Source organism: Diprion similis, chromosome 2 (genome assembly GCF_021155765.1).
Source record: "Diprion similis isolate iyDipSimi1 chromosome 2, iyDipSimi1.1, whole genome shotgun sequence".
NCBI classification, from domain to species: domain Eukaryota; kingdom Metazoa; phylum Arthropoda; class Insecta; order Hymenoptera; family Diprionidae; genus Diprion; species Diprion similis.
The window spans coordinates 8,801,480-8,945,658 of NC_060106.1; the positions used below are offsets into that span (position 1 = coordinate 8,801,480).

Below are 144,179 nucleotides of genomic sequence, written 5' to 3' on the forward strand. Positions count from 1 at the left end.
AGGCATGCATCGAGACTCACAGCATCGACATCATAAGCATTCAATCAATCAGTCTCTGTTTTTGGTCGACCTCCTCGGCTGAGATGTTCTCCTGATACCAGGAGTAATTTTCCGATAAAATTTCTCCGATTTGATCAATTCTTAGTCAAAGTATCATATAAGCAAGCGATCGCGGACCCTCTTGAGCAAGCAGGCATGCATCGAGACTCACAGCATCGACATCATAAGCATTCAATCAAGCAGTCTCTGTTTTTGGTCGACCTCCTCGGCTGAGATGTTCTCCTGATACCAGGAGTAATTTTTCGATAAAATTTCTCCGATTTGATGAATTCTTAGTCAAAGTATTATATAAGCAAGCGATCGCGGACCCTCTTGAGCAAGCAGGCATGCATCGAGACTCACAGCATCGACATCATAAGCATTCAATCAATCAGTCTCTGTTTTTGGTCGACCTCCTCGGCTGAGATGTTCTCCTGATACCAGGAGTAATTTTCCGATAAAATTTCTCCGATTTGATCAATTTTCAGTCAAAGTATCATATAAGCAAGCGATCGCGGACCCTCTTGAGCAAGCAGGCATGCATCGAGACTCACAGCATCGACATCATAAGCATTCAATCAAGCAGTCTCTGTTTTTGGTCGACCTCCTCGGCTGAGATGTTCTCCTGATACCAGGAGTAATTTTTCGATAAAATTTCTCCGATTTGATGAATTCTTAGTCAAAGTATTATATAAGCAAGCGATCGCGGGCTCTCTGAAGCAAGCAGGCATGCATCGAGACTCACAGCATCGACATTATAAGCATTCAATCAATCAGTCTCTGTTTTTGGTCGACCTCCTCGGCTGAGATGTTCTCCTGATACCAGGAGTAATTTTTCGATAAAATTTCTCCGATTTGATGAATTCTTAGTCAAAGTATTATATAAGCAAGCGATCGCGGACCCTCTTGAGCAAGCAGGCATGCATCGAGACTCACAGCATCGACATCATAAGCATTCAATCAAGCAGTCTCTGTTTTTGGTCGACCTCCTCGGCTGAGATGTTCTCCTGATACCAGGAGTAATTTTTCGATAAAATTTCTCCGATTTGATGAATTCTTAGTCAAAGTATTATATAAGCAAGCGATCGCGGACCCTCTCGAGCAAGCAGGCATGCATCGAGACTCACAGCATCGACATCATAAGCATTCAATCAAGCAGTCTCTGTTTTTGGTCGACCTCCTCGGCTGAGATGTTCTCCTGATACCAGGAGTAATTTTTCGCTAAAATTTCTCCGATTTGATGAATTCTTAGTCAAAGTATTAGAGAAGCAAGCGATCGCGGACCCTCTTGAGCAAGCAGGCATGCATCGAGACTCACAGCATCGACATCATAAGCATTCAATCAATCAGTCTCTGTTTTTGGTCGACCTCCTCGGCTGAGATGTTCTCCTGATACCAGGAGTAATTTTCCGATAAAATTTCTCCGATTAGATCAATTCTTAGTCAAAGTATCATATAAGCAAGCGATCGCGAACCCTCTTGAGCAAGCAGGCATGCATCGAGACTCACAGCATCGACATCATAAGCATTCAATCAAGCAGTCTCTGTTTTTGGTCGACCTCCTCGGCTGAGATGTTCTCCTGATACCAGGAGTAATTTTTCGATAAAATTTCTCCGATTTGATGAATTCTTAGTCAAAGTATTATATAAGCAAGCGATCGCGGACCCTCTTGAGCAAGCAGGCATGCATCGAGACTAACAGCATCGACATCATAAGCATTCAATCAAGCAGTCTCTGTTTTTGGTCGACCTCCTCGGCTGAGATGTTCTCCTGATACCAGGAGTAATTTTTCGCTAAAATTTCTCCGATTTGATGAATTCTTAGTCAAAGTATTAGAGAAGCAAGCGATCGCGGACCCTCTTGAGCAAGCAGGCATGCATCGAGACTCACAGCATCGACATCATAAGCATTCAATCAATCAGTCTCTGTTTTTGGTCGACCTCCTCGGCTGAGATGTTCTCCTGATACCAGGAGTAATTTTCCGATAAAATTTCTCCGATTAGATCAATTCTTAGTCAAAGTATCATATAAGCAAGCGATCGCGAACCCTCTTGAGCAAGCAGGCATGCATCGAGACTCACAGCATCGACATCATAAGCATTCAATCAAGCAGTCTCTGTTTTTGGTCGACCTCCTCGGCTGAGATGTTCTCCTGATACCAGGAGTAATTTTCCGATAAAATTTCTCCGATTTGATCAATTCTTAGTCAAAGTATCATATAAGCAAGCGATCGCGGACCCTCTTGAGCAAGCAGGCATGCATCGAGACTCACAGCATCGACATCATAAGCATTCAATCAAGCAGTCTCTGTTTTTGGTCGACCTCCTCGGCTGAGATGTTCTCCTGATACCAGGAGTAATTTTTCGATAAAATTTCTCCGATTTGATGAATTCTTAGTCAAAGTATTATATAAGCAAGCGATCGCGGGCTCTCTGAAGCAAGCAGGCATGCATCGAGACTCACAGCATCGACATTATAAGCATTCAATCAATCAGTCTCTGTTTTTGGTCGACCTCCTCGGCTGAGATGTTCTCCTGATACCAGGAGTAATTTTTCGATAAAATTTCTCCGATTTGATGAATTCTCAGTCAAAGTATTATATAAGCAAGCGATCGCGGACCCTCTTGAGCAAGCAGGCATGCATCGAGACTCACAGCATCGACATCATAAGCATTCAATCAATCAGTCTCTGTTTTTGGTCGACCTCCTCGGCTGAGATGTTCTCCTGATACCAGGAGTAATTTTTCGATAAAATTTCTCCGATTTGATGAATTCTTAGTCAAAGTATTATATAAGCAAGCGATCGCGGACCCTCTTGAGCAAGCAGGCATGCATCGAGACTCACAGCATCGACATCATAAGCATTCAATCAAGCAGTCTCTGTTTTTGGTCGACCTCCTCGGCTGAGATGTTCTCCTGATACCAGGAGTAATTTTTCGCTCAAATTTCTCCGATTTGATGAATTCTTAGTCAAAGTATTAGAGAAGCAAGCGATCGCGGACCCTCTTGAGCAAGCAGGCATGCATCGAGACTCACAGCATCGACATCATAAGCATTCAATCAATCAGTCTCTGTTTTTGGTCGACCTCCTCGGCTGAGATGTTCTCCTGATACCAGGAGTAATTTTCCGATAAAATTTCTCCGATTTGATCAATTCTTAGTCAAAGTATCATATAAGCAAGCGATCGCGGACCCTCTTGAGCAAGCAGGCATGCATCGAGACTCACAGCATCGACATCATAAGCATTCAATCAAGCAGTCTCTGTTTTTGGTCGACCTCCTCGGCTGAGATGTTCTCCTGATACCAGGAGTAATTTTTCGATAAAATTTCTCCGATTTGATGAATTCTTAGTCAAAGTATTATATAAGCAAGCGATCGCGGGCTCTCTGAAGCAAGCAGGCATGCATCGAGACTCACAGCATCGACATTATAAGCATTCAATCAATCAGTCTCTGTTTTTGGTCGACCTCCTCGGCTGAGATGTTCTCCTGATACCAGGAGTAATTTTTCGATAAAATTTCTCCGATTTGATGAATTCTTAGTCAAAGTATTATATAAGCAAGCGATCGCGGACCCTCTTGAGCAAGCAGGCATGCATCGAGACTCACAGCATCGACATCATAAGCATTCAATCAATCAGTCTCTGTTTTTGGTCGACCTCCTCGGCTGAGATGTTCTCCTGATACCAGGAGTAATTTTCCGATAAAATTTCTCCGATTTGATCAATTCTTAGTCAAAGTATCATATAAGCAAGCGATCGCGGACCCTCTTGAGCAAGCAGGCATGCATCGAGACTCACAGCATCGACATCATAAGCATTCAATCAAGCAGTCTCTGTTTTTGGTCGACCTCCTCGGCTGAGATGTTCTCCTGATACCAGGAGTAATTTTTCGATAAAATTTCTCCGATTTGATGAATTCTTAGTCAAAGTATTATATAAGCAAGCGATCGCGGACCCTCTTGAGCAAGCAGGCATGCATCGAGACTCACAGCATCGACATCATAAGCATTCAATCAATCAGTCTCTGTTTTTGGTCGACCTCCTCGGCTGAGATGTTCTCCTGATACCAGGAGTAATTTTCCGATAAAATTTCTCCGATTTGATCAATTTTCAGTCAAAGTATCATATAAGCAAGCGATCGCGGACCCTCTTGAGCAAGCAGGCATGCATCGAGACTCACAGCATCGACATCATAAGCATTCAATCAAGCAGTCTCTGTTTTTGGTCGACCTCCTCGGCTGAGATGTTCTCCTGATACCAGGAGTAATTTTTCGATAAAATTTCTCCGATTTGATGAATTCTTAGTCAAAGTATTATATAAGCAAGCGATCGCGGGCTCTCTGAAGCAAGCAGGCATGCATCGAGACTCACAGCATCGACATTATAAGCATTCAATCAATCAGTCTCTGTTTTTGGTCGACCTCCTCGGCTGAGATGTTCTCCTGATACCAGGAGTAATTTTTCGATAAAATTTCTCCGATTTGATGAATTCTTAGTCAAAGTATTATATAAGCAAGCGATCGCGGACCCTCTTGAGCAAGCAGGCATGCATCGAGACTCACAGCATCGACATCATAAGCATTCAATCAAGCAGTCTCTGTTTTTGGTCGACCTCCTCGGCTGAGATGTTCTCCTGATACCAGGAGTAATTTTTCGATAAAATTTCTCCGATTTGATGAATTCTTAGTCAAAGTATTATATAAGCAAGCGATCGCGGACCCTCTCGAGCAAGCAGGCATGCATCGAGACTCACAGCATCGACATCATAAGCATTCAATCAAGCAGTCTCTGTTTTTGGTCGACCTCCTCGGCTGAGATGTTCTCCTGATACCAGGAGTAATTTTTCGCTAAAATTTCTCCGATTTGATGAATTCTTAGTCAAAGTATTAGAGAAGCAAGCGATCGCGGACCCTCTTGAGCAAGCAGGCATGCATCGAGACTCACAGCATCGACATCATAAGCATTCAATCAATCAGTCTCTGTTTTTGGTCGACCTCCTCGGCTGAGATGTTCTCCTGATACCAGGAGTAATTTTCCGATAAAATTTCTCCGATTTGATCAATTCTTAGTCAAAGTATCATATAAGCAAGCGATCGCGAACCCTCTTGAGCAAGCAGGCATGCATCGAGACTCACAGCATCGACATCATAAGCATTCAATCAAGCAGTCTCTGTTTTTGGTCGACCTCCTCGGCTGAGATGTTCTCCTGATACCAGGAGTAATTTTTCGATAAAATTTCTCCGATTTGATGAATTCTTAGTCAAAGTATTATATAAGCAAGCGATCGCGGACCCTCTTGAGCAAGCAGGCATGCATCGAGACTAACAGCATCGACATCATAAGCATTCAATCAAGCAGTCTCTGTTTTTGGTCGACCTCCTCGGCTGAGATGTTCTCCTGATACCAGGAGTAATTTTTCGCTAAAATTTCTCCGATTTGATGAATTCTTAGTCAAAGTATTAGAGAAGCAAGCGATCGCGGACCCTCTTGAGCAAGCAGGCATGCATCGAGACTCACAGCATCGACATCATAAGCATTCAATCAATCAGTCTCTGTTTTTGGTCGACCTCCTCGGCTGAGATGTTCTCCTGATACCAGGAGTAATTTTCCGATAAAATTTCTCCGATTAGATCAATTCTTAGTCAAAGTATCATATAAGCAAGCGATCGCGAACCCTCTTGAGCAAGCAGGCATGCATCGAGACTCACAGCATCGACATCATAAGCATTCAATCAAGCAGTCTCTGTTTTTGGTCGACCTCCTCGGCTGAGATGTTCTCCTGATACCAGGAGTAATTTTCCGATAAAATTTCTCCGATTTGATCAATTCTTAGTCAAAGTATCATATAAGCAAGCGATCGCGGACCCTCTTGAGCAAGCAGGCATGCATCGAGACTCACAGCATCGACATCATAAGCATTCAATCAAGCAGTCTCTGTTTTTGGTCGACCTCCTCGGCTGAGATGTTCTCCTGATACCAGGAGTAATTTTTCGATAAAATTTCTCCGATTTGATGAATTCTTAGTCAAAGTATTATATAAGCAAGCGATCGCGGGCTCTCTGAAGCAAGCAGGCATGCATCGAGACTCACAGCATCGACATTATAAGCATTCAATCAATCAGTCTCTGTTTTTGGTCGACCTCCTCGGCTGAGATGTTCTCCTGATACCAGGAGTAATTTTTCGATAAAATTTCTCCGATTTGATGAATTCTCAGTCAAAGTATTATATAAGCAAGCGATCGCGGACCCTCTTGAGCAAGCAGGCATGCATCGAGACTCACAGCATCGACATCATAAGCATTCAATCAATCAGTCTCTGTTTTTGGTCGACCTCCTCGGCTGAGATGTTCTCCTGATACCAGGAGTAATTTTTCGATAAAATTTCTCCGATTTGATGAATTCTTAGTCAAAGTATTATATAAGCAAGCGATCGCGGACCCTCTTGAGCAAGCAGGCATGCATCGAGACTCACAGCATCGACATCATAAGCATTCAATCAAGCAGTCTCTGTTTTTGGTCGACCTCCTCGGCTGAGATGTTCTCCTGATACCAGGAGTAATTTTTCGCTCAAATTTCTCCGATTTGATGAATTCTTAGTCAAAGTATTAGAGAAGCAAGCGATCGCGGACCCTCTTGAGCAAGCAGGCATGCATCGAGACTCACAGCATCGACATCATAAGCATTCAATCAATCAGTCTCTGTTTTTGGTCGACCTCCTCGGCTGAGATGTTCTCCTGATACCAGGAGTAATTTTCCGATAAAATTTCTCCGATTTGATCAATTCTTAGTCAAAGTATCATATAAGCAAGCGATCGCGGACCCTCTTGAGCAAGCAGGCATGCATCGAGACTCACAGCATCGACATCATAAGCATTCAATCAAGCAGTCTCTGTTTTTGGTCGACCTCCTCGGCTGAGATGTTCTCCTGATACCAGGAGTAATTTTTCGATAAAATTTCTCCGATTTGATCAATTCTTAGTCAAAGTATTATATAAGCAAGCGATCGCGGGCTCTCTGAAGCAAGCAGGCATGCATCGAGACTCACAGCATCGACATCATAAGCATTCAATCAAGCAGTCTCTGTTTTTGGTCGACCTCCTCGGCTGAGATGTTCTCCTGATACCAGGAGTAATTTTTCGCTGAAATTTCTCCGAATTACCGTATTTCACATGAAATCAGCATTCAGGCAGCATTAACCGAATTCGACAGAATTTACACGCAAACTTTAAAGACGTCAGTCAGCCATACTCTCTTCTAAGTAAGAATATTTTCTGTTCAGAACTGATTCGTATGATCCTTACTGGAAGAATTGGACGTTGAGCAACCGGAAAAAGATATCAAAGAAAACATAGGACCGACAGTTGAGGTAATATGAAGAAAACACACAGAAGTTCATTTTTACATTTATTTTAATTCAGGTTACATGAGAGAATACAGTGATATACATATCATATGATATGGAGGTGCAGTGCACCTGTGCGCACTGCGGTTTTTAATATAAACTAAGGAACCACAATGATAACCATTCCATATACGACTCATTCATCTTACTATTAGTCAGCGTACTTACTACATTCAGCTTACAATTATTAGTCAGCGTACTTACTACATTCAGCTTACAATTAGTCAGCGTATCTTACTTTTAAACCGTATTGTCATCGTCAGCATATATTGTTATGAAATAATAAATTATGTTTGTGTATATTTTCTCCATCCGATTTTACAACATTCGGTAATTTTATGTAATACTATACACTTTCATCTGAACGCTTGTTTTAGGATAAGGACGTATTGAGCAAACTCAAACTTACAAGAAACAGAACCTAACGTTGTAATAGTTGTTATTTTCCTGGCGCATCTTTTTGACAACCTGTTGCGAATTCCTTGTTCTGCTGCGGTTCTTTCCAATCCGTTGTTTGCTGCGAGTGAAAACTGAAGGCAATTGATTCCCCCGCAAGAAACGTCGGCGTAGTGCATCAGAGAATTGGTTGCAGCATCTCTTGAATTCCTCGAAATATTCACCAACAATCCAAGAGGGGTTAGCCTTTCTTTTCTTTGAGTGAAGAATCTTATGTATCGTAATCAGTTTGTACGAGCCTTTCCAGAAGAATTGATACCCCTGAAACTCAGAACATACAGCAATGACAGGGTATGACCAACAGCAGAAAAATTACGTAGCGAAGGCGAACAGCAGAAGAAGAAGAATACGAAGTAACTCGTTTTTCGGCCGTAACTTTTGATTCATCGCTTCCAGTGTCTTCGGATTGCGCTGAATCGATTTCTCTCGCAAAACTACGTCGGAATAGTGCCCTAAAGAATTAATTGCAGCACTTTTCAAAGTCGTCGAAATTTTTGCCAAATATCCAAAGGGGTTAGCCTTACTTTTTTCGCGATTTTTTGAGCCGAAACTTTCTGGTCTCCGAATTGATTTGTACGACCATTTCTTGGCTAATTGGAACCCCAGGAACTCAAAAAACACATTGAAAAAAGCGTAGGACCAACAGCAGAGAAATGACGATGAGAATCTGCAGTTTTTTGGCTGTAACTTTTGATCCGTTGCTCGCAGCGTATTGAAACTACGCTCAATCGATTTTTCTCGCGAAAATACGTCGGAATAGTGCCCTAAAGAATTAATTGCAGCACTTCAAAGTCGTCGAAATTTTCGCCAAAAATCCAAAGGGGTTAGCCTTACTTTTTTTGCGATTTTTGGAGCCGAAAATTTCTAGTCTCCGAATTGATTTGTATGACCATTTCTTGGCTAATTGGAACCCCAGGAACTTAAAAAACACATTAAAAAAAGCGTAGGACCAACAGCAGAGAAATGACGATGAAAATCTGCAGTTTTTTGGCTGTAACTTTTGATCCGTTGCTCGCAGCGTATTGAGACTACGCTTAATCGATTTTTCTCGCGAAATTACGTCGGAATAGTGCTCTAAAGAATTAATTGCAGCACTTTTCAAAGTCGTCGAAATTTTCGCCAGAAATCCAAAGGGGTTAGCCTTACTTTTTTTGCGATTTTTGGAGCCGAAAATTTCTAGTCTCCGAATTGATTTGTATGACCATGTCTTGGCTAATTGGAACCCCAGGAACTCAAAAAACACATTAAAAAAAGCGTAGGACCAACAGCAGAGAAATGACGATGAAAATCTGCAGTTTTTTGGCTGTAACTTTTGATCCGTTGCTCGCAGCGTATTGAGACTACGCTCAATCGATTTTTCTCGCGAAAATACGTCGGAATAGTGCCCTAAAGAATTAATTGCAGCACTTTTCAAAGTCGTCGAAATTTTTGCCGAAAATCCAAAGGGGTTAGCCTTACTTTTTTTGCGATTTTGGAGCCGAAAATTTCTGGTCTCCGAATTGATTTGTATGACCATTTCTTGGCTAATTGGAACCCCAGGAACTCAAAAAACACATTGAAAAAAGCGTAGGACCAACAGCAGAGAAATGACGATGGAAATCTGCAGTTTTTTGGCTGTAACTTTTGATCCGTTGCTCGCAGCGTATTGAGACTACGCTCAATCGATTTTTCTCGCGAAATTACGTCGGAATAGTGCCCCAAAGAATTAATTGCAGCACTTTTCAAAGTCGTCGAAATTTTCACCAAAAATCCAAAGGGGTTAGCCTTACTTTTCTTGCGATTTTTGGAGCCGAAAATTTCTGGTCTCCGAATTGATTTGTATGACCATTTCTTGGCTAATTGGAACCCCAGGAACTCAAAAAACACATTGAAAAAAGCGTAGGACCAACAGCAGAGAAATGACGATGAAAATCTGCAGTTTTTTGGCTGTAACTTTTGATCCGTTGCTCGCAGCGTATTGAGACTACGCTCAATCGATTTTTCTCGCGAAATTACGTCGGAATAGTGCCCCAAAGAATTAATTGCAGCACTTTTCAAAGTCGTCGAAATTTTCACCAAAAATCCAAAGGGGTTAGCCTTACTTTTTTTGCGACTTTTGGAGCCGAAAATTTCTGGTCTCCGAATTGATTTGTATGACCATTTCTAGGCTAATTGGAACCCCAGGAACTCAAAAAACACATTGAAAAAAGCGTAGGACCCACAGCAGAGAAATGACGATGAAAATCTGCAGTTTTTTGGCCGTAACTTTTGATCCGTTGCTCGCAGCGTATTGAGACTACGCTCAATCGATTTTTCTCGCGAAATTACGTCGGAATAGTGCCCTAAAGAATTAATTGCAGCACTTTTCAAAGTCGTCGAAATTTTCACCAAAAATCCAAAGGGGTTAGCCTTACTTTTTCGGTCATTTTTGGAGCCGAGAATTTTTCGTCTCGGAATCGATTTGTATGACCCTTTCTTGATCAATTGGACGCCCAGGAACTCAGAAAATACATAAAAAAAAGCGTAGGACCAACAGCAGAGAAATAGCGACGCAAAGACCAGCAGCAAAAAAATTGAGAAAATACGTCTTTCGTTTTTTGGCTGTAACTTTTGATCCGTTGGTCGCAGCGCATTCGGACTGCGCTCAATCGATTTCACTCGCAAAATTACGTCGGAATAGTGCCCTAAAGTATTGATTGCAGAAGTTTCCAATATCGTCAAAATTTTCGCCAAAAATCCAAAGGGGTTAGCCTTACTTTTTTGGTAATTTTTGGAGCCGAGAATTTTTCATCTCGGAATCGATTTGTATGACCCCTTCTTGATTAATTGGACCCCCAGGAACTCAGAAATCACATTAAACCGAGCGTCGGACCAACAACAGCGAAATCACGAAGGAAATCTTTTATATTTCGGCCCAAACTTTTTATACGTTACTTGCATCGTCCTTGCACTGCGCGCAATCGATTCCTATTTTAAAAATACATAAAAAATTTTACCACGAATCCGAAGGCGTTAGCCATATGTTCTTTGTGATTTTCAGAACAAAACTTTGTTCATCTCATTCTTGATATGTACGATCCCTTATTGAATAATCAGACCCACAGGAACACAGAACGGTCGTTCTAAAATTCATGAAAAAATTTTGCTCACTATCTTTGATCAACATCTTTAGTAAATTCATTAAATTTTTTTCGTGTTTACCTCATCTGCATTCGTCATCGGGGCAGTGCGTCATTCTGTGTCAAATACAATCATTACCAATGATATCAATACAATTCAAGTACTACAAATACAATTATCAGTCATGGCATGATCGTTCTAACCGTGATTAGCTGTCATTTGTTTTTGTAGTCAGTGGTAAGTGTCTGAATTAGCTGTAATAGCTTGACCTCGTATACCTACACTAAGTTTTAAACCGTCGAGTATACAACCATTCTCTGACCCTCTGAAGAAAACACAGGAATTTCGCAATGTCCTAATTATCAGACCCAATTTTTGCCACGGCGGAGATGAAGGTGCTCGCATCCGATTAACGGTGTTCGTGGCCGTAAGCGTCGACCGGATTGCAAATACATTCGCATTCCTCCGTGAAAGCTTGCAGTTAAGATCGCGTGACTTAATCAGCCAAGGTCATGAAAATTACCGATTATTTAAGCATGCGGTTTTTAAAAACAAAATCACCGTCACCATGGTCAACGATAACCCCAAATAGCCCAGTAGAACAGTCCGTCTCTTTTAGTAGAATATTGCACGCAGCTTAACCCAGTCTTCTCATGCTGTACGTCCTGAATGTCCACGAACCCGCTTCATAATCATGATTTGGTTTCGCATAAATATGCATAACGAAAGCCTGAAACCTGATCCTTGCATTCAGCGTTCAGTCCAAATTATCTACCCACGTATCCTGATAACTAGTCCTCCATAGTTTCAGATTGGGAGTCTGAATGACCAGAGCTAGTGCGCCATTCAGCGTGCTCGAGTGTATAACAGAACTTAATAACCATTTCACCTATCTCGACATATAAACGTGAGTATGAGGTATTGTGTATGTGCTTTGAGTCGCATGACTCGCATGCTTGTATAAAGGTGCGCGTACTTGTTCGAGCAGCCCTTCGTAGTACCGATGATGAGGCGGAGGTATACATCACGCGCACAGATTGTTCTTCATTATTTCTCGTTGTTACTCATTGTTTGCTAGCTCGCGCCCAGCGTCTCACAGCGTATGTTTTATTGTAATTCTTATCGTCGGCCATTGTTGCGACTGATCGCTGATTGTTATGGGGTTCTTGAACCATTCAACCGGGCAGCGCGACGCTCGCCGTCGCGACGCTGTGTGATCGAGAGAAATTTCGTGAGAGGGATGTAGACGGAGAGCTGAACAACTCGGTGATACACCGCCGACGAGGGATTCTTGAATGCTATCACGACGCACGTCGTTCTGGGTCGGACACGACTGCCCGACGATGGTGTAATTAAACGGCATACCTTACCTACGTGTCGCCCACGCCTCTCTCACGCTCTACGCGTTGCACCGTACAGCCAAGCAAAGTCCGGAACTCTCCACCGTCCGGCCGATTGGACTGGTCCAAAATCTTGTCCTGCAGCCCGAAATATCTGTAAACCAATTGGATGGTCTTTGTTTGATAACCACGAGGCGGACAGATAACGTGTATGCCAACTTTTGGCACATGCGCACAAATCACCGAGGCTGAGGACATTTTAGGGTACAACGATCAACGCCACAGTTTGCGGGTGGTACTGAGAAAACAACTAGTCGGAGACAGTGCACGAGCATTTTTATGAATACCCCATTTCGAGAAGAAATAATGGCGACTTGGGAAGTTCGAAAAGTCATTCCTCATGCTGAAGGATTCAGGGACTTTTCCGTGAGGTATTCGCCTCAGGGGCCGCTGGTGCACCTGCTACAAGGTGAATATCTCAATAACTGGTGATTTCCTCATATGGTCGCCTCATTATTCGAGGTGATACTTCGAAAATGGTAATTGTCTATTCATAACGTCTAGCTGATAAGTTGTTTAATTAAAGAGTTTATACGATTTCTACATCTTAATTTCAGCACTTTATTCGAAGTTGTTTTTTCTTCAATGGAACCGCATTTTAAGTCATTCAGAATAGCTTTTGATGTCTTCAAAGGAGATTTGAAACTACGTAAAATTACTGAGAAGTGTGATGCAAATTTTTATGCAATAGTACTACGGTTGAAAAGCTTTCAGAAATTATAGACCAGTTTGGTTCGTAACACTTCACACTATTTTACTTGAGAACACTTGGATTTCACCGTGTACATTTAGTGCCCTCGTATCTTGAATATTAAAGAAATTGACTAATTGCCAGTCATATCGCACATGAATGGATTCTATGACGACGAACAGCACATTTTTAGTTGCGATTGTAATATATGTGAGAGTATAACATGGAATGCCTTAAGAAAGAAGGCGAATAAAAATGATCCTTCAAACTGGTGACAGGCGAGATTAATGGAGGGAGTCCAAGGATCAATATTTGTCAATGGCGTAGGCGACAACAGCAGCGTGTTAATAGCTACAGCGACTGAGGTAACATTTGATTCTTCACTTGAAAACTTCAATTCTTTTATTTTCAACGAGATTGGGGTGGGCGTCGGTCTCTGGGAAGAATTTTGTCTTTCTCATCACCATCACGACGTCCATGCGAATGGCCGAAGTTTCGAACTCCTTGCCGGCCCGGCGTTGGTAAATCAAAGCTTATACAATCCAGAAAAAAATAAAAAACAAAATGAAAGAGGCTTATTTATTAAAATCGCTCGTTTATACTTTGAAAATTATTTCGTAATTAATACTATTGAAATAGAGCGAATTAAAATAACCGAGAGACTAGAACCCTGATACTACTTATCTGAAGCAACTTGGAAATAATGGAGTCAGTTTAACTCATTCACTCAAGTACTCACAGTCAGATTCGGTGCAGTGCAATGACTTGGTGACGATTGCGCCAAAGTTGGCATCTACGAGGGAAAGTTGAGTTTCTTGAGTTGCTTTGCCATGATTTTTCAGATAATTGTAAATACGTTTTAAAAAAGTACAAACATCTACCGTTGAAAACAAAGCGTACAAAGGTGTCGATGTATCTAATCCCCACAGCAAATGTCGACTATTGTCTTATACGGAGTCTAGTCCACGTAGCTGCACGTACCGCAGGGATCCATTGAATACGACAGAACAAAGACATTCAAAGGCTCGTATGAAGAAGTTCCATTATTCCCGATCCAATCTAGCGGGTACATTATCGGAAAAGAAAGGTGCTAAGCATCCGGTAGACAGAACAGAGTTTTTTTCCTGTTGTGACTTTCTCTGAATGATGTACGAGGCCCTTTAATTTATTTTTCCTTTTACATTGTAATCATGAGAGGAAAAATTGTCATATGTTCATACAACTGAACAGACAGCGACTCAAAAAACAGTCCGACGTATACGTAAAACAAAATTTATACCGGCCGTGGTATTAACCCCCTCGAATTGCGAGGCCATCAAGAATCCCGTACGTATACGTATGTGTATCGCAAATTCACCGTTACAGAAAAACAACCGCAAGAAGCCCAGTTTGACGTAAGTAACCCAATATATATGGGTCTGTAGTTCATTCACTTGCAATGCAAATGTATGTACCAAGCGACTCCGGGATGTAAGCTACTATAAGGCAAGACGACTCCCGCGTTAAATGTATTCCATGGAGCTGTACAGCATCGCAGCCCGAGCGATGCGTTACCTTGCGTATATGCACGCGTGTCCACGTGTCGTCGAAGCAACTCACGGAACACGTGACATGGCAGTACACGTGTATTTCTATTGTTTATACATTTCAAAGAGAAATAACGGTCTTCTACCGGGGAATCGGGGACCGGGGTACGGGGATAACAACGCGAGTAGGAGTCGTCATATTGTGGTATCAAAGAGGATCTTCAAAAGTCTATAAACAACGTAGCTACAACGCTGCATCATCGCGGCGCGGTGCCTTATACACGCGATGATAAATCATCATCACGAAGACGTGAAAATAATCGAGTTGCACTTTTGTAGGATTGCAATTTAACCGCGAGTAACGCGATACGCTGGCAGCTCTCATCCTTGTAGCGCGATCTGCGAATCGGGGCTATTCTTGGACTTTCGATTCTTCTACGTCCATCGCCGTTACAGATCCTCTCGCAGACTCTTCCTTCCCTCTATCCCGACGTATTTCTTTCGAACTGTCTACCTGCTTTATGGCAATTTCTTCCCTTTAGTCCCTCCGGGTCCCACCAGGTTCCACCGTCAGCCCGACCTTTGCTGGACTGCATTCCACGCCAAGGAGCCAGGACTCCTCGCACACATCTGCACCACACCTTTCCACTCGTACTCGTTATACCCACATCCACGCATACTCCACTATATGACGTTGTACAGGTTGACTCAAAGCCAAAGCGAAGCACGCATGTGCATCATGGTGCATTTTTAGCCGCCCTGAATTCCTCAAGTTATTTATACTTTTAACAATCATGAATAATTCAGCAATGGCTGCTTATGCTGCTCGGTGCCAGTCTGTCAAATCCAGTACTGGGTTCGAAACAAACTGTATGAAAGTGGGAAAAAGTTGATTTTAGTCCAAACCAGATTTAACCACGAACAAAGTCGAAACGAACTTTCATAACACGCATGCGGCGACAGGTAAAATCGTGATGTGCAACGTGACCGATAACCTTGGACCACCTTGAGGTGCAGCAAACACAATAAAAGGATGATAGGATAGCCGAAGCGGCATCGGCTGGACCGTCGAGATGTGGAGCGGAGAATGAATCGGCAGAAAATGCTGGAAACTCTCTTTAGTCGCGTGTCACCGACACTGCTTTCTCGCAACCGCAACGCGCGTACGCGTGCACGTATAGTTGGCATGCCCGGTACAATTATCTGATAATTTATTGGCTCAATTTTTATCGAGACCAAGAGTACCATGCGATCGCATTCGATTGTTAATTGGTTGCTAATAATAGTGTATCGCTTGTTAAGTTGCTCCCGAGTTGGCGGAATTGAACCTGAAGGTCTAGGGAAACACTCGCTCGAGATGATTGAATTGAACTAACGAACAAGGCGATTTTATACCTGCTTGTTGTAAGAAAGTTCTCATCGAGGGCAATAATAAACCGTTCATTAAGTACCAAGTTAATCGCCGTGACTAATGGGAGCCCATTTAAGTGTCTGAATTTTAAGAGTCCGAAGAAATCAACGAAGAAAGCTGAAAAGTTCTGTGTTTAGCTAAATTCCATCATTTCGAACTGCACCTCGTCCATTTTTTATACTATTTATGGAATGGAAATGCCTGAAATCGTCAAAAATTCGAAGCCATGGTTGATAGTTAAATAAAATTAGCACTATTATCAAGTTACAAATAGAAGATCAGAAATTGATACCTTTCCGATTGTAGAACCTAGAAGTTTTGTTCAATGGGCTCCGAACTCGATACGTCACTGCATCATATGAAACATGTCTGGTACATATACTCTCGCTGAAAAGAAAGCAAAAGGAATGAAGCAAAAAGTACCAGCCGTGGTCCAGAACCAGTCGCTGGTGAACAGAGCCTCCTGTAGGTATCCATTAATTATTTATCGTTTACACATAATTACGTTTCAAAAACTCTGTCTAATAAGCCCCACTTGATTGATAACAGATTAGCCAAGGTGTCCGGGGCTAGATGATCTTCGCAAATATATCGCCGAGATGCATGCCGCACCTTTCAATCCTTGCAAAAGACGAAGCAGAAAAAGAAAGTTAAAGCGATTGTTGCACGGAATAGGAAATAAAGAATCTTGATTTGGTACCAAACACAAATCTTTATATTTTAGTGCTTCCACTTCGGGGTTGTTTAACACACGATACCCAAACTGGTACGCGTTTCGATGTCTTGAAAAGTGGCCAGAAATTCGAAATGGATACTTTATGCACAAATAGCTGTACGGATTCTACGAGCGATGTATTGTAACGTTAATCATTTGTTGAAACTATCGAGAAATCCTTAAATCGAAAGATTGGTTGGAGATCGAACGCGAAATTCGTTCAAAATTTTATGCATTCGGCTTTTCAGGTACCTGCAAGAAAAGCAACATTCCTCGTCGCTCTTTACGATCTCAAATATTACAAGTTTCCAAATACCGTTGGATACATAAACGTCTCTGTGCGGAGAAGTCAGGCTCATAAATTGGAGTACCAATCAAAGAGAGTCGCCATCCGGTTTTACTTAGTTTATTTATAACCAATTATATTGGGTATATAGCGTGACGCGTACACGTAGAGAAGAAATTGCATGGGGAATAATTTATTGGAAGGTTATACGAGAGGCGTAACATCATTCCAGAATTTCTTCAGCTATTGTGTTGAAGAATGAAAAACTTTATTTGAATTTTTTCACATTCAACCCAAAATAAGGTTCGATAAAAATGCAAGCGGATTCTGTACTGTTCGCTGGTATAAGACAGCGTTTACGATTACGGAAAATTAGTCGCCTAATAAGGGATGCAAACACGGGGTGAAATATATATTTCTCTAACCAATTATCCGATCGTAACTATACGTAAAGCGTTGAGCTGTCCAAAGTACCGCATTTATCAATCGGGCATCTTGAAAATGTCTGCGAAAGTTAATCGTAAAAGTTTTACGACTTCGCTGCATAATCTCACGAGAGAATTTTAAGGGTTGGTCAACGGAGAGTACGTCGTATATAATCCGTTTGTCTGGAGGTGATGTAACAAGCGGTAGATGCGAGTTCGAGACAAACATCACGAGATTAATTTACACTTGTGTTTTTGCACTGGTGTGGCACGATTCGAGTGTTCAACTTTATGAGCCAGTGTGAAAGCGCTTCGATACACCCGTTAACGGCTATTAAACCAATGTACATGTACGTCGGGCTTTTCTGCATTTGCAACGCAAGACGCACTACGTTACACCTGGAAGTTGCAGCGTACTCGATTCCGATTTAACGAAAAATTATGCAACAGAAATGGAATTGATACTAAATTAAGAAGTTTACTTAGAGTGTTCAATTAAACAGGCTCGAATTTTCGGATTATTCTTTCGCAGCTATGTTATTTTCATATTTCTATTTACTTTAGTAAAGCGATAAGTTACGGTATATTTATATCGACGATCAGTGCAGGATGCAATTTATTTATCAAACAGTGATAAAAAATATCTTGGCAAAGGTTGTTTTCAACTGGTATAACCCGAATGAATTATCTGCAGAGAAAAATCGAACATTTGTTTTCGTACTCATCATGCGGTGAAATTATATTTTACAGTATTATTGCACAGATTTTTTAAATAATTTACAACGAGTATTAGGGATGTTCAGGGATGCACGTATCCGAACAAGAAATAAAAAGCCAGTAAAATAAATTTATAGCCGGCAAAACGAAGTGAAGGAAAACCTCGATTTTTATTCATAAAAGTTTGTTGTATTTTTTTTTTTTCATTTCTCTCTTATGTATATTCACAAAGGACAATTACATCTGGCTTATAGGTATATTTCTTTCTAAACGTATTCATATCGTTAATAATTATTAATAGTAATTACTTATTTATTACTTACGTTTTACTTGCTACTGTACCCTAAGCATCCTATAAGATTTCACTTTTCAAGCACAGTTGCGCGCTTGTGTACATTGTTTTTCTTTTTCTTTTCGTCAAGCAGAAACATTTTCATTCGTTTTTGTTTTTTCTTAGTCAATTAATTTATATCTTATCAATTTTACGATGTTAATAATTTAATTTATTTCAAAAATGAGTCTTTTAGTCAATTGCTTAAATTTTTTCGTCTCACGTTCATAATAATTATACTATTTTTTTTAGATCAATAATATAGTAAACCAAACGTTTTACAAATATATTAAAAAAACTTATTTTATATTTTACGTTCCTTTATTCGTTAAATATATATTAGATTTTCATTCGCTTAATATGTATAAATAAATACTCATAAATACATCTAAGTCAACGAATCATGCATTTGAGAATTGGAGACGGCGGTAATATTATAACCACAATAGCAACAAAATGTCGAAGTAAATAGAAAAAAAACTAAAATAAACAAAAAATATTGTCACGACGATACCACCGGCAATCAAAAACTAATCCCTCAAATTTATGAATATACGCGTGTACTTATGTGTATAATATATTATAAAAATGTATATTTCATCTTTTGTCACCATCATCTAATTTCATTTGATTCCGGCGGACAGAAACCAGAAAGTTTATACATATAGTTTCAACGTTATGTACCTCGATGTATACAACAACAATGAATAAAGCTTGAATATGTCATATTCAATCGGATCTCGAGATTAGTTAATCATTGCATCAGGTGGTAAAACGCAAAGCTTGAGAATTTTTAGAAAAAAAATCATTTCGATAATTCCTCGCTGCAAAATGCTTCCCTCGACTTGCCGCGGTAATGATGTTTAATTTTTTTGATGTCTTAATTTTCATTATTATTCATTTTTTGTCCAATGAAATTGTTCTTACGTTTTTGTCCAAAAATATATGTACACATATGTAAATAGAAACTATGCCTAAAACTATATATATTTATATATGCATGTATATATGGGTATATTATATACGCCCTGAAGGGATATCTGCAAGGTATTTTTGTCAGACTTAAAAATCGCAGGATCAGATCGCAAGGATACGTTATGGACCGCCATTCAAACATCCTGCAATTTTCGAATCTCAGCTGGCAAGGTGTAACCGTGATACGGATCTGATACATTACTATTTTTTTTTTTTAATCACAAACTCTGTTATTGTAAACTAACAACTATATTATTTTCTGTTATGAATTCTGTTTTGTTTTTTTTGCATTTTCTTTTTTTTTTAATTTATTTATTTTATTTGCATATAAGGCGGACATGTTTTACGTTTGTTTCACGAGACATACACATCAAATTTTCTCTTACACTTACATACGTTTGCTAAAAACTACATGGGTTTTCAATATCTTTTATCAATTATTAATATTATTTATCATTACCGATCTTTTAAAGTTTTTTTTTTCGTGATTTTTTCGTCAATTTTTTCGTACAAAACAAAATGGCATCTTTTTGGCATTGGAAGGAAAAATACATTTTTCAACTTTGCTTTCTCGTTCGATTTTATTCAATCATATTTTTTTTTTTTTTTTTATTACTTTTAATAATAGTATTACTTTAAAAATGATTTCATTCTTACATATCTTTAGCTTTGATAGTGTTACTTTATATTGTTATTATTACAAGTATTTACTTTCTAATTATTAGTTTTAACTCTATTTTGGCATCGTCGCATTTATTTCTCGATTTTTTTTCTCTTTCATTTTTGTGTGTTTTCTTTCTTTCTTTACAAAAATTGTTCAATAACTCTCTGCGATTTTGGAGCTGGGATGCACGCTCCTTCTTCTTTATTTTATTTACATGTAAACTGGTTTAAAAACGTTTCATGATACGCACGTGGAATTTGTAAACCAAAATCGATGTGATAGAAAATTTGTTCAATTAGTAGCGTTTCATCGTCAATACCACACGAAAAAGTTCGAAAGTTTGATCGCAAGACCGACGTATGACGTTAAATCTACAAGCCGATAAAAACCTGACCAAAAAATTTTTTAAAAGTATCAGTAATTTTACGCCACGACGATCCAAAAGCAATTTAAATTTCAAATAATAAGAAACTTTGAAAACGAATGTAATACCACGATGGCACAATATATTCGATATAATTTTAAAGCCTTGTCGGCCCGTTCGAAAAACTAAAAAACAAAAGAAATTATTCGTAAATCGTATTTGTGCCTCCCTGTGATACTTTACACGTATAATACCCGTGAAACCAAAAGCTGGAGATGCGAAATTCAACGCGGAGAGTAAAAGTTGGAGAAAAAAATAGTCTCTATTATCGTATAACATATATTTCGTTTTTCGAACTAGTAATATTAATTGACTAAATTGGAAAAAAAAAACGAACAAAACGAAAAATTCGAGTATTTTCTTGTGAATATTTCTGTCCGTCCTCATATCTTCCGCAAAAATTAATCAACTTACCTTACAGAAAAATTTGAAATAGATTGTACGAAACTCTGACGCTATAAAATGATAGACATAATTTCCGTTGGTTCATACACATCCACAAGAGTCAAATGCTTGAAAGTGACGAGATCACCAAGCCCAAAGTAACAACAGTGGAATACATGTTACACACTCTAGCATCAGTGTTTCGTAATAAAATATGCAATATGTATACATATAATCAGCTAAACGTAGTAGTACAATAACACTTTGTCAAACTTAATCAATAAATAATTAAATTACATAGTATTACTAATTATTATTGTGATAATAATGAATGATAATATATTAGTGATTCTTATAATACTCGGGAGCGGTTCCGATTCTCCGGGTTCGCATACACCGCGTGTCGAGAAGTGAATTCGATAAAAGAAAAAAGAAAAAAAAACTTAACTTTATACTCAATCAGTACTTATATCATATAATATTATTAATTAATAGTCAGAATAATCAAAATTGATAATTATAATGATAGTACAATAGTATATAATTGATGTAAAAAGTCGATATAGAAATCATCTAAAATCATGCTAAATTTGCCTAGAAGTGACAACAATAGGTGTATAATAAAATAATAAATAAATAGTTGGAATTTAGCTAAGCAATGGTAAATACATATTTTGCTTGCTGGAAAAAATTCATACAATAATACAGGTCTGAAATCAAATGCGGCCTATTAAATTAGAGTATATACAAAATTGAAATAATATATAAATTAGATTTAATTTAAGAAAAATGTAATTATTATTTTTTTTTTCATATAATTTAAGATACGATCAATTTCGTCATAATATGAGCTTCTTCAAGGTAGATTTGAGTCATTTATTAAGAGTGTGGCTGACTCGAAAATGTTTTCCCTTCGACACTTCTTGTACGCATGATACGTAAAGTAAGCAACATTTAGTACGTTATAAATATTTGGAAGCAATAAACGATAAAATACGTTCCAAACTGGTCAACACTTGCGTTTCCGCAACAAGATTTGCAGCAAGAATCGTTATACAATACTCAATAGTATGCAGTACGATTTAATAGGTGCCTTTGCGTTTTTTACTTTTTTTCTTTCAACGATATTGTTATTTTTGTTTCTCATTAATTTTTTTTTTTCTTAATATCACTCATGATTGTTAGAAAAAATGCTTTGTACTCAGTCGCCTCTTAGCGAGCGGTTAGTATTTTTTTCCCCCTTTTTCCCCCTTTTTTCCATCGTTTTTAAATTATTTTCATATATTTTTTGTATACTTCATATGTTATAAACATAATTCATATACTCACTATATGTATGATTAGTGCTGAGTGCGTACTAATAAATACAAAATAACAAGCACAATGTACAAACGCTAATGAATAAAATATTTACCGTAATTAATAAACTTGAGATCATTTTCTTGTGTTGTTTTGTTTTTGTTGTTTGTTTCTTTCAAAAAAGTGATTGTGCAGTACCTATACAAATTATCGTCAGCCTAATTAGTAATGATTGATTGATTGATATTGAATAATTTTCAATGATAATGGTGATAAGAAATATTAATAATAATTATAATAACAACAATAATAATAATGTACATGCATGCGAAAATGCGTAATACAATATAGCATGTGACCTGGGTATAGACTAGCTAATAATAATAATAGTAATAATAATAATAATAATAATAATATTATTGATATTGATCATGATAATGATAATCATAATAAAAAATAATATAGTGCTAATAACACGAATTGTTAATTATGCGACGTATATTACTATTATAGATGTACAACTGACAGCATATAAGCCAATGCAGTATGAGCTTCAGACCTCGTCTCTTTGTCATATTATTTTCATTATTGTTCTTTAATATCCCTTGAGAACTATCTATGTAAAACGCTATAAGATGTTCAAATCTCAACCGCGTTTTATTCTTGTCTTACGATCTTATTGTCGATGTTTTTTTTTTGAGCTGTACGGAACTTCTGTCTGGTAACAAAAAGGTCCCAACTCGTCTTACAAGTAAATCGAATGATAGCACATGGTACTTGGACAATACGACATGTCCGCTGCATAATCATTTCGTAGTTCTTACCACGACGAAAGTTAGGAGCTAGGCTCAAGTAGGTATCACGCTTGTGATCTGCGTGATTTATTCTTCAGCTGCTTCATACAGTTTTATCGAGTTTACTCTTTCAACATTTGAGTCTGCGTAAGGATTTGTAGCACGTTTAAAAGAAAGTAAAAATTTTTTTTCAAACACTATACCGCTACTCAAAGGGTCGTGTACGTAATACAATAATGTGAGATTCTCAAGTATACAACGCATACAAAGGACTGGAATTTAACATTGCCCTACGACTATGACTCTGCTCGTATATCGAGTGAAAGACGTAAAATAGAAAAATGGCAGTGCTATTTCCGAATGCCTATATATGGGGTTTTTTTTTTTTTTTTTTTTTTTTTTTTTTTTGAAAGTATCATGTCTAAAAGTTTGTAACTTTATAAAGATATTTTTGTATCTCAAACACCCTGTAGACTCTTTTATAAAATTTCACACAATACCTCTGATCCTTGTTGTTACTGCACAGTAATAGCTTTCTCTTGCTCTGTATCATTCTCATTCTGACACATCATCAGCGGTATTCGTGTCTGTCGTGTTACTTGTTTTCACCTCCGAATGCATGATCCAAGCTTTGAAACAACCATTAATAGTTACTTGAACTCTACTTCGTTTGATCATTTACTCATCCGATCGCTCCACCCTCTTGATATGGACCGGTTATCATACACGGATGCATCGGAAACAACGTCGTCCACGTCATGGTAGTGTACGTCGGTGACCTCATCATGAACTGAGAGCTTGGGACACTGGGAATATAAGGTAAAGGTGGAAGTTTCTCACTGCTCGCTGAGCTAGGACTTGTCGGTGTCGTTGGTGTTGACTGGGTTGTCGTAGCAGTTACGCCAAGTTTTCTCAGTCGCATTTTCTCTTCCCATTCATCCCACCCATGCCTCGGTCTGTTGAGATTACGATGTTGATAAAATACTAGGCTGATTCTAGTCGGGTTGATTCTATTCGGTTTCTTGAGCGCTGTTGTCGCGTGCATTTCATGCTTGGCACACTCGAATAGAACGCTTCCGTGTCCGAGTGCGATAGCAACGCCACCCATCTGGGGGTCTTTGAAGCATTCGTCGTTGTCCGAAAAATCAGTTACCTCGCCGAGAGGTTCAGCTTTCGGAGGCGGTTCTGGTACCACAGGGAAATAAGACGGAGGACCATAAATATCCCATCGCGGCGTCTCCCACCTTGCCCATCCCGGATTCATTCCTTGGTAGGGGTTCATCCCTTGATAAGGATATTGCGGGGAGTGGAAGCACGGCTCTCGCTTTGGCTGTTGGTAGAACTGATGGGGGTAATCTGGCGCCTGATGATATGGTTGGTGATAGTTGTAGCCATCCCAGGTGTTGGGGTACGGCTTGTCGAATACGGGATAAGTGGGGTAGCCGTACTGAGAAAAAGGGTGATGTCCAAGGCCGGATATAGCGTGGAAATCTTGAATCTGCTTCATTTCTTCGGCCCAAGCTAAGCAGCTCGAGTTTGCATTGGGCCCCTCTTGTCTGGCGTCATGAAAACCTTCTCGCAATTTATCTTCTGGCCAGTCGCTTCGCTGCTTCTCGTGATTCGGGACGTTGCTATTATTTGGAACATTATTGTAGTTACTGCTATTATCGGTGTATGGATTATTCTTGGTTGGTTCCTGCGGCTTCAGGAATGTCTTGGCAAATGAGTTCTGGAAAGTATTTGCCTCCTGCAAATTTTGACTTGGCGCTGTTCTCGAAGGTGGTCTACCTTTGGGTACGCGGAACGGTGACGGTTCCTGCACCTGCGTTTCCCAAGACGGCGTTTTCAGATTTTCGTTGTGCACCGCTCGTTCTTGCCACAAATGTGCGTTCTTCTGCTGCTCGATGTGCGATTCGTTATGATGATGCGATGTCTGGTGCTCGGGTGGTTTAATTGTATTTGATCCCCAGTTGTTGAGAGTGTTCCAATTATTATTACTACTGATATTACCGCAGGAAGCATTGTGATCTGGAGATGCAGGAACAAAGGGACTAGCAGCTGTTCGTATCAGATCTGATTGTCTATGTGATCCACTCTTTGCGCAGGATTTTTTTGACTCTGAGGGTGACCCCATGGCATTCTGGTGGTGGTGACCTTCGGATAATGGTATATTGAGCGACGGACTATGTGGCGTGAATTCAGAATTCTGCATACCTGGATAACTGCTCCGCGAATTCGACGAGGATTTGTGACCACTCGTGTCTATACAGGGTGAAGGCATACCGGTAGAAGTTCCCGAAAATAAATCCTGAGGGTTGACTGCATTCAAGTTGGGGTTTCTATAACCCATGGTTCTGGAAGACGGCGGCGTTTGTTGCGAGGCAAAATTGTGCTGTAATCTATTTGCAAACGCTTGGTTACGATCGATCTGTTGTTCCGGTGATGGTAACTTAGATGCTTGCTGATTTTCCATGCTGCAACTCTGATACCTTTGCTGATGCACATTACTTTGCATCCTTGGTGATGTTAACTTCAACTGACATTGCCCCTCCATGTAATTCTGCTGCAAATTTTTCGAATATGTAAGGCTGGGTGACTGGCTGCCATGCGGGCCGTCAAGAGATGACAAAGGCGCCGCTTGATATCCTACTCTAGGTGACATATTTCTTTGCACCATATCAGGATACGGTGAAGAGTGGTGCGAACCAGCCCGCGGCGATGCAGTCGTTTGCCTGTTTTCCAAAGTCGAATTTTGATAATTCCTCAGGGTCGGGGAGCCAAAATTATGATTCCCCTCGCCTGGAGTGGCGCTGCAAGGATAACCAGAATTTCTTGGAGATCCCATCTTCTGCTCTTGAGGTGTTGACGAATACCCTCTGGGGGACATGGAGTACGAAGCTTCACTGGGAGTATTCGGGTATGAACTTCTAGGTGAAACAGGATGATGTCCTCTTGGCGAAAGGGAATAGCTTCCTCTTGGCGATTCTGCCGTTGAATTCGGAAAATTCCTAGACCCTGGTCTCATGTCTTCCTGCGAAAATGCGCTCCTCGGTCTAGTGTCATCTAAGCTTGTGCTATCCGGATCGACTTTAACATCTCGCTCTAGTCCACCGAACGGATAATCGCCCCACGGGTTAAGCCAGTTGTTTTTCCGTTGGTCGAGCCAACCGCTTCTCGCCCATTGTTGATCTCCTTGGTAGCCCCAACCCTGGTACATTGAAACCGGACTATCTAACACTGTCGAAGACACTTGAGAACTTTGCAGCTGAGCATCCATCCCCTCGAGCATCGTTGCCATTTCCAAGGAGAGCGATGGATCTCTGACGGGTGTTCGATGGGCCTCCTGGTGTCCAGTAGGTCCTGTAGGTCTCGTCGGTTCAATTGTTTTTTCAGTAGAATTTTTTCCCGTGTCCTTCTTGGTACTAGCTGCGTCTGGTTCATCTTCTTTTCGCTTTTTACCGTGACGCCTACAAGGCTGAAGGGGTACTGACCGAACTCTTACCTCACAGGGATACCTGCAATGCAGAGAAACACACGTTGTCGACATGAAGTCTAGGTATTTTAAACTTTATCAAAGTTTGGATGATATGTTTCTGACAAGGTCACAGAGGTCTTAGAATTAGTGCACACAAGTAAAAAAAATGAACAGAGTTCACAGAATCTTGAAACAGCGAATGCAACATTTGAGTGAAATGTTATTACGAGAGCTAAAGAGTAAATAAAACTGAAGAAAGTATGGAATAATTGATCAATAAAATAAAGGGATGTTGAGAACTTCCTTACACTGCAAAAGATGACTTGAAACTAGTTTGAAATTCGCAAAACTTATTTAACCGGTAAGACATCGAGCTAAATCCATTGATTGGCACGGAATGAGCCTATTTGATCAAAGTGCACAGCCCGATTTTCAATAAGCCAAATAAAATTTTTTAAATTCAATGTCATCGTTGAACAAGTGAGCAAAGAGAAGGGTATTGTAAATCGAGCGATTCAAACTGATCAAGCATAAATCTCGAAATTGCAATAATTAATTTTATACTGACTTGCTCAGGACTTCGATCGCTCCTGATCGAACTTTTTCCTCTTGACCTTCTTTTGAGCCATACTCGTCTGATTCGTCCATGACGTATAGTGGAAGGACATGAAGCTGTTCATCATCTGGTTTAGTCAGCAATCGATGCTTTGTTAAACTCACGACCTCAGAATCAATACAATATATCATATTATTTCACGACTGTCGATTAATTACATCATTTCATACGAAAGCACTCCGAATTAGTAAAAATCTGATCAAAGCTTCACTCACCACAGTGCAACCATTGTTCATGTTGTGTAAATCTCTGTGCGAGTGTGCACAAAAGTCAATGCAGGCTGTAACCCCGGAAAATGGTCGTCCAGGTTTAAATCCCAGTCGACATTCGCTTGCTTCGCGTTCGAATTGTGTTTGATTGTTGAAAGCTTCCGGTGCAAGACTTAAGTAAAGAGGAGACAACAGAGTTGCCAAAACGTGCATTCGCTCCTCTACCTCTTGTTCCTGAGACATGAAATATCGTATGTTAATTATTTCATCACGATTTTCAGGAATTATACGTTTTTCCAAAGATAAAGCTTTACTGGCTTTAGTAAATCTCACCTCGGTTCGCACAGAGAGACGAAACTTTCGGACGGTTTTACTTCTGGCATATTTGCATCCGTTGTAGTACATTGACCATGAACAACCGAACGAGAAACTGGCCCCGCACGTGTCTGGGTCCAGACCCTGACAGGCACAAGTCCTTGGTTCGTTAGTTCCACACCTTCTGGTTGTAGGAAGACCAAAACGGTTGAGTTTGTGGCTCAAGAGCGAATAGATCCTGTCAGCCTCGTGAGTCGGTACACCCTCCCACGCAACCATAGCGACAACGATCCAAGCCGTTGCGCACTTGTGTCCTTGGCGATGTTTTACGACAGTCAGGATCTTCTCGTCAGGACCAGAACGGCGGATTATCTGTAAAATTAGTTGAGTTATAAAACATCAATCTGAGAAAGATATATTTTTAAACTTTTTCTTTGTAAAATTTTTGAGGCATACCCATTTGGCCATCGGACATCCTTGTGTTGTTTTGCCCTCTTTCCCAGTATAGATGACTTTCTCAAATCTTAAAGCGATTCCCTTCAGTCCAGTTCTTCTTTCAAGGTCATTTCGAAGATCGGAAAGATTCGCTGCAGCGCCAAGATGCGTGTAGTACGAACCGGGTTCGGGTGGACCTTTTGGTTGAACTGTATTTTATTTACAACACACCGACTCTCATAAAAGAAGCAATTAAAATCTCCGGCCCTGGCGTTAGAATTTGATTTGACAAAAGCGGTAAGCTCGTTTTCATGTGTGTGAGGATTTATCCGTCACCATTGGTTAAATTATCGCATATGTACGATGATGTTTTCTCAATGTGTGTATCGTGACTCATAGTTAGTGTGTTCTCTCAATGTTAGTGTTGTGCTGAATACACATTTTCAACTCACATTTGTCAGCTGGAAAGCAGTTGCAGTCCGGCACTTCGGTCCTAACATTATTCTTGAGCTTATCCAAATGGTCCTGTAACTTAGGTGTTGACGGTGCTCTAGGACTGTTGGGACCTTCGCTTTTCACCTCCTGTGCGCCGTTTGCTTTTGGCGGTGGCTCGGCCAAAATTTCATCGCGGGTCTGCAATCCTTGGCAACAACCTTCTCGCAAATGTTCTGGCGTCGGTTGTTCAGTACCACCTCTTCTACAGCACCACGAGCCAATTTCGGATGACACCATTGCTGGTCCCCCGTCGCCCCTGAACTTGTAATTAATTTCTGACGTTTCAGATTTTTGATCAGGCTCAGTCTTTACTATCGCATCAAGACTTGGTGTTGTTTCATTTACAATCGTTGAGCACTCCACTGTGCTTTCTAAAGGCGAACAACTATGCGGCACAACTTCCTGCTTAATGACTTGCTCCGAGTTGTACTTGACCTCGTCATCAATATTCTCTGTCCTAAAGTTTGGTGACGCTTCAAGACTTTCCACCCCAAATGTCTGTTCTTCTTGAGTAGCGCTCGAATCTTTGTCAAAAGCAGGTTCAATGTCATTTTTATCGTTCTTGGGATCCTCTTGTTTTTGAAAAGTCTCGTCTTGGTTTTCTTCTTTTGGAAATATAGCATCGGTATTTTGAGCAATACACAGTTGCTGTTGAAACGACTTATCATCGATATTCTGATCATCTGGAACCTTTGGAGTCTTCGGTTCGGTCCAGGATGGATGTCGTTCCTCAACTGGTATTGGTTTTTCCGGCTCGTCTTTATCGACGCTTGCGTATTTCATGAAATTTTCAATAGCGGCTATTCCCGTTTCCGGTAACAACGTGCTATTGCTCACATTACTTCCTCCTCCTCCAGTCCACTCCCATAAGCCACCACCGTCGGGCAAACTATTGGCCCGAGGGTGGTGGCTATGCAATAAAAAATTACCGGTCATAGATTCGTTAGTTTGTGCCATTGACATCATGGCTGCTTGGTTCAAATATTCTCCTGATCGTTTTTCCTGTAACTTTTCAGCATTTTCATTTGGTTCTCTAAGTCTATCATCCGTTGGGAAATCAGTATTAGGATTATTACTTCCGTTAGAATGTTGGCCGATCTGATGATGCAGATGATGCTGTTGCTGTTGCTGTTGCTGTTGCTGTTCTTGATGATTTATCTGATGCTGCTGCATTTGCTGCTGCTGCTGCTGCTGCTGCTGCTGCATCTGTTGTTGCTGTTTATTTAGAATCATAGTTTTCAATCGACTATTTAGATTAACTCTATTAGATTGTGAAAACATATTATCTTGTGGCTCCTGGTTTTCCGGAAAACCATTTTGCTTATTACTTTCTGGTCCCTGCTGCCACAAAATTCGTTCTCCAGAATTTTGAATGTCCTGTTTCGTCGTTTGTTGTCCCCAAGTCCCTTGATTCTCTGCCGATGAATTTGGTGACCAATTCATTTGGGTTTCCATCTTATTCTCTTGCGACGCTTGACTCTGCCACGAACCCGTCTGATGCCCGGGAGTTCTCCTTGGACTAGGTTGAGAATCTGGCCATGGTTGTTGCGGTTGCTGGCTACCATCGCTCTTCAAGCTACTCGGTGACCAGTTCGGTTGACTAGTGGGTGTATCCGGCCACGACATCTGATTGGATGGAGTCAATCTTGGATTTTGTTCAATTTTCGATTGTTGCCACTGTTGTTGTTGTTGCTGTTGCTGCTGTTGTTGCTGTTGAATCTGCTGCCCAGACGGCGTTAATCTTGGATTCTGTTGACCAGGCTGCTGATTCTGATTCTCAGGACTACTTTGCTGCCAGGTATGTTGAGCAGCAGGTGTGATTCGGGAATTTTGCTGTTGAGTTTGATGATCAGACACCTTTGGAGAGTGCTGGGGCCAACCCTGCTGACTTTGCTGCTGAGCGGACGGAGTCAATCTTGGATTTTTGCTGTCTCGATGTTTAGGACTTTGTTGAGGCCAACTCCCCTGCACCTGTTGCTGTTGCTGATTATCGGTACTTTCCGACCAAGATTGCGGAGTCTGCGGCTCCTTAATACTGCTATTTTCCCAGCTCATATGACTTGCTGGCCTTGGAAGCTCCTGCTGATTTTGTAGACTCTGTTGTTGCTGTTGCTGATTTTGTATTTGCTGCTGTTGTCGTTGATTTTGTAGAGCTTGTTGCTCACTCTGCTGTTTCAAACTGTTTTGCAGTCTTTGTTGTTGGTTCTGAAGCTCTTGTTGTTGCGTTTGTAACTGTTGTTGCTGTTGCTGGCTTTGCTGTTGCTGTATGCTACTGTCAGACCACGTCATACTATTAACGTTACCAATTTTAGCATTCGAATTAGTGTCTGACCAAACATGACGTTGATTAGAGTCCGACACAGTCTGTTGCATTTGCTGTTGACTTTGCTGCTGTTGTTGCTGCTGTTGTTGTTGTTGCTGTTGCTGCTGTTGCTGTTGTTGTTGTTGTTGTTGTTGTTGCTGCTGCTGCTGCTGCTGCGTGACCTGAGTCTGCCATTGATTTTGCGCTTGTTGTTGACCCATTTCTACGTAGCCTGGATATCCGTTAGAGCTGTGTAAACTCTGCGGGCCCTGTTGAAGTGGATACCCAGGCATCTCGTTTCCCGACACGCTGCCGGCGGCGATCGCGGCAAACCCTTTTACTTGCGTGTCCGACGATGGCTGCTGTTGCTGCTGCTGTAACTGCTGACTTTGCTGATTCGGTTGGGTATCCATGTGAACCGAGCTACTACGACTTGTTGGAGTTGTCGACGGCGGTGGTGCCATTGTCACGTCCTGAAAGGAAACGTGACACTCGTTAATTGGATCTTGCACGTCCATTAATCACCGCAATTACCAGCTAAAGGTTCACTCATTACGATTTAATCAGGCACGTGTGCGAATGCAGTAAAAGTTGATTTTCGCGAATATCGTTCGGTCCGTATTTTTTATTCTTATTTTCTTGTTGTTTCTTGTACCATACAGAGTACTTTATTTCTGATGAAGTAGTTATCTTGATAAAAGATATAACGTTTTTACCATAAGCATCAATGAAAAAACAACAAATCTTTAAATAATAGTCACTGATACAAATATAAGATAAAACATCACTAATAGAATACATAGGTTTAAAAAATTTCGTAACTAGTAGAGAATAATATTAGAGTAAAAAACTCAATCAACGTTGTTTCCATATTACTTTCCCAGCGGTTATTCTCAGAATAACTCGAAATAATAAATAACTTTTCTCTAACTACCAAAGTGAATTGGGATTTTGAATAGTCGGTGGTTTATCTCAAATGATGTCAGGAACAGAATTATGATGGAATGAATCGTCTTGCGGTATGCAAAATTATACTTTACAGTATTGGCTATTTAAAGAAATCCTCGAACATGAGAGAGCGGCAACATGTTTCACTTGCTTAGCTTTACTTCTGGGCATTTTAATTTCTAAATCTAAAATTATCCTGCAATATATGTGAGGTGTGTATACATACATAATATGTAAGCACGGAATGAAGGCTAATAAATGATTCCCTAATGCGATAATTAATGAATGAATCAATTTACCTAGAATTTCACATTCTGGCTCACCTGCTGTTGGTATCCATTAACGTATTCCTGTCTTTCGTAACCGACTGGTTGACCCGGCGTTGACGCTGGGTCCATAAACTGACCGTTTAGAGGTCTTTGAACAGTAGTGGCTGCCGATTGGGCCACTACTGGTGCTAGAGGCGACGGTTGACCGCTAATAGCGTATTGTCCGGTTGTGCCTGCCCGTTGAAACGCCGACTGATCAGCGGTGATGAATGCCTGTTGCTGATAGGCAACTGAAACCAAATAAAGATCTACTATTAATAGCGCAATCTAATAAATATTTTTACAACAAGACGATTGGTTCCGGGGAAAAAAAAAGAGAACTGAGAAAATTTTTAAAGAAATTGTCATAACTCACCAGGTTGTGGATGGTACGGAGTTGCAGCGCTGTATTGAGTATGATATCTCAGTTCTTCGAGTTGGTTGGGTCCTGGTATTTGTTGGATGAATTGCTGAGGAGGCCAGGCGGCTGGCGCAGCCTCCACCGTCACTGCACCAACTGGACCAACTCCTTGGTGCCATACCGTGTTTCCGAATCCAGCTGCAGGTCGAAATCCCGCGCCAGTGTCTCCGTAGAATCCGGGCATCACCCCAGACGACTGTAACAAGCGAATGAAAAAATCGTTGATGAACGTATAAAATGATATCAAGTTTGCAGTACATATGCGGCGAGCCTCTTCGATAAAACGGAATCTCGGGTCCGTAGATAGATGGATAGATATATAACATGTATTATGTCCATCGCAATGTTGAAGAAATTCATAGCTAGATAATAAAATAATCGAAGATACTAAAAATTAGCAAATTGGATTAAAATAAAAACAGAGAAAGGCAAGTGGATAGACAGAGTAACGGTCATAAAGAATAAATAAAGTGGAATGGATATAGCGGAAGATGTGCGTTCACTCGTTGCTCGCTATGACGCGAATTTTCGGGATATATAGCCTCAACGAACAGATCATAACCAAAGGATTTAAAAAATGTATATCAATTGATCGCGAACAATGTTTATTGGACACAATACCGACAATTATATAAAATACCGTCGAAAGAATTGCATTGTCTCCGCATAGTATACACGTTCTATAACGAGCAGCGTTATAACAGCATACGGTTGTACCGCCAGAGAAAGAAATCTATTTGAGGCTGGATGAAAGAATGGCGTGTGTAGATGAAACCGATGCGCAGGAGGACAGAGGCTGTGAACAAGGGCTCCGTCTCTCTTATTCACGCGTTTCTTTTTCGGGCGCTTCGATATTTCGAAACGGTGAGCTAGCAGAGAAACTTCTAAAAGGTTGGTATATAGCACATAGCATATAGCGGGGTAAGAGCATGAAGTCATCAGGGCGATTTTATCTCCTTAAAATGTCGTCTGGCTTGTAGTTAATGTCCTGAACGGAGGAAAACCTGTGCGTGAAAAGCATCGTGAAAATTTATGGTTTATATCGTCTGCTGGGTCTGTGTAACGTAAATTCCGAAAATTGTACGCCATGAAACGGCTGCACAACGGAGCACGGTAATAGATCCAAGCTATCACGATCCTTCTGGTGAATCCAATATATGACAGGGTCGAGTTGACTAAGATCAATGATGCGTCACATTCACTACTGTTTTCGAATTTTCCACAATAAAATACTTTTTTCTACCAAATAGATTCGCTCTTTTGCAATAATTGATTATTGTTAAACAGTGAGTAAGTCTTTTCGCAAATTGTATACGTATGCCTTCAACTGCAGGCACAGTTGTGAAAAGGAAGTCATAAATTTTGAGAATCGTGCCAGTTTCCCGATTTGCCAGATTGTCTCGACAGCCCCAACACCCCGCGTGATAAATTGTAGGAACTCCTGAGGAATGCCTAACGGAATTTATCGTGCAAATTGAAAATAGCCTGACCCTGCACCCGGTACTGGCGGCTGAGTGACGAATTGCGAATGACGCATTTATATATCACATTCGTTCATTTTTTCCTCGAGATAAAACTGGCAACCTCGCAGTTTAACCCGCCACTATTAAACTTCGTGCAAAAGGAATACAACTGCAAGGTAGACGTTACAAGCGCCCGGATCGACTGGCTGACTGGTTTCAGTTGCTGCTGCTATTGCCGCTACAGCATGAAAGAGCCAAGGAATTGCAGCAGTAGCTTGTGACAACCTTGGTTATGACGCTGAAACGTCTGTCTCTCGATGAGTCAAAACTATGTCAACTTGAATCCTGGGGTTGGGCCCCTCGCAGCGATGATCTTTAAGTTTTTTCATTGTTCAATTGGAGATTCGCCTAGTCAACCCATGCAGTAACGAGTTTGGTTCATTAATGTTGACGGGTAACTGGACCCTGAGATGGTATTGGCCGAACTAGTTTAGTAACGGCGAAGCATCATGACTTCGCGAAGTCATCGCCGGTAGATAACGGTGGTTTTCTCGTCGATGATTCAATCTTTTGTTGGATTCAGGGACTATGACCCTACCGGAAGTTGTCTTGATTATAGTTCGGAAAAGGTTTTCTTCAGATATCAAAAGGACACTTAAGTGTAAGAATCGAACGTCGGAAAAAGAATGCTATTCTGAATATGCCCTTATGGGCCTGAGCTTCGTTTAAAAAAAAAGGTGATGTACAGTAAAAACTAACGCTTCGACAATCACTCAAAGTCTTACAAGGAAAGGGGAAAAAGTAACGTCGGAAACGATAACCCGAACCATTTACCTACAAACTTTTATTCGATCGCCCGTGTACGAAGTTTTACAGCAGAGTATGATGATAAAATTTTTATAAAGGAAATTCTATCCCGACTTGTAGCTTTTCGAGCAGCATAGTCTTTAGCAAGTGTTATTTCAAATCATGTATAATTCATAACTCAGAAAAAATACCAGTTACTTCAAAAATCAGTTCCCCACAAATTTATCACCAATATGATTGTTCAACAGCCGTAAAAACTGCTGCGATCGGTAAAATTGACGATTACCGGAGTTTATGACGGTTAGTATTTTCATTTCTACTTTCTGCTGATGCCGATAGGTATGATTTTCATTACAAAATCGAAGTTTCTTTGGAACTGACACCACGTATTGCCAATTTACTTCTGCAATTGATTATATAGATCTGTAGATTTTAGGATACCTGTCTAGAGTGTAAAAAATCTATTGCAACTTTATTTCACAGCTATTTGTACTATTCGACATATCAACTTTTATTCCGGATCAACGAAAAAAAATCCACTTGCTCATAGTTTGAAACAATTTGCTAATCAGTAAAGAAAATAATATTCGTGAAATTGACGTATGTTTTTCAAATTACACTGCTACATTTATTTACTGCTGTATCGAGCCTTTCGCCGAACCGAATGTAAAATTTTCGATATTTTCATCAATCGCACTTTTTTCACCTTTTTTTTTCCAAAACAGGGCAATCTGTTTTTCTTAGTCTCTAAGACGCGTCTTCTCGTTTACTACATACTGCCCTATGTAGATGAATAATGTAATTGAATTTCTATAATCAACGTTAATTTGTCAACTTTCTCCCATAAAGTACATCGATATTCTGTTTTAGTGCGGTTCAAAATGACTTGGGTGGTTTCGAGACACACGTGTAATGGGATTGGCATTGTATAACATCACACTGATATAGCATGCGACCGTAACACCATATCATGTAAAATAATTGAACGGGATAAGGGAGCAAGTACCTAATTATAACTGCTTTATGCGAAGTCAAATTGAAATTACGCGTATTTCTAGGGTCAATCGAGGCTTGAGCTTTGTCTGAAACTGTTATAGAGTCCGTAACGATTCGGAAATTTAATCCTATTTAGCACCTAAACATCTGTCTGGCCCTGGATTATTACGGCAATTCGAACACGTAAGTAACACGATCCAATTGGTGGAAATTATACCTTTCCAAGTGCTCGTGTATAAAAGGGTCGGAGTTCTTGGAATAATTACAGATTCAAATCCAAGATTGTTGCGCTGATTTTTGCAGTGATTCAAACCCCTCGTTGTAAAGCATCGCATCAGTAATTAATCATTCGTTTGAAAATGCTCGTCAAGTGTCGTACTGCAAGGGTTCAAAGGCCAACTAAGGCTTCAGCATGCGAGCCACTCCAATCCGTATCCAGTAATTTGAAGTACGTTTGAAAACCCGATGAAGTGGAGAAATGATACGGGTAAAAAAATCGGGAGCGGAGGCTGAGAGAACGAATCTCGTTTACTGTCTTGTTATTTTGGACTCCATCTAGTTTTTCGAAAGTGTTCCTCCCGCATGTACGATTTCAGTATTATATGTAAATATACGAACGAAAGAGAGCGGGAGATGAAGAAGCGACGGTCTGCGTGGGCGAAAGTACCTCCATCGATTTCAGTCAGGTATGTATGTGCACCCCGCACTCTGTACAGACTCTACGTACAGCATTGGGTGAAAAATAAATTACAAAACTGGAAGACAACTATGCAGAAAAAGAGCTAAAAGAGATGCGCGGCCATGGCGTTTCCATGGTTATGCAGGCAAGGACCGCCGCGTAGGAGGGAGAAGGAAGAGGTAACAACATCGAAAGAGAGGAATAGGGATGGACGTAGACAGACCGAGGAGAATGCGCAATGGCCGCTGCGCCTCGCAATTTAATCAGTCTCTTGAAAATGGCAATCAGCCGTCGCCGTTCGACTAGGAGAGCAAGCTTTGTGCACCGGACTTGCACCGGCTGCAGCGAGCTTTTCAACGGGTCACGTTAGGTACATGAGAATCCAGGTAGCAAAATCTCCAGTCTATAAAACATACAAATTAAATCCTTACGCAGGGCTGGTTAAATCGAAAGGAGGCACAACTGTGATAGAAATGACAAGCGGTGGTGTATTTTTGACACTAGCTGTACCCGCAGCTGAGTCAAGAAGCAGCCAGCCATTGTTTAACCGTCTCACCTTTGAGGCGACTGCATAAATACATCAGCGATTAGAAGCGCCCTTTGAGCACAAGAAGTGCCTCTGCACGTCGGGAATGCCCGTTAAGGGACAAGACGCATCGTATAACTTGCTGCCGAGTACGGGACGACTGTTGCCGAGGGAATGATTCATTGAGTATGCCGCAGGGGCTCCGGGGTCTCAGTTTGAGCAAAATAAACGACTAATTAGCAAGTTTGTCTGTGATATGCTATAATTTACATCTATATCGTTAGTTGTATGGATATATGGTTGAAATAGTACAGACGCATGGCGTCTTATCCGTCAACTTTTCATCGCCAGTCTTACTCTTTCCATCTCTCTTGTTCGCTCTCTTTGACACTATATTATAAGTTGACCGGTTAACCTTCGTGCTCTTCGATGCAATAAAGAAGTATACAAGGCTGACTATCCGCCTACGCCGATAGCTCGTTATTGCCGCGGTATGGAAGCAGAGAATAAATTGTTCAACTCCCATAAACCGTCTTGAGAAGGATACCAAGAAAACGACAAAACGAAACTAGAAAATTGTGCAGCCTAAGATTGCGCTTTTCTCGTTATTCGCTCAATACAAGTGGATGGAAAGAAAGGTAGCAGGAAATAAAACTGTTGATCATCTTACGGTTTGCCAAAAAGACGAACCCTTGATGGAGTAGGAAGTTGCTCGCAAGCGGAGCCACCGAGGAAGATGTCTCGACTTCGTCAATTCCAACTAGAACGTGTAGCTAAGTGTGCCGAAGCAGAGAACACAAACATATCCTCGAAGTGGTCGTGAAGCCAAGACTGTGGTAAAGGCCGATAGCATCGAAGACGGGCGCTGAGCCAAGCCGTTGATTCCACTCCCACCCGGGGCGCGCAGAGGAAGAAGAACGGTGAGTGTCGGAGGATGAGGTGGAGAAGGAGAAGGAGGAAGAGGAAGAGGAAGAGGCAGAGGGGAGGCAGTCTCGGGAGTATCCTTCCTTCCGCAAGAGAGCGAGCACCGTGACCTAGGCCAACTCAAGTCGCCGAAGCCGGCACCCAAACACAACCCTTGGGGATGAGATGATACTCGCCCTCGACCGAAGGTGAAGAGCACCGTGCCGGATCTGTTCGAGGAACGACCAGAGCTCTGGTGTTGAAGTCGGACCAGACACGACCATTTTTCGACGTATCCAGGATCGGCATTTGTTTGATTTCACAGTAGATACTATCACAGACTGATGGAACTGCCGTTTGTCAGTACTCGTCTGAACAATTAAAGCTTTTGAACACTCAATGCAAATTTTCCTGGCAAACATTGACGATTTGATATCCTAGAAAATAGTGGAAACTTCGCCCGTGGGCCAAAACTTGTTACAACTAGTTTGGCATGCTCGCGAGAGATGCAGAATCTAGGTAAACACCGAGTGTGATAAAGTTTGTCTAAGTCCGGGAGAAACTCCTACTCATATTATACAAGTAGAAGCTTTTGATTCAGACCACTCCACGTCATTTAGAAGTTATTTTTCGTTTGACAAAATCGATACGACAAATTTTAGTTAACGACATGTGACGCTACTTCCAATACGTCGATATACGAACTGTATAGTCCTAGCTCGATTCCATTGACAACTGGAATTTACCTCAATTTTTTTCCATTCAATAGCGGTATGTCGTTAAGACTCGCGTCAATGAACGATTTATTCACGGCTTACAACTTCATGAAAATCTTTGGAAAGTTATTTGCCGGATGAATTTCAATGAGTAACGTTGCAACTTTAGTCGAGTTGGGGCCTCCAATTTGGCACTTTAAATGCAATTTGGACGACAGATCATGAACCAGATACCCGATGGTCGATCCGCATATCGGAACCGAAGATGCCGTGTCGCGGTCAAGTGATCACGTAGTGCGGGGTAAATTTATCGTTAAGTTGGTCACCGCAATCAACGATGCACTAATACGATGATTCGATTAATTTTCCATCCCGTAGCTTCTCCAACTGAATTGCCGGACACCAAAGCCTGCATTTACTATCAGATCACCGCCAGCCAAAAATACCAAAAACAGATTGCGTTAATCACAGTATAATCATTTAATTTTTCTACGAATGAACACTTGCAAGTTTTCTTGACATTCATTAAGCCTATTTAAGTAAATTAAGTATTTAATTTCTAATCCAGATTTGTACCGTAAAAATGCTTTCCAATTTCCAAGCTAACTATCCGAAGAATGCGCTCAATGTCGGCGGCCATGTCATCAGCATCCACAACGCTGTAATCACGGTAGAGAATCATCGGAAATGAATTTGTGTTGAAAGTGGTTTTTGGTGGTTGCAGTGCAATCTAGCTACTTTTAGGGTACTCCCGAGTTTCACAATTTGTATCATAGTTAATGAACAGAGACAGAAAAGAAGAGTACAGATCATCAGAATAACGCCATTGATGATAAGTAAATTACATGTATATTATCATGATCGAGTGCATGTCAAGACTCGAAACCAAAACAGTCAAAGCTGAATGGGAAGTGGTGGTGTTTCAATATAACAAAACAGAAAATGAAAGGGTTAAACGTAATGCATGAAAAGTTCGCTCGGTGGGAGCTTCACTCGACGTATATGTAAGTTTAGTCGACAATGTGTGGTCTGACCGCTTAAATCGATACCAACGCTCCTCCCCATTCCTGTCTTCCGGTATACCCGGCGAAATGTATTAAATGCACGATTCGCCACAAATACATAGCGGTGAAATATGCTGTCTGTACAAACGTGTTATGTGGTAAATGTGAGCACATACATACGACATTACACGTCCGTAGATATTACGTCGGAAATTGAAGTTTGCGGTGTTGATTGAGGAAATCGTTTTCGGAAATCGGACAGCCTCGATCCTCATGCAGCCGTATGCGGTTATGTTATGTTGTGAGTGGGAAATTCTTTTCAAACGTAGAGTAAACTCAGCGTGAGTAAAAACGTTTCTTTTTTCTGCAACGTGTTAACGGAGACATAGTATACACTTGAACATGAATCCCACTCCAAGGCGCCTAACCCCAACTGTCGCAATTCACCAAGAGATAAAAGAGGCAACCAGTTGCCAGACAAGGGTTCTGATCCTCGAGCGGTGGGACTCTCGACGTTGGCCTAGATCGCGGTGTCTAACTCTCTCGGAGTGAATTTACGACCGTCTTGAAAACACCCCTGCGGGACTAAGCGGGGGCGCTGCCGACCCTCGAGGGGCTCGACCTTCGTGTCATCGCACCCTCCTGATCTCCGGAAGGACCATTCGACACCCGAAGCCACCCGGTAAACGCTTTGAGCTCTTAACCCTGACCAGTCTCGCATTGAACGAGGTCGTCGCGGACCAAGAGACACCGCGATTCGGCCAATGACTTCCTCGGCGCGATGCCCAACCCTTGACATCACAAGAGGCCAAAATAAATAGCCGAAAATAGTTACGGTCAGAGGTTTAACGGAGGACGATCTCTGGGCGAAGAAAACTAGGAAGGGGACGCAGACTGGTAGCAGACGGTGGCAGCGACGGCGGCGGCCACCACCACGGCTGCGGGGGCGGTGACCGCCCGCCAACGAGAATCAATACCCGCAGGAACAGGAACCGCCGACGTACGTGGAGCGGGATGGGAAGAGCTGAAAGAGGGGCGAGCCAGAGCCAAAGAGAGACGGAAGATCGGCGTCGCGCTGAGCCGAGTTGAAAGAGGCTGCTGCCACTGCTACAGCGGGGGAGGTGATGATGGATATTATTCTGCTCGGTAGCAAAAATGGGATTTAAAAGAAAGATTTTTCGTGACGCAGGGAAGAAATCTTTTCACCGTCATACCAAGTCTAGAGAAATCGTGAGTAATTCACGGAGAAAAGTTTATAAGTACTACGAATTCAAATGTGGTATAGTAAGAGATCAGTTTCTGCTGTTGCGGGATGAAGATGAATTTTATATACCGTATAGGACATTGTACTGTAGTTTTTAGTGATAACAGCATAAGAGAATATCGGGATAATCCCCATATTGCAACAGCAAAATCCATCTGTTTACCGCACCATCCCCGAATTTTCGGTGCACCCTTTTCTCCGCGAGGCGATGTTAGTTGATCGATTGTTATTCAATTCTTCGTCGTACCATCGACCATCGTAGAACAGGATCATCCCGCTATTTATAACACATTCAACTAGGACCCTGGAGCATGCCGGAAAGATTGAACGTTCAAAGCAGCGATTGCTCGACCACTTTGTGGAGTCATCGCACGCACTGCGCCGCGTTCTCCAGACCAAGTTCTTCATTGTTCACTGCTGGTCCCCATCCGCTTCGTCAAGTACGGTGAAAGACGAAATAATAGGATCAGGTAAAGAGCCGAGGTCACGTCGGTGTGAAGACCTTCTGCGTGGCCTTGAAGGTCGTCAGCGTTGGCTGCACGTGGATGCCCATTCGCAAGAGCATCGGGTCTCCGCGTAGGCGCCATAATGATACACCAACCACACGAGGACGACGAGGAATGGGCAGAGGGACCACGACACCCGTTTGGAGACTGGTTTGCCCAGTAACCTGGGTAGGTAGCGTGATTCCCTCGCTCGAGTCGCGCGGAGAGGAAGGATTCCCGCATTCCTGCAGGGGGGCCCGCTGCTGGCTTACTTGGACACGCGGTGGTCTCGAGAGAAAAGTGAACCGACCCTAAATCTGGCACCGCTTCAGGTTCACAACTTTCGTTAAATGCCACTCGAAAGTGAAAACAGAACCGCCGCTAATTTTGACACGCACGCACGTCCGGGATTAGAAAACATCTATATTGGATACATTATCTCACTCGCTCACTTCACTGAGCTCGAGCAAGAAAGCGTTTACGTATGGACAGTCAAAAAATTCTTTCCATACCCGAAAGCAAAAACATTTCGTGTATGAAGTTACATTTGACTTGATTCACAGTAATACAACGATTCAAACGAATCGATTTATTACAACGACTGAATCACTATTTGGAACCAATATTTTCAATTCAGCATGCTTCTTTTTTACTTCACCGCGGGAAAACGGGACAATCGTGAGACAAAAATTATCCGTGGTAAATACACGAAGCGTGGCAAACTCTCGGGAGGCAACGAGCTGCGATTTTAGATTAGAAATACCATTATACACGCAGTATAATAATATAACAAACTATAAGAGGAAACGTTGCACGCACCGCATCGCTGGCATGTGTGGAGTCGAGAAAACTGGAGCACGTTACAGATACCAACATAGGCGGTACTGCAGATAAGCGACTCGACCATTCCGATAAGCAAACAACAACTGTACTACCTACACGGGAAAAAATTATACCGTCGAATGAAATGATTCGTTGATGCCAGCGAAGAGTTCATACGCGATGGAGAAAATGTAATATCTGAATGTAAATGACAAATGATACCATGTCCATTACGATCTTCGGAGACCTTCGCTCTTTTCCATTCACCGGAACAGTTGTACAAATATCACCATCAAGAGACGCTGTGCATACGAGAGAATACAGACGATATACGTGGTAATTGGATGATGTCGAGTACGGAAACCAGCTACCTCAGACCAATGCCTGAAGCATTAAATGTAACCCGAAACCACGAATTGATCAATCACGACCACGTAACACATCGGGCAAGGACAGATGAAGCAGTTTTTCTGACCGACGATGTCAGCGTGGCCATCGAATTCTTGTTTCAGTTTCTAACTAACGGAACCCTTGTAATTCACACGGTTGATTTCCTTGGTAAGTGACTATCAGGAGTAAACGGTATATTTTACTTTCTCTGAAACAGATGTTTCTTGTCGACGAATCGCAAATTCAGGAGGTCCGCAGATATCAGCGTCTCAAGGTAGACAGTTGATCTCAAGAGCAACGGGTGAAAAAATTCTGTGGAAAAATTGCTAATTTCCCTACGATCATAATTCGCCTTTCTTCAAAATTGTTTTACTTTTCTACACTGTTTTCTGTACTTGATTCCGTTTTGTAATAGTATCCAATTCTGTCGTAGATAAATGAATATTCTATCTATCTATCTATCTATCTATCGTCACGTGTTTATAAATGTAGTGCTGAAATAAGCACGCATATTACACAAACATTTTGACGGTACATCAATTTGTACCAATTGCGTAAAAAAACGTTCGTTACTACTTTTACATACATACACTGATGGAAAAATGTACCCATACCAAAGACGAATCATAATTACAACTGCATCAACGTACGGATCATGAAGTTGTTTTCTACTTTAGCGTCACAGGACCCTTGATCAGTATTTAAACAAATCTCCAATTCCTCACATCGCCTAGAATCGATGCTATCCAATTCAACCGATGAAAGGTGCAGGATATCCGCCTACCTACTTTGGGAAGAAAAATCGAAGCATATCGAAACTCCGTTCCTCGATTCCGAGGGCTCGTGAATCCGGTAATCAAAAGCGGACGCGCTTGCGATTTGAGTAAAAAAGAAGATGAACTCACCATTGACACAACTGGTGGCGCTGGATTCCCGTTGCGAAGAGCTCCGGGCTGCTGAACAACCGCAGGTGACAAACTGTCCTTGGCCTGCTGCATGGCGTCGACGTGGAGTCCCTGTTGCTGTGGGTGTTGTTGCTGTTGCAAGCCGCCAATACCTGCCTGAGGACTGCCGAGTCCAACCGTCGGGGTATCTGGCGTGCTGACCTGGCGCGCGATCTTTCGGTAACTCTGTAAGCATTTGAAACAAAAAACAAGATTATTTAACGGGAATATAGGTATCTATATAGCGCCAATGGCGTCGCTGGGTACTCGGGGGACTTTAAGACGAGTCCTTTAACATTCGGATGTGCATGGAAGATTCGTTATGGAATCTGCAGTAACTCCCAGGTATTCGTCGATCTCACTCAACTCAAGACAGCTCGACATATTTAAATAATGAATTGTCGAAATTAATACACGAAATTTTGAATTGACAAAATATTGTAGGTATAACGGACAAAATTTTAATTGAATCGATCTATGGGGCAGGTTGATTTGGCCAGATAACAAGTTCATTAATTGATTCCGATGGACTTTAATCAAATATTTCATCCATCATGAACAGAGTATTCAATTAAATCAAACTATACTTTATCGGTAGATATATATGTATAATTGAATTCAACTACGCACAGTATTTGAATACAAATCATGTACATTCGAACGGATTGAGGAAATATAGTTGCAAAATCTTTTTTTCTTTTTTTCCTTTCTTTTTCCGTACATTACGAAAAGATCGCCGAAGACACGTGAGCTTCTGATGAAAACTTTTCATTCGCTTTTACAACTGTTTCAACTGTTACGCTAGCCTGCAAACTGTTAAAGTGATAATGAGCTGTAAACTGAATTCAACAACGTTGTGAAGATCTGGGTCATTATTCTTAAGATAAATCTATTCATTCGTTTCACTAGTTAATATATTTATTTATATTTATCACACAACTCATTCATTGTTATTAAAAATATCTCCTGCAGTTCATAAAACATGTTTTGATCGCATTTCACTTCTTTGGAGCGAAAAAGATACATTATATAGACACTGTATTTTGCCGATGTGGTAGCATAAAATCTTTCGTCGGACGTTGCGACATTAACCTGAATGATTTACGCATTGGGAAATGGACAGCTCTACTCAATGGAGCGTTTCGAGTCGCGATTTAAAACGAACAAAATAAAGGAAAGAAAAACTGATCGTCCAGTGGCTAGAATACCCTCTGCATACGTGCCGGCGTGACCCTATTGCTAAAAATATCTAGCTAAGTGGGCCACAACGGTTAGATGGCTTTCCATAAAGTCAGACAAAGAATTCCTGTCGGTATCTACGATACAGCTCAGCTGGCCAATCGTTACATTACATGTGTAGCGAAAAAAACGCAAGGGTGAGACCCAGCATCAGGTGTCTCGTGAAAAAAGCTAATGTTATTGCACTTTGTTGGTTTCCCATGTACGGATACAGTTGATTTATACACGAATTTCACGTCAAGCTCTAAATTTTGCATCGGTTTATTAATAACGAAGATATTCCCCGAACTATTGTAGTTTGACTTTGATATATTGTTTGGGTCAACAGCCTCGCATACTTCGACCGTAAACCGCGTTTAAGAACCCCCGGATATTTCTTCGATGCATCGTCGTGCAGACGGACGTGTGCAACAAGTAAGTACCAATCGTAAAACGGGTATCGCAAATTTGGCAAACTCAACGAATAAGGAATTAGATTTTTCCATACAAGATTGAAACAATTTTTACGAACACTACAAGTAGCAAGAAATTTTATCCGAAATGAAACCAGAAATGAAAATGGATGCAAATAGAATAATATAATCGTATTGAAGTTAGTAACAAAATTGTGACGATTCATCCTGAATAAAAACCGTTATTTCGCAATTTTGAAATTATCTGAAATTCAGTAAACCGTAACAAAACAAAATACACTCATATTCCGAGATCTTAGTTCCTTAAAAATCGGTGTAAAGTTAAGAATATAATAATTTTTTTCCCAATGTTTCGTTACGATTACGTCACCAACTTCAACCTCGTATAATAGAATAGAATTATTTTCAAACTCTGTCCTGCTGACACATCAAATCGATATATTGTACAATTGATATTCCATCAATGAAATCGAAATATAGAAGATACGTCAAAAGACGTTAAAAAATTTTTACGAATTTACAAATTTTCATTACAGTAAATCAATATTTACCCATATACGTTTTGGTATACGTAAACCAAAAGATCAAATCTAATTTGCTTTCATGAATGATTATAGATTTCCGGTTGGGTCCATTGACATGGCATAAAGCTACGGTCGACTCGATTGACAACGAAAATTCAAATTCTGAGACAACGTATCGCTCCAGGAGGCGAGTAAACGTCTCGTCCCGTCTCGTCGGGACGTCGATGAAGATGAAACAATTGGATTTCCTGCGGCGCACGGGGGCGCCGAGAGTCGTTTCGTCGTACCCTAAATGAGTACATACATACACACGTCGACTAACGAAAGTCAAGGGGTTGTCCCCGAGGAGTCCAATGCCCCTATTACGATATACATGTGCACGAGGTGGCTGTATATGCGCGTAAATGTATATTTATTAGGGTTTATAAATAGACAGCTTCTTCCAACCTCCGTGCGTCCTCGTAGCTAGAACCGAGCCGGGGGAGTGGAAGACGCACATGCTTCGCTGGTGACGACGACGACGACAACGACGACGACGAAGATACGCTGCAGCACTCTCAGGCGGTTTACCCCCCGCTGCGAAATACCCCTGCAGGGTTGGTCCATCGACGATGCAAAATCTACCGGCTCGAAGAATTGTACGAAAAGTATTCGCAGTTCCGGATTTTGTAGATACATCCGAGGTCAAGCTATTAAAATACTATTCTTGCCAAAAATTGAGTCTCCGTTTTTTTAATCAATTCTGTGATAATGCTTTAACGATCTTAGAGTTTCTTGAAGTATGTCGGATAGTCTTTTATAAGAAGTAGATTGATACTTTTAGTACAGTTACGAAAAACGTAGATAAGCAAGTATAGTTTGTGCGTGTGTGTGTATACCTATGAGTCTATGAGCTTACAGAATTACAGAATTATACAGCAAATTTTCATAGGCAAATAAATTTTTTGTTCATAAATACGATGAATTTTTATTATTACTACTTCGTTATACCATTTTAGCATTATGTGATTTATGTTTTTTTTCTTTCTTGTTTATCAATAAAATTGCTTTTCAAAATAAATTGACGACAAAAGCAAAAAAAGAAAATTAATATAGGATATGAAGAAATAGATGTACTTTCCGTATTACCGTCGCAAAAATTATTCGCAATTCAAACGATCTATTCATTATTAAACTCGTTATTCACTGGCTCCAATGCAAGAGTTATACATATGAAATAAGTAAATCGATGCTTGTGTGTTGAAAATATGGGACTTTAGCATACAGTGAATAGGAATAGGAATTAATTATCAAAATTCAGCTATTATGTAGAGATATAGAAACAACAAATTCACATCAGCATGACGTTTATCATCAGCGTTAATAAATCAATGACGTTTATCGCGTGAAGTCCAGAGGGTTTGTTTTTCTTCGTGGCATGAATGAGATTAGAGGTCATCTATAACGGGGTCGAAAAATGATTCTACATTATTACTGTTCTATTTTCTCGTTTGTTCTTCATCACCGATGATGATTTGCGTACCAGAAAATAAGATTAAGGTGGAATACATAATTCTGGCTAACATTTTTCCAAAAAATGCGTGTTAGACTGTACAGGAAAACGAAGAACAAAAAACAAGAAAGGACAGTCGTTTCGTCATTTGTTGACAACGTTGAAGAAAGTGATACACTATAATATTTTATACGCTTATTTTTCTTTTCACCACACACAGCACAGATAACGAGGGTGACACACGATACCGTGAGGCAGGCAGTGTTACCGTAATGGCGACGAGCAGTCACGTCGATATTACAGACATGATATATATATATATATACACATATTATAGGTGTGTGTGTGTGTGTGTGTGTGTGTGTGTATTATACATATATATAATACACTCTTGTAACGTGTTCGCGTTGAATCGATATCTAGAAATACAAGCTAAGCAAACCTAGCTGAACCCAACTTAAACGAACCCAATCCCAGCCCGTGAGTAGTTGATAAAAGCTAGGTTATTTTTATCAGGTAATCGACGTACATAGCCGAGCATATAGTTACTTTCAAACTTGCAGAGTACCTAGATAATCAGTTGCCGAGCAAACCGAGATCAAATGCCCAATTCAATTAAAATTCTTACATTGTTGGACGATTCTTCATTTCCGTCAAAATACAAGTTCGACGATCGGTTTCAACAATCTCTAAATCTTATATCTATCGCGTCATTCTGATTTTTCTCAACAGTTAGAAAATTCGCGCTATAGATACACGTTCTCTTCTGAACCTCGATTCTCTAGCCCTATAACGGAAATATCAAGAGGTAGTTGCGTGTATGTGTACATGACATATATCTAATAAGAGGCATAAGAGGAAAACAGTACCTAATATACACAATTCAATAACCGGATAGAAACCGGTTATCGACGACCATCGCTCCTCGTCTTCAAACTCCCTCCAACACTGAATAGAGTTTGATCAACGATAGAAATCACAAAAGTTAAAAATCTGGCAACAAAATTCACGATGCTGTAATCCAAATTTAATTTAACCAAGCTCATGAAATGAGTTCTCTTTCGTCTCTGGATCCAAAATTCCTTTTTCGTTCCTTTCCTACAAATAATGATAAACGAATAACTAAATCATGTAAACTTTACAGAATAAAACGTTAAATCTCATACAACAGCAACGTAAATTTTGTATACACCGAGCAAATACAAGAAGGAAACAGTGAATGCGATAGTTGAAAATACCGGAAATGTGGCAAACCAGCTTCCGGATGTTGCGGTTAAACGTATGCTAGAAATAGTCGGTAACCGTGTACCTACTGGCTGCTTAAATGGCGTACTACAGGATTCCGGTTTCAACGTTCAACGAAAATGGTCAGTATAGGGTGATGTACTTTTTTATTTCTATCACTAATCCCGTTTTGTTTCTTCAAAGAGAAGATTATCCGAATAAGCGAGCCATACGGATTCCTGATATTCTCCATGGAAATATGGACGGTCGATATGTAATACACATCGAGCTGTCGACGAATACCGTGAGCCTTTATGAAATGATAGCGAGTGACGAAAGAAAAAAGGTAAAATAAAAAAAATCAAACACAAAATAAGGTAAAACGAAAATACGCTGAGAAAAATCTGTTCCCTTCGTTTCAACGCATATTTGCGATATGATTGCCGACCCGAATCGCGGACGACCTTTTCATACGTCAGTCAAAATTTTCGGATCCTAACGCGATCGGAAGCCTCTTCAACACGCTCAACGAACCGTGCAAGGGGCCCTTCGAGGATATTCCCCCTCATAATTCGGACCCTTGACGACGACCCGGAATGCCGAGGGTCATTTGCCCCGCTTCTCGAGTTCTCGGGTTAGAATCACGCGCCTATACCGAGACCACGTGGCGGGCCACGTGGTTGCCGAACAGCGTAGGCAACTCGACGCCGTTGTCCAAACTCCTCGAATTTTGCGGCCAATTTTCGGTGAACCAACCGCTCGGTTTGAGAGGGTCTCGGGTCTGAAGGGAAGGAGCGATTACGGCGTACAGCCATGTTTAATTTGAAGGTGAACGCGAAGACGGAGTGAGAACGATTCGTGCAGCAACTCTTCTGCAGGCTGGAAAAGTGGCGACCGTCGTTAATCATTTCATTTGCGGTCATAGCGTGTCGTTAATAGCATGGGACACCGCGTGACCTGAATTCCGTGGAATGGATGCTTGCGCAACGCAGAATAAAACAGCAGCTTCGCATTTAACAACGACATCGAAGCGCTTCGAAGCCTTGAGAAGGGCCTGACGCGGCGGACGTGCGATAACGACGCGAAGGCCGAAGATGCTGAGCATTGGGTGATGCGTTCGCCTACCAAGAACAAGAAGGATCTATAAAACTCTACGGGGAAAAAATTGATGAAATTGAAAAAATTGAGATAACATCGCCTTTAGATGTACATATATGATACACGCAACACGTCTTACACTTGAACGGTGAAAGTATCCGTCGTTGGCGCGGGGTAATCGATGAAAGGAAATCGATTCGACGCTTAAGTCTCCCGACAACAGCTGTCCATAGGCTTCGACTTTTCCCTGCAGGCGATTATGCGACTGAGAATTTCTCAACAAAGATATATATATATATATACACGTTCTAATGCAGTTGATAATGAGACGTATGAATTATAACTACAATTTTTTGAATGTAGAAATATTACTCATTGTCAAACGACGATTTATCAAATTATTTATTAGGTATACTTTTCATACGTTAAAAGCAGCTGTGAGTTTTTCACAATTATTCTTACTTTGGTATCTTTTTAAAATTATTATTATTATTGTTGTTGTTGTTATTATTATTATTATTATTATTATTATTATTATTATTATGCAGTTGAATAAGCAAAGAGAAGAACAGAAACGAGAATAATAACATGTACGTCCGGTATATACATTCATGAATATTTAATTATTACATGTCCACGCTTCCAACGAAGACTAATCAATTATTATGCTCAATCAACTATAACTATTCGTCAAAGTAATCGTTTTGGCGCATCGTCGTATAATGTATTTTCGAAACGACAATACTGCAGCACAGCAACTTTGACACGAAGCAAACTTGTTTCAGGCTTGATACCTAATCCGCTGCTCGCTTTTATTGAACAAATCAATTAATTAATGATTCTTACCGCACGTTTTCTTTCTGTTACCCGAGGGAAAATAACAAAAACAAAATACCTAGAATATAGTCAATATAATCGACATATGAAAGATTTCAAACGAAGCTCACTCATTCAAACATGAAGATAAGAATTATGTATAACTCTGATTCCGAACCCTTGACGTTGAATAAATAATTGATGGATTTGTCTGGATATGGCGAATGTTAGGAATATAATAACCCCGCAAGCGCGAATTGATCATCGATCGACGCTGTCTTCGATAAAAGCCAAGATACGATACACGTGCAGCAAAATCAGTGAAACCTTCGCGACAATTGATCGAATTTTCATGATATCAAAGAAATTCTTCTCTATAATTATACCTACTTATATCTCCTTATCTCTTATCCCGAAACAACGACGTGAGCGGATCAAAAGCACATAACATGGTCTCGTCCGTATATCGTGTTTTCGAGTAATGCGAGATCGGTGCGTGGGATGACGTCACAGGTGGCAGTAAGGCGGGTGTATATAGCAACGCGTATGCCGGATCGTTAGGTACATACATACATGCTTCTATACATATGTATGCCTATATATGTATACACATTAAAAACTTACTGTCTTGGAAGGACGTCTGGCGTGCGTTCCGTTGTGTCCCTCTGGCACGTGATATCGGTTCGTTTATATTCGTTGCGCTGTTCCAGCACCGCGATGGAGATCAAAAAGAGTTACAACACAGGTTTTCCTCTTGTTTTTTTTTTTTTTTTTTTTTTTTTGTTTTCGTTTTTTTCGTTTCCTTCGTTTAAGCGTGCAAAGGCGCACGGAGGAACATCCCCTCCACCACTTCTTCCCAACTCTTCGGAGCTGACTAATCTATATCGTCCGCCTTGTCAGTCAAACACTACTCACACTGGCAATCGTGCTGCTTCTGTCGTTGTCGCTACGGCTCACTGAATACCAAACGTTGACCGGGGTGAGAGAAGGAGACGATAAGGAAGGAAAGAGAGAGAGAGAGAGAGAGAGAGTCGAAATTTAGTTTAATTGGTCAAATGCAGGCTGTGACATAGCTCGTAACCCTGCGGCAATAAGCAATTGCATACGTGAGACTAAAACGTGACGATTACGATGATATCGATCGATTTTACCGGTTTCCTGACAAAAGTATTGCGGAATTGAAACTTTCGAGTGAGACAAGACGAAATGCAGGTTGTTTCCGATTAGTATACCTATACGTACACATCCGATGTCGAAGGTAGTACAGATGCTCCGTCGAACGGATTACAGACCCCTTGGAAAGATCTCGTGATTTGATAAAACAATTTTAGATTGTAATTTCAAGCCAGACCTCCGCGACCGATCTCGTCCGCGAGTTCAAACAACTGTATTATACGTATAATGTAGATCCAGCAGTAAGAACGCGGGATCATTGTACACACATCCTGGAGTGAATGTAACGCCGGTGAATTGGTGCTCGGCAAAAGAAGCATGACTCAAGTATCAAGGATGTAAGTAATAAAAAGATCGATGGATCGATGGAAGAAGTCGGAATCAACGATGAAGATCAACGATACATTATACATGGTATATCCACGGTGGATATACTCGAGAGGATCTAGTCCATCGAATCACGTAACATCACGATGAGTCTCGAAGTGCAGGAATCCCGATGCGTTGCGATGCGCAATGACAGATTGACTCCGAAAATAATCCAGCTAAGAAGATGGTTTTAAGCCGCGCATTCGTACGAAAACCCTAGACTCTATGCATTCGCTCTACGCACTGCACCGTAAGGCGGAAAAACAATCGACGCTCGCGGTGTTTCGAACGATATTCTATGCAATAAGAGCCGGCTGATGCATAGTGCATTCCGTATGTATGGTACAGTATAGAGTACGTATGCCGCGTCATGTCAGCGAGTATGCAGCTCTACTCTCTCTCTCCCTCCCCCGCTCTCTCACTCTCTCTCTCTCTGTCTCTCTCGTCATTTGTTATCGCGGTGCAGAATGAAGTTGAGAAACCGCAGGGCGGTGTGGCTAGCCGAGCGCCACGCGGCCCTCTCTCGCTCCCTCGCTCTCTCGCTCTCTCTCTCTCTCTCCTTTTCCTCTCTCTCGTCTCCCTCACTCCGTGGCACGTCTCGCAGAGAGAATACGTGTAGATGTATAGGTGGCGTTTGTATATGTTCAGATAAAAAGGTATGTAATATACGTGTGTGTTTGTATGAGTTTTAGTGTGCGCATGTGTGTAACATATATAAATATATAAATCGTCGCACTACGTACGCTCGTCGAAAATAATTGTTCAAAACATTCACACCACGCACCGCGTGATATAACAATAACGTCGCGTGTAGACTGCAATTTTACAAGTTTTCGCCACACCCACAGTAGAACAGCAAAAATAATACCGAAGATATGTATGTACGTACGTACGTATGTATATATATATATATATAATATAATATGTATATACCATATATATATGTCTTATCGTAGCACTGAAATTTTCACCCGCGATATGTGCGCGGAAATCTGTCGCACTGCACCTTCGTTTTCACGGGTATCAACGCGACTCTGAGCCCCACACTAAACGCGCAAGACCGTCGTTCTCGTTCCTCGTTCCTCGTTCCTCGTTCTCGTTCTCGTTCTCGTTCTCTTTGCGGGCTCTCACCTCGGGTACATGTATATAATATTATAAAATCCGTGAATCCTCTCGTTGCGCGTACTCGTCGGCCGTAGGGTTCAGCCGCGGCGCGTCAAGTGCGCGCCTCCGCGGCTCTGCCGACCAAACCGTTTCGGACAGCCTCGGGGGAATTCGGCTATCTCCGGCCCCGTCTTATACACTGTGTTCATTTCGAACGGCCGCCTCCACAGCGCCGCCGCCTCCCGGCTCTTCAACCTTTTTCGCCTCTTTCGATACGTAAACATTTTTCCCTCCTGCCGCTGGCCCTGACGACGGCCTCCGGTGGCCTCATGGCAATACTTTGCCTTCAGCCTTTTCTCTCTCTCTCTCTCTCTCTCTCTATCTCTTGCTCGCTCATTCTCCCACCGTCGCCCTCGTCGCCCGCTAAGATACGTCACGACAGCGTTACGAACGCTGCCTGGAATTCTCAAATTTATTCGAATTAGTATTTGTCGATAACTGTGGGCTGGTGGGTCCAACTTCCGATCCTAGAAGCCGTCGTTTTTACTTGTTACAATGTGCAGGTTGAATAGGTCCTCTAACGCAAATGAAAAAAGACCTGTGTCACTGGTTCCAAGTGGCGATGCTTAATCCCATTTCAATTTGCAGCGTCTTGCATCGTTTCAGACCGAATTTTTATGCGATTTCGTTATTCGTGTAAAAATTGTAAGTTGTCTTGGTATTCGGAAATTTTTCAAAAAGCAATGTCATCTCCGACAGAGATGTTTTTTTGTCGAAACGTTATCAGGTCCCAAAACGAGTGGCTTTTTTCTTAAAGATTTGGAGCCCTCGATGTAAAACAGTAACAAAAAAAAAACAATCAACTTGCGGGAACACTTGAGTCACTTCGCTGAAATATGATCATTCGTTCCTGTGTGTGCATATAACAGTTACTAATGATGATTGTTAAACTTACGATTATAATATCACTGACTTTCAAAATTAGTCTACAGAGCGATGAAACGACACGATAATTTCGGAGTCAGCTGCACCAGTGCATTACAGCTAATTGCACAGCTGGATCAAAAGAGTAATAGAGTTTGAATTAAAATCAAACACTCGATGGATCGAGGAGACTTCTTGGCCTTCGAACAAAATTGCATCGCGGCCCTCGCGACCCGACTGTACCTACACCTACTCACACAGCCGTGCCATATGTATGCACATTATACCTAGATACAGTCTGCTCGCATAAAGTACGGTCTGGCCGCGGTCTGGAAGCCGCGTACAAGCTACAAACCCGAATCGGACTGGTTGGCGAAATGGACAAAGCGCGAGAGTCTCGGGTATATATATCCAATTTGTCCAGGAACCGTGAAACCGTTCCAAGTTTCGGAAAATAGGATTTTCGAATCGGACCGGTTGGAACGGAACAAAGCGCGCGAGTCTCGGATACGAATCCAATTTGACCAGGAACCGTGAAACCGTCCCAAATTCAAAAACGGGTCTTCCTCGTTTTCGATTAAACCTGCACGGTTCCAAGCTCATCACCAATCTGCCGAACGTATTCTAAAATTGTCCAATTCCAGGTGTCCCGATTCGGAGACGTCGGGTGTACGCGCATCGCCTGTGCATAAGTTAGACGAGGGAGTGCAGAGTGGAATACAGCAAAGCGCAGAACTGCATCGACTGTACCCCCCCCCCCGTCAAAGTGGGTGGGCGATGGGTGGCGGCGAAGCCGAACCAGGTACATTCCGTACCGGCGCGAAGCAGCCGCCCGCGACTCGACGGTGGCAGTTCAGATAAGGTTTTAGATAAAGATTATACACGTATTATAGGTATACGTATCGGTGGTGGTTCAAGGCACGATGTTGGTCGCCGAGCACTGACTGGGAGCATTAAACAGGACCGACCATTGTTCTCGATATTTTTACGAAAACCTTTTATCACCAGAGCTATGAGGATATGGATGTAACAGCGGAGGTTGAGGGATCCTGATTGATTACATATATCGACAGGAATTTTGAATCTGGGTTCTAGATGTCAAATTTTTATTTCTTTGAAGTAACTAATGGAAGAAAAAATTGTTTCAATAGATAAAGTTTGCTGTTGTAGAAACCAGAAGGATATTTCTGATTTTAAGAAAAGTTACCTATTTTTTCAAACATTTATTGTAAGTAACAATTGAACAAGCTTTAGTTTTGAATTTAAATCACTTTTATCCAAAAATAATATAATTAATAATAAAACTACAAATGTAAAAGAATTGATAAACAAAGTTTAAAAATTAATATTTTTCTCATATGTTTGTTTGGACTTTCTCGTATCAAACCCCAAACGTAATTTCCCATCATGCTCTCACTATAATGCACCTGATAACGTCGTTCAAAGCCCGTCTCATCTCGGTGAAAACATTTTCCTTGTTCTTCTGAATGGGCACCCACATTATAGCTATCGACCAAAAACTTGAGGACTTATTTATCAACGTAAATAGACAAAAGCAAACTTTATAAATAATAAATGTAGATTTTGGTTATTATTCAATGTTTAGAATCGAAGATTATTAATTTAAATATAAGCTCAAGAATCTTTTTTTCATTTATTGACCTGTTATCGGTGACTGGCCAAAAATCAGCGATTTCATGTTACAAGAACTGGGCCGTCATCTGAGACAAATTATAGTTGAACGGAAATAATTCGGTAGCTATGAAGCGTCGGGTTAAACCACTTACTTCAGTTCAACTGCGTAAGGGTTCTCTGCAGACTATTGATAATTAATAACTTTCGTCATAGGGAAAGAAGAAATGTAGACGAAAGAGTTTTCGATCAAAGTTAATCCCGAAGAAGTTTCGTTTGGGACTTTTGAATTATCATCTCTTTCATTTCTGTGTAACTAACACATCAACTGTCTATAATCAATGAACTAAAACATGTTTTGGAAAGCGTGAATGGTGATCATAAATGTCACTAATTCTTTGTGCCATTGTTCTGAAAAATCACTTGCTGTTGAAACTTAACGGTGCATGGCACTTTAGTAGGATAGGCATATTTTGGCACTCGTGTGCATGAAAACATCATAGAAATGAATCAGCGACCAGACTTTGGTCTATAAATAGCAGGGAACCTTACGGTTGGACTGCGTGACTAGAGATAGGAGTCCTATGGCTTTGCCATTTCCTCAAAACTGACCTCAAACTCTAAACTGAGCATTTTATCTAATCTCGTTTAGAGACCGAACAACATAGTCGTATACTATTCAACCCTCCGTGTCAGGTACAGCGAAAATACCGCTTCTTATTTGTACGATAGAATCAACTGCTGTTTTTTCACGATTTGATGAATTTCCTACTTCGGTGGTAATTCTCGATGAAAATTTTTCACAATTCAGGAAAACTTTATACCCATACTAATTACGACTTCTGGGGTAGAACGTGAACGAGGCACTCGAAACTTCCGGCGGGATTTCCAAAACATTTCGGTATAAAATCCGTGTTGTAATCCGCATGTAAATTTTTTACGGTTCCTTAGGTCACAACCCCATTTAGAGTAGTCATAATTTAAATGACATATATACATCAAGATATAGAAGGAGAAAGATAAAAAAAAAAATTAAAATGATCCCAAGAAAATTGAATGATGAAAAAAATTTCTAACAACATTTCTCCTAATGGCTTTACAAAATTATTTTTCACAGACACCAAAGAACGTGAATAACGCTGTATTGTCTCACATACGAGAACGAATGATCGCAGCAATAGAAAGACGTAAAACAGTAAAAATCTCCAGAGGATCCCTTCGACCTCGCCGTCGAAAGGGTTAGATGTTAAGGCCCCGTAAAACTGAAATACAAGAAAGCACGGCCATAGATATCAGTGGCTCTGATCAAACTTGCGTTACTCCGTATCCATCATCACGCGGAGGATGAAAAGCCATTCACATCTACAAACGGTATTCGCAATCTGTTCACAACAGCAGAGTTCTATGAATCGCGAACTAGACCCTGATAACAGCTGATGCAGAGTTTAATAGCGGGAATTTATGACGTCATTAGACAGTAATTAAAATCTCGTTAATCATTGAGCAACGTTGGCCGGGGACCGAGAAGTTCGCCACTGTATTAATCGGGTTGTCCATGTACCGAGGTGAAATACTGTTTGGAAACCGAAGCCGAATAACACATAGCTTCTGCACGCTGAGACTTAGTCATGCATATACCATATATTATGTGCATTTACACCGCGTGGCTTCTGCTGGCTCATTATAGTCATTAGTCATTACGAGCGGTAATATCCCGCAGTGCTGCGGTACTATAAATTCATGATAAGTACCTATGCAGTATCTCATCACCGAATGTAGGTAAGTACCTTCTACTATCAGTCCCAGCATGTCACGTGTCTCAAGTGATAAGCCTCTTTACCAGGTCAATTATAACGATACAACAGAATTGATCAAATTTATCTTCATAATAAAAATATTAGGTCAGAGGAAAAGCGAATATGCTCGTGCGGTTAACATTATAAACGGGCATCAAATTACATACTTCAGATCGCATGCAGTCTACTCTGAAAATCAGACAAATTATGGTCAATTACATTTATTGTTTGGCGGAATATTTTGCGGCCTTAGAAAATAATTTGAATAAAAGGCGGCTCAAGAACTGCAATTTTTGAATCGGAATTCAACGGCGTCAAGTCGTCTCCGTAATGGTCTGAAATTACAATTGTAGTTCCGCCGCGGATTTAATCAATACGTTTAAGTTAGTTCGACGCTGGCTATAACGGCGTTAGTTATTAAACTGGTTAGTCTACTCGGAATGGTGGTCCCAAAACTAATGAAATTTAGGTGATATCAGCACAGCTGCAGTTGGCACGAGAAGTGACGATAATTAATTTGCAGTGTATAGATATGCAGGTAGAGTTTCATATCACCGATATTTGTATGGCCCGAATTTCCGTTGCTCTTAAACAATATTTTCAATTGAATCAATCATAATCTCTCCATACAAACAAATTGCAGGATAGGCGGTAGTGACAGATATTGCGGAGAATATTTTCGATTATCAATTTTCGTCTTTGAACTTTGAACTCGCAAACTTTGACGTACAATTAATGAAAGAATTTGAATCTAAATGCTACGGTAACTTTCAGGCCGAACTCTCATAACGAAGGTCGCAGGTATACGGGCAATTCTATCGATGTGTGTATACCTACCTGCCTAATTTGTGTGCGCAAGCTAGGAAATGCACCGAGGCGCAGCGCAGTTGCAATTTTGCCCGCATGGCGGCTTGGATTGGAAAATTTTAAACATGGCGGTGCAACGCGGACAGGCGCACTCTGCCCCGATCAATATAGCGCCTTGTTTAATATCAGTTCTCAAACTGAGTACAGCCTGTGTCAAGATATTATTGAATGAATATAATGGTGCCATCTACGAAGCGTGATTGTATCAAGCCCATGCACCTTGTGCGGAGACCAAGCATATTAGCCCGAAAATCTAACAGGAAAAACAAAAAACAAGACACTCTGCAACGATAAAATCTATGGAGTCATTTCTGGTCCAACGACTCGCGCCTAGTTCCTACCATGATCGATCTGCACTGCAGTAAAACGTTCCGATTGTTGATTTATTCACTGGACTAACTATCCTGATTCTGATTTCAGTTTCCGAGCGGACGCTGATCAATCGGTAACTTAAATTTACAATTTCTGTTAACTGCAAGGTAGAGTAATTCCCAAAGCATTTGCACTTTTTTAGAATGTTTCCTTAGCAAAACTTTTTTTGTGAATATCGGTGAGGAATTGAATTCGAAAAATTCCTGTCGTGTCTGAATCGTCCTGCACAGTATATATTATAATATAATTATAACTCTCGTGATTTTTGCTCACGCAATTTGCAGGATTCTGTTCATCGAAGGACTTTGAGAGTTGGTGAACAATTTCGAGATTTAGTATCGGTGGAAGAAAAGTTAAAGTTCGAATTAACCGAGGTCCTCAAAGTTTCGACAAACTTTTCTCGAAAGCCTCTAATTAATGCGTTTCAAAATGGGATCGTTTAAAACACAATAGTAGACTGATATTTAAATTGAAATAGGAGTGGATTTATAAGGTGGGTGTGTATAGCAATTTTTTTTTCTAAGAGCGCAGTCCAAGTTAAAACCTCTTGTACGCAAACGAGTTTTTAACGAGGCATAAAATGGTGCGAATATTTATTTTTTCCTCCTTCCGAGTCGGAGGCAAGTGAAAAAACGGGAGAAGGGCGAGAGAAAAATTAGGGAAAGAAAAGACGGACATTAAATTTGACTTTTTACAATTTTACGGTCGCACATCGGTCCCCGCGATGCATTTTACGGCCGCGTTTGAGTACCTCGTAAAACCGTAAGTATAAGGAAAACGACAGTGTGCCCTAGTATATTTTCCCCCCTTTGAGTTGGTACGTGTAACATGTAGATATTTCAGGGACAGGCACGCACATGCGAAATTGCCTGCTCTGAGACTATAAATATAAATATGTACATATATATAATACCCGTGCCAATCTGTATATTTTAGCATAGATTTCCCTGTGGGTAGACGCAAGGATCGTAAATTTCCTGAATTACCTATTACGTAATTAGCAGTTTTACTCGCTACTTCGGTTCAACCCAAGTAAATACGATATTTCACGCTAACGGACCAGTTTTTCCTCCTATAACTTGTTAAGAAGATTGATTGGTCGGAAATAATTCAGTTTTCTCAATTTCATTGTGAGATCGTTGTGCGTCAAATATTTTCAACTTTTTTATAAACTACGAAAATTTTTTTAAGAATACGAAGAAAGAATACACTGGAATTGTAAAAACAAATCTTAGATATCGATAAACCATTTCAAATCGCTTCAAAATAATTCGAAATGTGTTTTAGTAGAATCGTTAAATTTCACTCTGCATAGTCTCATTTTATTCAAAAGAGTATTCTATGAAGTCTGCTATGAAATGGATTTCAGTTTTTTTCTTAAGTGGTCAATTCAATATTGCAGTTCGATAATAATAATTAACATGGATACAATGCTCAAAAATCGAACATTTAAAGACGCTAACATGATAAAGAAAAGTGTCTCGGGAAATTTGGACTTGTAAAAAATTATCTTCTGCATAAAATGAGCCGTGGCAAAATTAAATCGAATGACAATGTTTTCAACTGTTTTGAATCGATTTGAAATACAGCATAATTCGATATCCAAGCTTTTATTTATATTTCGAGTATTGTATATTGTCATATGCTTGAAGAGTTCCTCGCAGTTCGCAAATATAATAATTCGATAAATACACCATGTATGACTATCTCGTGACGAAATGAACAAAAAAATATGAGTTTTTGGCGAACCAACCTCCTCAAATATGTGTTTTGTTTTCATAAATTTATCAAATCTCAACAAAATCATTTCAAAGAGTCAAACCAAGGAAAGCGTCCCGACGACAGAAGGACTCCTATCCGCTATATAAGGGATTAGTCGAGCTTTCCCCTCGGCTAAACGCGTAGACAATATAGATACAGATCTGGCGGTGAATCTACACGTAACTCTGATTAGTATCGTCAGGCAAGTTTGTCATTTACCCCATCGAAATAGGAGGCAGGGCACGTAGGAACGCGAGCACGCCTGCCGTGCGTAACTTGCGTGTTCTAAACGAGGTTACGGTTATTAGCAGTTAACGAGAAGGATCGGATTGAACTAGCTTGAAGGAGAACCTATCGACTCGAGAGAGAAATAAAAAATAATTATATAATCAACGCACGAACATTGTGAACGAAGAGTTTTAAACACAGGGTAACTAAACGTGTAACACGTCGCGATCGTTACACCTACAACTAGTATTTGCGTTTTCAGCAGGCACAACGTTACTTCATTCAATGATGTTTTCCTTTCATTGTGCCTTTTGAAGATGAAATAAAAATCATCGCAAACAACTAGACAAATGTCCTGCTGGCAGTTCCAATTTTAACAGGACGATTAGCACGTAAACAGAAGCAAATATCTCATGAGTTTTCATCGTCATCATCATCATCAACTCACCCTAGGTGTTCCTTTCCCTCTTCCTCGGCCTCTTTCCCTGAATGCTCCATCCCCTGTTTGCAAGTGATAGAGGTGCTGAAACATAGAAATGAAAAGAAATTGTTTGAATGTGAACACTCTGTTCAACACCCTCTGAATTCCCATGGAATCTGCCCACATATGCAACCTTTCTTATTCACGAGTCACAACGCGCAAAGACGCCTGTCGACAGGCAAACCGCGATGCATTCGCGTAATGCGTTTAACCTAACGATCGGTGCAGGAAAAAAATGTAAATTTTATTCACGATCTGCTTTCATGATATTTGCAGTGAGATGTAGTTCATTCTGAATTTTATATTTTACAATACGGTTTGATTCTCGAGTATTAATTTTTACCCGTTTTGAGGGACGATTCGAAGTCGTGTCGATCATAAACTACGGAGGAACTGTAAGGAGTACACACATTTTATTATATTTTCGTACTGTCATCATGAATATTCTGCGGAGCAATTTTCAATGAACTGGCTATTCATATCGCCTAATAATACGCATATAAAATGACGTATTTATAAATAAGTTTCAAGAAAATATTGCAAAATTGCCGATACCTTTACCGTTCGTATTATTGGCAATATTGGAATCAAGCTTCTGTTAAAATGAAGTCTTTCTCCTTTCGTGATCAATTCTTTCGTTTATCAGCCATCTAGCTCTAGTTACTAATAAATATAAGACAAAACGAAATGATTCGAAAATACTCATGTCTCTGAAATTCCGATGAAACAAGGATCGAAAAAACTGGAATATTAAGCTTCATACTCTGCAAGCGAGGAACTCTGCTTTACCGATCGTGGGTAATATTCCTGCGGTAGAAAAACGCACGAATTACCGACGCCGACTCGGAGGGTAAGTTAACACGTCGTCGCCAGGTATCGACAGAGCATAGCTTCGTACGAAAGCGCCGCTGTAAGGAAACCAGCAGCTACTGGTATTAGTTCGGAAAAACAAAGCCTGGTGATAGGCAACGATGTAGGAAAGCACAGCGCTTGCGCCCCGGGAAGAAAATAAGAGAAAATTGATTTTTTTGCGCGCGCGCCACTCGCAAAATTAAATTACGACGCGACTGACGCATCTAAAAAGACGGTAACGACGACGACGACGATAAGAGCGATGACACGAGTCTATCTAGTGGTCTAATTTGAAAATCTCGAGTCTTAAATATTATTGAAACGCTAAATAATACGTAAGCAAAGATACAAGCTGTGCGAAGAGAGGAAAGAGAGAATATACCTGTAGTGCGTGTTGAAGTTGAGGCGGGGCCAGGCGAGGCGAGGTAAGGTAAGGTAAGTGAGATAAGGCTAGGTGTTCAGAGGTGAAATTACATCTTTCGACGTTTTTCCATCACCGTGATTATTTAATTTGATATTTCAGGAAGTGCGCCTCTTCTCGAAGATGAGGATGAGGATGAGGATGAGGATGAAGATGAAGCGGCAGAGGCAACGAGGATGCGGGGGTTATTCGAGCGCCAGCGTGAAATCGAGTTAAACTTGAAATTAGAGTTGCTTCCTTGATATTATATAAGAATATTTGTCTTCACTGAATTAATTTAATATAAACTTGGTAAGTCTCTGATTTGCTGTATTTACTTCCAAATTTTGCTCTCTCTCTCTCTCCCTCTTTACCCTCCTGCACTCTTCCACTTTGCAAAAACTTTATACGCCTGGTACGCTTAATATTCATAATTTTAAACAGGCGCGTCGGCTCCGATGTTACTATAATTTCGTTTCTACGACCACGTTATACACGCACCATTCTCTAAAATCCCAATCATTTACAGAGGAAAAACAAAACAGCCGTTATAACCACATAAAAAATAAAATGATTCATAAATTTTTTTGTTTTTCTTAGTTTTCTTTACCGAATCAGCACACAAATTTTGCAAATCTCGATTCAGAAAAATTAATGAAAAATTGAAAACGGGGATAAAAAGCTGACTGAACATTTCTTCGATTCGTTATATCAATACAGTGATCAACGTCGAAAGGGATGAAGACAACAAAATTCATAGACTCTTCCCAAAACGACTGAATAATCACTAACCCGCAGTGTATATATTTATGTATTATCTAAGCGCTGGGCGAACACACGCGGCCGATGAGAGTCGAATGATCTAATCAGGCTCTGCGTGCAGCGGTATGTTCGAACCAGTGAATATCGGGGTTTCAGGTGAATCAATGGACGAGTCTGAATCCCCCCTAGCTCTAGCTTATAGCCGCTAGGCACGGCTGACCAACTGCGGACTAATTCCCTTTTACGCGCGTTACTTATTCGCATCTGCATGCGAAACTACGCACATGACTGGCATACGCATACAGTGGATAATGTTGCCAGTCATGTCGATATTTCCTGCACGAAGAGGAGCTGTATTTTAAAAATTATTTATTATGTAGGTGGGTTCACATTTTCCACCTACTACAACATGTGATTTTTACACATAGTAAATTCTTTGCAGGATTCACGATCAGACAAAGTGCGATATTTTTTCCAAAAGAAATACTGCTATACAAAATATTCGCCGAATTTCTGAAATTCGTGCATGTAATGAGACATATTTTTTGAGAGATCTGACTAATAATAAAATTGTGTATATAATTTATATTAATTCCCGTAATTTCTGGACAAAAAAACAACAAAATATCTATTTTCTCTTAGGATAATTTGTTGTATTTAATCCAGCTATAGGGCAGTGGACTTTAAAATGAACGTACAGTTTTTTTGAAATTGATGTTTTACTCTAAATCCGATAAAAATAGTTATTGGCACTACAGCAATAAGATTATGTTGCTTCGCTGATTTTTCTTCGATGCAGATTTTTCACATATATATGAACCATCCTATATGAAAGAATAGAAAAATAAACAAATAAATAAATAACAAAGATCTCTCGGCCGAAATGAGTGACAAAAACGCAAATGAGAAAATCAAAAATCAGCATGATTGCAATACGAAAGAGGCAGGCATGCGTTTCCATCCCTACAAGTATTTAATAGCCCTCAATTGCAACAGAGTCTATATTTAAAACGCAAATGATTTTCACTGCCCAGTCTTTTTGCGACTTTGCTCTTGTTTTCTAAAAAAAAAATTCACGCAATCGACCAGAGTGCAGCAAATCAAGCCTAACGAAAAGGAACGTGCATATCTCGTTTATGCACACAGACAGGGTGAAATAAGGTAAGGCTAGGAAGCATTTCCCCCTCTCATTTCTCCCAAACTGGCTATTCCTCTTCCTCTCTCCCACGATTTTTCTCTCTCTCTCTTTTTCTGACCACGCACCTGGCAGAATGAGTTGATAAAGCCAGGCTTACATTTTGACATTCACAGTAAAACGAGCGATCATTTGTCGTAATAAATGATGACATTATTTTACCTCCAATTTTTCCCATATATTTTTCCTCTTGTACGGCGCGGAATAAGAATTTTCTTTTTTTATTGTACCAACGCCAAGCAAGAGAAAAGTGTCAAACGTGAGCCCAGCTTGAGCGTATAACGCCTGGGAGCGAGGGGTGGATGTCCAAGACCGAGAGACAGGGCAAATGTCAATAACGGAAGAATGCACCGCGGCGTGTTCGAAACGATGGCGGGGTTCTTGGAAATTCCTGTCGCGAAAAGGCGCGCAGAAAAGGAGTGCCAATGAGAGCGTAATTAATCGAACGAGCCGAGGGGACTCGCGAGTTTCATTGGTTCAGAAAGAATCGATCCCGCTGCAGGTTCACCAACTTCGTAGACTCCGTCTCTATTCTCAACGCCACGCTTCTTCCTCCGTCCTTTCGGTTTCAGAGGCTCCTCCCAAAAAAGTATAAAACCAATCTAACTGCGATTCAATTCTCATAGGAATATTGAAATTCGGTACAATATTTTTTATTTCCATTCTATTCTTATTATATACCGTTAAAATCTACAGAAATAAGAATTAGAGGTCAGACTCAGCGAACACTATTCTGAACAGCTTACACCTTGAAAGAAAAGATCTATTTTAGTTCGGATAAAAGTCGACCATGGATGAACATGAATAATTCGCATGAAAATATTTTGATTCATATGCGTGGATATTATGTCTAAGTTTTCTATACCGTAAAAAAGATTTTTTCCCTACATTTCTTCTGATGATTCTGATGGTAAGATATTAGAGGCTTCTTATATGCGAGGAAAAAAACTCTTAACTGATAAAATATGACCCCTGATGAAGCTAGGACTTGAGGGAAATCGAGTCACCGTTCAAGTAAATGGTACATTTCCTTCAACATTCCATATGTAACAACCTTTGATAGTTTCAGATTCAAATCATGAAGTTACTTTGAATCCGAGTAGGTTCAATTCGCGCGCAACGCAGATTTTTGACAGACAGAATTCTAAGAAGGATTCAAAGAAAAAAAAGAGCATTCGTCTGTGACTGATTCTAGATTCTTACAAAAAAAATAATTGGTCTCTGGTGCACAGATTCTCTTCAAACAAACATTCCCGTGACTACGGGAATGATTTGACTGCACCTCGAAAAGCTGAAGAACATTCTAATTCTTGTATCTTCGTCGTCTGGACTCGATTCCCACCCTTATTTCCACCCTTCGAAAATCGGCATGCCGGGGGCCCAAGGCAGGCAAACTGAGTCTCGAAAATTTAGCACCGTGGGGCCATATTTTAATTTCCCCAAGACCAGGGGCAGCAGCAGCAGCTTCTTCCTCGAGAAGCAGAAGCAACGGCGAGAATGAATTATTTAAAATGGCCAGGCGTTGTTGCGTGCTCGGCCTGCAAACTGGCCTGATGACACTATCTCCCCATTGGGATCTTAAAAAATACAAGAAGTTCCACCGTCGTCTTTGCGGAATTCGCAAAAATACGCGGCAAGTCGTCGACTAGAAACCCTATGCAGATGCATCCGAACGCATGGAGAATTACATCATAGATAGGTACACTTTATCCAAACTGTTTTGACAAAAAACTGTTCTTCCAGCTTTCAATCCTTGCTTAAATTGTCAATTTTACGCCTTTCGTTACAAGAAAACACATCTCAAATTGTAAGCGTAGGTATTATTATAATACCGAGCACAAGAAAAGTGTAGAACGTACAACGGCTCTTTTCAGCCTGAAAATTCGGTTGAGAAATGATTACAATACACGGTACGGATATTTTTTTATCTCAACGAAACTAACAACGCGTAATTTGATTTCTTACCAACAAGTGCTGTTCTCGCGAAAGTTTTCGTTTACGACCGACTTCATCCTTATTTCGAGCCACGAGTTTCTTTTCTCACTGGATACACGCAACGTATTTATATGTATCGCCTGCAGTTAATGTTTATTACTTACACACCTTGTTGAAATTTTAAATACCTTCTTCTCATTCTTTTTTGCGTTGAAATTGTATTACCAAGTTGGTTAAAATAAACGACGAACGGTGGTACATAAAGGTATACACGGTGGCGGGTGCCAATTAGAAACACGCGCGCGGTGCAGCAGCTGTTCCGATTGCCCGATAAGGTAATTAAAATATTTCCGAAATACATTATACCCACTTCTTTTCTCACAAAGGACAAAAAAATAAGTGAAGGAAAATGAAATTGGAAAAAAAAACCAGATGCGCTCTCTTTGATAAAAGTCTAAAAACACAATACGCTCGGATCGATCCTGGTGTCGACCTGATATTGTGTAAAAAAAAAAAAAAAATTAACCATGAGAGGCATGTTGTAGAATACAGTTCGTATATAATACAGTAAAATAATGAACAAAAATATCACGAAGGTTGAAACGACGCTGTTGCGAATATCATTCGCATTTTCTTCCCTCAAACTATGTTCTAAACACGTCAGGGATCAAATTTTGAACCATCAGTACCTTTATTTTTTACGTGAACAGACGTGTCAAGAACAGTTTTCACAACGATCCACAAAAAAACAAAAAATATCTTGATAATATCTTGATAATTTTCTGTTCGAGAACAAGACCCTTTTTAAATAATAGGATGTAGCTTTTTCAAACCTTGACTGTCGTAGATGGGTAGATGAAATTACGAGGTCACAAAATTCTCCGAAAACGTCAAAACTCAGAACGGATGTATTCCGTCGGCGATTATACCATTAGATGCAATCAAATGAGTAACGGGGTTTCAGACACGAATGATTCCAAGATAAAAAGAAAAGAAGGACTACCACGTGCCACCACCAGTCCCTACTTCCTGTTTCAAGTGGTTAAGAAACCAAAGGAAATGAGCGGAAATCCACGAGTATACATTATATAATATTCATCGCGTTCCCTGAGTCGTCGAATTGAAATAAGAAAAAAAAGAAATCGAAAGATAATATCAGCTGCAGAATCATCCTGACCTTATCACACGCGATTGAGTACCTATCACAAAGGGTGCATCACGACGCATTTCGCGGAGGCAGGTAGTAGACAGATGGATCAGGAAAAGACCTAGGCATATGGACCAGACAGCTTTGTACGGCGCTTCAAACAGACTAAACACAGAAGCAAGTCCAAATAGCTAAGGAAAGGAAACAGCATGGCGACAGCCGTCCGTCGTATTTGTTTAAAGTCGCATGACACCGAACATTTGCCCCAGAAGTTGGAATTATAACCAAACATGTCCCTCCGCTCGGACGACGGGACAGTGGAAGCAGAAGGAGTCGTCGTAATATTTTTCCATCTTTCAAATTTTTTTTTTTTTCTTGTCTTTCTATCTATCCTCTGTTTTTCCCAGCTCCTCGCCTCGTCTAGATTCATCACATGCACACAGTCCAACCGCTTATTTCAGACCCGGCATCACCTTGCAGTCTTTAACGTTCCTACAGAATATATATATAATATATGTATATATATATTCATAATTCAAAGGAAACGCCGAAGATTCCTCCGCGCTCTACGCTGCATGACTCTCACAATCACTTGCGACGCGCCCGGCTTCGTACATGAATCACCGATACATCGTATACGAATAGTATATTATACGAGTTCAGCGGATCTATCGGAAACACGACAAGTTACTCATGTTTCATACAGTATCGGCATACGTGTACCTTAAATACGATGTGTAACGACCGTGTAATAAACTGAATATGAAAAAAAAAAAAGCGACGGAAGCGCGCGTTCATTTTCGATGATAATTCTTAGCAGCGAGAACGTAAATTTTTTTCCACCTTTTCCCTCCTTCTCCTTTCTCTCTCTCTCTCTCTCTCTCTCTCTCTCTCACTCTCTTTATTACGCTGTGCCTCCTCTTCACCCCGCCGCCACATGATTCGTATTCGTCACGGCATGGTATTACAGCTGCCCCGGGTGCCGCGCCATCGCGGACGAATTTTTATTTGTATCTATAACGTGTATACGTGCGCACGTACGAGAGCTGCAGGATAAAGAGAGGGAGGAAGGGCATAATAAAATCAAAAATCTCCCCGGCAGCATCCGGGCCTGGCCGTAGCTCGTCTATACCTACCGGCGTACTGCACGGATCATTGAATGGGCCGATTTTATGGCCGAGCATAAAAGTTTGCCCATTGTTGCAGCCCGACGAATCGATGCGACGATTTGGCGTTCGGTACAAGAGGGGGAAAAAAAAACAAAGAACAGGGGGCCCAAAAAATGATTGAATTCGGAAAAGTACAGCTCGGCTTTGTATAACCTCCAGTGCGTTATAACGAATGGTCATATTTTCAATCCATCATTTGTGAGAACAATTAAAACAAAAAAAAAACGAGCTACGCAGAGATATTTCTAGTTGTCCTTACAATATAGTCCATGACTGTTATCATTTTTATAATAATTGAAAAATATAATTCTGGACAGGAAATGAATACACGGTAAATAAGAAATCTAGTGTGTCTTGCTATTCTTTTTGATTACAGTCAGCCGTACTACATATTTGATTGATTTATCCGCAAAAATTTAACAAACTAATTAAACAAATTTAATATTACAGTATATCCGAAAAAACATGATACTGATAAATTTTGATTACGTACTAAACAGTTACTTTTGTTGTAATTTCAACAATGCTGAAACCGTTGTTCATAACGATACCTATTCTACTATAAAACTCTTTAGTACCTTCAACCATTGAAATATCTCGCATTGCAGCCGATTCAACCCATACGCATAGTGGATGGTCTGTAATCAACTGAGTTAAAATCCATTTCGAGTTTCAGCCGACGACTTTCGTTTTGACCAACAATTTCACGACGACAGCTGGTCGGCGGCTGCGAGAACCGTTGCTCCCATTAGAAGCTCGACGGTTGAAACTTGAAAGTCTACCAATGGACAGGTTGACGCACGGCCGACGAACGAACGAACGAACGAACGAACGATCAACCAACCAACCAACCAACCAACAAACCGACTGACTGAATGACTGACTGACAAAGGTAATATAAGTCGATTTAATCATTTCTTTAATTCCCTCTTCGACTTTACGTTCAGGTCATTTTATTCCTCTCGAGCATTCGTTGCAAATTGTCGAGCAAATTTCGCGAGGCCTTGAGATTTAGGATGAGGAAATATGACATTGAAACGCGATCGACGTAATCGTACAGGATTCTTTGTCCAGGGGATAAAAGTGCAATACAGTTTTTTCATCCGAGATGGCAACGCGCACGTAACTTGCACCATATCATGCGCCGAGTCGAATGTAACTTGATTCGTGAAAATTTATCGAACGTCGAACGACGACACGGCCATTAAGACCAACTGTCAATTTTTCCCGAAACGACAAAAAGCATGAACACCGCGGTATATTTTGGCGTCCTACGTATTTCCCATGCGCGTAATAGTCGCGCACCGAATCGGTACCATAAGGCACACCCATGGATGAAGAAGATTTGGCCGTTATTCAGTAAAAGCCCGTATCGAATCAGGGCTTAGGGTCATCAATTTTGCTTTTCGATACAGAAGTAATTCGAAACTGTTATTTCTCCTCGCTGAAAACGCGAACGGTGCAAATTAGAAAGAACAATATCGAAGGAACGTAGGCACAGAAATATTTCAAGTTCACTTGAACATTTGAATTTACAGACAATTTGGAAGTAGCACTTAATTTTGCTTTGTTGGTTTTATAATTTTGCCCATTTCACATCGGATACTAAATTATAAACAACCGTCTGCCACACGCCCGCGGTTACCGGTTACAATAATTATTTTTACAGCATTTCCGAGTACGCTTAAAAGTCTTTGGGCGCTGCAGACGGTCGCGCATGAGCGCCTTTCCAGCTGGCAGCCTGCAGAGCCGGGGTCAACCTTCTGACACAAGGGCGCCGCGTATTCGGGCGCCAATTTACCTAGAATACATTCGTGGCTTTACTTGAGCCCTTACTTCATACAGGATGCAGACTCCCGGCTGTAGTCTCCTCTTTTTTAACGCTGCAACTTGTTTCTTATAGTCCTTTGATGTATAAACGCGTATCCTTCAAGAGTTGTGGGAATGGCTGGTACATGTTGGAGGAAGTATCGATAAGCGTGTAGCTCTGGCAGCTTTTGAATTTCGCAGAAGAATTTATATCAGTGGACTAATCTTGATTTAAAAACGCATTTCACGTATGACATACGTTAGCGACTTAAATAAATTAGAAATAAACAAAATTCCACAAGTCTTTTGAGATGAACCCACCAATGAAATAATATAAATTTGAAATATTTCAATCCAGTAAAATTTTCAGGGAATTGACGCTACTACGAAGTATAAATTCAAATTGAGATTAAGATCTGTAATAGATTTTAACAGAAAATTTAAAGTTTACATGCGGAAATCAATTGTTAACACTATTCAATACGGAAACGACGAGTGTAATCGCCGTTCGAAATTTCATCCACGATTCAATCAAACAGGGACTTAAAAGAAAAGAAAAACTATATTATATTCGAAATTTTTTTTTCTCGAACTTGCGTTTTAGTTGGAAGTCTTAGTTCTCTTCTACCGAAGGGAGTTTGCGGGAATATTTGCGTAATGAGATTGTACGCGGATACGAAGCTTTGCAATAGTCAAGGTTCCGACAATCCTGATTGAAGCTACCCTAAAAGAAAATCAGGCTTTTTAGCCTTGTTGTTTTCTCTAGAGGTTTTGACGTATAGACGAATATCCCGGGCAGGTATTTCACCAACAATGATTTGTATACCTATAGCGTAGACTGAACTACACATCTTCGGTGATGATGAGGAGAGAATTTATTCTTCAGAATCTAAATCACATCGCTGATATCACTTTCACACCGATACCTGATCTACAAACGTACAACACTCCAGCTATTCAATTTGCAAAAAAAAATTTCACACGGGTATAATAGAGACAATAAAATTTCCGTTTTGTCGAACAGTTCAGTGGCTGCGATGAGAGAAATCATCATTTTGCAATCAATCTGCCGCCGGTATCAAATACCGTGAGTAAAACTCCGAGACACTTTTAATTATAGGCCCAACTGTTGAGAGTAAAACGATAGAGAGGTGAGTTGTGTAAATGCTTTCTGTCAACATTTATCCGCTTCTTTTCACTTTCGGATGTTTGCCATATTAGCACGCACACACAATTTAGAAAAGAGGGCGAGCAAGTCGTTCTCTTAAATTCTTATTGAATCCTGACCTCTCCCAAGCCGGTATTTCGCATCTTCCCTCACATAGATGTACTATAAGCCAACCTCCTCCTCCTTCTTTTCCTCCTCCCCCTCCTCATCCGCCTCTTCCTCCACCTTTTCCTCCTCGTCATCCTCCTCATTCTCAGCCTCATCCTCTCCTCCCAAGACCGTTCCCCACGAGTTGCAGGCGATCAAGATGGATTTTAGGGTAATCCTGCCAGGGTACAAGAGGGACCGAGGTCCACGAGCGTATAAGCGATGGGAGAAAACGAAAGAGACATTCTTTTTGTTCAAGAAGCAACAGTCGGATAGAATTTCAGTAATATCTTCTTTTGACTTCCAGGCAACATCGATCAATGACCGATCTACTATACAAGCTTAGGAAAGGAAGAAACCCGAGAAAGTAATCATTTGGGAAAGCAGGATGCCGGGGTTGGAAAAGAGTTCTTGTCTTGTTCTAACTCGGGGGTTGGTCGTCGCGTACGCTACTAACATCTCGTTTAGCTCCGGCCAAAACCCAGAGGAGAAGAGAGAGACTCGCCCACGCGCCCCCGATTCCGAGGGGTGAGGTTTATTCTTGTACCAAAACAACCCCATAGTGCACGCGTACCGTAGCGCTTCGGGTGGCGTCGAGTGACGTCGGCATCGTCGATTCCGTCGGCGTTGAACCCCCACCCACGACAAGCCACCAACCCCCTGTAGACTTCCTTCCGCATTTGTTACCGAAAATAGATCCCATGCTAATACCCCCGGCGACTTCTATTTTTCCCCGCATTACGTACCTAGGCATATACCTATACGCGCGTGGCTACACAGATTTATTTAGGGCAACGGTATTCCTAAGGAGGGAAAACTGGGTGACATTTGTCCACAACAATGCCGTGCACTGAGCTTCTGTGCACTTCCGCTCTTCGAGTCGTTGAACGTTTTCTTGTTGCTTGATAAAAATTTTCATTCGTAAAGCTGATTATTGATTTTCCCCTTCATTCTGTCTCAAGGCTGGGGAAAACTTTGAACAATTTTCTCACGCACTTATAAATTATGCACTTAAAATCGAAACGATTTCGAGTTTCTATTGTAACGACTTATTCGTGTCTTTGAAGATGTATCTACTTACGAGAAGATGATGAATGCCTGATCGCAGGCAGAGAGTATAATAGCCCGACATTTCTCAGGCAGTCAAGGAGCTTTTCAATGAATACGGTTAAAAAAACACTAAAATCAATTCCGTCATTGGTACAAAGTTGAATAATAAAGGGATCAATGTACTACCATGTGCATGAAACATGACACGAAAAAGAGCATTTCTGATTCTCCGTCACTCTCCAGGAAGTGAAGTTCACCATTGAAGACGTTTGCGCTGAAGTGGTGGCCAGCAGGGACATGGGGCAAGTAGTATTTACACGTATATAAAACAACGGCTGGATGTGCGTATACAAAAGTGTAAGTATAGTACCCCAAATAGTAGCGGACCACGCCTAGAAGCTGTCAGCGGTAGAGATATCTAATCATACCGTAACAGTAGCTGAAGATAACCTCGACTTGGCTCACCCTTAGCCCCGTAGTTTATGACCGACGCTGAACAGACCCAAAATGCTAAAAAACAGATGGCTTATGAGGAGAAGCGAGTGCTGCGTTTATAGCCAAGAAAAACGCACGAAGTTCGTATCAGGACTCAAGGGCTAGGCTCAAAAGCAATTTAGCAGGTGTAAACTGTAAACTGGCGCGATGAGAAGCACGACAGATGTGATTAAGGTCTGCCCTCTCTCATGTGTAATCAACGTACGGTTGAAATTTCGGGATAAATTGGCGAAGGCTGTATTAGCCTCGACCTACTGGATGTAATAACGTCGAACTTGAAACATCAACCTTAACAGACGTGAAGCAGTACCTGCCGGATAATCCGCGCGACGGAAGTCATGCTCGCGTAGCGCGAAGAAACCCCTGAAATTCGTTAATTTCGTCAAATGAATAGATCACGTTGCTTAGAAGGTGAGCGCATATCACGGGAGTGAAGAACGAAGCGCTGAGATAATCCATATGAGTTTTATATTATGAACTGGAGTTGAAAGTCACGTTAATATACGAAAATAACAGGTAGCGCCGGGTGCCGGCTCACGTGACATCAACCGTGCGGCATTCCAAAACATAAAACACGTGGATTGTCCACCACGTGGATATGTTATTGTTTTGGGTACACTGGGGAGCGTAAGGGTGTTCTTCCTGGGGAGGGAAGTCGGAGGATGAGGAGCAGAGGGAAGAGAGGAAGAGAGGAAGAGAGGAAGAGAGGATCGGAGGGTCAGACACCCCACGGCCGACCCTCCGGGAGGGATTTCATTCATGGCCCCCAAACCCCCGAACGGCTGAGGAGTCAGGCCGAGGGCAAGCGATACATTACCACTAGAAAAGGGTAGCAGACGCTCCGAGACACGTGATGGCTGGAAAGGGGACTCAGCCCGACCGTCTGTTCGCTCGATCCTCTTCGCCACGGTTTGACCATTCGGTTATTTGACGTCTTAATATCAACGAAGTCCACGATAAGGCTTCCCGCCTTCTCTCTTTTTATCCCATTTTCTCCACTCCCTGGATCTCAAGCGTTCTACTCTGTCACCGTATGCCAGCTCCAAGGTCACCGTGAATACGGAAAACAATTCACAACCTCACACTAACTGTGGCTGTAATTCATCAAAACGAGAAGTCAAGATTTCATCTAAGCTTGTGGTTTCCTCAAGCCAAAAAGGGAGGAGGGATTTTGATGGAAAGTAACACGAGACCCGAGTCATGGATCACGGTTATGTTCCGTTTACATCTGAGTAAGCCTCCGCGCCACCACGTGCCGAGAGATCAGTCATCGGTGTTCTCCTCTTCCTCCCCCAGTCCCTGTTCCTCGAGAAGAAAGTCTGCGCCAGGTGCCCTTGAGAGTAGTGACTCGTGCGAGGGAGTGGCACGCTTCCAGATAATTAACCAAGACCCCCGTTTTGGGACCCCTCTCTAAACTCCAAAGAACCTTTGAGAATCCCGAGACCGTGGGGGAGAGCAGCGATGGCAACAGCAGCAGCAGTAGCAGCAGCAGCAGCAGTCCCCTTCAGAACTCAAAAGTGTGGCACGAGCCACGGGAGAGTAAGGAGAAAAAAGTAACCACGGCTTCTTCCCCGGACTCGGATACGGGCGCGTTCTCCCCGTGGTATTAAAATACGCTTCTTAACGATACCCCAATTAAATGCAATATAAAGCGAGGTGAGAAAAGGAGAAGAAAAAAATCAGGAAAATATTTATCTCGCAAGACGTCGTGGTTTTTTTTTTTTTTTTTTTTTCGAGTCCGGCTTCCTCGGTTTTGGGTGAGAGCAGAGGACCGCGTGGATCTGTGTCGGTGATGGCGCCGCTTAGGAATGCGAATGTGGTGGTGCGTGAAAGGATACAGTCACGGCGAGGGAGGCGAATAGCGAAACTGGGAAAGGACCGGAGTAGGAGGAAGAGGACGAGGAAGAGAATGAGGAAGCCTTTCGACCCCCGCGGGACGGACCGTCGCCGGGATGGAATAGGATTTCCCTGACCTGTCCTCAACCATGACCCGGACAACAGTCATAACACCACCCTAACACCTCTCGGCTCGGTGCTGAGGAGGGTCTTTCCACAACTGAGGGTCCCGGTCGCCCACTACGTCTGGTGGTTTACATTTTATCGCACCCCCTTGTCTGAGGGATCGCTTAGGCGGGAGCCGGGAAATACCCCAAAAGCTGGAGGGCGAGGGTCGAACCCTGTATTGTTAATTGGCCTGTAATCGCGAAATATGAGGGGATATTTAGGTGCAATGGATACAGCGTCTCTAACTTCGACCAGCTCGTGCGGCTGCCCGTGGCGCGATTTAATCTACCTGGATTTCCAAATCTGTTCGAATATCCACGCGGGTATCGACCGGTGGGAGAGAATCTCTTCCGCACGTCAAGAGGCAAGATAAGACCTTTGGTTGTCCTTGTCCACAATGGATACAGCTCGTGTCCCACTTCCACAAGACGCTCGACGGTCATTGCAGGCACGATTTTATATATCAGCATCACTTGGAACTGATGCTGGAAGAGATAATTCAAGTAGCTCAATTCAATATCCAAGGACTCTCCATTCATCACTACCATACCGAGCTTATTGCCTTAACGTTGTACAGTTTTTTCTCTCCATTTATTACTCTCTCCTTCGTGAATGATCGACCAAAACATTACCACCGAAATACGATGCCTAGTATCAGAAGCAAGGTACCTCAGACAGTGTATATTTTTTCTGCTAAAATCTCTTCAAAATCTTACTTATACAGTTTAGCAGTAAAACCCCAGCGAGTCGATTCGTTTATTGCAGAAAAAAAAATGATATTGAATTACAGACGGCGCAAGGAAAGCCGAAGAAGTTTCAGCTCCGCACAGCTCTGTATATCTAATGAGTAATGGCGATGGCAATCGAGTTATCTATGGATCTGAAAGAATTCGAGGAACCTGAGAACGTAAATTAACCTCGTGTTTGAAAAAAAAAAACGAAATTCAACAGCTGAGATCCTGTACGGTCTTAAAACGTATATCCCGACATCGGAAGGATCTGGCGCCCAACATAAATCAAAACGTCTTCCCGAGAAAAAGCCGAAAACAAAAAAGGCTAGGAGGTAAAAAGAGAAAGAGAAAAAAAAATTAGGACAGATGGTGATCCCCACCCAGAGCATCTTGCAGTCGTACAACCCGGCCAACCAATCCTGCATGTATGTACACACAGACACGCATTCATACCACCCCGTGATTAATTCCCAAGGCACAGAAACGCTGCAGCGGTCTCCTTGTAATACCTACATCCTAACGATTCGGAAGACACATCCCCCGCACGATCTAGTCCTCATTTATTTTACGCCTTAGTAAAACGACGCGTCGATATTATTCATACAGACATCCGGAGGTTCTTATACGACGTTCACGGGGATATTCGACAAATTTTTTAGTTCAAGAAATGAAAAATTGTACTTTCAACATTCCCTAATTCATGGTCATGAAGACCATCGAGCTTACTTGTCTATGAATTCGACAATAACGTGTAATCATTGCCTGATGAGTGGTTCGTATAGTATCAGTTGAACCTACCGAATAATAGATTGAAAGATATCGTTGACCTTCCAGTCGATAGCTATAATGAAACGAGCAAAAATTTCAACCTGACGTAGTGTAAAATATGATAATGTAATGTGGCCTTAACACCAGGTTCTCTGAATCGAGGGCCAGATGGAAATGAGAGAGCAGAGTGCAGCAGCCTTGTTAAAGCCGCGGTTAGGGAATTCTGACACGGGACAACGCTTAATCATCATCCCCCGGTCGAAGCGAACGGGGCTGAATAAAACAAACAGTTTCATCGGGGTCACGGTTAAGCGCGGGCATCGCACTTGGCGAGGTGAGTGCGGGGGTGGAAAATCGAGCGAGCGAGCGAGCGAACGTAGTAGCAGAGGCGGTTATTTCTGAACACACGTAATCGTGCATGTAGGTGTTCCAGCACGTAGATGGGCCGCCACACAACCCAGAGCTCACCCAAACAAACCTTTGGCAGCAGGGTCAAGGCTTCCAGCCCCGTCCGAGGACCGGCATCTCATCCACCCCCGAGAGGGCCAGGGTTCAGGGGTGGCGGTAAGCCTCCCGCCTCCCGCCTCCCCCTTCCGGTTCATCCTCCTCTCACTTTCGCCCAGACGGTAGCTGCGGGAGTTCCAGACAATGAGCTGTGTTTGGGTGTGAACGTAAAACGGTAACCACGTGATGCTTTCACCCCCGCAAGTTATATCGAGGAAGGCCAACCGACTGTCCGTCACGGATTTCGCGCCCTGCGGCTTCTTCGATTGCGGCACAGCGCCGTGTGTGTGACGCTATATAGTCTGTGCGGTGTCTCTGGACAAACGGAGCTTTTCCGACGGCCCCGTTCAAGCGGGAAACGCGAAGCGAATCATCGGCGAGACGTGAGTCACTGTGCGGAATATCAGGTCCGATGCGGAATGGGTTTGTTGCTCGTGCATTTCGTGCTGGCTATCCTGTAATGTGCATGCGCTGCATCGACGCGACTCGAGCATCTCTTTCTCGCGAGTCAATTTTAGCTCTCTCTCTCTCTCTCTCTCTCTCACTCTCGCTCTCGGGCCACGCTAACTGTCTATTTCCTAACTTAATCCGTAACTTCCGATGCCGCAGCAATCTGACATCCTTTTTTATTTTCATTGGCTCCGCCGGCACTCACCGACCGACGGACGGACGGACGGACGGACGGACGGACGAATGGACGGGCGACGGACGATGGGCGATGGAACTTGTTCCCAGGATTTTTCTATCCGCGACTGAGCGACCCAACTAATCAATTTATGTCGTTGTGGCGGTGCTGCGCGACCAAGAACAAATTGACCGGCCATGTCAGTTGAGTGCGGCTTCCGTCGTCCACGTTACAGGTTCATAAAACCTGTTAAGTACCACGCCAAGCATACACGGTGGCACTTTAATCTTTACTCGACGTCGAACCAGCCCGTGAGGCTCGACATGGTAATGTTGCGAAAAAAAATTCTCCCTTCTATTCCGCGGTGAAGTAAACTTTTTCACTTTATTCTTCACTTAAAGCCACGTAAATTAATCAACCGCGATGTAAATTGTTGCATAAATTATCATCATCTAGATAACGGAATTATTTCATATTTTTACATTCAGATTTATACCTATAATATATAACTTAAAAGACGATTATGTCCGCTAACGAAGAAAACTCATTCGCTAATCGGTTGTTAATGAGTTTGGATGATGTTTTTGGTTTTGAAACTTTTTCCACTTCTAGAGGCACAATTCGGACACTAAACTTTCTCCACTCTTTACATTGTTTCTAATAATTTATAACCAACATTTCTTTAACCATTGGAATTACCCAAAATCTTGGAATAACCATTGACCGTGTAATTTCAAGAAATGAACAACTTCAAAAAAGAAAAAGAAAAAAGAAATGCTATAAGATTATTGCACGAGGATTCCCAAATTCTTCGATTCCAACGCATGATGTACGTACGTGTGAAAATATCGGTGATTTGAAAAGATTGACTCACAGTTTGGATATTTTCATTACGTATGATTCGATATTATGTAGAAAAATCAAAAAGAAAGTGATGTATATACATAGGTATAATACCCACTATAGCAAGAAGCGACTAGCGCAAAAAAAGTGCCGTCGTTACATCTGAATAACAATTAAAAAAGATGCGCATGAGTCGAGGGTGTATAATTTGGAATAATTTATTTCAACCGATGTGAAATACTCGAAGGACCTAATTACATAACGGCATACTCGAGAATTCGCTGCACCAAGTAAGGTTAAGGTATATAATATGTATAGATAGACGGAGTCGACTGCCGACATTTGCATCGAGTTATGAAGAAATTCTTCGGCTCACCCGTTTCGAGAATGCTGAAAATTTTAATTAAGGGAGGATAAAAGAAGAGGCGGAGATAATATTAAGAAGATGGAATAATTTCAATTCTTGACTTTTCGGTTCAAGGCTTACACTCGCGCTGAGGAAATGGTCAATAATTCCGAAAGCACTGTGCCACGCGGCGTTTAGAAATTTCGAACCACACAGCCGCTGAGAAGGTTGAAGAAGTTTCGTGTTTTCGTATACCGAGCGACTCGGGGCAGGAAGAGGATGAGAAGCGAGTAAAAAAAGCGAGCCGACGTCGTCACCGTGTCCTTAAAGGAGAACCTCTCAGGTCTTCCTCGAGTTAGATTGGTGTTAAAGCCTTGACAAATGCGGGCGCCTTATATACAGCCGTGGGAAATGGTACCAAATATATTTTATTCCTTGCACCACCCTTATGCCTCGAAAGAGAGTCCACCACCACCACCACCATCGACACCCTCATGCCGTCCAGGCCCGAGTAGTCCCGGAATTTACTCAGCGATAAAAGAAGATTCGAGATTCGTTATCTCAAACGTCCACAAAATTATCTCTGTGTCGCACCGCGCCGCGACGAAGCTTGAGGTGGCAGCGCATCCAGCAATCATGTGAGTAATTTCACAGATAACTCGTCGTCCAAGGAGGTTCGATCGCTCGCGAGGTAAGTAAAAGAAACGGCTCCTTCAATATTTGTGGTTAGATAAGTACGACTATCCGGCGCTTCATACGCGATGAAGCTACCCTGAACTAACTCCGTCGCCGGGGTTTTGCAGAAATTACCGTCGTTTCGACGTGGCCCGAATACACAGGCCGATGCGATGCACACTGGGAATTATATCCAAACGATAGAATCTGGAGACGGGACACATGTTGGAAATGAATCATCATCAACGGTCGTACCGTGGTTACGTGTTACGAGCTATACAGGAAACTACCCGCTCCATAACAGGGGAAAAGGTCCTGGCAGGGAACTGGAGGAACACGTGTGACGCGTGTGAGAAATCCTGCACGGAAGGAATTCGGTCAGAGCCAAGCTATTTTCAGAACACGCAGCTACTGCTGCTGGTGCTGCTGCTACTCTTGCAGACGTTGCCGAATAACGCTCTTCCACCTTGTTGTAGTTTCCGAAAATTGATTCACGGTGAACACGGCACGGAATCGAATCGACAAGTCAAGTCTAGGATAACTCTGATTTCTGAAAAAAAATGAACTGACTCGTAAGAAGTGGCAATCTTTTTCAACGCCTCGCTTTGGGCAATATTCATTACAGAAATGCCGATCAATAGAACTGGAATCCTCTGACTATTCCTGACTTGGACTTTAATATTTTTGGTATCTTTCGACAGTGTCGTTTTTTCAATTCATCCTCCTATCCACTGTCACTGTGCGATCCCTGTTTTCATCGTATTATGTTACGGAATGGTTTTTAAACTTCAGTAAAATGCAGCTGAGGTGGAAAAGGACTGACCGAGAAAATGTGCGTTCAACCTCGTGGATAAACAGGATTCTCGACTCTATTCAAGTTTGCCACATTGTTCCCATTAATTCGCAACATGAAAAATTTGTCCACATTCAAACGGTGCTGATCGCACAGTCTTACGAGTTTGTAAGCGTACTATACCAAAGTAGGTACATAACGCAGGTTTGCCTGGCCGCGAACAATACGTTCTCGGTGATTTAGTAACTAAGGCCATTATGCGCGCGAAGATTGAGAGCGTCTAGTACGAACGATGCGCATATAGTATGAACTGCGCTAGTGACGAGTGTGCGAGGTGGTCCGAGTGAGCGCGTAATATACGTCTGTAGGTTAATGCAATTCGCTCAGATCTCATTGCTGGAATTGATTGAGTCGCTCTTTCAATATCGCGATTATTACGTGACCCTTTGAACGAGAATAAACGGTTCCAAGTGCGAAGCGGGAGTTTCGATTCATCCCTGCGTTTCCCCGTGTATCCTTCTCGGCCATACCGATGTTTGCTTTCTTTTCACCATGAATTTGTGTAAAACCCGTTCATTGTTTCGGGGCGTTCACAACAAGCGGCGTTCCCTCCGTCGCAGATATTATCGCGTTTTAACCGCGTGAAGAAGGAGGAGGTCCCGGAATCTGCCGGCTCGGCTCAGATTTATCTCGAATCTTTCACCCCTGCCACGCTGGGTGGTGATTATAGGCTGCGAAAGTTCAACACTGCAGGGCTAAGGCCGTCTCCGAGAGGATCCTCCGCCGCCATGCCATCTGCGGATGGAACCAGGCGTATAAAGTACGCCACGCGCAGACACCTATGTGCCCCATGCACTAGGTATACTAGATCCCTGACAAGCTCAGGAAAGCGGCGGCAGATGTTACCGAGGCTAGAGGCAATTGGAAAACCGGTCGTGTTGTTGTAGCTGCTGGCGGCTGCTGCTTTTGTCGTTGCCGCTGTCGGTATCGCAAATCGCTACGAAAACATTCTGATCCCAAACTCAACTGATCGTAGGTGTCTCATGACTCATTTTACATCGGTGCGGAAGACCCTGAGATGCGTGCCGTCGACGTCGATGATCTTTCGTCCCTTTTTTCTTCTCTCCTTCTTCTTTTTTTTTTTTTTATGCTCTTTTTCTCTCACCTTGTCTGCGCTCTACCATTTTTGCATGTTTGCACCAGAAGGTATCAGTTTCTTCCACGAAGTGTGTACCAAGACTTAAATGTTTCAGCGTTCAAACCAATTCGACGAAATTCATGAAAGTATAATGGATTCATATGCGTCGCAACTCTTCTGCCGTTTTCGACAGTGCAAACATTGTGACGAATGTTAATTGTATCCCTCAACCTGTACCGCCACCTGGTAATTGACAAGGCCTCGGAGAATGAGCACAAAATTGTTTAGTAATCGACACACAGGCCTTCACTTTTCGGTTCCAGTTCCATCCGATAACTCTTCGTTGCGTCGGTAGAATTTCATATTTAATCAGGCTAAATTTTCCGCTCAGCAGCACGCTTTAAAACCTAATCTTGCACACGAAATATGGGATTTTTCACTACAAACTTGTAGATTCAAACACAAATTTTATGCGAATCACTTCTGACTGAGCATGCTGTCATGCAGTTCCTGTTCGTAACTTCGCGAATGTATTCAGGGAGTGTGATGTAAAATTATGAAAGATACTGCATACAGTTGGGCAGTTTCACGAAAGAGTTTTACGTGAATATACCGCATGAGTGTAGGTTCATCCGGGCGGTGTGAAAAAGGAATGGACACAACGATGCCTTTCCTCCTTATTATACATGCAGAGTATAGAGGACCCGATTGCATTCTTCGTTACCTATAATTCTCGTTAAAGTAATGGGATGCATTAATCAAACGTTTAACATAAGAAAGAAAGACCCACGGGCGATACGCGTCATCAATTTTCAAACAAAATGGTTTCCCAGGACTAACAAAAACTCCAGGTAGATGGACAAACTCCCGAACACCTTACGTATACGCTGCCGCCGTTGAAGTTGCTGCCGCTCCTTTAGGGCCACAACCGCAAGCCTCCCTGAGGATGCACAGGTAAAATTTTTAGACAGCTGTTATACAGGCATGTGAGGACATGACGTCCGTGGTATATGACGTCTGTAAAAAATTGTATAACCTGTCTCGTAAAATGTTCAATAATTAACTTTCCTCCTCATCCTGTGTATATTATGTATATATTACATTTAATATGTATAATACGGACCTATATCTCTGAATTCAATTTCGTCACTTTGCACGCTCCGCTAACAACAACAAGTCTCCCCCCCCCCCCCCCAAATCCTCATTTGGAGAGCTTACAGAAGAGTGAACAGGTAAGCGAACCACGCGTACCCATCGCACCAGTGGCTTGTAGTAGTCACTCGTCCTAATCGACGAGGACATGTCGTAAATTTGATTCCTGCGGGATACGGAGCGCGTACTGCACAAGATTGAAATTCCTGAGACGCCGAATGTCGGAGCTTACCTCGAGCATTAAAAGGAACAGCTGCAACTCTCGTAAAATTTCCGATTTTTTACCATTTTTTCCATTCGACTTTTTTCCGCTCTTTCGTTTTGGACTGTTAGCCTTTGAAGGAAACGTATTTCCTTCACACGTGGTCCTCGTTTATGGTCAGGTTAGTCTCAGTCTCAGTCTCCGCTGGTCTGAGCCTCGTCTAGCCGACATCTGTCCGGGTCAGGATGGCGAGCAGCACCGAGGACGGATCATCGCGTGTCTCGTTTCACACAATTAGGTGTGCCTCGAACGCATAGCACGGGCGCGAAATTGATTCGCGATTGTAGATCAAACAAGGTGGTTTCTCCTCCCCCTCCTCCTTAGTGCTCGGCGTCCGATTCAACGCGGGGTGTAAGCCCTGTATTAACAAGGGTAAGACCCTAGCTCGCGGCGCCATTCCGCATTACGAGGAGCTACTCTGCTTCCAGCTTCGCTAACGAAGGACCGCAGGATTAACGAGGGGACGAAGAATCGGGCGGCAGATGCCTGCACGCACTAGCTCGTTTGCTTCGGAAAAATCAAATCGACTATCGCCGATGACGGAACGGCAGCCTTGTCTCCGTCGTTTCACGACAAGCGCTTCTCTCTCTCTCTCTCTCTCTCTCGCTCTCTTTCTTTCTTTCTCTTTTCTCGCAGGCTCCGCTCGATCATTTCACTGCCTCGTGCACTACAATCCGTCCTCACTCGCTTCCTGTCAGTGAAAGGTCGATCGCGTGCATCTGCCCTTCAACTTCTCCTCTCAATCATCTTCTAACGAGTGCGAAAGTTCTAACGTCGTAATTATAGGTATCAGAAATGTTTAGGGTTTTTAAATTTTTTACAAATCGTTTGCAATTAAACCTTGTGTTAGATTGATGGCATTAACGTTCGTGTCTGGGAACTTGAGAGCGACGAAAAGGTTGTGTTGGGTGTGATCTATTTAGAATGGAATTGCTTGTTTATTTTTCGCAAACTAGAAACAGATAGATGACTTTAGCTTTTTAGTTGCAGGATGATTTATACCTACGGATATTTGCTTACTGTATATTACACCCATTATAGCCAAAAATCCATACGATTACGAAGTCAGTGACGTTAGGGTAGCAAAAAATTACTATCTTTCAAGTTTATAATGACTTTGAAGAAGTCAAGTTTTAAAAGTATGAACACGTTCTGCCTTATAATGACTATCCAGATTTTCGACATTACTACAATTGTGAAATAACGGTTTTTCCGAAATGTTAATCATTGCAATAACGTTACTAACTTCAGCTCCATACATGATTACTACATTTAAGTATAACTACACCTATTTCAATTTTGAATAAAAAGTTTCTATAATTATCAACTGAATTTTCATGGGTTCTCTTTTCTTTTTTACCGCAGTTGCAGCGCGTAAGAATTCTCGCAGCAAGATAATAGCTGTTAAATAGAAAATCCGAAACTTTCCAACTCTGACACATTTTGCATATATATATATATATATATGTACCAAAGTTTAATCATTTTTTACACAATGTTAATTTCGAACAAGTTGACACGTTTCGATCTTCGAATTTTCTAAATAAGATTTCAATCACGTAATTATCCAGTCTTCTCTAATTCTTTAGCGTACCTAGTTTACTTTTACAATAAGAAATATTCTCCTTGATTGAAACCGTGTTTTATTTAGGCGAAAAATTGCCTGAACATTTTCAAGCGCGTATAACCAAGCTGTAAATTGATCGTAACGCAGGTATAATATCTGTATGCGGGAACTTTAATGGGATCAAAAATGCCATCTGGTCCGTACACATAGCGTAGAATGCGAATGGCGCGTTGGAAGGAGACAGGGCCATAAATTTGGTAAATCTAAAATCAGCGGGCATAGAAAATCGCGGTAAAATTTTAACAATAACGCATTAGTCACGAGGCCCCCCATCGGGCTTTTACTACCGAAATACGTGTGTAGCACCATACGCGTCTGCAGGAGCAGAAAGGATCTCCCATGGTAACCATGGCAACTGCGCAAACAAGATGGCCGACAGCTTCCGGTGCAGCCGGCAGCTGCGCGGATCTAGTTTCTAGGTAGGCTACTACCGTACATTACACAAGTTGTGTGCGTAAATAGGTATATATATATTATACATATATATATACATACGTACATGTGTGTACAGTTGGGTACACCATCCCATATTTGTATATATATGTATATACATATATCATATGTGTATGTGCGTTACAAGAGCGTAACGCACACACGTTATGCGAATGCATGCGCACGAGACGAGGATTGATCCTGTCTAGGATTATACTTTTATGCTTCTCGGCTTTAACTCCGATTTCAGGAAGTTACACCCGGTTCGCTCTGTTCGAAACTGCAGCATTATACACGCTTGGATATATGTACAAATACAGGCATTCTCTTCCCGTATGAGCAGCGAACACGATCCGATCCGATCCCGTCCCTTCCCTTCTATTCCATTCCCTTTCCTTTCCTTTCTTTTCCTTTCCCTTCCTCGCCAAGTACCTACATGAGTTGATCGATAGCGTTGATATTTCCTCAAATTTAATCCGGGCCCGATTCCGGTCTTCTAGAGATAAAACTTCTCTTCGGCAAACTGTACCCTAACTATACTATACTAAAAAATGGAAACAAAAGACAAATAAATAGAAAACTGAACAATTAATTTCACACGAAAGATTATCTCGTTGGATTCAGTTTCTCGGTTCACACCGTCGGTTTATTATTTGGTTTCTGTCTTATTTTCGTTTTTGTCCATTCAATTCTGTAACTGGTAACAGAAATTCTGGTTCACATTTCACGCGTGACATTTGCTGGTACTTGAGAGGAAGGAAAGAAATGACAAGAAAATGGTATTTTTCTACCGCAACGCTAATGCATCAGGAAGTATCGTATGAATTTGATAACCCTGAAATGTGCAATCCAGGAAACGAGTAAAAGTTGAAATTTTGCAGAATTCTTCGGGGACCTCTCTTGAATATATTCCTTGATATTCTTCCATTTGTTCACCCCCTGGATATCTTCGATACCGATTACCTGCTACTTTCAGCGTGATATGAATTTGCAAAGCCTAGGTGAAAGCCTCGCGATAAAAGACAGCATATACTCGTTAACGACATTATGAAAAATTACATCTCAGCACGTAGTAACATATACAAAAGAGGGTAAAACCAACTGAAAATATAATGTAAAGACTCGAGAAGTGCAGCGAAGGGTGAAACCTTCGATCAGAGGAATCCATCATATAAAGCGGTATGGACGGATAATCATTTTTCTCGCTAACGATTAATTTTCCACGGCGATGCATTTTCCTTCTACGCATAATTTATTGTCTTGGAACAATTCGATTTTTTTTCCTTCGTTTGTTAGTTTATTTTTCAAATCCTCCCTGCTTTCATGCAGACTCTCGTTCTTCGTTCGCGAAATTTAACGCGTGCTGCAAAGAACATCGGTCGCATCTCTCTCTTTCTGCAGACAGAGAGGCCGCTTTATGCAAATCATCTTAATTAGCACGCGGCGTGGTGGAGGATTTACGGTGTGCAGCGGGTGCAATCGATTTCGCGTAACGAAACGACGGACGGAGAAGAGAATTACAAAAGGAGAGGCGAAATGCGAGGGACGTCCGAATACATCCTTCGAAATAAAACTAATGGCCATTAATAATCGGGATTAGCATTAGAATCAGGGGGGGCCCTGCTGCAGGCTGTTCCCAGTTCTAATCAAAATCACGCATTGTGCGCTTTCTATACACGAATGGCGAATGTGCATCCGTACTGCAGGGGTTGTGCAGCCGCGATGCGATGCGGCTATGATGCGCGGTCACAGGGAACGACGCCTAATCTATGCGCGCTCCTAGTTTCTCCGTCGGCCGAGCCTCGGACTAAGTATTCATTCGCTTCGCTATCAAACTCTTAATCAAGATTCTTTGTGCGTTCTTGTTCGCCTACGTGAACGGAATATAGAGACCTCCAGGGCTGATACACACCCGGGACCGGCCAAAGGCCCTCCGTGGCTTTTAGCCCACCGTTTAACGATCGCCTTTAATTTCCGTTTGTTGGCATTTCCTCGATTCTCTTCCTTCTACCCTCGCGGATTCCGAACCTTTGTACCTTGGCACTTTTTCGTCCGAACGAACAAACGAAAAAAAAAATAAAAATAATATATTAAAACAAAATGAAAACACTTTACCCGAGCGAAGTTTTATTTGTTTATTATTATAATTTGTTTTTATTTTTTGAACACGTTAATTCCTTCTTTTATCACGAAATTTATTCTTCCCGAGAAATGAAAAATTTATTCTTCTCTCATTTTTCACATCCATATCACACGCGTGTCTCAAATTTTCCTTCCCTCGATTATAATTATCCTTTTGTAGATCAGCATCGTCCGTTTAATTTCTTCAGGTGATAAGCTGATAAACTAAACATCAATTACATCACATCCGTTCAAAGTTCAAATCCCTTGCAGCGTACTTGAAATAGCAAAAAAAAAAAAGATCCAGCTACAAGAATGAAAAAAAATAGGGGAAAGGGAAATGATACTAGCTCCACATACCCGCGGGTATATTCTGCGGTGTCCCATGGCGCAAATAAATCACAAGCTTCTAGGGCACCGCTGCAGAACCGTCACGTAACGCCGAGGGGGTTCTTCCCCATCCTCGCCCCCGTGCTTCTCTATTTTCTTCGTCTTTTTTCCTCTTCTAATGCACCCCCTTTCTATAATTTATGTTTCCCTTGGCCATACTCACAATCAAATATATCCGCGTACGCGTGATATTATACCCTCTAGATTCTCGTAGAGCGCGGTCTGGACTCGATTAAAAAATTTAATTAAAAAAATATTGCACCGGCATCTGCGATGAGATCACCGATGAGATTTGAAACGAGCAATAGACGACGAACCGCGCGATATGTATGCCTTATAAGTCAAATGGATGATGCGGTACGCGGGCTATTATCCTTTATCGACAGTATAGCGGGCACATACCCGCGTCTAGATTCGCTTTTATGACGTCATAATGAGACGGCAATCAACAGCATTGTCGACATAATTCCGAGTCCGTTGTCTCACTTAATCCGAGCACTCCTGAGCGCATTGTTAGCAGCGTGTTCCTTTCATTCGGACAAAAAGTTCTCAATCAAAAATCAAGCCGCGGTTCCACGCTGCTTCGCGGCTATGAAACGAGGTGCCATGGTTGAATAGCGGAAGAGAACCCCCCTCCCTCCCTCTTTCCTTCCTTCCTTCCTTCTTGATTCCGCATTTTCCATCGCCGGTACCGACTGATTGCCAATTGTTTTTCCCGCCAAGTTATACGCGAACAACTATGTATAGAAGAGGACCGCGAAACTCGCGCCTCCATCGCGAATCTTGAAAGAACGCGAAATTGGATCACGGCTGTTTTCTTTTATTCTTTTATTCTTCCATCTCTGTTCGCTCTATGCCTACATACACAGCAGCAACAGCAGCATCGAAAGACGACGATCGGCACACTTCCACTACTCCCAATTCCCAACCTTTCATCCAACCTCGTCTTTCTCATCCTCCTTACGTCTTGTCGTCGTAGACCATAGGACCATACTTGTCGTACATACAATACGCCCGTATATGTCTCGCGCACGCTTTTCTCTTTCTCTTTCTCTCTCCGTTTACGAGCATTGCTCGAAGTTCGCATAAAACTATGCGGAGAACGTTGGAAGGAAATAAAAGAAAAATGTTTCACGACAATTTTCATTCACTCTATACACCACCGCCTCACGGGCAGGCATTGCAGTCTACGGTTTTCTACAAGTTGTAATCGATTTAGCACCGCACGAATATCCGTCCAGCACAGACCCATACGAAGTTCAAACTTAGAAATATTTCGTTTTCGTATCTCCACGCTTTGGTTTCAATCCAACGGATTTAAACGCTGCTGAGAATCTCTGTATACGAGTAAAGAAATTGTCGAATATCTTTGTTCAACGTATACGGTATACAGCTTGCCAAAATACGTGAAATTTAGATCGTCGGAACCCCTTATATTTCCAAGTGTTTTCCAACGCTGTCTATTATGTAACGTAATTCAACGTTAACCCCAACATTTCCAACTCTGCGCCTTTTTCTACAAAACAAGTCTCGTCCGTCTTCCGTCACGTCTAATCAGCGATTCAAGTGTGAACGAACACATCCCAACTCTCATCACCGTGTACAAAAAACACAATCTTACCAAAAAAACCACTTGAACATACGCCGCCTGCACGCGTGCAATTATCCCGCAAGTACGGAAATCGTGCCACCTGGACAATCCGAAATACCAACGTAAGAAGCAAGTCAAACGCATCGCTTGACCGAGGGGTGAATATACGAACGCTTATACGGAACATACGCACATACATCCATACATAATACATCCATTATAGGTACGACGCGACTCGGCGTTGGATCAAGAATTTTTTTCACTGAACGAGCATAAGTAGGTAGGTAGGTAGGTAGGTAGGTAGGTAGGTAGGTAGGTAGGTAGGTAGGTAGGTAGATAGGTAGATAGGTAGGCAGGCAGGTAAGTATGTACATGTGTGTGCATACATATACATAACCATATATATATATATATATGTAACACGCTCGGTGTGGAGACGAAGCAGGTAAAAAGGGCCCTACAGCTGTCTGACAGCTGCGAACTGCCGGATCCGTCGTCTCTCTGTCTCGCCGACACAACGACACACGGGAGCCGGTTCGCCATGAGCACACACGCATGCCGCGATGCCTGGATAAAAGTGCATATTATTACCCTACATGCCGTGCAAAGGTGCACAATATACATATACATATATGCACACGTGTGTAAGGTGCAAGCAACGCATGCAGCTTTCCGCACAAGCACAATGCAATTCTCATTGCCAGAGGATTCCAAGGGCCTATACGTACATAGATGTACGGAAACACAAAAGTGTGCGTGAAACGGAATTAGTGGCGCATCATTTCAACCCTTTCACGTTTCGATCCCGAACCGCTCCCTCGCGAATCTCGTTATGTCTGTCCATCATGTCCGACTTGTCCCGTTCGTTATGGTGCGCGCGGCGCGTCAATGCGACTGCCGAAGCGTAACGGGCTCGAGTGGCAGTTCGTGTTTTTAATTAAATGAAAATTGGATTAAATTTACCCCCGTGGCACTTTTAACGCTCCCACCCCCACCCCCATCGTACAATCCCGGGCTTCGATTCGACGCCAAGTCGTTCATCTTAACGCCCTTTTATCGACAGTCGCCAAAGATTAGCCAAATTCTAATTATAGGTATAAGGTTGGTATAATACCTCGTGCCGATATTATAGCCACCCACCCTTAAGAAAGAAGAGAAGCAACATAAAAAACGAAAGAAAAAAGAACGAAAATAAAATACAACGAAACGGCAATAAACCGTCCCAGGAATCTCCTTCCACTTTTCTCCTGCTGCTTAGTGTTTATAAGTGTTATACCAGGCCTGCGCGTATATGCATGCATGTATATACGTTAAGGATCGAGTATAACCGATACGTTCGTCTTATATGTTTACCGTTTTTATTGTAATTTTATTCGTTTCGATTCATCGCTTGCGATGCGGTTTGAAGGAGACCGCAATCCTCGTTATCGCAATATTTCAGCCCGTGCTTCACAAATGATGCCGCTATACCTAACGGCGTTGTTTATACTATATGTACTCGCATGTATTATAGACCGCAGACGTGCGTAAGCTACTGATCTCAAGCTCGAAAAACGATAACTTTTTGTCACTGTACCATGCACGCGTGTCACCGATAAATTAAGCGCAGTTTTATACAATGCACACGGCATGCTGCGAGTCGTATCTTTGCATACGCGGTGCTGTGCGTTATGGAAGTTCGTACACGATATACCCACTTTACGTAGGTACACCCATATCATACACACGTCTAATGCATATGTGGGCGTACGTGTATTACATACAAACATCACAGGAAGCCGCATAAAAATAATCTGACTAGATTTACGGTATCGATTTTTAGTGCAACTTGCGCGTGCCAAAGATATATCACCGCTCTGCACGGGCGTGAGTCACGAATTAATCTATATCGCATCATATGTATATACATATATACATATATGATCTGTGTGTGTGTATATATAAAATATATATATATATATATATAATATATACATACTACGCTATAGTACGCATTTCGTTTACACGCATCATTCCAAGTTATCTTCTCCATTTAGGTATATAAGGTACAATCCGCAGACGGTTACTTCTTGAAAAAATCCACATCAACTACGGTGCAGATTTATCCCGAAAAAATGATGTGTTATTTTCTTTGAATTTCGATTAAGAGAAATTCGTAAATATGCGCGACGAAAAATCCTGGGGCACAAATGCATGAAAGAATGCTTTTTCGAAAACCCCAACAACCTTTGTACGTCCCTGCAGAGTTGGGATTCGAAATATCGATTTCCTTTCCACTCGACCGGATCCACCAAATTCTTTCGAACGTGATACAGCTAGTTTTTAGTTTTTAATACGGTTTATGGTTACGCCCTTTCGCGTATATATTTCAGTGGACATTCGTCAATCCGAATCATCGCTGTGCGACATTCGGTGTAATCAACTATCTTACAGCGTTGTATAACGGAAACGGGATGAAAGAGATTGGGATGAAAGAGAAGAAATTAACAGAATGGATAATAAACGGTAACACATAAAAAAAACAGCTTATCGAGACTGTCTGAAATAAATATAAAGCAGCGTAACGATACGTTGGGGAAAATAATTTCAGGTCGTAACAGGCGATTCGAAAACGTCGGCAAACGGCAGAAGGACGGGGAACTGCGGACGCAGTTAGGTATATACGAGCACCGTTCATTTTGCAATTCGCATTTTGCATTTTTCAGTTATGATTGCACGTTTCTCCTACGTAGATGACGTGTTTCCACCGTGTTATTAAACGCACGTGAGCCACATGTTCGCGGTATTCGTCTCCGGGGAGGCCCGCGTTTATGTATCAACTTTATACAGGAACACCAGTAATCTGTACTCGAAACTCGGGGTTCGAGTACTTTTACGTACACGGTATGAGCTTGGAGGCCAAAATTGTACGGGTTTTACTAACTGACGTAAAACAATCAACTCTCTGCCGTCTACCTCGTCATGAGATGGTTATTAAAATTTTGAAACAAAAAGTTCCAAAAAACGTACGATTATTGGGGTGAGTATACTTCTTCTACTTGAGTCGAAGCCGTTCCTTCTTCTAATCGTAAGAGTGAAATTTATACACCTATTCACCGTAAATAGATCGAAATAATAATAAAAATTTATGTAAATCTGAGAAAAAAAAGCACAATAATGCACAATGATTAATTACAAAAGCACAGAAACTCAATTATATTCAATATTTTTCTACAATTTAAGATTTTGATTTCTTCAAACACAACAAACGAAACCTTTTTTTCTTCTTTATTTTGAAGGTCTCAATCTATCGAATCTAGGGTTTCTCGTAAAGCTAAATTATTGAATTCTTTAGTTTCTAGCACGTTGTAATGGCGGTAAATCAGGATAGCCGCGAGTTATCTTGTCAGATGAATTACGAGGGCAGCCCGGAACTCGGAAAGCTTCAAGCAGCAGGAAAAGAGAACTTTTTCGGTTCACTGTACGTTCGTGCGTTCTCTCCGGTGATTCAGATGAATGTACAGGCACGTCCGCGGCCCGCTTAATGCACGGGAGGGGCGGCGTTCATGTCACTCGGATCCTTCAGGAGTACAGCTTCAAAGCGGAATAGAACGTGCGCACGCCTAATCGATTCACGTCTATATTACACGCGGCAAACCGGGCATTATTACAAGAGAGATGAAGAACCGGAGGGGAAACGTGTAAGAAGCGTCAGAGAATTAGAGGAAAGACAGAAGCGTTGACCGCCGTTTATTTGTCTAATTCGCCATTTTTATATCGCGATATGAAACGACACGGAAGGAGAAGCGATCTTCGGAGAAAAAAATTCGACTCTCTTTACCTGCATTTTTGTGCAACGCAGACACTTGAGAACTTGAAATTCCTGTTATTATGAATATAAAACAAAATTGATCGATCCTAGTTATGTTATAGATGCAGGGGATCGATATTTCTAGTTGTCTGGAAAATACTTGATTTGCAAAGTGTACTCTTTTCGATCTCACTTTTCTAATTTTCATTTAATATCTTAGAGTGGTTCGGAGTGTAGGTTTTTAAATATTGTTCATTTCCGAAATACCCCGTTTTCCAAAAGTTCGATAATCATGTATTTTGACGGGTTTATGATGAGGCAAAAAATAATAGAGATTTAAATTCGTGAGGTTAAGCTAGCGAATAATTTTCAAAAAATCACCGTCTCAAAACTTTCGAATTACTCTGTGAAAAGCACGCGGTTACAAATTCAGAATATTTTGCTTCATTCGGGTTTCAATGGTCGACGGTTTACCGAATTTTTCACCATTCTAACAATAAGATGATGAAACAACGATTTTTTTCAATTATAAATCGTGGCCTTAACTTTACAGACATTAAACTCGTAGAAATAAGCATTTCGATATCCGACCCGACGGATAGATCGTTAAATTGATATCAAAACCTACTTCACATTGTATAGACCCTTGCACGTTAAAATTTTCTGCTAATACAGGATTTAAAAAGTACGAGTACGATCTTCAAAAGTAAAGCTTCAACAATTTCATTATGAACAAATATGTATTGTATACGCGAGTTCGTAAAAGCATAGAAATTTTGCACAAATTCGTACCAAAATTCAGCAGATCTTTCGGTGATTATACATTTCCGTAATATTTCTCTTAAAATTTGTGATTTCTCGAGATTGTAAGACCTGGTGAAATGGAAATCGCGTCGATCATCAGGTTTCCCAAGATTACCAACCCACGCACAAAGACCTATAACTCCGTTCGATTTTCACAGCATAGGTACTGAAATACGTCGAATTCACGAGTTTATTTCGAATGACGCGTTTCTCTTTCTATGGTAGGAAAATCTCCTCATGCTCTCTCCTTCTCTCTCTCTCTCTCTCTCTCTTCGAGTCTCTAAACTCCGTAGCTCGATGGCACCTTACATTGAGCGACTATGGCACTACACGTAGAACGAGGGTTGGGTCGATTGCGAACGACCAACGCATTTCCGAGAGCGCGAGGTTTGCGCGTGTGTGTGTGTGTGTGTGTGTGTGTGTGTGTGTGTGTGTGTGTGTGTGTGATGCGTGCGTATACACGCGATGCGAGCGCAAAGCTGTGCGACGGCACGCATACCTGCGCTTCAGGCTGCCAACGTTAACCTACAACGCGAGGCGTGCAGACGACGGCAGGCGTGCGACGCGTGTGCGTGTGCGTGTGCATGAGCTGTGACGCCGCGTGTCGGTGTGCGCGGGGAGGCTGTGACTCATCCTGTGGGAGAGAGTCCTGTTCCCGCGGCAGGAAGCACCGAGTGGGGGCGGGGATCGATATATCGACTGACGAAACTGCCTCTGCCGTCGACAGAAACTGCGTATCCGCGCGCCCGATGTGCCCATCGTCGGGAAACCTCGAGCACCTTGGGAAATTTTTAAATTAATACCATCGCCCATCGGCCTTTCGGCCAAAAATCGTCGACGAATCGTCGTATTTCAAGATTCGAACGGACATTGGGTATACCTACCTCCGTATCTTTAGTTTTCGAAGATGCTTTAACCCTGTGATTTTTAATCGCGATATCTCATCGGAGTTAGTGTGCAAGTTTTATAAATTGACAGGATTTCGAATACTTATATACGTTATAACGAATATTTGAACGTGTTGCGAATATTTCTTTTGACGCGTGTATGTATACACTTTTTACAGATCATCGACCAACAGTAATTGTGCAGTAATTCAACGCTAGGCGAATGTTTTTAACGTTCTTGTAAACGTATCAACAGCGAGAACGATTGTATCTCACGACTTTAGGATTGTTTGAAAATCGGTAACCCTGCGCTTCTTTTTTGAGAAGAAAAGTCCGTAAAGTGTTCAACTGAGAAAAACGGTCCATGAATCTCAAAACCGAATAAAGTAATTTGCGTTGGCAATCATGTACCAACCGAATCAATACGAAAAGCCTAGTTGGATGTACATTTAAAGTGAAGCGAGTTTCGACGAGTAGACATTGCAATACTGATCAGCTCTCGAAAGGCGCCATTTCGTGAAAAATAGAAGCTTCTCTGCATGTACATAAATGTCAATGCATAATCGTATTACCTGCAATCGCATATCGCAGCTTGTATAAATATAGACGCGGACCTGCGCAACGCGGAGTGCCCGGTTCTTGTAGCGATAACTTATATGTACACATTGTACATGAGTTCCCAACGTTCGAGTAGCATCAATGAAACCGTCTACTATATACATTTCCACTTTATCAATGACTTGAGAGATAACGATTGCCCGAGCAGCATGAAACGCAGCATGACGACATGCACTCTGTGGTATATAATGGATTGATCAATCCGAGTCGCGACGACCGGCGACTCCTTTTCTTCTTCTTTGGCGCAATTTCGAGCTTCTCGAAGGAGAGCCGAGTCGTCGGAAGTTCGGTTAACACGCGTGCAGCGCATCTGTGCAGCATCGTTTCCGAAATGGATGACTTCGGTCAACGAGAGAAGGGCGATGGGCGTGTCACGTGACGTGTATATCGCAGGGGGGCCAGTACTCTGCACATCACCCTCGGATCTTCGGGGTGAGACGAGAAACGTTCCCGGCAAAAGTACCCGACTATAACGTCAGATAACAAGATAAGCACAGGCGACAGCGTCGTCTGCACTGCGCACAGAGTCGGAGGCCCGAAAATGGCGACCTTTAAGCCTTGCGCCGTAACGAACTTACGCCGAAACAGAGCTCAACCGTAAGATCAGCTGAGCTAGTCATCCACGGTCCAAATCTGATCTCGATATCGAGACTCTTAAGCTTCTTCAAATAGGGTGGATGTACCGGTTTTGGTCGACTTACTCTACCAGTTTTATCCATTGTAGTATCAAGTCGTGGCCATATTCGTTGCGTGAGAATATCTGAAGTTATGGCCAGAAATATCTAAAGTGCTTCGATCAAAGCAAACACTAATTTTCAAAACTTGGTCAACGTTGGATTTTCGTTATGAATCGAGTATTTGAAGAGATTAAGAATCAAGCTGGTAAATAAAGAAGTGTATAAAAGTAATCTTCACAAATGGTACACGTACTCTACACGTCCCATTAACGCTCCCGAATCGCTCAAAAGCTTGACTCGTCAAAAATGAAACGAGGACGTACCGCCCAGCGATAGATTGTAAAGAAGCTTTGATATTCGTTGAAAAATTTCATTAAGACAATTGTACCTAACGTCGTTTCGGTATCCGCCGAAAGGCAAAAGCGTAACAGAAGACTTTGAATAAAAGTAAATGATTCCATGGTGAATGCGTGAAGATCGTTGAACGATTCTCACGTTACGACGCGAAATGAAAAGTCGAAAAAAACAATCTAGGTCACGAATCCTAGTATCACACGTGAGTACGTTACAAGTACAGCCTGCGCATAAATGTCTCTGCATATATATAACGTAGGTACCCGGATTTTCTCAACATATCCGCATGGTAATGCACGGAGGACGCATCTGGCACGTCGGTACTATTTATTCTTATTGATAGTGGTTCTAATCACGGAACAAGCCTTAAGCCTTTTAACCAATACCCACACACCTATCCACCTATCCATCTATCCACCTATCCTGCTGCAGAGCGGGTATATATATATATATATATATATGTGTATATACACGCCTGGCGAGAAGGGCTGCCGGTTAATCCTGAAAAATGTCACGGACTGTGACGGGCCGAGCGCCTGCAGAGCACATTGTGTTTGCTCAAAACTATAATACAGCATGACGAGATCTACAACCGGCGTCGTCGCGAGGGTTATCCACTTAGCTCGGGGTTGATTATCCCCGGTCCACGAGTGGTTGCATGATTTTGGAAAAGGTATCTCCACCCAATGCAGCGTTGAAAGTAAACTCCAGGCGATGATATTTGACTGAAAAATTTCCGGTTCGAGTAACGAGTAACGAAGAAATGGTATGAATGAAATATGTATGGACATTCGTTTAAAGGTATGAAAGACAAGAATTGAAGAAAACGCACAATGAACTATGGAAAATTCTTGCTGTTCGTACGGTATAAAGTATAAACGATGAATTTTGACGAGTATAAACTTTGTTCATGCGGAGATAACGATGCCGGGAAATACTTTTCAATTCCTTTCAATTTCAGCGAAAGCGTGGGTGAAATTTTTTTTCCGACGACCCGAGCAGAGTTCTCGCACGTCTAGAACCCGTGCTAGAAGGAGATTTTACACTTGACTGAGAGACGCGTAAACATACGTACGTATAGTATCGTATGTATGTGTGTATATATATATATATATATATATGTATGCGTTTGTATGTGGGTGTATAACGTATAAGTATACGTATATGATGCGGCCGGGATATGGGGCTATACATACAGTGCTGTCGAATTTTACTTACGTGATTTCGCTGTCACAGCTCGAAGATCCCGAAGTCCCGCGTTCGGAAAATCAAATTTTCCTCTTCCCTGAGGGCGAAACCTTTTACCCGTAAAGCGAGGGATTGCGGATCGCGAAATATTTCGGTACGCGACTGCGGGAACCGCGGGGAAAGGAAGTGGACCAAATTATTGTACTTCCGGCGGCATTCTGAACTAACCGACGAATTTCTCTTTTCTGTAAAGTAATTTATAACGCGTGACAAAAGTTGTATGTTTCATTCGTCGTTGTTTTTGTGGTAGCGTTGTTTTCCTTCTCTTTTTTCGCTTTTCATCTTTTGTTCGCCAATTTGATTTTTTGTTCCCTACTTTTTCCTTTTCTTTTATTTCTCGTTTCTTGTTACTTCACGCTCGAAATAATTGCCTGTACAGGTCTGTTTTTACGCAATTTGCGAACACAGTTTGCACTTTATTTACGACCCGTTTTTACGTCTTACTTACTTCAATATTAATTTTCTTCTCTGCGCATGAAAACAGACTTATTTTCAATCCAAAGTCAACTTACAGCGAGTACTTCGGGCTGTTGAAAGCTTATAGATACTTGGTCCTGATACCAAGCTTCAAAATACAGACGTAAGTGTCGAACAACAGCCAATAATTCTCTCTTCGTGGTTTTTACTCCCCCGCAGTTCTGCGTATAACAAAGATTAGTAGCAAAATCCGTTTCCCCGTTTTGAAATTTTTTTCACGTAATTGCAAGACCGTCGTCAAGTTTCGTCTGATAATTGCGAATTTGAAACACAATGCCAGCTGCAATAGGCAGTTTTAAAACGTCGAGCGAACCCCTTAACGCTTCGACGCTTTCCTTTCTTTCAACCGATCAATCGGCCGCGTGCCAGACAACCGATTCTGCAAATGTGCAAGACTTCCTACGTCCGAGGCCTTACAAACTCTTCTCAATTTCTCGATAAATCGAAATGAAGAAGCCAAAAAACGGGTATTCACCACTCTCTTTTGGCTCTAAACTCGAGGCCTAGGTACGGTTACTCGTATAAAAGGTGTAAGCACACAACGCCGAGCTGCAGCCATCCTTGGTACGTTCGATTCCAAAAGTTCCACAGGCTATCCCGTGGATGATAATTGACTCGACGAGTGTTTTTGACTAACACGAGCCTCGATACTCGAAGATGAGAAACGCGCAGAGACGTTTAAACGAAAGCTCACCAAGTTGAAGCCGCGTTTTAGACGGTTTCACGGGAGGACTCCACTCTTTCAAGGGACTGTACCCATCGTGACGAGGTTTAAGCGTTATACTTTCGAATACAACTTTCGGTTAAGTTTATTCAGGTTCTGATAACCGGGCGATAAGAGGACACAACGCTAGGTTCAGGGTTATCAAGCCGTAGGCCAACCAACTCCTCCGCGTTATTATATGTGCTAAAGGAAAATAGAATTGACCCGAGGATATCGCCGTGGCCTGATACTATACGAGCATCATGTGTTCGATACACGCTGCATGCACCGCGCCGTTAGTCCACCGATGACCATCGTCATCGTCATTCGTCACGCTGAAATTTTGATATAACCCACGCCTCGTTGTGTGATTGTGTATATTGATGGCGGAAAAAAATTAAGAATATACGATGATGCAGATATCACTTTAACAAGAATGCAGGCTTCATCGATTATAATATTTCCGATCCAACTTGCCAAGACTAAAAAATTTCACGCCCAGGTTATCGTTTTCTCAGTTAGGTTTGTAGATATATAAAGTTCGTCCTTTCTGTTTTAGCGTAAAATAAAACAAAATGTATAAAATTTTATAATAGGAAAAACTATATATATAGATATATATGTATAGAAAGGAAATTTTTATATATACCCACTTTTCACAATGAAAAGAATTTTAATACTGCAATGTAGATATTATTTGAGAATCATCGAATTGTTAACTATAACCTGGAAATTTTTTCAGCTTAACAATGTCATTGAAATTGATCCGAAAGAAAAAAAAAAAAAAAACTTCGTCACAAATTATTACCACGAATATTTTGCAATCGAGTATCAGGATATATTTCAACTCTTAACATCCGAAACTAAAGATATTGTTGGCACTTCCCCAACGTAAATCGATAGTAAAAAATTTTATTTCCTTATCGACAATTGTAAGATGTCTTAATATTTCATCTCTCGTAATCGTTTCAACGGATAAATACAACTGCTTCGTATCACTCAGATACCACACGTCAGGCAGGGCGAAAAACTATGTCGAATCGTCGCGATCTGCACGGGGTGGAGAGAAATAAAAAGGTTTAAAAAGTGCGGAATGAAAAAATCTGTAAAATTGAAAGAAAAAAAAACAAAACAAAGCACAAAATTGCGCGTCGAGATTTCGGGAAAGGGGGAGATGTACGATAAAATGGCGTCGTGCCTAACCTACCCTAACCCGGAGAACGAAAACGAGAACGAAAACGAGAACGAAAACGAGAACGAAAACGAGAACGAGGGAATATGGGAGGGCCCAATTGACGCACGTGTGTCCCCTCAGTCCGCGTTCGTTGGCTCGTCGTTTGTCGGTTCCGTATGCATACACCGGGCGTTAAGCGTGTGGGGAAGTTGTGCCATTGGTTGAATCCTGCAGCAGAGGGGTGGCAGGCGATCGAATGAACCGGAGGCAAACCAGCCCCAAGCCACTGGGTGCGGCGTCCCGCTTTTCTGCTCTGCTCTGCTCTGCTCTGCTCTGCTCTGCTTCGCTCTGCTCTGCTCTGCTCCGCTTTGCCCGGCTGCGTGAAAATTATTCGAGAATCCGGCAATTGGGAAATTCCGTGAAATTGGGGTGAAAATTACTAGGCTATGCTTTAAATTTCACCTCCTCGCTACCGGCGCTGCTGACTCCTATCTACCGCCAGCACGCGCTCTCGCCATCCCCCAAGCCGTCTCACCCTCTCTTTCTCTCTTTCTCTCATTCTCTCTCTGGCTGCTCTAATAAACGCTCTTTTTACGCAGAATGGTTCGTTCGTTGTGCGTGGGCGTTTTGTTATTTTTTATCTTCTCTTCTTTTTCAGTTTTCTCTTTTTTTTTTTCTGCGTCCTGTTTTCTCGCCCCGTCCTTCGTTCGTTCTCAGTCTCCAATCTCGGGAACTGGGTTGTTCTGATTTAAACGACTACGAGACGACACTTTTTAGCTAAGAGAGAATCACCCGATTTCTGGTCCATTTGTTACTCTTTTTCCCCCGCGTCTCGAAGGCACACTTTTCAATGGCTAATGTTCAACATTCAAACGGACGCGGTGTAGAAAAACAAATCTGATCTCAAAGCGATTATCGACATACACGAATTGTTTCACATCGAATTTAATACTCAATTCTCTTTCGAAGATCAGGATAATTAGTCGCTAATATTTACTTCAATTTTGATAAACCTGATGTATTTGCATGTGACAAAAAATGGTCCAGCAACGAGGTTTGAAACAGGAAACTAATCAGATACCGTGAAACGATATTCATCCAAATCTGCCGACACTTTCTATTCGCTGAAATGAGATGCGCAGCTTGTAGTGTAAAAAAGAATTTCACCTCAGGTTTGAAGTCGATGGTCCATAAAACCCTGGTGAAATTTTGTTTCGAGGAAAATTGTGCGCGCTTCAAAGAAGTGGAAAGAATTTCCTAAACTAACGTAGAAACTATACCTATATACATGTAGAACTGCTTCTTCTTATTGCGAGTTCACCGAACCTTGTTATATATTTCACTTTTAATTAAACCCCCAGAGTTGAGAGTTCGCCCACAACGATAACGCCGCGACCTTTGACCTAGACTAGACTCTGCATGTAGAAAGAGGGCTTTTCCTTTCTATTCGAAGCTATATATATAGTGACAGTATTTCTCGCTATCCACACAGGCGACGAGCAGACTTTCAAAATTTTTCCAGGCATCTTTACACTCTTGAGATATATTCTTAAGTGTGGGTTATTTCTTTAGACAAGAAAAAAATTAGGGAACGAGATGTAGGTACGTGTAAATTTAAAAACAAAGTACCTACAATCTACAAACGCACGAATTATATACATCCAACTGAAAAACGAAATTTTCAAAAGTTGACACAGCCTAAAAGTTTTTAACATCAGTTTACTGATTTTTGGTTTGATATCTTCTTTTCCTTTTTTTTTTTTTTTTACTCTACTGACAGTGAGATTTAGGCATGATCATTTGCAGAAGCCGTCGGAGCGCAAATCTCGTATTTGTCAGATGCACGGTAGTTAAAGCATGAAATTCGTTATCGTACGAGGCGGTACAACCGGGCCGTTTATCCAAAAACCTTTGAAATTTAGTACATAACATTCCACAATGAAGAGAGATTTCATACAAAATACAGAACAAAAATGTATATATATATATATATATATACATATGTAATATATAACAATAATAACCAAGTGTAGTATAATACAGTACCTACTCGTACGTTATTCTTTACAGCTCGGAAAAGTGAAAAAAAAAAATTCTCTAACAAAACTCCGTCTTTTCATTTCACAATTGGTGAGAAAGAAAAAAGATCTTGTAAATATCAGAAAAAAATGTTGAATATAGAATATAAAAATAACGTGTTATCAAGTAAGTTACATATTTGTATAAAAAATTTTGCACCATCTATTTCTGGTGATTAAAAAACCTCCCGAAGAAACATATTTCGCAAATAAATCGCATCGTATAAACTGTGATAAAAATAATTCGATGTAGGTATATATGTATATGAAAACTGCCTACAAATGAATGAATAAAGGAAAAAAAAAAAAAAAAAAAAAGGTGAAAATTTAACCAGAGTGGTGGTTTCGTGCGGGGAAAAAGAGGAAAAGTGAATGAATGAATACAGAGAGAAAAAAAAGGAGCAAAAATGTATATCGAAGTGGCACGTCGTACGTTCCGTTCTGGGCGGAACTGCGAAGGTCGGCTTCCGTGGGACAGGTGTTGGTTGTATACAAGCCGGGGAAAGTCTTCTCGAATGAGAGAAGGAGCGACGAGGGCGAGGGAGGGGGAGGGGGAGAGGGAGAAGGTAAGGGAGATCGGGAGATCGGGAGAGGAGAAGAGAGGAAGTCAGGAAGAGGCTTTCCCTCGGGATAAAGAGGGTGTTAAGTTAAGGGGGGGGAGGGACGAGGGGTTGTTGTGACGGCGAGTCAGCCTATATACCACCGTGTTCCGCAGCCCCAGTCGTTCATCTGTCATCCGACACTCCTTTCCCTGCTTTATTCCCGCTTCATTCCCGCTCGGCTCAATTCCGCCTCCATTCCAACCCCGCGGACGCTTCCTACTATTCCCGTGCCACCCCCGAGCGCCACCGGCGTTCGTTGGTCCCACATGCCTGAAGGTACACGTGTATGTAGGTATCTCACCGACTTTTGCCCCTCGTGCCATTGCACCAGATCTGCATCCCATCCCTGCACTCGTTTCAAAATAAACCACTCGATATCTGCGCGCGAAAACGAGCGAAACTCGTTCGACGAAAAGTGAAAGCTGACTGCGAATTGTCAAGTTCATCGTTTGGGAATTAAAATTAGAGATAAGTTTGGTAAAGGATTTTCCGGTTATGGGGTAAATCGATTTTACCAATCCGTGTAAGATCCATCGCGAAGGAAAAAATGAGGCTTGATATATTATTTTAATTTTAATTTCTTATTATTTATTTAACGTAAACGCTGACCAAAGGTAAACGGTGAAAGCAAGGATTCTTTTTTCCGATCACGATTTTTTTAGTTTATTTTAAAAACAGTTGGTACTACTCTTTATTTCTTGTGAAATATTGACGGCTTGAAATTTTTGCAAAACTTTGTAATTTTCAAACCTGCGGACGTAGGTACTCGAATGAAAGCTCGAACGATCTCTTTCCTCTCTTTCTCCCTGTTTTTTACATAATTCCTGCGATCGTTTTCTTCCGTACAAACAAATCAATTACAGAAATCTGCGATCATACCGTTGGCAGATTTGCAAACGTGTACCGACTCGTGAGTCACTGGCTAGCTATGACTCGCAGCGAGCGAATATGTAGATATTCGCGCGGCTCGAGATGGATAAATAAACGATAGTCAGGACGGCACGCCGGCGTTGCGCAATTTGCAACTACGAATAATATCGAACTCCCAATCGTTCGGTGAATTTTCCCAACTTTATTCTCATGCTTGTGTTTTAAAACGATTAAATTTTTAGACAAAAGAAGATCGGGCGTTTTCCCGTTAGAAAAATATCCCACAAAATATCATAGAACGTCGCTCGTCTCTCTTGCAAAAGACAAAATTTCACAAAAACAAAGAACGCAGGGATGAAAGAACGGTTTTTGCAAAAGCTTCATTTTTTCTACTCTTAGAAACTATACGACCGACGATCCGGTATCGACGTCATAATATCCGACGGAAAGAGAGAGAAATAAAGAGATGGACAGATAGAGGGACAAAAGTGAGGGGGGGGGGGCACGTCGGCCTAAGGGTAGGGGCAAAGTATGCGGTGCGCAGGGGAGGGGAAAGGAGGAGAGGGGAGAAGAGGAGAGGAGAGGAGAGACATCATCTCGAATTGCCAATAATCAATAGTACAGCCGTAGTTCCCAAACAAGACAGAAAAACACGTACAGAATTGCGCGCCCTGATGCTGCTGCTGCGGTTCATCGCTCTTTCGACGACTATATTTTTCGGGAAAACCATCTCGCCGTTTTGATCCGCGGGATGAAAACGTTCTATCGTCAAAATCGCTGACAACTTTTCGCCCAACGATACATTGTTTTTTTTTTTTTTTTTCTTCTTCTTTTTTGATCAAAAAATTTTCTTTTTATACACATAGGTACTTGGAAATATGTTTGAACGATTTGAAGAAACAATGATAATGAGCAATCGTCAAGGTTAATTCATTATAGCAGGAAAAATTTCAAACGTCAGTACGAGAAGAGGGATTTTCATATTATGCCTACTTACTTATATATATTTTTTCATATCAAACGAACAGTTCGTTTCTTTCTACTAAGCTCTTGAAAAACTTGACACGGTGAGAAATAGATTAGTTAATTTATTTTTTTTCAAAGTTTGGAAATACCACTGCGGTAAAAATTCTTGAATGAGTTTTGCAGAATTGAACAAAAGGAAATAATTCTTTTAGAATATTTGTTAAAACCAGTTTAAGGCTATACTGAATGATGTGAGACTTGCTTTTGTACCGAAAAGGTTTTCGTGTATATTGACGGTTTACACGATCCAATAAATCAGTTTAAACATTTGAATGAAAATTACAGAGCATTTTTTTTTCTTTTGTAACCCCAGCGAATTATAGAAACATCGCTAATCGGGACAAAAAGAAAAACTGGTCTACAGTTGACGAAGAAGCTCGGTTATATATTTTCGAATTGTGCCATGGCCGTTCTCGTGGAACATAACGTAATAATCCGAAAACTATATAGGAGAAGATGGAAAATAATTCCAACTAAAATAGCATCGATTATTAGAGCTGAGGATTAACGGGAGCTTTTAATCACCTCGGCGAAATAGATATCGAAAAAATACCGTAACAATTGCAAGCGCAAAACGGCAAAAACAAGACGTGTTACATGTACAACGTTGGGCTGCAGATTCTCGTAACGATGTACGTGTATATTCACTCCGTGGGCGTATGTATATACATATGTATATCGCTTGCGCGTCAGTACGTTCTCAGAGATTGGGTGACCTACGAGAACAGGCCGTGAACTTGGCTGGACGATAAGATCCCTCGAACAGCTCGCGAGCTCTCAAGGTTTATGTACACTTACGTACCGTATACGCGACGAAATCTAAGCCGTCGCAGTCTTACGACTTACGATTAATCGTACATGTAGAACGCATAACAGCGAATTACGCATGAACGAAAATCAAACCCGATTGAATTCCTGCAAGTTTCGATCTTTGAACGACGTTTAAACGTATATGAAAAATTACGCTTTTGACAATGTATCGTTAAATTATACAGCATTGTAATAGAGAGAGAAAATGAATTTTGAATTCGTTCGATATACATCAAGCGTCTTTAATAAATAACCAAGTAGCAAAAATTGTCGCAAAAGCGAAGTAGAAATTTAGCACGTTATGAACTACCGATGCAAATTTCTGCGATTTGAATTTCCGATCGACGAGTATCTGGGATTGAAAAGCTTGAATGACAATTGGCGAGACGATTATACACAAGGCGAAAAAAAGCAGAACAAGAACAAGGAGAAGCTAGCGTGACGCAAACCCTTCCTGCCACTGCAGGGTGCGAGGTGGAGGTGGAGGTGGAGGTCGAGGAGAACATCAGCACCCTTCGATTCAATGTCGGCGCAATAATAAACCACCACCGGTTTATCTGTGTTTCTGTATTTCTGTATTTCCCTCTGGGATTCTCGGCGCATCCAGGCCAAGTTCAGGCTATATATATACCATCCTTGCCCCGACGCGACGCGCAAGCTCTCACACAGCCGGCTATTACACGGGAAACATGTGCCAGCTTTCGCTCTCGTTCACAGACACCGCGCATCCCGCTGCGTCAAACGGCCATCTACTTGACTCTCATCCCCGCGTTTAATGCGCATAAAAATCGAGCCACAAACACGGATCGATTCGAGTGAGAAAAGGAAAAAAAAAACCGCTTTCCCGCCAAAAGTATTTATCATCTCAAGTTTCTTTCGTATTTTTCTCCTTTTTTTTTTTACAATTCTGACAATTTTATAATTCGCAGAAGACAAAAAAAAAAAAATTTCTAATTTGTTGTATAATTATTTGTCGTAACTGTATGAAATATTTCAACTTTGACGCAGACGTTAAAAATATTGAAATCAAGAGTCTTAAAATTAGACTATCACGAAACTTTTTCAACCATCATCAAGTTCGTTTTACCTAAAAACTTTTTAAACCACAAATCTGCAGGTATGAAAACCGAAATGCAGGTAGACTTAAAAAACAAAAAAAAAAAAAAAAATATCATCCCAAATCCGAATCGCCCAGTAACGTGAAAACGCAGTTATACATACATACATGTACGTATGTATATAAATATATATAATACACACACCCACACACACACACACACACACCAGTTATTGCGCATCATCATCCCATTTCGCAAAAGCCTCGCGCCTATTCAAGTTCCAGATTCGCCTCTCCCGCTCTTTCTGGCTCGTTCCTTCCAGAGGACGGTGAATATTCGATCCGCTCGAAATTTGCCGTGTGCGTGCACACGACACGAGGCCTGATCCTAACGACTGAGAAACTGGGGCTCGAAGGGTTAACTATCCACGCTTCTGTTGAACCCACCCTGAGTTTCCGCGAGAAGCCGATTCTCGCCCATCTACTTCCCTAAATTCGGCATTTCTCACGCGTGGAACGGATATCTTAAATCTTTTTCAGACAATCTCTGAGGATCTGAGTCGCGGGCAAAATGAGTGCAAAAAAAATTAGAGTACGATCAGAAAACGCCGGAGTTTAATTTCTCAAATTTTTATTATCTTAGTTTGTATTCGTCGGAATTTTTTCAGATTCATTTATATTACAGATCGATATTCGCCGTACCATCGATGCAAATGACTGCGGTTTTTCTCCTCTTTTCCTAACTCTTGAATCAGACTATATAATGGATCCCCCACTTATCCTCAACTTATTTTAAACACCAGAATCGATTCGATGAAACTCGCACCCAGTTGACCGAAAGCACCTTAAATCATCAGTCTTTCATACTCGACACGAAGTCATTTGCAATCCGATCTATTTCCTCGGCCATAATACCCTAGTGTGTTGAATATATAACAATAGAAGAAATGTAATAATAAATATTATGTAATATTATATCAGCAATGGAAAGCACTCGCTTGTGTAATGATTACTTGCAACCCCTCTTTGTCCTTAAGGGATGTCTGAATCACGGAATGCGTATAAATAAACGCCCTCCTTCTCCCCCTCCCACCCCGGGACAAGATCCGTTGTTTCCTCGCGAGTTATCAGCGTAAGCTACCTGCCTATTTATACGTATTATTTTAATCGGTTCGAGGAAAAATAAACAAATAAACCGATCAGCGGGTTATTTGTGTTATTTAGACACGTGCTGCTCCACGTGTCGAACTACACGTGTAATCAGAGTAACGTTGATAAGCTTGTGCGTTCATAGGACGTAGAAAATTTTAGAACGTCATACTCAGAATTGAAATGACGAATCTGATTAATCTAGAAATCCAAGACAGGTGTCGTTTGAAATGACGACGAAAAGTATCGGAATAATAATACGTAGTGTACGTTGATTCGATATTTGGTTTACGTTTTTGCATGTGATTTAAAATTACGGTATACGTATAAAGAAACAACAACAAAGAAATGTGGAAATCAAGATCGAGTTGGTTAAAAATGAATTCTGATAACGTTAACTGACCTTCTTCTCGGTGAGTTTCTCGCACCGCCTCATCTTGCATATCTGATGGCTCTTGTCGTTGCGACAGGGTGCGCAGTCCCCGCAGTTGTCCTTCCTCTGGCAGCCGATGCACTCGCCGCACCGTTTCCGCTTCTTCTTAGCGGGTTTGTCGCCGAGTCCACCCTCGCTGTCTCCGTCCCCGATTCCACCGCCGATGTGATGCTGTCCGCGATTGGCGGTGGAAGAGACAGCAGCCACCTGCCCTGAGCTCTCGACGTTGGCCCCGTCCTCGGACTCCATGGAACCGGCTCGAATTTTTCTCCTCTCCTTCTTCCTGCCGTCGATATTGACTCGCGACGTCGGCGTGTCGAGCACCGTCGACATCGGGTTCTGAAAGTTGGTGTGATGTAGCTGCGGATACTCCGGCTTAACGACGGTCAAAACAGCGTGATGGGGGTGCCCGGGTGGCGGCGGAAAGGCCTGCACCGGGTTCGAGCCGAGCAGCTGGATGTGCCTCTCGTCGAGTAGCTGCTGCTGGAGCGCCGGAACCTCGCGGGCCTGAACGGGGGCCGGAACAAGGGGGTAGCCGACGGGCCCGCGGTGGGGGTGGGGGTGGGGGTGAGGGGTGGGCAGGGGACTGCCGAGGGTGTGAAAGCTGGGAAGACCGACGGCCGTGACGGGGGGCGAGTGGGATACGGAGGCCGGTGAGAGGGGTGTCAGGGCGGTGAGCTGAGGCTCCGCTTCGCTGGGGGCGGTGAACTGACTCGCGAAACTCGGGAGGCCTTCGCCCCCCGCCGCGTTCTTCGACTCCCAGGGTCGGTACTGACTGGCGAGGACGACTTCGCCGCGGGAGTCGATCAGCCGACCGGTAAGACCCTCGTAGTAGTCCCAAGATGAGGTGAGGCCGAGACCCACGTCCTGGGGGTGGAGGGTCGTCAGGGTCGTCGAGCTGTCCATGGCGCCGTCGGCGAAGCTGCTGAAGGGCGGAAGGTGGCGGGAGGCCGGCTCGCCGGGACCGGAATTCGGCGAGGTCGCGGCTGCCGGAGGGCTGACCCTCTCGGAGGCGACCTCCTTGGTCACGTCGGCGCTCATCTTCTCCGCCACATCCTTACGGCCGTCCTCTCCTCCCCCTGCGAGATTATCTTTCGTCGAGGAGGCGGCAAGGCTGCGTCTTATTCGCTCCCGATACCTCCTCTGTCGAACTCTCTTTCGCCCCCGTCCCCCTCCTTACCGCATCCGAGGTACGAATCGTTGCGAGTCAAATTCGCACCTCCGCAGCAACGACATCTGGCGATTTCCTCTCTCCTCTTAGTTTCCTTCTCGCCTTTAGACCCTTTGTTCTCTCACGGTTTTCCACGATCCGCTCTTCGCAGATTCTTGGATATCGTCGCGCGAAGCCTCTGATTTTTCAGTATATATAATTTCTAGATGAATTTATGCGTGTGTGTGTGTGTGTGTGTGTGTGTGTGTGTACTTATGGATATATATATAGATATTTATTTATATATATATATATATATGTGTGTGACTTTGTCGGCTCGTGCGGTGTGCAGGTGCGGATATTTAGTATACAGGCATTCAGCGATTGTTCCAAAATGTTAAATCTTTGTCTCTTTCTGTCTATCTTAATCTTTATCTCTTTTCTACAGTTTTGTTTAGTCAAGTTGCGAAGTGTAAGTATTTAGGGTAAATTTTTCTTCACTGTTTTTTCTTTTGTACTCGTCAGGTTTAGGCTACGCTCTGAAGTAGATCGGTTCGTCTGAATAATCCTTTTGTTTTTCTTTTTTTATACCTTCGCTTCGAATATTATCGTTACCTTTATCAATATTATGGTTACAAATATTATTATTAATATTATTGTAATTATTATTATTATTATTATTATTATTATTATTATACTTAGCGATATTAATAATATTGTTATGAATATTATTATTGTTTTTTGTTTTCTTTTCTTTTTTATATATAAATTTGTAGTGTACTCGATTTTTTTTTTCTTAATTGTAAGTACTTTACTTACGTTTTGAATACATAAATTTTTCTACTTTTAGAGTTTAAACTTTGTTGGTTGTAGGTTTGTTTTCTCTCCTTCGTCTTGTTATTCACTGAGTATGAAGAGGACTTTGTTTTCGTTTAGAGTATTTTTGTTGGTTGTCTTTTTTTTAAATTATTATTAATGTTACGTTTATTAATATTATTATTATTATTATAATAATTAATATTATCTCAATGATTAGTAGACAGAAAAAAAATGGTAGCTTCTTTGGTTTACGGTTTAATTGTTATTATTCACTTTTTTTCTTTTTTAAATTTTCGATTTGGCACTGGCGGACTTTTTCAAGATATACTTTGTACACTGGATAGATAGATAGATTGATAGATACGTTGCTATAGCTCTTGTTTGTTTGTATTATCGTTTTTATTGTTGTTGTTGCTGTTGTTGTTGTTGTTGCTGTTACTATGGGTATGATTATTATTATTATTATTATTGATAATAATATTATAATATTATTACTATTATTATTAACGTATTAATTTTATTTTCGTCTCATTTACTTTCTTCTTGAAATCTTCTCTGAACCCTAAGCTCTTGAAATACAAGATTACAACATGTATACACACACTAATTCATTCTTTCGCGTTTCGTAAGAAAATAGAAATCACTTGAGGTTAATGTGGCTTGTTTTAGAAGGCGGTAGATTTGTACGATCTGAAACAAAAGAAAATACAACACTTCCGTTATTCAAAAATCATTTGAAACTTTAACATCGATACTTCATTACTTCCGTATCATATACACACATACGTAAAAAATACAAATTTTGCGTTTTTTCCTAGGTTTTTTATACTCGTTTCAGGTCCGCCTGATCGTAGTTCAAATATCTAAAAGAAATTAATCGAGCTAAATGAATGAGGCTGAAGTTAGTAACGTTAAGGTAACGAAACATTGGGAGGGAGAAATCACTATTTTACAACTTTATAGTGACTTGGAAGTAGTTGAGTTTTGAAAATATGAACACGCTTGGCCTTAGTATGATTTACTGAATTTCAGCCATTCCTGCAATTGCGAAATAACTATTTTTTCCGAAACTTTAATCATCGCAATAACGCTACCGACTTCAGCCTCATCTGAAAGAAACAGTTTCCGAGTTTTTCAAGATCTCTGATTCGCTGACCTCTATTCAATGAATCGCGAATCATGTATCTACGATCCGCACAGTGTTTCACCATAACGATCGAATCTCTTTAAAATTTGTGAAATTCGGTAGCTGACTCGGAATCTCGTATCGCAAATTAAGAGGCGACAACGATAATCAGCGCAGCGACTATATTACATAATACAACTCAATTTTCAAGCCCGAAACTCTGAGAACGAGGTTCAATTTCACAGTATAAATCATGCGTTAGGTTAGTAAAGCCGTCGAAGGGAGGGAGGGTGGCTGGCTATCGGCCGCAGGCCTCGCGGAGGAAGCCAAATTGTTCGGCTGCCTGCTGACGGAGGAGGCGTCGCGACGCCCGCGAGGGACTCGGGTCTGCTCCCATCACGTGACGTAGGTCCTGCACCATCGTCGACGGTATCGCCGCCCGCTTTCCTCTTCTTCGTTTATTATACGTAGCGCCGTGTCACGATACAGGCGAAGAGAGAGAGAGAGAGAGAGAGAGAGAAAGAGACGGCGATTCCAAGGCTACTATTAAGCTGGCCCGATACACGAGAGACGCTTTTACACGCTTTGCCACATCGCGTGTGCATCTTTGTATACGTATATATACATATATGCATATGTGTATGTGCATCTGAGCGTAATGCTGCGGCCACGAGGTGTGTACGCGACCGTCGAGTGCAGTGTGTAGTGCTTCATTCATGATATAGATTCTGACGGCGAGCGAGCCTTAAGGGATAACGAATTACGTTCTCGCGTCTCGAGCTCGTTGCTATAGTATTAGGTGATGATGGAATGCCGACGAGGACACGGACGACTGTTTTACCGGAAAGATTCGGCTACGCTTTTCCTTTACAGGCTGATTAATTTCGTTTTGAAAATTTTTATCTGCGAATTCACGTTCCTTTAACATCCTACTTCGATATATGGGTATTTTAGAAAATTTTTAACTCGAATGATTCGTTAATTAGGCAACTGGACGGTAAAATGACGTAAGTATAACTACTGGATGTAACGTTCACCTCTTGGGAATACATATTTACAGCGGGATTAATGTCATCGTCGTAGATCAGTAGATAAATGCCGGTAATCTAAAAAACTTGGCAAGTGAAATGACAATTTCAACTTTTCGAATTATAAACAGTCAATTGATAAAATTATTGAAGAATTAAAAGATCGTATTCCGCGACATTTCACGGTAGAAATACTAAAAGTATACTGAACAGGAAGTCCTTGATTTTTTCGTAAATATGGGCAAACGAAAAAGTAAACGTGCTTTTGTTAATTGGATAGTATTAGGATAAAAAAGTATTTAAAAAAAATGCAGATCATACGTTGCCTTAAAAATGTCGTGTGCCGTATCCTTTGGTGAAAAATCGATCTCTGACAACAAGGACGACGGGGTTCAAAACTCTGAAGAGTTTCGTCGCCTCCCATGCACATCAGAAGAAGAGAGGGCCAGATCGAAAAGAGAAGAATAAAGAGAGAAAAAAATCTGTTCACTAATTTTAGTATTAAGAGGTTACTGTTGAAATTTTATGTCGCTTAAGGAACCTCATTTGCAAGTCAATGAAATTTGAAACTCGTTGTGACGTAGTTGAAAAAGGTTGTCAAGTTCCGTCAGGATCATTAGTATACAGTACATATTTTGAAATTCATAACTTTCGAACAAACTTCCCGAATTTCTGAAAAATTTCACAGTTTATAACCTCCTCGCGATACCGACCGACGTTATTTCATTATTTTTCAATATTTATTCTTTATACTTGCTGTCGCCATTTCGTGTGTGAGAAAAATAAAAAAATAAAATATTTAAAGACAGAATTTTTGTACCTGATTTGCAAGCTATCGTTAAGTTTTTCGAAATTCCTTGAGAAGGATACCTAAATTGCATATTAATCGATAAATTTCATTAACCGGCGGCCTAAATAATCTCATGTTTTTTTTTTCTCCGATATGAAACTGCTCTAAGGTTTACGGTTTTTTTTTTTTTTTCCTTCTCTTTTTCTTTTTCTAAAAAAGTCCAGTCCGTTTCATATACGGTATACCTATACTCATGTTGCACAAAAAATCGTTGCCGTAAAACAATTTTTTCTTGAAAAGCTCGCGTTAAACAATTACTTGTAAACTGTCCTACGAAATCCGGTTAAAAAAAAATGACGAACGAGAGAAAAACAAAACAAAAAAAAAAAAAAAATAGAAAAAAAAATCTTTACAATTATATTACGTAGCAGGTTGAACAAAACGATATCGTAACTTCGTATCCTTGCTATCTATAAGTGCGAATTGTTCGAGCGTTATCCGCGTCGTACTTTTCTCTGGAATATCATCATCCTGTGCAGCACGCAAGAGAGAGCGTCGCGTCGCCCAGCCTCGGTGAAATATCGACCGGTGTTGGGCTTCCTCTAACTCTCCCTCTCACTCTCACTTTCAATGTGTTATGTGCAAGCTCGGTTCTATGTGCCTGCCATGCTCTCCTCTCTCCTCTCTCCTCTCTCCTCTCTCCGCGCTCTTCGTACATACGTACATATATAAACACACAAATTCACATCCATGTACGCGGGGAACGTCACATACCTACATATACCAAGTATAGTGTACCTATACCTATATCCTATATCCTATACCATGTCTATACCTACGTAGTTACACGGCGATAATACATGGATGCCCCCTCGGAAATTCGGGGTGCGTATATATATATACACTCGTAAATACGTGCATACCTACACGCATACATACGCGAGGCGAAAGAGGAAATGCGCGAGGTGCAAATACGTTAGACCGAGTCTCGAGGTGTGGGTGCAACGCCGCCTATGCGAATATCACGTGGGTATGAGGTGTGGACGCACACGTGTACAGGTACACACATAGCCATGTGTACATATATTACGATGTAAGGGAGGTACGTGTGTTACGGTTTGTACCAAGAGGCCCGTGTAATAACTTTCGCGATGTTGTGCTTTTGCAACTTGCACTGCTTGTTTACCTGTATAATTCGTACGGCAGCGGTAACTCAAATTACTTGCACACATGTAACGCATACCTAAAAGCGCTTCAATCTACTCGCGGTTTATTATACATATGTACCGCACCATCTACCGATGCCATTACGTCGTTTATTTATATCATATAAGATTGATTAATTAATTATGTGATCGATAGGAAAATTGATGGAACCGAAGTTGCAGGTAGTAAAATACTATGTTGTGTAAAGTTTGTCTATTCGTGACAATTAAGAGTGAAAACAGTTTAGATCCCGAGAATTTACCGACGGCCAAAAAATAAGCCAACTTTATTCGGTTCAGGATTTTTCGAAAATGTTCGATAGTTTCGAACATCAAGTTTCCCGTTTCAAAACTTAAGATTCTATGAAAAGATTACAGCTGATCAATTTTTTATGCTAAAATTGTATTCCTAGATAAGAAAAATATTCAGGAACATGGTGGCCACTGAAGATAGTGAAAAAAATTTCATCAACTTTACCCTGATTTTTACTCATCAGATTACAAACCATCCCTGAATAAAATTTGAACTACTAATGCGACTTCGATTATCTAATAAATAAAACTCCGATCAAACCGGTTTTCAAAAATACGTTTATGACTCGTCAAATGATCATGGAACGGATCATGGAAAAAAGATTGTTATAAAATTACTTTTCAAGGCAAGAGTTCTTTTCTATTTCTTTCCATTGCACTGTTATAAAATGCCATGACTGGTTCAAAAATATCCTGACTTTCCAAGTTTTACCTTGTCCAGTGGCCACTGTAACGAAACAAAATTTCACAGGCTTGAATGAAATGTGAGTTTAATGCCAATTTTATCTAGCCCGACAACTTTATATCCATGACACTATACGATATAGACGAGATGCTGACTTGATTTTAAAACGTTGAGTAAACCTGAAATCCAAAATCTGGAGTGATTCCTCCGGAAGTTTATTACACAACACTTGGAAGTGACTGCAGAGTTTTCGACCCCCGCGGCGATGACGATCGCGTTGTGTCACTAGTGTGTGCGCGTAGGTACATACATAATGTACCTACCTCAGGATATATAACGAGGGATAGAGTAAGAGAGGAGAGGAGACTCTGCGAGTAAGGGGAGCAAAACGCGAGTCACAAGGCAATTGAACTTTCCTAGTAACCATAAATCCTCAGGACTGAATACCCCGCGAACTTTAGTCTTTAAAGGTCGCGGATCTACGCGTAACGCGGCAACTCACACATGCAGATATACATCGGAGTTGAGCTTGTGGTAGCGAGAAATATACAATCAATGTCTATCTTTCGCAGTAAACGATGAATCAACTTTGTACTAGGAATACATCCTGCACACTAATTCGGCTAACATCGGTTAAGACGAATTTTGAGTCTGAGTTATAGATGTCAAATTTCGATTTCTCCCACGCAACTAATGAAGGAAAAAATAGTTTCATTAAATAAAGTTTGCTTTTATAGAAACTAGAACGTTACATCAGATTTTAATTTTAATTTAAACTCACCTATTTTCGCAAACTTTTATTATAAATAACAATCAACCAAACTTCAGTTTCGCATTTAAATTTTTTATTAAAAGTCATTTAAATGCGAAACCGAAGTTTCTTTAGTTGTTATTTACAATAAATGTTTGAGGAAGTAGACCAGTTTTGTTAGATCTAAAATATCGTTCTAGTTTCTACAAAAGCGGACTTTATAAGTGGTAAATGAAGATTTTGGTCATTATTCGATGTATAGAATCAAAATCATTTATTTAAATATAAGCTCGAAAGAAAAAAAATTTTTTTTTTTTTTTGTTGGCCTGTGTACTGAAGGAAAAGTAACATTCTAGAAACTGATTGGAAAAGTTGATTGAGAAAGGAGACTGATTAATTGAATTACCGTGCAGTAGTTGACAATTTCAGAATATCTCTGACACATACGTACACGTGTTAAGAAACGTTGAGGGATGATTCTGATATCGGTTAAGTTACTTCCAGGTACGCCTTTTACGCCTATGAATCTGATAGTAAAAAATCATAAAGTCTGAAGGATGAAGAGAAGTCCTAAATTTCAAAGTTTTTCAGAGTGCAGTGATCGGGGCACGACAAAAAATTCAAGGGTGAATCGCCACTCAGATTTCACCCCCCAATTTGAAATAGACAAAAGAAGAATTAAAGAATTTACAAACTATTTTCAGTTCCATAAATTGAAGCGCTTTCGTGCAATTTACCAGAGTTTCGAACACTACGAGTCTTGAGAATGCATTTTTGGTAGCATTGAAAGCTCACAGATAGACACGACAAACCATTTTACCGTTTGTTTTGTTATTTGTTTTGTTTCGCTTCGCACGCAAGGCAGATACATATATACACACACAAATATTTACGGACGTACTCTTTAGTATTGATCGGAAGATTGGCTGCTGGAAACAGAAAAATATCGAGGTGATTCAAGACCGTTGACGAAACTGTCCGACGCGCGACGGCTTGTTATGCACGAGACTGACGCGTCGGAATTGCATTCTGCATAATACGTATATATAACACGCATTAATGAATGTAAAAACCCTTAAATGTATCCGGTGAGAATTTTCTTTTTTTTCTTTTTCAGCAATCTATAACCGCAACGAGGCAAAAACAGCTCGCGAATTTCACCTATCAATTGGAAACGCGTTGATTTTTCACCGCGTGTTTTTTGTGTTTCATTTTTTTTTTTGTGTTCTGTTCATTCTGCTTTTTTCTTTTGGTACGGATTAAAATGATTTGTGCTCGGGCTTCACAAGTTTGAATGCGAAGGAAAGAAGGAGGAAGAACAAACGGCCAATGAATCACGGCTTAAAGACTGTTTTTCACTTGGTATTATTATATAAGGTATAATGCGTGTATGGGTGCTGCCCGGGAAAAAACCGCCAAACACATAAACGCAGGGGGGGGGGGGGGGGGGGAGTAGTAATTTGAACTCACGCCGCACGAGAAAACGAGAAGGGGGAAAGAGAGAATGATAAAAATTATTTTCGCGACTTTAAAAAGCTCGATTTATGCCTCTTTTTTTTAGGTGACAGCGACACAGAACGCGATTGTTATCATCTGTACGGAAGAAAGGTTTCGGGACTAACTTCTGCAACTTCGTATAAGGTATAATTAATTACCCCAAATTTTTCGAACGGGATGAAAAGTGAATAAAAAAAAACATAAAAAATAAAAAACAAGAATCCCATCAATTAGAATATATTACACGAAATTTATTTATTCTACATGCATTATTATATAAATTGGAGAGAAAAAAAAAAATTGCAAAAAATATGACGAACAGGGAATAAAAAGGATAATTATAAGAAAGATAATATTTTCATCCTCTTCGCGATTTTCACGATTTTTGGCAACGCCATTTTCGATAGGCCAGATTTCCCAAATTTCTCCAAACATTCGGCAATTATCGGAGCAGTTTCCTAAATTTTTGGAAATCGCAAATTCAGTCCCTGAGTGATAACGTCTCGCTCTGGATGCAGTTCTACGTCACGTATAAATAGGTACAAGAATACTACGTAGCGTAATACGGTTCAAGGTACTCGAAACGTAGCGCAGGGTGTCCCCAGCTTCCCTCCCTCTCTCACTCACTCTCTCTCTCTCTCTCTCGCGCTCTCTCTCGCTCTCTTTCTGGGCGCTCGCTAGACGGTCAGACAAACTTGAGCTCGGCGCAGATGTTTGCAGTGCACTTTCGCTGCACCAACTATAGCCAGCGGGTCTCGTCGTACAAAAATTCAATACTGCGTAACGCATTGTGCCCTTCGCGCTAACGTAGCCGCCATGCCATTGGCGTAGAACCCGGTGGTTTGGTCTGCGGGTGAAAAAGGTTCCTTATTCTTCGTTAGTTCCTCGTTTTTACGATTAACACCGCGAAAAAATTTTTCACCGTGCAGTAACGTGTAATTGTCACCTGCGCGTTGCAGGGGCCCCTCGAGGTTTTATTAATTTACGTTTATTACGGCTTTATACACAGGATTATATACTACTGCAGGTACTGTATTTTCAAATTTTCACCCTCAACCCAAAATCCCGTCCGCCGACTACATGCCTCAAATTTTTATTCTTATTTTCCACCCACAGCAAACAAGGCTGAACGAGATAAAGAATTTCTTCAGGTTCGCCGCTCGAGAGGCTTGGAAAATTCGAGTTTTTATAAAAATGCCGGACATTGTTATTCGCAAGCAGGACTTTCCTGCGTGTGATACGCAAGGAACGGATAATTATCATTTAACTCGATCATTATTCGTTAACTTACAATCTGACGCGACAAACACGAACGGTTTCACTTTCGTGTGATGAAGAATACAAAAGTAAGAATATTAAGTGAACAAAACGTAATTCTCCGAACTTGTGTCGATATTTAAAAATATTTCATTTCTCATATAGTGAATAGCGGATGAAGTCGAACATTTTCGAGGCAGTTGATATCGTTGCGGCAGAAAAAGAGCAGGATTCGAAAAGTTGCAGATTGAAAGTGAAAACCGTAAGAACAAAAAATGATGGGACTCAAGTTTGTTAGTTCCGTTCGTAGGACATTTTCGTCTCTTCTTGTACGAAAGATACTCGAAGGCTTTGCATCGCGATGTCTGATGAAAAAATGACGTTAAATTAATTAGAAGATGAGTTGTACATAATTTTTTTTTCAATCCACTGGACATGACCAGAGACAATACAATGACTTTTAGAAAATTTGGCGAGCGCAGAGCAGTTTAGAAAAAAAGAATAATAAAGATTAAGAAGGATCAATGAAATCTGATAACTATAACGTGTCAAAGTTTATCCGAATTTCATTTCTAACATGGGTTATCTTTTCAGGAATCAGGGAACAAAAAATTGGTCCCCATTTTGTTGAAACTATAACAAAATTCGCGGATACAATCGCGAGGATAATTTTACAGCTTAAAACTAAATGCCGAGTGATAACAACATAACGAATAAGATAAAGAAAAAGAAGGAGAAAATTACGGTGAAATTCAGGTGAATTTAACCAGCGGCAAAACGCGAATGGTATAAACAAATCATAGATTACGTACATGTGTAATAGCTAGATTAGATTTTTGGACAATTTATGTGCAGCAAATAATCTCCTGACTAACCACCACGTATATAATAAACACACGAAGTGAAAATAAACTTGCAATAACGGTGCAGAAGAGTTTCTTCTCGATGTCGCGTATCTCTAATTCCACCGCGACGCGAAAGAGGAAAATGGCGGGAGTCGGCACAGCGAGGCAAAAGCGAAGAAACGTGGTGGAGTAGAAAGAAAATAAAAAAGGATTTGACGAAAAGAAGAAAGAAAAGGGAACGAGACGAAGGAAGTTGAGGATCGAGTGCCAGTGCAGCAGCCAGCGCCGTATGAGAAGAATAAGAGTGTAAAGAACGAGCAGGAAGAGTAAGAGAAGAAATAAAAAATCGAGCGGTGAAAACAAAAAATTAAAATTACAAAATGAAACAAAAATAAATAAATAAAAAAAAAAAATAAAAAAAAAACCAAAAGAAAAAATCGCGGGGAGGGGTTAGAGGGGGACGAAATATGCAAGACGGGAGCAAAAAATATTCGGGTACACTTTCGCCGACCTCGTGAAGAAGAAGCAAGCGGCAAACGGCGGCGGCAGCGTCCCTCGACAAAGGCTGCCCGATTCAAGGTCCCACACTCGACACACTCTTTCTATCTCTCTCTTTCTCTCTCTCGAAGTCTCATCCACACCACCAGCAGCAGCAGCAGCAGCAGCAGCAGCAGCAGCGACCGATTCTGACTCGGACGGCGTCGAAACGGCGAGGCTGATGTCCGAACGACCGAGTCGCGTGCGTGCTTTTTTCGCATGCTTTTGCATCCTTGCACACGCTTCGTACGTACAAGTTGTTTACGTATGCGTACGTACGCGTGGAGAGAAAGAGAGAGAGAAAAAGAGAGAGAGAGAGAAAGGGGCGAGAGGATCGAAGACAATATGCAATCCTCTTGCCGATACGAGAGAATTTCAAAGTTAGTCTGGATCGTGCAAGGTTTGGGCGAATCGAGAAGTCAATTTTCTCCGCCATGATGTTGACCAAATTACATGTTCGATAAAAGTTTGACTGTGAATATCTCGGCGATATCTGATTTCTTATCGAAAGTATTCGTGATTCAGCTTGATCGATTTAATCGAACATGTTTTGTATAAATACTTGGAAATATGCGAAGGGTTTTGGAAAAATCTTGGGTACGCGCGATGGTTTTTGGATAATTTTTCATTCGACAACTCTGATTAGAATTTCTCATTTTCTATTTTAACGATTATGTTAGTGAATTTTTTAGAATTTCACAAATGAAAAACTATGTCACAGCGCGACTCAAATTTTACGTTAATAAAATATCGCGGGTATATCTACATATGTATACAGAGAGAAAGGTTGTGTGCAGTTTTCTTGCGGTTTCATAAATTCGACGAATTTTTCTTTATATGTATATAAGTATAAGTGAACTTTCGTCGCGCGAATTATAGCTGCAGAGACGAGTCGAGAAGAAGTTTACAAGTGTCGTGATGAAAAGAAATTTCCAAGAATTCGTCCCGTTTATAGAACGCAAATCAGTGCAGTACGGCGCGTGAAAAATTCATGCGGTTATTAAAAGCAGTCTTTTTCGTTTTAGTTGTTCAAAAACCGTTCCTCGTTCGATTCGAGTTACTTACGAGCAAGGACACGGTCCGAAAAATCGGGGATAATAATCAGCCTCGGAAAACTACGAGACTACCGGCATGCAGCGGGGGGATGAATCAGGTAAAGTTAGCGCGGAATGCCCTATACATATGCATGCGTATCGTGCACATCGAATGCTCGTGATGCAGGCGTGTTTGTATGCAGGATAGCGAAAGAGAGGAGAAAAACACGTCGCAGTTTGGCGTTATTAAAAGCGTGCCCGCCGAGTGCGCGTGTGTCGAGGGCGAGGGGGAGAGGGAGGGGGATGAAGAGGGGCCTACAAACCGACACACACCATCAAGATATCGGAAATGATATAAAATTGCGTCGACTAAACCGGCTGATATTTAAATTGGTTCGCCAAAGCACAGATTAATACCCTTCAACGGTTAAGCCTGGGCGGTGTGGCCAATCGACACGCGTTAAACTCGAATATTCGGCCTTTTTTCTTTTCTTCTCTTTCCTTTTCGCCCATCGTTAACCGCGGTTCGACGATCGTCCGGTTTTCATTAGGAACCCCCTCAATACGTATGTACATTCTCTCAGAGATAAACAACAATCAGAAATTTCCGATTCATTTCCGTCTCAAGTCACAAAGTAGGTACGCTGTTCTTTCTGTCAAATTTTTTCACTGCTGGCCTACGTTTTCGAACGTGTCCTGGTCGATTTTCGAACTTTACGTATATTTCCGAATATCCAAGTCCACGTATCGAATATGCGAAAAACGGTTCAAAAGTTCCATTTTATACACAATTCTGAACAAAAACACTCCAATTCATTTTCATTGGATGCAGAAATAGAAAAAAATGGCACGGATTTTACGAACTTACTATTACGATTTCGTAGAAATCCTGCAATTTCTTTATTTTTGCATGAAATAAAAATGTGTTGGAGTTGTTTAGTTCAGAACTGTGTACAGAATTGGGCTGTTCTTTTTTTTTTGCATTTGAAAAACGTGGACTTTGATATTTGGTGACAGACATACGTCACGTCGAAATCGTCTTGGGCATCCCCTTAAAGAAGTCAGCGAACGAGTGAAAAGTACCTACACGAGAAAACTTGAAACGCGGATTAATATTTACACGTACATATATTAAGTATGCGGGAAAATCCCGCAAACACGTTTCCGTTCTTTCGACACATCGCCGATGATTTTTCCACGGTAAATATGCGGCTTATTCGAGCGTTTGAAACCGTGAATGAACCGAAAAACATTATTGCCATCGAAATTACGCATTTTCGTAAAGCTCATGAGCGACGATGATTCGACTGACTGATCGGAGTTTCGGGATGGTCAGTTTGATCGCGATGACGACAAGGTCGCATCGCGGAGATAAGCGAAAACAAAAAAACGAGGATAAACGTAAGATCGGCGATTGAAAAAGAGCCGGGGAAATAAATAACAGAATAAAACCGGGACGCGATTCGTTCTCTCCGATAATTATCAGTCGATAAGTAGGAACAGATTTACCGATTAGATTTCACGCGCGGTTACAACAAGCTTATCGATATTGTCATTATAATTCTATATTTACGCGATATATGTATACATATACATACATATATACCATATAATTGAAACGTTGACGTAGAAAAATATGCCTACACATATGAGAAAACAAGTGTTATTACTCAGCCACTCATCGCCGATTAACTGATTCGCTGATTTTATACGCAACGAAGCAATACGCGTGAGACGGCGATCAATTATCATCGAAGTTTCGACAGAGCGCCGAGTATTTCACAGAGATTTTTCGAGACGATTTTAATTCGTACCATCCCTTTTTAAATGCCGATTCGCCCTTTATTTCAGCCGAAGTATGCACCGGAAGTTAAGATGATCGAGGGATAATCCGAGTCTTTAAATTTCATCCTCCGGTGGGACAACGCGTGTGAAATATAGAAGCGCACGTTTTGTTCGTTGCACACCGATAAGAGTCGGAAACTTCTCGTCAGATAATACGAAAACAATAATTGAACAACCCACACCAATTATCCAGCAATTTAAAACATACGTAATAATATATACATAGATATATTATTTTTTAAAAACCTGTTGAACTGTGCTGTGTTTTCTCATCTGTTGAAGAAAGTATATACCGCGCGAATACATAGATTCGTATTCGTATTCACATCCTACGTTTCGAGTGCACAATAATTACTGTCTTCGTCGATGCTGTTGCTCTTGTTCTTGTTGTAGCTGTTGTAGCTGATGTTGCTGTTGTTCTTGTGTTCGTAATAAACAGTGTTTTCCTCGATCCACCGTGTAACGATTAAATCGAACTGCCGCATATTATTACTATTATTATTATTGTTGTATTTTTATAATTTCACCAGTAACTTTTTTTGTTTGTTTGTTTGTTTGTTTGTTTTTTTAGTATATATTATTCACAGTACCTCGGCACAATTGCGGAACGAAAGAAACTTACAACTCCAAGTTTTGATTTTCTCTTTTCCTTTTTCCGTAGTAAATAATCCAGGAACAAAACGAAGCGAAACAATACCCGCTAAAAACGAAGGTTAAAGAAAAACGGAAATTGAGAAAGTTAGAACGGAAAAAATAAGTATAAAAAATAAGGAAAACAACAACAAAAAAAAAACAACACACTGTTTTCACATTAGCACGTTGCGCGGCGTCCAGTGCCGCCGTATACTCGGTTAATGGTTCTTAATTTTCGGTTTTGTTAAAACTTTACCCATGTACGCATACATATATTTTCTTCAATTTTTCTCTCTCTCTCTCCCTTTTTGTCTTCTTTCGTAGATCGATCTGCCTTTTTCAAAACATATATATTATATATATATATATATATATATATTACATGCGACGAAGGAATAGCCAAAAAAGAAACTCTTCCAGCCGTCGCTCGCGCTCGGTTTTTTTTTTTTTTTTTTTTTTTGTTATTGTTTTTACTTTTATCTTTGCTTTATTTATTTTTCCGTTACTCCTCGCTTCGTTTATTATATATATATATATACATATACATCACACACTCACATATATGTATATATATATATACATATAATACGTGATATAGGTATGTATTAATTAGTTCGTATTTGGTAAAGTGTGACTCGGTGTCACCGCTTCAGCAGTTGAGTGTACCTTTGGTTGGCGGACTGCCCCGGTGCTGTGCGTGCTCGCCGCGCAGTGACTGTACTCTACGATCGCAGAGTATTCTTTGTCCGACTCACAGCTGCCCGCGTTCACGCTTCGGGAAAGATCGGCGCCGCTCGGCGGTCCTCGGCTATCCTCGCGCGTCATCGGCTCATGGCGGGAACCGAGACGCTACGCGCTGGATGCTCGACGCGCGCTCTGGGCGGGAAGCCCTTGACGCCATCTTGTTGCAACCCCCGTAAGCCGAGGCCGCTAGCTGCAAGCTTCCTTGCGATACGACGCGACGCGCTCTGTACCTACATACACTCACTCACCCCCTGGGGATGCCTTGATATGATACACCTAGGCTGTACCTTGTACTCGTAACGCGCGTTGCACGACTCGCATCCTCCTACGTCACCGAGATCCGATTTTTTTCGCTCCAAGGTTCCATAGCGTCCCCAGCCTCGCCTATCTTTCCTTGTATTGGTGCACCGACCCTGTGACTCGCCCTTTTTTAAGACCCTTCGTCTCTGCTCGTCTCTCGCTTATTCCTCGGCGATAGGCTTCCCGGAATCGTTTCGCGTTGTTTTTACGTATCGGAATTGGATTACGGTCGAATTTCGTGTTTTGTTGTTTGTTTTTGTTATCTTCTTCCCCGTAATTTTTCGCGGTATATAACATTCGTCAAACTGACTTTTTGTCGATACTACGCTTGATATGGTATCTGGTTTCTGCTATGATCGTACGGAAAAGGCTCCGTTCGAAAATTCACGAATCGTTGTTGTATACAATTTATACTCTCGGCTCAAGTCACAATCGAGTTTTGACTAGATATTCGATATTCTGATCGGCCTCGTTCGATGAGTTCGTTTTTTTTTTTTTTTTGTTTTTTTTTCTCTTCTTTAGCCGAAAACGTGGATTCGCGGACAGGTACTTATTATTGATCAAAATATCGCGCGTTTTGGGATCTGGCTTACAAAAGCTGAGAGGAAAATACTTCTTAAGAGAGATGTTTCTTTTTCGTGACAAGAAAAAGGAACAATCTTCCTCCCTTGCCCCATTTCAGAAGTGAAACATTCTCATTCAGCAACCGAAGCTGAAGATTACTTTCGCTTATATTCAACGCATTTTCCTGCGAGTTAGGTACAAGGGTTGCGGGGCCCTCACCAAAACCGGAATGATGGCAAGATGGAAGAAGGATTCTACAGACTTGGCCTTGCGGCGGTAAAAGTTGTTGATATCTGTTCAATTCGCTCTGACAGCTTAAGAAATAAATCACCGAATATCCAACGTTCAACTTGCAGCCCTCCGGACGAGTGAGAAATTGCGAAATTCTTTCGCTGGTTTAAATCCAAGATCCAAACATCATACCTACTGCTGCATTTCCGCCCTCGACGAATCTCAGTGTACCTCTGTCTTCCGTTCTGTCCCTCATTTTGAACCTGAGAATCGACATTTTAGCGGGCGACGACTGTGGGACTTGTAATACGCATACAAAAGTTTCGAATCCCAATAGCATAGTAACATTCGTCTGCAATTTATCCCACTTTGGGATACGCGTATGATATGACGAAAGAAAAAAATTCTAAACAAGAATGGATACTTTGACACATCAATTTGCAAGTTTTTGGAAATAATTGATGCGCCAACAAAAAGTTTTCGAGAATTAATTCAAACTTGTTTATGAATAACCACTTCAAGATGTACGCGGTACTTCATACTTGCATGTTCGCCCTCGAGGAGTCAGAGGGAACCAGCCTACCTGGTGGACAAATGTGGCACGGAATGAAATATCGCGGCAGTAATTTGGTCGAATTGAGGTGCTGTATAAGCCCGCGTCTGCTTCACCGCAGCTAAAATTACCTGACATGCGTCGTGTCGCTGTGAAACATATTACTTCCAGTACGAAACGATGCCGAAATCGTGTCTCAATTTTGCACCTGTTCTGCAGGGTCTCCGCGGATTTTCTCACTCACTTATGAATCTCGATGCCTGCATATCAGAAATCGCGAGACTTGGTGTGAAACCATAGATACTCGTGCAAGATCACGGATTCCACGTGTTACTAATCGCTTCGAACAGAGCCATTTGAAAAAGCGAAGTGGCAGGCGAAGTTCCATTAATTCCATTTATCGTCAACAATTTTTTACGTCCATTTCAAACTGATTTCAATCTGCATAATTTCAGGCTGTTATAAATATTTGATTTTTCCAAACAAGCGGCCCCACCAATTTAAAGTATATTTTATACGATTACTCTCGCACTAATTTCGATTTTCACTGATTTCACAAAATTTCGATTTCGAAATTCACCAATTGACGTGATTGCCAATGAGTTCCGACGCTGATTTCCAACTGTTTTCACAGCGATTTTAAAGGGTTGCACAGTCAATTTTCACCAGTGAAACGCCCCTCGGCACAAACACACACGCACATCCGATTCCGTCACTAATTGTAAGCACTGTGACCGTGTATGTATGATACCTCATGTGCCGTCACCGTTATGATCATCGAGTTGCTGCGGAGTGGTGAATCAGAATTTACGAGATGACTATCTCTAATTTCGTCGAATATAAACAAGGTGTCTATCAGATGCAAGCGTTACAACAAAAGTGAATACCCTCATGCCGTATTCACATTGCTGCGGGTTCATTCATGATGTTTTTTCGACAAGTAAAAAAGAACAACATCTGTTACTGCGTAATTTGTGATTGTCATATCAATATGACGATTAAATATACTTAAAACATAGCAAATGTGAACCAAAGTAAGTTGAATTTTGTCAAAACATGCCCTTCGCCATTAATTTGGTTAATTTTATATTCGGATGGAAAAAATCGTCATCCCTTAAAGTACGGAGGAGAAACTGGCAAAGGGAGAGCTGAGAGCCGTGAATTGCGGTCCGACGGTCGACGTTATCCAATGTATTATACGAAAAGAGGGAAAAATCGAGGAGGCAAGCGGTGTCCTTTGAGGAAGCGAAAGGTACAACAGCCCGTGGCGACCCAGCACCCCGCCTTTCCTAATATGAAGAAGAACCGCTTACAGGCTCTTTAAGCCGTGATATCGATAAGAAAGTGTTGCGAACCTTCGCGCGCGGTTTATGGCCGAGCCGTAAAAGCAGGGGTATACCTACCACCATCAAAACACTCCGTTTTGTTCTACTTCCCCATTCCCCACTTAGACCGCCCATACGATGGTAAAACCTCACCATATACCCGCCTATTCTACGCCAAGGGTATATCGATGACATACATGATTTACCGAGGATGAGAGGAAGACACATTTTCGCACCTGTATAACAAATTGCGCGATGCTTCTAACTATAATTTTTTTACTCACTCTACGCACTGTAGATATATGTATATACGAAATCGTCATCTCATTTTCACGTCTTACAATTAGCGAAGACCACAAGTCTGTAATATCGGGATTAGTCAACCGTCTAAAATGAGGCTTGAATTCGAAAAGAAATCACCATTACACATAAACAAATTTAGGCGTATGATGTAATATGTGCTAAAAAATTTGAAGTTATTTTTTGTCCGATGTTGAAGATATAATATTATCAATTCACGTAATTCACGACTTTAATATACGCTTCATTGAATCCCCGATAAATTCACACGCTGACTTTTCGTTTTTTTTTTTTTTTTTTGTTGCTGTTGTTTTTTCATTTTTATTTATTTTTTTCGCATATTTTCCTTGCTTTAGAGTGAATTGCTGTTAATTTACGCGAGATCCGCACACCACCGCGATACCTGTAGATCGAACAAAATATTGCCAATATTTCTTTTTAACCCCATATCGATAAGCCGGTGAGTTTAAGCGGCTTTGCGCTGTGCGGTGGGCCACGAAAAAGCGTGATAATGAGTATAAAATTTTACATGGTACATCTACGAATCGGTTGGAGATACAAGTGTTCTCTTACGTTGACACGCATCGCATATGTCTTTAGATCACAGATTCCAGTGAATTTGTGACGAAAAATTTTTAAGTATCTACGTCCAAGCTTTTGTTCATAACTCCAGTAGCTATACATACATATTTTCTATTTATCGATATATTTTAAAAGAAATCTTTGCAGTTTGGTAAGCATATAAATTTGCCTTGTTATTAGAAGTGTCCTTACGGAGTTCACGATCGGGATAACAACAACTGGTTGAATAAATTTAAAAAGTAGTAAAACCCGCCGCACGTAGGTACTTCAATAGCAAAAAGATGTCATTATCCATACGTATTTCACATCATACACACATGCCGTACGAGTAGGTATACGAGAATCGGAAAAAGGTAACCTACGTGTAATTTTCCCAGGTAGAACTTTCCCTCCTGCATATTTAATTGCTCACTATCCAACTTGCACGCCGAGGACTCTACCAGACGGTTCTGTACGTCTCTGCTGTCATACGCCTAACACCACGACCTGCATGCATGCACATCATCGCTACGGACGCGAAGAGTGCACTACCAGAATATCTGGTCCGCCTGTTCTGACGGTGGCATCGCGTCATTATCATAACAATACCGGAGTATGCAGATATAAATTAATGCGTATTCTTCTGTCGGGGTTGGCTGGCTGCGCTGTGCAGGCAGCTTCTGTCGGTTGACAGGGCGAGATGCTCGGGCAATGCCGTGCCTGATGCAGTGTCTGCATACGTGGCTCCTGCCAAAACTCAAAACCTCTATGCTTTTGTTCGATTTTTTTCTTTTTCCTATTTCGTTTTTTTTTTTTTTTTTTTTTTTTTATACCTCTTTTTGTTAAGAATATTAAACTCGCTTTTGATCTACGCCAAACGACCCCTTCCATTAAGACCCTTGCTTCATTCGAGTTCCACCATTAATCAAAATTAATTAAGCTTACTTGTGGTTGACTGATTAGTAATTATATTCTGCATTCAATTAGTTTTTTTTCTTTTTCATCTTCTTCTTTTTTGAGGTTCGTTTATAGCCGTAATTCAGATTTCATTTCGACAAGGCGCAGAATCAATGACGTAGTTTTTTCCATGTTTTCGAATTCTTTTAGATATTGTATTTTCAAATTTTTAATTTCAATGATTACAAGATTTAGTTTTCTCAATCGTACCAGAGCGATCGTAGTACGGATGATTAGATTATCAGAAAATTGATGTTTCAACAGGGTTAAAAGATTTTCAATATATTTTGACACTGTCAGCGATCAGCATGAATCGCAAAAGAAATGGCAATCAACCGATAGGAATAGAATTACTGAATATCTACTGACCTGGAATTTTGGCAACGACAATAATCCGATCCGAAATCGGATTTGTCTGTTCAAATTGGAAAATATGTAACGAATTATTTTGCACTTTCCGCAATCGTCGCTCACGCACTGTACGCGAATTTTGTAATTTGCAAGCACCGCGATTTTTCCCGTACGCTCGACACCCCATCGATATTTTGTAAAAATTTTCATTTTAGCGGTCGGCAAAATTGATGCGACGGTCCCATGCGAATACAATTCGTCGGATGCCGGGTACCCACGTGTTTTGAGATAAAAGGTATCAATATCGGTGGGATTGGATCGATCGAAAACGGAGGGTTAAGCTTGATCTCGTGCGTCCTTCGTGTTTTCGCGAATATTCACTACCGCGAGGTTCAAATATTCTCACGGGTGGTAACCCGGGCGATCTCGTAATGCAGAAAAGTTTTGCATTGCAGTAACGGGTCGGATATAAAATAAAGCGATTGAAACAAGGTGAGCTCGTTTAAAGAAATTAATTATTGTACGTGGTGGTAAGTAGATTAGGGCGTCCATTAAATTATTCTGGGGGGTAATTTTGTGGTTTCAACGCTTACGATACATCAATGAAGAGCTAATATGCATAAATACATAGAAATACCGTAATTAACCCCGAAAAGTTATTCAGGGACAATCGCGGGAAATTAGAACTCGTCAAGTACTGAATTTATAAACGCTCAATTTACTAATTACGTCTTGCTAGGCGACCCGCGTCGCTCGGTGGCCCGTCCCAACGCGACGCGTGTAATTAATCGTTTGGAACGGCCTATATTTTCGATTTGTTGTTTGCTTTTCATTTTCCAATTTTTCCTTCTTTTTTTCCAACCCTTTTTCAATCCTTTTTCTTTTTTTCGCCCTTTTTTTATCACTCGTTTTTTTATCTCTCCCCCTTTTTTTCACCTCCCTTTGCTTTTTCCGCCGCTCGTTTCCCGCTTTACCCCTTCTATTCCTGGCCGACTCCTGCAGCACGAGGCCAGTGGAAGCGGCATGTAACGCGTCCCCAGGGTTCACTGGGACAAAATTCACCCCCGGTGTTGTTTACCTACTTTGCACCGTATGAGGTTCAAAAATGAATGTGTGCTTTTACTCTCGTGTTACATATATGCAACTACGCGGGAAAGAAAATAAATTATTACTGCTCGTATTAAACTGACGGACGCGTGCATGTGACGTACCGTGTATAACTATAAGACGCGAATATATGTTACACATGTATACGTGGTATATATATATATCTGCTGCAGGAAATTCCCGATTACATTTAGCTTGTAAACCGAGGAACCCGATCATCTGCGGTAAAAAAAAATTAAATACACTTATATACCTCATATTATACATCTAAGGGATTACGTGGGGGTCTCAAGAGTAAAATAAAAAAACATTTTCTCTCATTTTTTTTAAATCTAATAAAAGAATTATTCTTTGAAACTTGAGGCATATAAAAGAACAATATTTGAAAAATATTTCGTAAAAGTTTTATTCGAAAATTTTTAAAATTCAGTCGTTAAGAACTGGTTTTCGCAGACCCAGTATTTTCGGGATTGACAAGGTAACTCCTACCAACTTTATCTGATATCAAAAAATCAAATTTTTTCTGTTAGTAGGTGAGGTGTAACTAGAGGTTGAACGAAGGTTTTTTTTTTCTTCGATCACAACTTGTTTTACAAGGAATACATGCTGTAAATTATACCAAAAATTGTAATTTTTTGGATAAAACTCTGTCGAAAATTCAAATTCAAATTGCTTTTTGAACGCTTTGGTCAATCACCAGCTATACTCACCTATTAATTGAAAATATTCGGTTTTTTTATTTCAGATGAAGTTGTTATCAGTTATTGTGTCCACCGCGAAAATACTGGTTTTCCAAAAAGCTGTTCTAAATAAGTGAAATTAAAAAATTTTTGGATGAAATTTTTATGAAATATCGTTCAAATATTGTCCTTTCATATACCTCAAGATTTAATAAAATAATTCGTTTATTAATTATTAAAAAAAATTGGAGGAAATATGTTTTTTCAACCTTCGAGACCCACGTGCATCGAGATTATGTCAGCGTTTCATTGCATTTTGGAAGAGTTGGGCTCTGATTATTTTTCCCAATTATCTACACGTAAGTACCTACAGCGCAAAGACGAGTTATAAGGCGACGTCGGATTCGCAAGAATGTAATTTCCTCGCGGTGCGGCTTTAGATCTACACCAACTTTGGCACGAGGTGAGTGAACCCAAACGAGGGCTGAGAAAATCACGTGAACGCCGAAAGGAGTTTACATCGACGTCTTTAAACCTCAGTCCAATTCTCAGATCACCGTCAACATTTCGTGTTAAGAACTTGCGGAGTAACGCTAATTTTCAATTTCTATTTTTCTCGCTCTATGGTATTGATTCGATGTGAAAAGAAGCACATAAAAATAATGAAATAAAATATTTTCCCATTTTTCTTACCGGTTCATATACTCTTACGTTCCGACTTGTCAGCTTTTCCCTATGTGGTATAATAAAAACGTAATCCGACTTAATCTCACCTCTCTGTCACTTTCTCTCTCTTTTTTTCTGGAGCCCGGAGTGTTTAAAAAAATTTGTCAATTTCATCCCTTCTGCGAGATGGAATGTACACACACACGAGTAATATGAGTTCAAATTTATGTTACGTGAATCTACATCGCGGATCAATAATTATTATTGTCAGCGGTCAATTTGAAAAAACTGCACAGAGTTGTGAAATAATGAATAGATGTTCACTTCCATGTATCATATTATCCATAGATACATCAGCTTGCCTTCACGCGATGTTAATTTTATCGGAAAATTATTATTCTCAACTAAAACCGTGAAACCGAAATAACATGGAGTTTGCAAATAATCACTGATTATGTTTTTGAAGCTCCGATATTCAGAATGCGTCGCGATTACCAACATATAACCAAAAAATAAAAAGCAAAACGAAATTAATCCAGAGTTTCAGACTGCGTTTCACATTTCTATAGTTTAGCTCGTAAAAAATTCGACTGTTTACACGGTTCGAGAAGATTTCTCATGCATTAAGTCCTGTGAGCATCCGGCAAATCCCGGCAGATGCAATTCGACCCACACATGCCTAGTAAACCAACGTGTAGCCCCATGTGCGTATACACATGGATGTATATACATATATGTATCCACATGTAGTGTATATTCCAATATAGTATAATGCGAAAATAAATCAGCTTATCGAAACCAGGTAGAACGTTTTCTGGGTATTGGGTATAGGCATCGGCTCTCCTCGGGCATTGTAAGGATCCGTACCCGCAGCGGTTCCCAATTCTCGAATAGTTTTTAACAAAACATCAACCTATACTCCCTATAGCGATACGACTTTTTTGATTTACTGCAAAACCATGAAGCTTTTTTCCGGACTCTCCCATTCTCCTCTTCTCTCTCTCTCCCTTTCTCACTTTCTCTCTCTCTCTTCGTTTTAGAATTACGCGGCACGGGTAGCTCGGCAAAAAAACTAAACAAAACAAAACGAGAGCAATAAAAAAAAAAAAGTAACTAAAAATGAGCAAAAAAGCATTGTTCAGGGGGGAAAGGCTTGATTGAATTATTGGCTGATGTGCGCTTCGAACGAAACTTTTACCCTGAAAAATTTCCCATTATATTTTTGTCCGCTTGTTTCGGGATATCGCTTTACATACCTAAAATCTGTGCGTATGCCTACCCTAGCGACTTATTGTACATGTAATTTTCGTATTCTTAAACAGTATTACGCATTATTTTATACAATACGTATAACAATTATCATCACCATTTTCGAAAGTATTTTACAACGACAAAAACTTTCCATTCGAAGAAGTTGATGCTGTTATAGTTTACGGAGTTATGGTTTAAAGCTAGACTAAATACTCTAGAAAATCTCGGCGATTCCGTCTATTTTTCTATTTTTCCTCCTGTTTTCTGTCCTCTGATGACTATCAACGTGCTCACCAGATTAAAAATGAAAGAAGTAGATGAAGTAAAAAAAAAAACAAATAAATTGCTGCCAATTTAACACTATCTGCAGATGTTAAATTCCCAAATTAACCACAAAAACTGTTCTATGCAGAAGACTGCGGCGAACAATTTTAACATTAATAAATTTTCAACATTTTGTACAACATTGGAAATCCCCCTTTCACGATCGCACCTTCAGCACGCTTTACGTCACCCTCGGCGTTGCAATCAGTACAGCTGCACCTATAAACTTAAGTGAGAAAAAGCTGGACGTACGTTTCCATCTCGGTAGAGCAACGGCCACGAAGCACCGACCAAAAAGATCCTTGGCCTCGTTTGGCCGGCTACTCTTGGATACTCTTTATGGTGGGTACTCCTGGCCCTCGACCGTGTGTCCGCTAGGCTCGAAGCAGGCGAGAGTCGCATCTGCAGCTGCAACGTTTGGGACACGCGTTCATTGTCACCGAGACTTTGGAAATTGAAAAATTGTCCAAGCTCGGCGGATCCACCTGGCCCAGAGCTCAAGACCTTAAAGGTCCCGGGGAACTCCTCCTCGAAAGGATCTTTTTAATCGTTGCTTCTCTCTCCTCCTATTCTCCGTCTCTCTTTTTCCCACGCATCATGCACAGAAATTGCACCGTACTTTTTGAACGCGTCTTTGTTGGCCAGTATCCTGAAATATACCTGAGATTCAACTTTTCGTTCATCCTTACTTCTAACGTCACTATTTCTGCGCTGTTGCAGTGAGTTGCGACTTTGGGCAACCGTCGGAAAAACGACATTGTCGTTTCATGGTGTTCTCATACCGACTGACCCATGCCTCGCAGGATGCAGACATCATCGATGTCCACTTTGATAAACCTCCTGCTCTTTGGAACGCAGATCATTGAGTTAAATCTGATTACAGGCTTTTCTTTCTCCTCCGTGAAGACGAATGTAAGATAAAAGTGCCCGATCGATAATAGGTGAAAACCCTGGTTAGACTCAGGTGCGTCCTGTGCTTCTCGAAGCGCCATGGGTGTGGATAGGAAAAGAGCATTTAACCCCTCCTGACTGTAAAGGCTAGGGCATCGACTTCACCACCATTGAAAGGGGCACACGCTAAAAATTGGGGCTGCGCGGCACAGTGCAGCGCAGTGCACCCCTAATTCTGACCAGCACCTATGATGGCGGTCATCACCCTCGAGGTTGGCACTGCGGGGTGAGGGGAGCCCAATGCGACGTGGATTGAAGGTATATTTTGTCGCGAATAAAAAGAGTGAAAACCTCCGCACTTTGAGCGATTCCTTGGTTCAGCGTTCCCCGGTTTATCGAAGCTTTAGCAGTAGCTTCTAAGGAGTGAACCAACTGTAGCGTCGTATGGCTAGAGTATTCGGTCGACTCGGAGCCGGGTCGCTGCACCGGTGAAGAACATCTGCCGATTCTAGGCCTAGAGTAGTAGGTATACCTTATATCGGCGCGTGGCCCGGAGCCAATCAGAGCGAGGGTATTGTCTTCTTCGGAGAGCAAACGTCGGGACAAAAGGATGTCCTGCGGGAGGACCTGATTTTAATCTTTACTTTGGGTGCATGTGTACCAACGACTCTATACATACAGAAACAGATGGGGCTTGAAGACCCGGTGAAGCGGCCCTCCTCTCCTCCTGCCTCAAGAGAGAAATCAAGAGAATGAGAGAGAGAGAGAGAGAGAGAGAGAGAGAGAGAGAGAGCAGCCATCGGAACAGAGCAGGAGTAGACCAGCCGGCGGAAGACGAAAAAGAAGAAGAAGAATTGGCAGAGTAAAACAGTGGAGTAGGTTCATTTCCGCCAAATGAGCTGCAAGAGGGTGGAAAGGTACAACAGCTCCTGAGGGGTTGCCGGGGTGCTAAGGTGAGGGAGGTCCAACGCCGGACACTAATAGGGGATGATCGTCCTGGCAACACCCGTAGTTAACGCAATGGATTGGCGGCCCGGATCGGGACTCGGGCAAGCCAGCCTCCATGCTGTTAACCAGCCGCGGAAATGTAACAGAACTTTTACAAGTCGCAGGTGATCACAATTCGAGCTTATCCGTGGGTGTTGCTGGATCCTGACGATGTAGGATCACGATTGCTGGAGAGGGAATTGAAACGGCCTCATGATCGTCAAAGATTGGATCCATGACCGGTGATTAGACTCGAGAAATCGGTCCTGGCAACACATGAAGGATCAATATGGCACCGATACAACGCCGCAGCCTATTTCGAATGTATACGTTACATCCAGTTGGTGGGCTGCTAATTCATTGCGTCGAGCGCGTAAGCCATCTAAGGAAGTCACGGAATCCCCTAACAAATCTCAGTCTCGAGTCGCCTAAGAATCAGCTAATCCACCCCGGGTGATCCGAGTGACGTCCCTTGGCTTCTGAACCTTTTCTTTGCCGCCTTTAAGCCTTGTCCCTCGATGAATAGGAGGTGCAGTTTCACCTTTCCAATTTCACGAATTCCTTCCGTGATCCGCCGTGTCGCGTGCCCCGAATTCTCCTTCGACTTCGACGATCCTGCACACCACTGATTTCATTCTATCGCGATCATGAAGCAGTTTTGGTGTACCAACTGAATGCAGGTGTAAGAATTCGATACGTTAACCGACGACTATTATCACCATGATTTCGGTAAATAAAAATTCGATTCATCATCACGTGATACTATCAAAGTACTTCTTGCTGCACTGAACCACCGTGCAGAACTCAGCCGTTTGTCAGCGAGTACAATCTTGTTGGCAAAATCTTCCCGGCATATACGTACCTCTGCACATTCATCGTACCTTCACGTATGGACGTACAGCTCATCTTTCTCTGCCCTCTCCTTCCGTCCCCGTTTCCCTCTCTTCCCCTCGGTCCTTCCTTCGCATTACTTATTTCTAGGTCTCCGAACAGCTGCCTGGAATTTTAAATACCAACGTCACCACATGTTCCAAAAGTCAGCGCTGTATGTGCATACATGTTCTTTTTTATTTTTTTCTCGTCGTTTTCTTTATTATCATTATTACTATTCCTCCCTTCCGATTATTCTTCCCGCTCCACGATTGGTCGATTCTTGGGAAGGGCACGCTTCTTCCGGCAACTGACTGACGAAGAAATCAACGTCTGCATTCTCCCCCCCCCCCCCCCCCCCGTACTCATTTTAATTTTCACTCTTATGCCGATAAGTCCGGCGACGAAAAGGCACCGATCAGACGCAGCTCGACGTCCAGCTCACGAGCTTACCTAACGAGTGCGGCCAAGGGATGGAAGGTGGGCGCCAGCCTTGAACGACATCGTTCGCTACATCGTGTCACATCTGGAGTCTATGCGACTACGTATATCCGTGCATTATAGGTGCACGTATAGTCCATTGCACAGGGTGCATGGCAACGGTGTGCGGTGATCAAGGCGTCTCGCGCAGCTCCGCCTGCATCAGCAGCGTGCGTTACATATGTGTCGAGGAAATGGGAACAGATGCGGAGGAAGTTGGTGTGAATTATTATTGTTTTGGGATTTGACGCTTAGTCCTCGATATATTTACGAGCAGAATCCCTCCAGCTCCTGCAGGAAACGGTCGAGAAGGATTTCAATTTTTAAAATGGCTTGGTAACGCTCTTTAATTGCATCCCCAGATTCACCTTCTCACACACCTCGCAGGGTAGCTGGTATTGTCGTCTGAAAAAACTGGAATATCGAGTGATTCCATCAGGGTGAGAATGGAAGCTCTTGTCAAATCGTTCAACGAATTTCACTTCTTTTTGTTTTCCATTCATTTTTTTCCTTATCTCTTTCTTTCTTTCTTTCTTTCTTTCTTTCTTTGACGCCAGAGAAATTTACCGGTCGATGGAATTGCAAAGTCAAATTCTTACCCGACGGTGAACAAAAGGTACGTACAATATATATGTATACCTATATACATATATATATATATATATATATATATATGTACATATATATCCGCAAATCGAGTTCCTTACACACTGGTCCGCCTTTCCTCGTCTCTGCTTGTACGCAGGCATACCTACACTACTTCTCCCGAATCCCAGGAGGTATAGAATCGATAGGAGCTTAAAGTGAACGGACTGTAGGACATCTGTACCTGGTCTGCAGGTACGTGTGCACTAAGCTTTATCCCTAGGAAACTGTGTGGACCAAGACCGTCTTGTGTTAGCACACCGCCAAACAGTCTTTTGTTACGCTTACGTGAATCTGTATCCTTCGTCCTATATACCTATGCGTATACATATGTAATGGTGAATAAATCCCGCGCAGGTCCTGCACCGCTCTTCGAAAAAGAATCGTGCCTTCGCGGACGACGACGAAAACCGGGTTCCTCGGAGACCGTACTTCTCGTTCCCACACATATCCATCCCAAGTATAATATAATAATACGAGAAACGGTGTACATTTCAACCAGGAATCCACTACGGGAATGTATTCTCTTGGGTTCGTAATTTCGTGTAATAGATTATAGGAAGAACCTATCTTCACGACATTCAGCGTATAGTCAATTACGAGTTCCAGGTTCTCGAGACTAAATTCTTCCGTTTCCAATGTAAGAAACTTATAAACATTGCTGCTGCTTTCATTGATTTACTTTCATACTTACTATGTGTTAGTCTAATGTATCCTAATGAAGTTACAGAGGAGGTCAAGGACCGTTTTCACCCGCACAGATAAGTCAAGACATCAAAAGCACATGTTTCGACAAAGGAGTAGGGAAAAACAGTGCTGACCTTACCCATTTGACAAGTCTAGAAATAAATTATAACCAAACAATTTTGCTCGAAATAGTTAAAAACCAAGATCAGATATTGTCAAATTGGCATCGTAGGCGTGGTTTAAAACAGTTCGTAATAAAAATTTTGTACACCAATAAGATAAAATATAGGCTGAATCACGTACAATTTGGTACGTGCAAGCAAGTTTAAAAAATTTCCCGAAGATTTCAGATTTCTCATGTTAAAAATTTCAAATTCCAAATCCATTTCGTTATAAAGTTTAACAATCTCGACGCGGCAGTACGTACCTCATTTGGCGTCACCTATTCAGTCGTGATTCGAACAGTTCTGTTTTTCCCCTTGTGTTCGCATTCTAAAGAGAATGAGCCAGGCATTCGCCGCGTTATCGTTACATCGTGCGTAGGTGTGTGTGACTGTGGACTACACTCAAGCACTTCACGTCAAGGCCAGAAGAACCCTTTGAAGGGCTGTATACTCCTTTGGGGGAATCGCCCGATCCATAGAAACTTCATGACCGTCACGTATGAATTCATATTTCAGTATCTGCGTCGATTTCGAGTACACGAAAGAGTCGTGAACATATCGCAAAAAGAATGCTTTACAAGGATCACCGTTTTACACATATATTTCCGGTCTACGGAAGCGCAAAAAGTCGCTGTATATGCCAGATAAATTTCAAAAAATAATCACACAAAACATCGTGATTCTTTAATAAAGTTTGGATGCATTAGAGACTAAGCTCTTAAAAACGTCTATTTCAACATCTAGAAATGAATAATAGCAGAGCTTCCGTCAACTCTGTAGTTTGGAACCCCCTTGATTTGGGTAAAAGAATAAATCAACATCAATATTCGCTTCGAAAACTGAGTACGAAAATTTCAGTGGCAAACGCCCCGGTTTATCCCGGACAAAATTTTGATACGGCAATTCCATTTGATATAGGGTATGTGAACCTGACCTTGAATCGAGCGGAATTAACTCGAAAATTGAAGTTTCAACCACGCGTGAAAGCTCGAAGCCAACCCTCGCGGCTGTCCAAGAGGGCATTAATTGCGTCACGTTGAAAACGGGGAATCGTTGGTAAATGGATTCGTCAAAATAAAAGTATGAAAATAAAGCTGAAATCAAAAAGGAAAAAAACCGATTATTTGAATAAATAGAGACTGACCGATAATCGCGACATTAGACCTTGCCGTGAAGTTACAAATAATTATACAAATGTTGATGCTGAAAAGATCGATCGATTTCTTAGACTAGAACTGGTGACGGTTAAATAATAGAATGAAGAAGAGAAGAGAGAAGATGAACGTACAATAACATGTTTAAAATATCGGATTTTCCAATGGCTGAAAATCTAATTCGTAGATTTTCAAAACATAGAAAAGCAAAGTATATTCAACATTTATAAGGGCCACAGTACAGAAGGTCCAAAAATCACTATAATTTTCGCATTCCACATTTTACTTTTGTAAATTTTGATTTTTCTATACCTCAAAATTCCGCATACTGAAACCTGACCTAATAAATTTTGACATTGTGATCCTCCCAGTGTGCAACGGTTCTATTTTGTAATCCGGACTCTTAATACTTTAAGCTTGTTCTTTGAACAATCGTGCGTGATCAATTTATCCGCGTCAAACAGATCCTGTTCAAAATTTCATCAACTTTTTACAATAATTTTTTTTTTATTTATTTTTTTTCTTTCTCCTCCACAATTTTCATCTCTGTTCAAATACAGTTTTAATCACTGGGTAACCGTGAGGCAAAAATTCATTTGTGAAATGGCAAGGATAAAAAGTAAGGGGGAAAAAAAAACGAGATAGAGAGAGAAAATCAAAAACAAAAATTTCAATTCACCCGACGATTCGCGAAAAATTTGACGAGCAAGAAAACGTGTTCATCCATATCCCGAATGTCGTGTAAAAGTTATACCGCAGGCAGTATGTGGGCCGCATGCGGGGTTGATTGGGTCGTGGTCGTACGCACGACGCACCACGCGTACGTCTATATACGTGACGCGTATGCGTGTGCAGCTATTGCGACGAGGGGGTAAACGCGTTCGTGTTACGGTGCTCTTCGGGGTGCTCGCTCTTCCCCTCGCCCCTCACCCCTCACCCCTCACCCCTCACCAGCGCCCCTTCCATCTCGTCGCTCCGTCCTCGTCTACGCACTCCACCGAGCCACGCACTCTACGCACCGCACCGGGAGTCTGCGATCAATGCGTGGCACTGCGGTTGCCATGACAACCGCGCGCTCGAAAAGCTAGGCTTCGAGCGAAGGAGAGCAGAGAGCGAGAGCGCCTCGAAACGAAACGCACGCACGAAGCGCACCGACGCGACGCAGCGCGACGCACCGCGAAACGCGGATCGTAGGAAGAGGACGGATGACGGAAGGACGGAAGGACGGAAGGACGGAAGGCAGGCCTGCCCTACGAACCGACGACGGGCCGGCCAACGGAACGGAACGAATCGACCGTTGCGGAAAGTGAAGCGAAGCGCAGTCGGAGCTCCGCGCGCGATCGATCCTCTCTCTCCCAACTTTCACGCGCAAACACAAACACGTGGCCGCATGTGCGTGCGTGGGCCGCGTCATCGGACTAGGGTTTAGTAAACAGCCGAAAAGTTTTCCCCCGACGTTATACGTACACGCACGTATGTATATACGTACACGTACGTACAACCTCGTACCCTTGTATGACGCTGCGATTTTCTTCCTACTCGCACTGCCCAGCTGCCCACCTTTCCAAACACGCAGAGTTCGCGTACCTCTGCCGCCTTCATTCTCTTTTTCTTTTTCTTCTTCTTCTTGTTCTTCTTCTTCCGCCGCCTCTTCGTGCATTTCTCACCACGCCACCAACTTCGTTGCTTCGGATGCTGTTGTTGTTGTTGTTGTTGTTGTTTCGGAAACCAGGCCGAATCGATGATCAGGTATCCATAAGAAAATACTGTAGTTAGGCTTTACCGACTGCCTAAAATGGCATTTATTTTCACTATGTATTATCAAAGTTTTAAGCATCACTTATGTAAAATTTTGCAATTCTACATCCAATGCTGTGCGGAAATATCCAAATACTAGCTATATTGTTTCGTCTTAGAATAACACCAGAAAATATATTCCAGTAATAAGTAGAAATTTAGCATTCTTGGTATTGGCGATGGATAAAAGAAAACTTTTTCTTTAATTTATATATAGCAATGCAAAGCTTGTGGAATTGCGCTGACTGCGGGATTTTCACGTCAGTGACGCGTAAGCTTTGATAATACTTTGGAATTTGAACTGCTATAAGAAACCAGTATCTATCTATGCGTTAAATTTTATATGTCCTGTGAAGTACATGAAATCCTCGAGTGGAGACGTTTTTGTGGAGAAGCAGAAGAGAATCTTTTATATCGCTAAGAAAATATCGTTTCGATTGCAATTTACCCAATATCGTCTTTTGTAATGTCGTAAAACCTATCCCAAGGATTTTCGAACTGTGTTCCGGGAAAATGAAATCCGTAAAATTTTCCCACTTTTCCCGGTACCGTTAAAAGTAAAAATCGAGAGAAATTGAGTATTAGAATTTATTCAACGTATGCCTTAATCTCCGTCAAGGAAACAATTCTTCCTGCCAGTTTCCAACGGCGTAGAATCATGTCGACTTTTCTGTCGTGTTCCAACTACTCGAAACCCTTTCCCAGATTATTTTTTTGCACCCTTTGTTCCGATACTTTTATTTATCTCCTTCTTCGAATACGCTTCGAAATTGAAACCAGACCGTTTGGCTTTAGCGTCGTGAGTTGGGAAGGGAGCGGCAAGGACTTGACTACCGGCTTATCGGCGGTAAAACTGCTGCACCCAAGAAATTTCGGATCACGTGGTATATCCAGGATTCTTAGTAAATCAAATTCTATTCGTGAATTTCAACGCGTTAACATTGACTAATTTCAATTTTTCATTTGAATACTCAACTACTTACACCGGGATAAAATGAGTGAAACTAAAGCTTACATTACAGTTTGTTCGAAGTGTATCAAGGAGGTGATCTTCGAACGTGACACGCTGAGCTAAAGTTGAAAAAAGTTTTGGTAAGAAAAAAGGAATGAAAAGAAAAGGAAAAATAAGAAAAAGGAGGAGAGGAAAAAAAGGCAAATAAAGGACGAGAGCGGGAAGCAAAGAAAAAACGTAACGGAAAGACAAAAAGACGGGAGAGAAAAAAAAAGGAGAAATCTTCTTTTAGTCGGAGCGAACTCCGAGTCTAAAGTTCTTCTTATAATTTTTTTTTTTTTTTTTTCGTTCTTGTTCTCTTCTTTTTTTGCGGGGGCTCTTTACCCCGGCATCTCCCATTTCGGTCCTGCAGGGTGCCGGGCGTGCGGGTGCTTCGTTCCTTATCGCGCACGACATTTGCTTTATTGTTATGGTTGAACATTTTCGGGAACGTTAGTAGCGTCTGTTTATGCGCCGGCGGCTTCGCGGAAGTAACGAAATATTTCCCGACACACCCCGCGCGAAATGCGAGCAACAGATTCGCGCGATTTTCGGCCTCGTCAAAGTCATCTTCCTTCCAACCCTACTTCTAGTCTTCTTAATATACGCGGAATCGCATGCGGGAAGCTGATTCAAATTCGTGTTCCTTGGTCGGACCATCACCTGAATTTCGGCGTCGTACAAAATCACGAAACTCTACGTTAAACCTGAACGAAAGGTTTTATAACTTTGACAAATTGTGAAATGACACATCCTGACACGCTGGAATTATTTTCTGCACAAATTTCACTTTTGACACATTTATTGTGTTAATTTCTTAATTTTTTGATTTTTTTCACACAAAAAAAAAAATATTCTCGAAGAGTGCTGTAATACTACGTTTTTTCAATTTGTTGGAAGAATAGCGTTTTTGTTTATTCTGTTAGTTTGTGCTCTTTTTACAAGTGCTAATGTATGAGTTTAATATTTAAAATGCCTGAGCGCTGCGCTGCCAGCTGTTGCAACACGTACCAACCAATAAATTATGAACTTCGTAAAAATCACGGGATTTTTTTTGCAAAAATATGCGACAGATATTCAGAAAGCCATTAATTAGGCTCACGAGAAGAAGAAAAATAAAAATCAGTGCCTGTACGAATGTCCGAGTATTATTTCCCCGAGCAAAAGCTAATTTTTCGCTAAGCCAATTCATCAAAATTATCCGCGACGCAATTCCAATTCTATTTTACTCACAATTAGCTGACTTTCAGTTTACTTCAAATTTTCTAGTAACTTTTCGCAATTCTCATCACGATGGATTTCTCTACGAATAATCTCACCCCTTCTTCACCTAGATGGTAATGCCTATTACCTACACTGTACAACCCTTATACCTTATACCTACCTACCCTCGATTATTTCCAGGGTTAATCAGTCGCTCTCAGATGCAAGATGTGGTAACGCCGAAACCAGTGTTACGCAGGATTATCACACCACAGGGTATATGGCACATAAGAATTCACCGCGTTACGCAATCGCAATCCTTTGTGATCCTCCGGTGGCTGCAGATCGAGTGTTGCGAGCACCTTACATTCTTCGGTTACGGGACCGATCGACGTAATCGCGGAACGCGAAAGTTTCCTTGGATTTCTTTACCCTTTGACGTCGCTTCACTGCTCCAACGAGCCGTTTGTTTGCGTACCTCCTCGCATATACGTCATTCCTGCCGACGACGTTACGTTGTGATGTAACGATTACTCCTCGATAAGAAATGATGATACGCGCATTACGTTACACCTAATTACGTTACCGGTGTCGCCAATATTTCGTTTTCCTATTACATGACGATTAAGGGGTTACCAGACCAGCGACCCAGACGCTATTCACCCTGAAACTGATCTAAGTCCTTGTGCTCTTCCTCTGGACGTTAAATAATTTATTATAATGCTCGAGAGGAAAGTATCCGAGGTCTACCTTACCGATTTTACTTTATGCTGTGATGTAGGTGTTTCATTGTATATCAAAAAATATTAAGAGACGAAAACCCCCTTAAGGTTGACCCCCAAAAAATATGGAATGCAACCCCTGAGGGTAAAAATACTGCGCATATTATCGAATGTTGACAGTGAATAATATTCAATCGACTTCATCAAAAAATATTACGTCATTCTTGAAAAGTTTCAAGATTTCGATTTCTCAAGGTTGACTCAACTGTAGGGGTAGTTTTTTCTACACCCTTAATCGGCCAAATTGGTACGTAAAGAAAAGTACCTGACCAATGGTTTTTAATTGGCTCAAGTCCATTATCGGCTGCATCTTTTGGAACAGACAGTAAAATTTTATAAACAATATTACTAAAATTTTGTATCCCCTTATTCGTTTTTTCGATATTTTTTCCGATCGAATGGTTCGATCTACAA

General features: G+C 41.4%; 1 protein-coding gene and 1 long non-coding RNA gene across 7 annotated transcripts; one reads left to right on the plus strand and one right to left on the minus strand.

The window, feature by feature from the left end:
- Positions 1 to 19,760: 19,760 nt before the first annotated feature.
- LOC124416660 (DNA N6-methyl adenine demethylase-like) lies at positions 19,761 to 109,252 on the minus strand. Of its 6 annotated transcripts, none has more exons than XM_046897926.1 (11): positions 107,936 to 109,252; positions 61,045 to 61,119; positions 43,526 to 43,750; positions 32,521 to 32,761; positions 32,160 to 32,395; positions 28,544 to 31,361; positions 28,113 to 28,288; positions 27,675 to 28,028; positions 27,348 to 27,575; positions 27,085 to 27,239; positions 19,761 to 26,556 (listed from the first exon to the last, which is right to left on the minus strand). In XM_046897926.1, the coding sequence occupies exons 1-11, from the start codon at positions 109,004 to 109,006 to the stop codon at positions 23,724 to 23,726; spliced, it is 8,412 nt and encodes a 2,803-aa protein (XP_046753882.1). In that variant the 5' UTR covers positions 109,007 to 109,252; the 3' UTR covers positions 19,761 to 23,723. The 6 variants fall into 6 exon arrangements, with proteins under 6 accessions (XP_046753882.1, XP_046753879.1, XP_046753878.1 ...); XM_046897923.1 differs by having other exon boundaries at positions 28,113 to 28,300; XM_046897922.1 differs by having other exon boundaries at positions 32,160 to 32,413.
- Positions 62,269 to 62,653, plus strand: LOC124416662. Its single transcript, XR_006930796.1, has 2 exons — positions 62,269 to 62,354; positions 62,453 to 62,653. It is a non-coding gene; the product is annotated as an uncharacterized LOC124416662 (long non-coding RNA).
- Positions 109,253 to 144,179: the final 34,927 nt, after the last annotated feature.

Coding starts and splice junctions, on each gene's coding strand:
- LOC124416660 (XM_046897921.1), bottom strand. CDS start 109,006: ATGAGCGCCGACGTGACCAAGGAGGTCGCCTCCGAGAGGGTCAGCCCT. Junction 61,120..107,935: donor AGAAACTCACCGAGAAGAAG/GTCAGTTAACGT, acceptor TCTATGTTTCAG/CACCTCTATCACTTGCAAAC. Junction 26,557..27,084: donor GCGATCGAAGTCCTGAGCAA/GTCAGTATAAAA, acceptor TCTGCATTGCAG/GTATCCCTGTGAGGTAAGAG.